Source organism: Coptis chinensis, chromosome 1, assembly GCF_015680905.1.
Source record: "Coptis chinensis isolate HL-2020 chromosome 1, ASM1568090v1, whole genome shotgun sequence".
Classification (NCBI taxonomy): domain Eukaryota; kingdom Viridiplantae; phylum Streptophyta; class Magnoliopsida; order Ranunculales; family Ranunculaceae; genus Coptis; species Coptis chinensis.
In genome coordinates, this window is record NC_141456.1 from 87,494,191 (window position 1) to 87,638,369 (window position 144,179).

The 144,179-nt window shown below is 41.5% G+C and overlaps 3 protein-coding genes, 4 long non-coding RNA genes and 1 pseudogene across 8 annotated transcripts in view; 4 read left to right on the forward strand and 4 right to left on the reverse strand.

Moving 5' to 3' along the window:
- Positions 1-8,041, forward strand: part of LOC147525656 (CASP-like protein 5B2) — an 8,192-nt gene extending 151 nt beyond the window's left edge. The window contains exons 1-3 of the mRNA XM_086557157.1: positions 1-172; positions 6,883-7,015; positions 7,558-8,041. The exon at positions 1-172 is cut by the window's left edge and continues 151 nt beyond it. Of these exons, the coding sequence (XP_086413283.1) occupies positions 42-172; positions 6,883-7,015; positions 7,558-7,755 (462 nt within the window). The 5' untranslated portion in view covers positions 1-41 and the 3' untranslated portion in view covers positions 7,756-8,041. The remainder of the gene's footprint in view (positions 173-6,882; positions 7,016-7,557) is intronic.
- On the reverse strand, positions 7,617-9,844 carry LOC147525657 (uncharacterized). Its single transcript, XR_015192910.1, has 2 exons — positions 8,531-9,844; positions 7,617-8,427 (listed from the first exon to the last, which is right to left on the reverse strand). It is a non-coding gene; the product is annotated as an uncharacterized LOC147525657 (long non-coding RNA).
- A 2,233-nt stretch (positions 9,845-12,077) lies between these two features.
- Positions 12,078-13,552, forward strand: LOC147525658 (uncharacterized). The gene is made up of 2 exons (XM_086557160.1): positions 12,078-12,311; positions 13,058-13,552. The coding sequence occupies exons 1-2, from the start codon at positions 12,157-12,159 to the stop codon at positions 13,419-13,421; spliced, it is 519 nt and encodes a 172-aa protein (XP_086413286.1). The 5' UTR covers positions 12,078-12,156; the 3' UTR covers positions 13,422-13,552.
- A 343-nt stretch (positions 13,553-13,895) lies between these two features.
- On the reverse strand, positions 13,896-15,793 carry LOC147525659 (uncharacterized). 2 transcript variants are annotated; one of them, XR_015192929.1, is made up of 3 exons: positions 15,526-15,793; positions 15,362-15,462; positions 13,896-15,226 (listed from the first exon to the last, which is right to left on the reverse strand). It is a non-coding gene; the product is annotated as an uncharacterized LOC147525659 (long non-coding RNA). The 2 variants fall into 2 exon arrangements; XR_015192927.1 differs by having other exon boundaries at positions 13,896-14,878; positions 15,526-15,766.
- Positions 15,794-36,496: 20,703 nt separating this feature from the next.
- LOC147525660 (uncharacterized) lies at positions 36,497-37,580 on the forward strand. Its single transcript, XR_015192952.1, has 2 exons — positions 36,497-36,562; positions 37,039-37,580. It is a non-coding gene; the product is annotated as an uncharacterized LOC147525660 (long non-coding RNA).
- A 313-nt stretch (positions 37,581-37,893) lies between these two features.
- LOC147525661 (CASP-like protein 5B2) lies at positions 37,894-40,734 on the forward strand. Its single transcript, XM_086557174.1, has 3 exons — positions 37,894-38,522; positions 39,698-39,830; positions 40,332-40,734. The coding sequence occupies exons 1-3, from the start codon at positions 38,392-38,394 to the stop codon at positions 40,527-40,529; spliced, it is 462 nt and encodes a 153-aa protein (XP_086413300.1). The 5' UTR covers positions 37,894-38,391; the 3' UTR covers positions 40,530-40,734.
- Positions 40,735-42,246: 1,512 nt separating this feature from the next.
- On the reverse strand, positions 42,247-43,253 carry LOC147525662 (uncharacterized). Its single transcript, XR_015192953.1, has 2 exons — positions 43,025-43,253; positions 42,247-42,988 (listed from the first exon to the last, which is right to left on the reverse strand). It is a non-coding gene; the product is annotated as an uncharacterized LOC147525662 (long non-coding RNA).
- Positions 43,254-56,826: 13,573 nt separating this feature from the next.
- LOC147525663 (mannose-1-phosphate guanylyltransferase 1-like) lies at positions 56,827-93,821 on the reverse strand (annotated as a pseudogene).
- Positions 93,822-144,179: the final 50,358 nt, after the last annotated feature.

Consider the following 144,179-nt stretch of genomic DNA (forward strand, 5'->3'; position numbering starts at 1 on the left):
GATTATCCTCATCTTGAGGTTTTGCTGAAGTGGAGAGAGAAATGAAGAGTTTGAGTGGAGGGCCAGGGACTGTGAGTGGGTTGCTTTTGAGAGTGGGCCAAATTTTATTTTCTTCTGCTTCAATTGGAGTTACACTTTCTGCTTTCAATAGTTTAGGATTCAGTTATTTCTGGTAATTCTTTCCCTTTTATTTTAATTTATCTGCATTTGGTATTTGTAGGAAAGTAACTAGCCCATATGATAGTGGTAATTGCTAGTTTTACGTAGTAACCCTAAATTAATACCATAGTAATTCCTTTATGTATGAAAATGACACATCACGATGCATTTTAATCCTAGTGACCTCTATTTAGTTATGTCAGCATAACATCAAACAAAGTTTCCAACTTGATTGGATGCAAAATTACGTTTGTTCATTCTTCCTTCAAGGAACTCCACTAAACCGTATTATAATCTCGACCAATTAAAACATGATGTAGCTAATAACTAAGCCAAACATTCAGAACCGGAGCTGGAGTAAGTGAGAAAACTTTGTGTGCTCTCCCTGTTCCTTAAATGATGGTGACTGTTAATTTCCTTAACTTTTGTGAATGAGAAAATGAATATCGCCTTGTTGTCTAAGCATGTAATCTTGGTTGTTTGATATCAATGCCGCTAGTACTTCACATAGTGACGGACCTATGATAGATTCGTTGCTTGTTTCAATTTAGTGCCAATTGCAGTACTGCACATTGAACTTTGAATCGATAGAGCTATAAGGTGTTGGGTTGGTGGAACCGTCGAGCTTTGCTCCGGTTGTCCGTATACCACACTCACCCCGGTATCGATGATGAAGAGGCGACAGCGCTTCGTCCATAAGCGGCCTTCGCTTTCGAGGCAGCAAATACCGATGCCTAAAGAAGAAGCGCTTCGCTCACCTCAAAAAGCGACTTCAAGGCTCCAAAGCTTTATTGAAGAGGGCGCTCGCGCTCACCTAAGCGCGCACTCGCGCTCCAGCTTTATTGAAGAGGGCGCTCGCGCTCACCTAAGCGCAGACTTTCGCTCGGCTTTAATGCCCACACCTATGGAAGCGCCGGCTCAAGCTCTTAAGTGCGGCCCAAGCCCATTTTACTTCCCCTTTGTCTATGTACACCTATATAAAGGAAATAGATTAGGGTTTTGAAGTACAACTTTGAGAGATTCATTTCTAGGGTATTGTGGGAGCTCTGTTGAGCTAGGGTTTGAGTGAGGCCTCTTCTTATTGATTCTTGATCTCTTGTAAACTCTCCAATCTTTGTTATAAAGGAAACTCGGCTCTTGTGTGTGGATGTAGGTAACATTTACCCAACCACCTAAATCTTTTGTCTCTTTGCATTGTTACTTCCATTATTATTGTTGCTATGAATTGTGATGATATTGTAGTGGTTTTGCTTTGTTGAGGTTGTTGTGATAACTACCAAAGTCTTGGGTGGGTGATTTCCTTGGTGTGAGCTCCAAGTTGAAATCATTTGGGAAAGAAAGTAACTAGATTGAGGTGTGACTTTCTAGTGAAATCTCCCAACAAGTGGTATCGGAGCATAGGTGACCGCGGTCGAGCTACTGTGGTGTTTGAGGAAATCCCCTCGAGAGGTTCTCCACCGTAGGTTTTGATTGATAGAGTTATGGCGACCCGAAAAGGAAAGCTACAAGATAGAAGTTTTGTGGAACAAACTTCGGCTATTGGAAGATGCAAATTGAGGATGTTCTCTATCGGAAAGGATTTGATGGAAACATTGATAAGTGAGAAGCCCGAGGAGATTCCACAAGATAAATGGGATTTGCAAGATAGAAAGGCCTTGGCCACAATCCGCTTGAGTCTTTCGGGAAGTCGGTAGCCTTCAATATTAAAACCGAGAAGACGCGGAAGTCTCTCGTGGAGGCACTTACTACGATGTATGAACAACCCTCGGCCATGAAACAAAGTCTATTTGATCACCAAGTCGTTTTAGTATGAAAATGTTGGAGGGACCTCCTTGAGGATCACCTAAATGAATTCAACCAAACTAAGGACCAATTGGAGTCGGTTGAGATTACATTTAGTGATGAGGTGCTAGCTTTGGCGATACTTGGACAATTGCCTCCAAGTTGGAAGCGACTATGGCGCTATTAGTGGCTCGCGGGGAATGACCAAGTTGAAGTTTGAGCATGTTGTTAGTATGGTACTAGCGAGGAAACCGGAGGCAAGGGATTGTCCGTCATCTTCGGGATCAACTTCGTGGTCGGCATTGAGCAATCGAAAGTAGGGAAGAAAGCCAAGCAGAGTCGTAGTAAGAAGAAGTGGAGGGGAGATCGAAATCTCAAGCCTCCCAATTGCAAAGCGTTGAACACAAACCTCGAGACATAAGTGAAGTGGTGTGCTATAATTGTGGTAGGCACGGCCACTATAGCCCCAATGCCAAGCACCAAGAAACAACAACAACATTAATAAGAACAAGAAAAAGAATCAAGAAGCTAATGTTGTTGAGATGGTAGATGACGCTTTGATATGTTCGATGGAGCACAAGAAGGAGTCTTGGGTACTTGATTCACAAGATCTTTCCATGCTACCTCACATCGAGAGTTCTTGAGAACTACACGAAGGTGACCTTGGAACGGTCTTTTCGGTGATGACCAACCTTGTGACATTGTCGGCAAGGGGTGATGTGCATATCAAGATGAATGGCTCGTCATGGTTATTGAGGACGTCGGACATGTTTCGGATTGAGGAAGAATTTGATTTACGTAGGGCAATTGGCAAGTGAAGGATTTGTTACAATCTTTATTGGTGATACTTGGAAGGTCTCGGGCGGTTCATTGATTGTTGCAAATGGTAAGAAAGATGGTACTCTCTACACGACCGCACATGGTTGTGAGTCGATTGCCGCGGGCACATGGCAAAAGGATCGAATGTTTGGCAACCGCAGACTTGGTCACATGAGTGAGAAAGGAATGAAAATCCTTCACTCTTACGGTAAACTCCCAAAGTTCTGGTCGGTGAAATTGACTTCGTGGAGAACCGTGTATTTGGAAAGCGAAGCGGGTGAGTTTTCGGAGAATGGGTCGACCAAAGCTAGAAGGCTTGAGTTGATACATCTGAGATGTCACGGGGGGCGACTAATGTCTCTTCACTTGGGCGGAAAGTCATATTTTGTGACTTTTCATTGATTTGACCATACTAGGAAGGTGTGGGTCTATTTCTTGAGACCAAGTCGGAAGTATTTGAAGTGTTCAAGACTTGGAAGGCCATGGTTGAGAATGAGACAAGCTTGAAAGTAAAAATTTGAGATCCGACAACGTGGAGAGTATGAGGATCAGGTTTTAAAATCTTGTCTTGACAATGGCATCAAGATGGAAAAGACTTTGCGGGGACACCTCGTGAGAATGGGGTTGCAGGCGGATGAATAGAACACCGACAGAGAGAGCTAGGTGTATCGTACATTACACTAGACAGGCTTTGCCCGGGCCGATTCAAGGCGAGAAAGTGTTATACGCCGACTTACGATCAATAGAGGACCATCGGTGCCTTTGGATTTTAAGATTCGGAGGAAGTGTGGAGGCGGGAAGGATGTGAACCTTTCCCCGTTTGAAGGTGTTTGGTTGTGTGTCCTATGTTCACATTAGTGACCAAGCTAGAAGCAAGCTTGATGCTAAGTCACTAAAGTGCACCTTCATCGGCTATGGCGGTGATGATTTTGGGTATCGCTTTTGGGATGATCAAAATCGGAAAATCATTCGTAGTAGAGATGTTGTGTTTAATGAAAAGGTGATGTACGAGGACGAGATGAAGCACAAACCAAGGAATCGGGTACGAGAAAGCGCACGCAGTATGTTGAGTTGGAAGACTTTGATGTAAGTCGTGGTATAGTGGAGCCCCACGGTCGAGGAGGATGCGGTAGTAGTGACTCGAGAGAATAATGAGGATACTACACCACGAGTCCATCTCCACCTCGTGCCCCAAGGGAAGACATCCGGGCCACATGTACCGAAGTTCTAGATATCCGCCCTCCACCTATGTGAATTACTTGCTACTTCATCGATGGTGGCGAGCCCAATGCTATGATGAAGCATTGAGGTGAGTGATCTGCAAGTGGGAGCTTTGCTATGCAAGATGAGATGAAGTCCCTCATCTCCCGTGGGCACGTGGGAGTTAGCCAAACTACCCATGGGCAAGAAGGCTCTACGAACAAATGGGTGTATAGAGTCAAAAAGAGGAACATGATGGTTCCGGAGATACAAGGCGCGCTAGTAGTCGAGGGTTTTCAGCAGAAAAGCGGGGCATTGACTTCATTGAGATATTCTCCCGGTGGTGGCGAATACTATTCGGTCGGTGTTGAGTATTGTTGCGGTGGAAGATTTGTATCTTGGCGGTTGGATGTTAAAACTGCGCCTTCCTCCCATGGTGACCTAGTTGAGGAAATTTATATGCAAAGAAGGAGGGTTTCATCAAGAAGCGGTAAAGAGAATATGGTATCTTGGGCTCGAAAGAGCTTGTATGGTTTGAAACAAGCCCCTAGGCGCGGGTACAGAAGTTTGATAACTTCATGCAAGGTAATGGCTACTATAAGTGCAACGACCACCATTGTTGCTACTTCAAGAGGTTCGACTCGGCCTACATCATCCCCGTTGCTATATGTTGATGATATGTTAGTAGCGAAGTTTCGATATGTCGAAATGGGAGATTGAAAGAAGTTAGCAAGTGAGTTCTCTATGAAGGATTTGGGTGCGTGAAAGCAGATTAGGGATGAGGATCGAGAAGAGATAGGCGAAAGGTATTCTCGGAGTTGTCTCAGCCGAAAGTATATTGAGAAGGTATTGAAGAGGTTCGGTATGGGTAGTGCGAAACCGGTTTGCACACCTTTGGCGATCCACTTCAAGTTGTCAAGGAACACTCTCCCAAGATCGTTGAGGAAAGAAACTTCATGGCTAAGGTACCATCGCCTCGCCATTGGAAGTCTTATGTATGCCATGGTTTGCACACGTCCGGATATAGCCAGCGAGCAAGGAGCTGTCGATGTAGATTTATGTCTAATCTCGGCAAGCAACATTGGGAAGCCGTGAAGTGGATATTGAGATATCCGAGAGGTACTACGAGAAATGCCTATGTTATGGAAGGGGTGTTGTGAACCGCAAGCGGTATGTGGATGCCGACTTTGCGGTGTGAGGTAGATCGCAAGAAGCACTCTTCTTGGTTATGTCTTTACGAGGTGCTACTGCGATGAGTTGGATTTCTCGATTCTGAAGATTGTTGCTTTGTTCACCACGTAAGCAGTATGTGTGGTTCTGAGAGGCAAGCAAAGAGATGATCCGAGTTCTGAGGGATTGATGGAAGAGCTTGGGATGAAGCAAGAGAGAAGTGTGTTACACGGTGATAGTCGAGTGCTATACATCTTGCCAAGAATTCGCTTTTCATTCTAGGACCAAGCACATTGGTCTCCCGGTATCATTTTATCCGATCTCGTTGGAGGATGAGGTTTTGGCACTCGGAAGATCGAGGGGTGAGAATCCGGCGGATATGTTGACGAAGGTCGCGGCTTCATCGAGAAGTTGAAGTTGTGTTCAACCGGTGGTCTTCTTGCTTGAAGACCATGATGAATGAATGGAAGTGTTTCTTTAGTTTTTGGATTTGGATTGAGTTGTTACAATTGAGATGTGATGTGCATGAAGAATCTCGAAGGTTCCAAGTGGGAGATTGTTGGGTTGGTGGAACCGTCGAAGCTTTGCTCGGTTGTCCGTGATACCACACTCACCCCGGTGATCGATGAAGAGAGCGACCAAGGCCGTCCAGCGCCGCCTTCGGCAAGCAACAATACCGATGCCTAAAGAAGAAGGCGGCGCACCTAAGCTGGCGCACTTCGCTGCTCCGCCTTTTTTATTGAAGAGGGCAAGCTCACCTTCGCGACTCCTGACTCGCCTTTATTGAAGAGGGGGCCACCTAAGCGCCGCGACTGAGGCTCAGGCTTTAATGAAAGGCGCCCACCACTGGCGCAAGCGCCAAGCTTAACTGCGGCCCAAGCCCATTTTACTTCCCTTTGTCTATGTACACCTATATAAAGGAAATAGATTAGGGTTTTGAAGTACAACTTTGAGAGATTCATTTCTAGGGTATTGTGGGAGCTCTGTTGAGCTAGGGTTTGAGTGAGGCCTCTTCTTATTGATTCTTGATCTCTTGTAAAACTCCAATCTTTGTTATAAAGGCTTCGGCTCTTGTGTGTGGATGTAGGTAACATTTACCGAACCACCTAAATCTTTGTGTCTCTTTGCATTGTTACTTCCATTATTATTGTTGCTATGAATTGTGATGATATTGTAGTGGTTTTGCTTTGTTGAGGTTGTTGTGATAACTACCAAAGTCTTGGGTGGGTGATTTCCTTGGTGTGAGCTCCAAGTTGAAATCATTTGGGAAAGAAAGTAACTAGATTGAGGTGTGACTTTCTAGTGAAATCTCCCAACATAAGGCTATAACAATTCATTGACTTCAGAGATGTCAATAAGCAGTATCATCAGTGGCGTCACTAGGAAATTTGAGGATAATCAATATTACCTGGGCTTCGGACCTTTTATGTCATCATGCAAGGGACCAAAGATCATTAGTTTTGTTGTCAAATTCGTGTCATTTCCTTAGAAAAGAGGATGAGGAATTTTGTGATTTCATTACTTGAGTTTTAATGACTATAAGAACCTCTTTATAATAGGCAGAGGATTCTAAGTTAGTTACAAAGCTGGAATCAGTTGTTTGACAGTTGTCTGAGACAGTTATATACTTAGTCGGTTATATACTAGCATACTGCTAATGTGTCACTTATCAGTTATCATGTAGAATATACTTGAGGTAGAACATACTTCTATAATTTTGTAATGATCATTTCATGGAATCCTTTTCTTCAGCTGGTTGCTTGCTACAATGGTGCTCCAACTACTCTGGAGCTCGGGACTTGCATGTTTTGATGTCTGTGCTTTGAGAATAAAGAGAGACATTCGGGACCCTGGGCTAGCCTCCTTTCTCGTTTTCGGCGATTGGGTAATGATTTATCCCTCTTAAAATCTTTATATATATCCTGCATAGAGACATATTATCAATTTGCAGCTACAATTCTGAGGCATGTCTGCTTGAACTAAATCTTTATTGTTTCGAGAATATTATGAGAGAAAGGAACACAAACTGACACACACACACACTCACTCTGTCTCTCCCTCTCTCTCTCTCCATTCTGAATGTATTAGTTAATTTGTGGTACATTATATAGTTTCAGGGAAGTGTGTTATGTGCTCTAACTTGTAAATCATTCACTGTGCTGTAACTCATTCCACACAACTTCCTGTATTTGTGGAGGTTCCAACGATTTGTAAAATACAAGATCGTGGCCTGAAAACTGATGGTTGTGGGCCTAAACTTACCCTCCACCTGAACTTAAAATGCTAGGCTCATACATTCAGCTGTCTAGAGCTTCTAGATACTTCCAAAAGGCTTATAGATCTCACTAAAGATATATGGTAGTCTCTGCTCTCATTTTCTTCAAATGTTTCATTGACAACTGATACTCTTTAGTTAATTGAATGCAGGTGATTGCCACTCTCTCACTTGCGTCAGCTTGCTCATCAGGTGCGGTGACAGTTTTATATGTTACAGATTGGAATGTTTGCAGTCAGGTTCCAATCTCTTGCATCAGACTCCAAGTCTGTGTAGCTATGGCTTTCATCGCTTGGTTCCTCACTGCCATATCTTTTCTTGTTACGTTTTGGATGCTGGGATCTGTTTGAATTTGAAGTTAGAAGACGGGCTCCTCCTCACTCACTCAGTCTAACACAGTCAATCAGGCACACATTATACTGCTTAAGTTTAGATGTTAATAGTTCTATACCATACGCCTTACTCTTTGGGTGTTCCTAATATGCAAAAAGAATTTATACTTGTTGTCTTTCTGTTTTACTGCATCAGTCTTAGTAGGAATATTGATTCGTGAACCTGTGGATGCAATATCTGTGTAAGCGCATATCAGCCCATCAATGTGGAGAAACAAGAAACGTGATTAATTTAAGAACAAAATTTTGAAAGCCAGGATCTTTCAGAAAACGGATTCGGATACCGCTTACATTGGAATGTATACATTGTCTGCATAGCTTCGCTAGGAGTGCTGTTCTGGTTTGTTTATTGAATCTAGTCAAGAACGTCGTTGGTTACGTTCTTGAGCATCTTTGACTCTTTTCAAACAAGAAAACGAAGTACAAAGGTTATCAAGTGCCAGCGACCAGGTTACCCTCCTCGGTTTTTACAATTTAATGGTGATGGCCCGTATCTTTCGGAAGAAGCCTCTATAAATTTCATTAGCCATATACTTCATTCGTAGATCACTGATCTTTCATATGTACCATTTGTTGCACACCAAACTGAGATGAAGTTATTCAGGCCCAGCCCCAACAGACAAAAACGCGCTAAAGAAGCACAATAAAATGCACCAATTCAAGAAACTCAAACAGAACAGAACAACCAGCAAAGTGACTTAATTCAGAGAAAAGACAAAACAAATCTTAATACCTTTAGTGAACATCTCCATCATGCTTTTTCGTTTACCTCAAAACCCCTTTGTTGAATCACTGAAACTGGTTTTGGTGAAGTGGGGAGAGGGGAAAAAAATGAAGAGTTTGATAGGAGGGCAAGGGACAGTGAGTGGATTGGTTTTGAGAGTTGGGCAGGTTTTATTTGCTTCTGCTTCAATTGAAGTTACGGATTCTGCTTTCAGACATTATATGTTAAGTACTTTATGGTAAAGTTTTCGACCTTTTTTGTTTTAGTATAAATGTGGGTATCCAAACTAGCCCCTACTATAATGGTAGTTATTAGTTTGGTGTGCAAAAAAATTCATGTTTGGGTTGCTCAACGTTTGGTCACGAATCATGAGAAATGTATGTGTATTTGCACATTAGTTGATTCAAGCAAGTCCTTTTTTCTATTTGTGATTTTTCAACGAATCTGTGTTTTTAGGTATTTCCTTTTGTGTGTAGGCGTTTAGAATTTAGGCTTGTGAACCATTTTGGTTACAAGCTATTTTTTGTTCTTCCCTTGTTTTTCTCAATATTTTTGTTTTACCTTGAGATAAAATTATTTTCCAATTTTGATCTTGTGTGCATTATCATCGCTGGTTCTTAATTGAGGCTATAAGTTCACCGTTAACAACTCTATTTAAAGGTTTCACGATATAGCCCTAAACTAGTTAATTTGTATTTTGGTTTATTTATGAAGATAACAAATCGTGATGCATTTTCAGTCTATGACTTCCATGTAACCATCAAAAAGTTGAAACAAAATTGCCGACTTGATTGGATGCGCAAAATGTGGAATGCTCAAATTATGATCGTTCATTCTTCCTTCAAAGAACTCTGCAACACCTTCTTATATAACCTTGATCAATTACAATATGATAGAGCTATAAGATACGGTTGAATGGGAATATATATGAGGTTTTTGACATGAACAACTAAGTCAAACTTTCGGTACGGGAGCTGAAGCAAGTGAGAAAACTCCTTGTGTGCTCCTACTCTTCCGCAACGGATGCTGATAGTTTAAACTTGCAGAATAGTAACAGTGATGTACTGGTGTTGCTTAGTTCTTTTGATAGGGTGTGATCTTGCTTGTTTTGAATTCAATGTCCTTTGCAGTTGTTCACATCGTATTTTCAGTTGTTGGACCTGTGGTAGACTCATTGGTTGTTTTATGTTCAATGCCGCAGTACTTCACATACTATACTTCAGAGATGTCAATTAGCAGTACATATCGTCTGTGGAATCATTGGAAGTTTGAGTGTATAGTCCATATTTCCTGGGTTGGCAACTTGGCATACCTTTATGTCACTGTGTAAGGGACCAAAGATCACTAGGTTTTTTTTTTTATCAAACTCATGTCATTTCATTACTGCAACTTGTAATGATCATTTCATACAATCCTTTTCTTCAGCTGTTTGCTTTGGCAATGGGGTCCCAACTACTCTGGAGCTTGGGACGTGCACGTCTTGATATTTATGCTTTGAGAACGAAGGGAGCCCTACAGCGCACCCTCGGCTGATCTTTGCCTTCGCTTACGGTGATTGGGTAATGATTTATCGCTATTAATCTTCATATAAATCCTGCATAGAGACGTACTACATTTTGCTGCTACAATTTTGAGACATGTGTGCTTGAACAAAACCTTTATTTTGTCGAGAATATTATGAAAAATGAACTCTCTCTCTCTCCATTCTGAATGTGTTACTTAATGGCACATTATATTAGGGAAGTGTGATATGTGTTTTAACTTGTAAATTATTCTATCTGCTGTAATTCATTCCGCACAACTTCCTGTATGTGTGGAGGTTCCTAAGAAGTGTAAGATGCAAGACTATGGCCTGAAACTGATGGTTGTGGGTCTAAACCTATCTCCCACCAAAACTTAAAATGGTAGGCTCAAACATCCAGCTATATAAAGCTTCTTAGAGCAAGTCCAATGGGGTGTTATATGGGCTGCTAAAGGTCCATATAGCACCCCAAACACCAAAATGTCATTCCAATGGAGCTGCTAGAAGGGTCCTAAATATGGCTGCTGTGATAAACCCCAGCCAAATTTGTGGCTTTGTCTAGTAGCTGCCACAATTATGTTCCGGGAGACGGACGTCGAGAGTTTTACCGTGCCGTATGTTAAATTAAATTTCGGACGGCACACGCACACTTTCCGTGCTGCTTTTAACTTTCAACTTAAGTTACGAAAATATTGGACAGACGGCAGACTTTCTGCCATCCGTATCAATTTGGCACTCCAACTTTAAAACCCCATTGGAACTGTTTTTCGGTTTTCACATGCCAAATTTGACTTGCCTAGCTAAACCTGCCAAAAAAGCTTAGGTGACACCTTTTAGCAGCTCTCCATTGGACTTGCTCTTAGATACTTCCACAAAACTTACAGGTCTCAGTGAAGATGGTCCCTCTGTTCCTCAATTTTTTTAAAAATTTCTTTGACAAGTGAGACTCTTTAGTAAATTACTGCAGGTGACTGTCGCTCTATCACTGGCGACAGCTTGCTCATCAGCGGCGGTGATAGTTTTATATGTTAAAGATTGGAACGTTTGCAGTCAGCATCCAGCACTCTATTGCATCAGATTCCAAGTCTCTGTAGCTTTGGATTTCATCACTTGGCTCCTCATTGCCATAGGTTCTCTTGTTACGTTTTGGATACTGGGATCTGTTGGAAGTTGGAAGTTGGAAGTGCGCTCCTCCTCACTCCCTCAGTCGAACACAGTTAATCAGGCACGCATTATACTGCTTAATTAGATTTAGATGTTAATAGTTCTATACCACACCCCTTACTTTTTGGGTGTTCCTAATATGTAAAAGGAATTTATAGGTAATGTATATATTGTCATTCTGTTTTACTATTTTACTGCATCAGTTTTAGTAGAAACGTTGATTCTTAAACCTGTGGATGCAATATCTGCATAAGTGCACATATCCCGCCATCAATGGAGAGAAACAAGAAAAGTGATTAATCAAGAGCAAAACTTACGATATTGCTTACATTGGAATGTAAAATTCCAAGTATACATTGGCTGTATATTTTCGCTAGGAGTGCTGTTCTGGTTCATGGCCAGTGTCTGATCTAGTTAAGAACATCGAGGGTTACGGTTCTTGAACACCTTGATCTCTTTTTAAACAAGAAAACGAACTACAGTACAAACGGTCTCATTTACTCTATTTGATGGTGATATATATTTCATTAATTAGCCATATACGTCAATCTCAGATCATTGATGTTTCTTGTGTAGACCATCTTTTGTTTTCAGACCATATGGAAGTAATTCGAAAATGCAACTAATCCATCCATTCTCAGTTTGCATGTGTCCTAGTGTGGATTTTCTTAATCTAATGCAAACGTGAAAACATGCATTGAAATACAATAATCTTTTGTGTGGGTTTGGCGCTTTAAAATACCGTGGGCGATAATGGCTCAAAGCCAGTCACAATCCAGTATTACTACACTGAGTCAGGATATCGATACGGTCAACCAACACACTGAGGTGGCTGGTGACGTGTCATGTCCACGTAAGCAAAGTCAAGAGACCATTTTTCTTTTCGTTTCTGTTTCTGCGATCAAAAACCCTTATTACCTTCTCGCGCCCGCTCTCTCTCTAACCCAAAATGGTACTTTTCCTTCCTCCTACCGCAACTTTACTGGAACTCACCCCTCCCGCACACACACCACCACCACCCCAGAGTTTTTTTATCTTTTTCAATTTCACGAACAGGGAAGAGCTTCTGGCATATGTTAATGCATTGCAAGCACAAGTTGAAAGGTTCTATATTCTGATCTCTTGTTGTCAGACAATTTGCATAAAATTTGTTATGTTTTCTGTTTTTGATGGTTTCCTAGCTATGATCAATCGCTTGCTTCCAAACCTGGTTTTGCATTACGTTTCTGATTTTCCATATTTCACCATACCATCTTTTATTAGTTCACTTATCTTATTTGTTTTATTAGTCAATATTTTGTTCAATTTGATGAATAAGTACGTTTCATTTTCAATATAATATGTCGTTGTCATGTTGGTCTATGGTTGCCTTGATTTTCAGCATTAGGCCATGTCAGAATAACTGTACCTTAAGCACGATTCTGCATTTCATAGGAAGAATGGTTTTATGAATCTCAACGTAAAAGCATGGCTGAAAGTGCAAGTTTTGTTTATAAATGATAGCTATTCTAATTCCACCCAATTTTAATTAACACATCCAAAGGCTTGACATGCTGGTTTCTGTTAGTGTCAAAGGTCACACTATGCATAATGACTTCAAATCTCTTGTCATTTTTGAAGCAGCAAGCATTTCTTGTAAAACCCCTACAAGAATCAGTAGTGTAAAGCAGCACACATTCATGTTTCCAAAATTTAATCCATATCCTTAAGAAAAAGGTAGTGTAACGTGTGCAATCAGATGAATATTTGTCAGAGTGGTTCATTGTTGTTTAAGAGTTCTTATTAAGGTTTAAGCCCATTTTCGTTTCTTCCAAATTATGAAAACTTAACAGTCGTCATCATTTTGACAGACAACAAAGTGATACAAAGCAGGTTCTTGAAGAGAGGATGGAGTCCTGTTCAGATACTATTGACTTGCTTCCATTGACAAAGCACGTGGACTTGTCAGATGAGAATGTGGATAAAGCATGTCTCAGCGATTCGAGATCAATATCAGTTTCTAGGGATGGTGTAGTTCAGTTGGATGTTGATCAGGTTCATCCCCGATCCATAGGAGATGGTGAGTGGAGTGATGTACAGGCAACAGATTCAAGGATATCTGATGTAAGGGAAATCATGCCCGAGGCAACAGGTACTAGCTTAGATATTCTTGTGATAACTCTACCAGTTGATGACCACCGTGAGCATGACAGAAACTCGTTTCATCAACCTTGATATTTGACGTCTGTAAAAGAACTTAAAAAATGTGAGAGTCCATAAGTTTTTTTGCGTGACATTATTTGTAGCAGTCAGTTCAGTTCAATCAATTTATAGATCTCTGTCTGTGCAGTGTTCAACTTTGGGTGTATGTATGTCTTTGAAATCTTTTAACTTATATATTTCCAAATTGGTGATAAGTGCTGGTGTAACACTATAACGCTGATTTTTGAAACAGTTAGAGATTATGTATTTATGTTGATGGTGATATCAAGGATATCTGTTGTAAAACTTTCAAGATATTGACAATTGTGTTTATATGACACTAATGAAAGCGAACTGCAGAGGCGTTAACATGGGAGTAATTGACATTTTGATATTTGCATTTAAAGCCTCTGGATAAACAACTTGCAATTGTATTTCATTCTGCGGCATTGATTTTGTTCAGTCAGAAATTGCAAAAAATGATTTAGTGAATTAACACTACTCAAAGAGGCAAAAGATCCAATTGATTTTTCAAGAGTGTAAACACTGAGAAAAAGCCATCCTCTTCTGAAAAATCAGGAAAGCTTAGTTACATCTTCTTTGGAAACAGTACAGTAAGGTTACAAATTCTGTAATGAACAAGATCTCAAATGATCGTCAAATCAATGTATACAGCTTCAGTTGATGATACTGAGAAAAAGGCTTTCAACAATATGCAAGTGCAACTCGGACCTTCTTAGCTGCTGATGTGGACAAGCATAATTCACTCCCTCCAAAATTTAGCTTGGCCTGAAAATTACTACCATGTGATATCTGCTTCACAAATTCAGTGAAGCAGGTCCAGTTATCACGTTCAAATAGAGTCTGCCCCATTCTCAGAAAGTTGAAGGAGAAGAACAGCTCGTCAAGACCGTCTGAATAAAACCTGGACATCTTCAGCACCTGCTACAATGACTGGTTATTGAGTCTTGCTACAGAATTTTCACCATCAAGAGGTAGATTAGATGCCCAGGCAGCCAACAGAATTTGTCTAAGCAACCCTTCTGAACTGCTGAGTGGATGCATCTGCTTCTCCTCCGAGTCTCTCATTTCAAAGCCAACACAGCATAAGATCACTCCATACCTACCAAAGAGGCGAGCTATGGGGAGGTATCCATCTCTGATAGAGGTATTGTAGTAACCAGCAGTCAACTCAGACGGATGAGATTCGGTGCCATAGTGCCAGTGCATCCCTGCCAATTTCCCAGAAATGCTTACTCCAGTCCCCCAAAATATGGTTTATGCCGTCAGACACAGCCTCTCCCCATGTAGAAGCAACATACCAGAGTGCCATTCAAGAAAAAAATCTGCCGTATTCCAAGACCCATCACTTTTAAAAATTCTGTTTCTTCAGGATTCTGCATCAAATTGCCAGCTCCAAGAGGACCACCATTTCCCCACTCTCGCATTCCAACCTCTTGTGCGCATGCATTCAGAGAAGCAAGCATATACTGTACAATTGAAGAGAAGAAAATTGAATCTAAAGCAATCCCATTGTATAACAATACACAAGGTATAGTTGTATTTGTATAGTGTATAATGTTTATACAAACAAATGTGGCAAAACTATAAATTCCATATCATAGCACCTTAAGAACAAACTGTCATAGCAGGAACTCCCTCCCTTTTACCCCACAAAATCGTTAACAAACTGTCAATTACCCTTATAATTCAGATTCACGACCAAAATAATGTCCTAAACAAAATGGAATTTAACGTCTTGCACTCCCGCTCTGAAGGTAATTTTATTCGTAACAACCAATGAGTGAAGAATCGCTGGAAACCTGTAGAGATTGGAGCTGGGAGATGGGTTGCAATGTAAATAATTTAACAACCAATGAGTGAACAAACAATTTATTTTAAGACAGAATGTAAATAAATCGAAACAAATCTCGCAACAAGGAAATGAAAAAAAAATGAAGTTGGAATCAAACCTATTCAAAAGGCATTGTTGGCAATATTTGATACAGCAAGGCTTATTATTATTTCTCTAGTTCTTGCAGTTAGCCAACAAACGGGACGTTCTTTGTCGACACTACATCAACCAATCAATCAATTAGATCAAATTAACAAACGAAACCTCAACAAATCAATTTACCTGGTCACACGTCTTTGAGAGTCCAAAGAATTGATCTTTATCACATTTGACTCGTTTTGAAGATGGGGAACAGAGAATGGGAACCTGTTTGGGTTTGATTTTGGGGACGGAAATTTTGGGAGAATGAATTTGGGTTATTCCAATTTTCGATTTCCAGTAGTAGTGGAGGAGAGAGAGAGCGCGCGGGTTTTTGATCGCAGAAACAGAAACGAAAAGAAAAATGGTCTCTTGACTTTTGCTTACGTGGATATGACACGTCACCAGCCACCTCATTGTGCTTTGGTGTGTGATTAAATTAGATATTTAGCCAAGTGTACCAATTCAAGAAACTATAAAGTCAAAAGTTACAAAAAAAAACGCGCTAAAGAGCACTATAAAATGTACCAATTCAAGAAACTGGAAAGAACAGAGCAACCAGCAACGTGACTGAATTCAGATAAAAGACAAAACAAACGTTAATACCTTTGTAAAGGTGTGATGTGATATTCCCTTACACACAGTCTCTGGGGGACTGATATGGATGGATGGGTGAGACCGAGTTCGGCTTTTGGAGCGAACTGCCTACGTATCTTACTCTGGTTCTGGGGGTCAGAGTAGAATCAGGTCTGGCGTAGTTCATAGGAGTGGTATTTATAGAGATTCGGAGTGTATCCTCACCCTCCACGTGTAGAGGATATCACCAACGTGGGGTGTGGATCATGGGAGCATGTGAGAAATATCTACATAGGTCTGCTGTGATGATGAGGAGTGACAGTCTGAGCAAGTAGCTTGCGGCCGTGATCAGTGACTGACAGTCAGGATTAGTGCAAGTACTCCGTCAGTCATGATTGCTTATGGATAGGGAGTATGTGTTTGCTTTGCTGATGTAGTTAAGCGTGATGTTGCGATCTGTCTTGTGGCTATTTGTTGGCTCGTGGATGCGACGATATCACGCAGTCGGTGCCTTAGTTCCACTATGCTAAGCGTCTTTGTATAGAGAATATCACTCCCCTACCCGGCCCCTCTTAGTAGGTTGTGAAAACGACCTGCTGAGAGAGAACGGTGGCACGCGCGTACTATGTGATAGTTGGGGATCGGCCACGATCAGTGTAGAACAACTAGTGCTAACCGCGTGAGTTGGTTAGTGCGATCGTGTGACGCGTGTCAAAGACGTGTGGGGATCCGGCGATTGCAAAGCAAAGGAGCGTGGCGCCCGTTTTTTCGGATGTGAAAAGACAAAGGCGGTTACTTGGAAGTCGTGGGGGGCTAGGCTACTCACGGTGTAATCATAATGCCTTGGAAATTGGGGCGGTTGTTCAAAAATCTTACTTGCTTGACCGAGGCTTCATTTGGCTACCGTTTGGTAGAGAACTTCATTAAGCGCATCAACCCTCGGGTTAGTTTTACGCCATTTTGAACCCGTTTCCCTTGTTTAGTGTTGCTTGTGTGCTAGAGTTGTTAGGGTGCTCTGTTAGATACCAGTAGCTAGGTTTGTTAAGTTTAGAGGAGAAGAATGTCGGATTCTGATGACACTCGTTCAGACGAGGTCGCGTGAAGTTTCCCTCGGTTGGGAAGATGAGGAGGAGCGGATGAGTCAATTGGTATCTTTGGGTGGGGGGTGATGGGGATGAATTTTGTGAGTGAGGAAGGCGATGCTCGATCTGCATACGTGGTTCGACGTTGGCACCGGACGCGATGAGAGGTCGTCTTGAGCGATGCGACCGCCGGTCGTGGATAAACACGCTTTGAGGCGTTTCCACATCCGCGGAAGAGATATGGTATAACCGTGGGCCGGTCTAGAGATCCACGAGCACAGGCGAGGTGTTTTGGTCTTTAGCGATAGGTATGTCCCACCGCACCGCGGGGTGATCGTCTGAGGGGCGGTGAGGCGATATGGCGATACCATTTCGAAGTTGGTTTGTCAATTTTGAACCATCGTGGCAAAGCGCTGTGCGATTCGTTAGTAACGCGTGGCGGTTGTTGAAGGTGTTCGACTGTTGAACGCCAGCGGTGAATACCGGATCGAAGTCGCTGATATTATTGAGCACTTCACCTTGAAGCGATCTAGGGCATATAACTTTAGCTTGCAAACCCGAGCTACTCTGTCACCCGTTCTGGATGGAGTGAGTAACGAGTCTTGGGATAAAAGACCGTTCTGTTAGTGGGTAACACTCATGCGAGTGGGTTGGTGTTGACAAGAAAACGTGTGATTTCAGCGGGTGGGTACCGCGACGTTTCCTTAGGTTTTGCGCCGATAACGACCGATCTGTATTGTCCTAACATTTGTTATGTTGTCTTCATACGGATAATCGTCACGCACGCCGAGCGAACCGAAAGCGATGTCGAGAGCCGCTAGGTTGACACGGGGCGAAAATTGCGAAAGTTGTTGAGAGGTAGTTGAATTCTTTAAGGAGGGCGTGGGGGCGGCCGTTGGAAGAAGAAGAAGAAGCTCGAAAACTAGGGCTCGTGGTAAAGGGGCGTCCAAAATGCGTGTTATGGAGAAGCGTGGAAGTGATTTGGTGACCGGGGAGGATAGAAACCGGGGCGTCTTGGGGGGCGACCCCGAAGTCTTTGGGGCCTCAGTGCAGGGTCGGGCATGGGTCGGGAAGATGCTCCTTCGGCGTTGAGGGCGTTCCTTCCGATGTTCGGAGTACCGACACCGCTAAGACTGCGAGGGTGGCCCGGTCATCGCGGGGTGGTGAGGTGCGAATGGGTGGGAGGGCGCTCGCGCAACCCGAGGTCGAGGCCGATGCGACTTCAGCGTTTTAGGCGAGGACGCCCGGAGGAGGTTGCTGAAGGTCATTCGACCCGGGTGGTTGGAGATGCCTCGGGCAAGATGAAGGAAGGTTGGCTCGAGAGGAAGGCGGTAAGGAGCCGTCCGTCCGCATCGGCAAGGGACGCAATTTGGAGGCCTTAACGATGTATGTTGATGAAATGGCGGGAAGAAGCGCCTGTGAAGAGGTCGGACTGCAGCTACAAGTCCGCACCCATAGCCGCTTGCTTGTTAGAAGGGATGACACTTGATGGTGGCGGGGAAAGACCTTGACTCCAAGGAACTAGAGTCGAATGTGAGAGCGGTGGATAAAGGCGATTTGCACGGTAAGTGGTAGTGTTATCTTGATTGTGTTATCCCTTATTGTTAATCGTTGTTTATCGTTTGTTTGCGGTAATATAATGCGGCTGCCGCATGGATGGTTGCCGGGTATCGGAAGCGAAGACAACCGCCTTGTTTCTTTGAGATGGAGAAGTCGGAGGTTGAGGCCTTGAGGCTTGAGGTCTCCGATCTCCGGCGATATCTCAATCGGAGAAGGTGGAGCTGGAAACGCCGAAGGGCTTGACTAGTTACTTGTCTCGGAAGGGCGTCGGTGTGAACGAGCGGCCGGGCCGAGGCATGAGGTCGATGATCGAAGAAGAAGAACATTGCCGCTAATTCGCCGCTGCGTTGTAAAGCTACTGCAATGGAAGGCGGCGCGCCTATCTTGCCATCCGTCTTTGAAATAGAGGCTGGAGGCGAGGTATGGCGACTGCCGAGGAGCCCATTTCAAGGACCACGCAATAGATCGACAGTCGACTTCATACGAGGTCGGTCGTCTTTGGATTCTGCGGTCGTTCTTGCTCCTGCTGGTGAGGTGGTTGCGGATCAACCTCCCGTCGTTGGCGGTCAGGGGGGGACAATGGCGGAAGCGATAGTTCGCGTCTTCGGTGATCCAGTTTTGTTCCCAAGTCTTTGGGCGTCCCGGGGTGAAGGCTTTGAAGATGTTGTTTGAAAGTTGAATGTCTGGTTTTTGCGTTTGTAAGCGGCCTCTGGCCTAAAACAATAGAGCTGTTTTCCCGGGGTTACAGGCGGTTAAATCTTTTTCTTTGTGCGTGCTTATGATAATCGATGTTTTTAGCCGGGCTGGATTTTTCGGGTAGACCAAGAGCTTCGGCTTATCTGGCGATTTGGTCTTCTTGGTTGCTAAGCATTTTATATTAATGCCATGTTGTTATCCGTTGTTTTTCTTCCTTGCGTCTTGTATATACGCTTTTGATTTGTATGCCCTCGGGTTGGTCGACTTGTATCAATCTTGAACTGTTTTTGCGTGAGGGCGGTGTTGGCGTCCCTACTTACGATCAAGATATTAACGATGGAGTGTCCGTGAGCAATGGTCACTTCCATTCTGATCGTAGCGGCTTGCGTGTCGCGGATATGAACGGTTTGCGAGATATGAAATGATGGCTGCCAGTTGGATTGGCGTTTGGCGTCTCGATGCCTTAATGAGCTGCCTCGGGAAGAGACGTTTCTTTTGCATAAATAGAACCTGTTCGGGGATAGCGATGGCATTTGGACTTCCTTTTGCTGCTGCCTTCGCTTCGCTGAACGTGCTTGCTTTTGTTGGTCATCTCCTCAGGTATGGCTGTTCTTTCGTTCTTTTGATCATGCTTGAAAAGATGCTATCTCTTCCTCATTGCCTCTGTTTTGTTCTTTTTGCTTTAGCTTTCCTCATGGCTCGTTGTTATGCTTTTGGTGTGGGTGAGGGCAGTTTGCGTGAGAGCTCTCCTCTACTGATGGAGGAGATGGAGTTCCATCGCGTGTGCCGCGGTGACCGTGGCAAGAAGGAAGGTGGTGGCATCGGGGTCCAAAAAGGCTAAACGGCCCGAGGTCGTGGGCGCACTGGAGGTGTGGTGATCCGGTCGCCCCATCGGAGGACGGCGTTCCTCGGACGCGAGCGGATGGGCGACACAGGGGCGGGGGCGGCGTCGGTGGTGGGAGTTCGCTACCTCACGTTGGGGACGTGGGGAGCGAGTTCTTCTACGTCGGGAGGTCGGGGAAGAAGCGTGCTGTGAAGCGTTCTGACTGCAGCTTCCACTCTGCGCCTATAGCGACCAGTCTTCGAGGGGTATCGTCTTTGGATGGGGACAAAGGTCGGTTGAGGGCGAAGATATGGATACGCTCACGGGGACCATGGACATGGCGGTGTTTGGTGAAGTCTGTTGTTTGTTAATTTCTCAGTCGTTCTCTCTGATTGATTTTCGTTGTGCTTTCGTACTTGCAGTTTCTTGCTGGTTATGATAAGTTGAAGAACGTTGTGCAACGATCTGCTACTGATGTTGATGCCGAGTCGGTGGGATGTCCGCGGGTCACTTTCGGGTAAGTGACAAGAAGAAGGTTAAAGCTATGTGATAAGAGCCCAAAGCGTAGTTTTAACCCCTTAATAATCATCTTTGTTAGACCAATTATGTGAATAATAAGTAAGAGTTAACACCGACACGCGTTTTTATGCATTTCGGGCTTCAAAGTCCATTATGTGCGAGAAATGTACCACTTTAGCGAGATCTGAGGAGCAAAAGTCAATGAGAACTTCGAAAGCCGTATCTTTGGACTCGGACCTCCGAATTGGGCATACCTTATGTCAAAACGACCGGCTCGGAAAGAGCTTTGCAATGGTCAAGCCTTGACCCAATCAGAGGAGCAGAAGTGGACGAAAAGTCTGTGGAAGTCAACTGCAGCTGAAGAGGCCTTTTTGAGAAAGAATTGGGTTTTGGGCACGATTCTCTGGCCCAAACCACGGCTCCAAACCCATGCACGAATTTTGGATCTGAATGTATAAGAACAAAAGCTTAAGTCTTTGTTAATGGTAGATAGTTAGGTTAGAAAATAAATTAGATTAGTTAGCCTCCATTTAAACCTTAATTCTAGATCTAGTTTTCATTAGATTAATTAAGTTTAATTTAGTTTCAAATCCCTTTATTAGATTAAACCTTTGAATCTTGTTCTTCATTTGATTAGATCAATAAAGTAGTATTCTTTATCCATTCGAGATTTTTGTCAATTCCAATTCTAGATCTAATTTCAATTCATGTCCTTAGTTGATTTAGTCATTAAATTAGATTTCATTATTGTTTAATTAAATAAATTTCAATGCTTTATATTATGTTTAGTTTTAATATAAATGGAAATGATTTGGAATGATTCAAGGCTAAACCTCCATTAGAGGGGTTGTGAAGCCTTGATGAAAGCTTGATTCGATTATCGTTAAATTAAATTCGTATTTTCTATTCCACTCTAGAAATGATTAGTTCACCATTAGAATGGGTTTAATTGTTCACATGCTAGTTATGATTGGTAGAAATGCCATGTATAATTAGAGATTAGGAATAACCAATTGTTCTCTTGAAGATTCAATTCGGATTCTGACGATTCGTCGTTAGTGGATTAAGTTGAGTTATGGTGGAATCAATCCCCTACAACTCCTTATCATAGAATCAGCGTAGCATTCCCTTAGTATTCGATAACCGACTAGTTGCATCTTGTGGGTAGTTGCATCGTAGTATAATTCCTTCAGTAAAACTCTCATAGACTTAAAAGCGACTAGTTAGATTAGAAAACATCCATGCTAGAGCACTAGGAGTGGAGCGAACTCTATCTACTCCACTATATCTCAATTGGTTGAGAGTAGAATAAAGATTTGATAAACTAAGATAGCATCAGTAAATAGTTTAGTTTACTTACGTTGTGGATTCGTAGTTCATTTCGTAGGTAGACTATACATTTTATAGTTTATCAAATGGCGCCGCTGCCATCTTAGTTGCACTTTATCATTGTTTTCATAATAGAATTAGTAATTTTTAAGTCCCATTTCACCCACCCACCCTTGTTTGATTCATAATTGTTGGTTTCAGTTTTCAGTTTTGGAAAAATTCGCGATTTTGAAAAAATTGGCTTTGGCGCAAAAAAGAAAGCGACCAGCTATCTTCTTTGGACTTCGTTTTATACAGCGAAGGCCAGAAAAAAGAGCCAGCGACCCAGCTATCTTCTTGGAGCTTCGACTTTGCCTTGGCGGCGCCAGCATAAGATAAGCGGCGCCAGCGCTTCTCTGAAATTCGGGATTTCCACGGTTTGATTTGAATTTCGAGTTGTCAAGTTTTTTCAGTGTTCTATTCTCTTATATACGAACAGCGTAAACAAGGCGCTATTCATAAAGCGAAGCAAGGGCCTTAATCAGGTATTCCTTTCTTCCACACCTCGCATCTCTGTTAGAGGTTTATACTAGTATATCAGAATTGTTTGGAGTGTTGCATGTGTAGTTAAGCTCGACTTAGTCTTGCATGAGATTAAAGATGCAGTCGTACAAAAACACGAGCGTAAATACACAACAACATCAACAATCAAGTCTATCTAGTATACCACACACTACACCTCTAGCTACTATTCCACACACACCACGATATAATGGGGAAGAAAGAGACTCCTCTCTCGGACTTCTACAAAGCCTTGGCGATAGCCCCAAATCTTGCATCGTTCTAGCAAACCCGGTGGGATTTGAGAATCCCTCCAAATATTTTTAATTTGTTACCCGTTTTTCATGGTTTAGACCATGAAAAACCTTACCGGCTACATCGTAGGATTGAACAAGTCCTAACAACATTCCACCATCCCTACGGTTGGTTTGGAACAAATTAAATTAAGGGTATTCCCTTTCACCTTAGCCCGATAAAGGCGTCTTGGTTAGCGCCCAAAGCGCTAATTGCGTGGACTCGTGGGCTAAACTTGTTAAATTTGTTTATGGAACATTTTACCCCCCTAAAACGGATGAGATGCTTTCTAAGATTCATTTCTTTTCGACAAAATCCTCATGAAACATTTTGAGGAGGCTTGGAATCGTTCACCCGATCTGCTTATAGAGTGTCCACATCATAACTTAGCGAAAAGACCGTTAGTTAGGTGCCTTTTCAAAGGACTTCAACATCACCATAAAGAAGTCCTTGACATAATGAAGCGGGGGGTAGTTTCTTAAACAAAGGAGCCTCGGAGGCTTATAAATTTTTAGAGGACCAAACTAAAGCGTAATAATAATTGGGGGTAGTGGCGATTACTCCGCTCAGCTAGTTCTTCTTCCACGATTAAGGCTACCGGTATGTTTGAGGTTAAATCAGATCGAGCTTAAAACTCTAATTGAATCCCTCACAAAAAGGTAGATGCCATTTACGTACAACAAAAGCCAATCCCGTTATGAATGTAAATTCAAATCCATGTAGTTTTACATTTGGAGTCACGAGCATCCGAATCCCGCGTCCTATAGCCTATGAGCAGGGCTTGTTCCATTAATAGTGAACCTAGCGCCCGCGGGAGACAAAATCCCAACCCGGTTGGAGAAATAACCAAAAGCGTCACACCTCGAGGGTACAATCATCAATATGTTAGGCCAGCGCGAGCTTTAACCAAGCTCCACTCACGACAAGGGCGGGTCGGGGTAATTTTAATAATTATAACAACCAAGTGCAACCCGACAAGGTCAAGCACAAGGTCAAGGTAATTATAATAATTATAATGCTAATAGAGGTATCGTTAGGTAAATAATAACTATCAAAATCCACCAATAAATAATTCACGGAAATAGTTCGGTAACACCACCCGTGAACACTACACCCACCCAACGGATCGTCTTGACACCTTTATACAAGTGAGCCAAAACTTTTCAAACCATGGCTCAATCCAACGGCGGCTTCTACAATCCGTAACTAATTTAACCCAACGGTTGGCTCAAGATAAAGCCCAAACCAAAGGTGTGTTTCAGTAGCATAATACCTAATCCTAAAACAACAAAACGACGCTTTGAGGTAGCGGATAATACTAGTAATGAATTTGAAAATGTAGGTGAGATAAATGCCACCACCACTCGGATTCGGCGAGTGGTTGATAACAAAGTAACTATGCCTATAGTTACCCCACCCGATAACCCTACACACTGCTATATTACTAGATCTTTGAAATAGAAACTGAAGAGCCTACCATTTGTAGAGGTACCGGTTACAACACAACTTAAGAAACAAAAAGCCACGGTTAAACATCCGGGTGATACCATTGCTAAATATCGCCGAAACCACCGTTTCCACAAAATTAGCCATGTTAACTAAGGATACAAATTATGAGGAGATTAGGGATGTTTTAAGAATCTAACTATAAACCTTCCCTTCCTCGAAGCTATTAAAAGCTACCACATCATGCTAAGTTTCTTAAGGAATTGTGTACTACTAGGCGTAAAGACAAATATACCAAAAAAGGCCTTTTAACGAACAATTCCCAACCTTATCTGAACATAATGGAATTGTTAAGTACAAGGACCACGGTAGATCCCTCTTTGTACAATGCACCTTAGGAGATTCCTATCTGACGACAGCGTTATTAGACACGGGGGCTAGTGTTAACTTACTCCCATTTTATTTGTATAGACAAATAGGTCTAGACAAAATGCAACCCACTAAAATGGCGTTGCAATTAGCTGATCGGTCTATTAAGTATCCTAAGGGTGTAGTCGAAAATGTGTTTGTAAAAGTGCGGGGATTTCTACTATCCGGCTGATTTTGTAGTCCTCGATCTGAAATTAAGCTACGACTCTGTCGATCATTTTAGAGGCGTCCTTTCTTGGCAAGCTGCCAATGCGCTCATTAATTGCGTGATGGTTCAATGTCCATGTCTTTTGGCCATCTTCTGTTGAAGTCAATGTTTTTAAAACAAGAACACAGTTACCCGATTCGTCTATGGATGGAGAGGTTAGCATGATCGAGAGCTTTTTGCTCGAGATTATTTCAACAAACACGTTCCATGATAGTCATATGCCCAAAATTCTTTCCTTTGGAAAGTCGGACTCAACATTTTCATTCCTACACTAGTCGATACACATGTTATTGATGAGGGCGGGATAGATGACTTTCTCAAAGATGTAGAGGACTACCATAGTAATGTGGATATGACCAATCTAGATGAGGAATTTGATGAGTTTCTTGAGGTAGGTGAAAATTCACCCTATCAAGAACTAACTTGCACAACATCCACCTCGATTCCCCTCCTTCCACCCTTTCAAAGGAACCCGAGTTTGCACTTTCGATCATTTGTTTCTTACGTGCTCTATAATTTTTTAAATCCTCTAGCAAGCGGATACTTGAGGAAGGACAAACTATTTGACACCTTCATTTTCAGAATTGAGAGGCGGTCCTACACACACAATGAATGAGTTGATGCTAAAACCACATCCTCATTGTGTACAAAGGCTGTCTTTCTAAAACTTATCCATATCTACCATATTCTCCACAACCATTCACTTTTCCACACTTATTTACTAAAACACCCCTCATTCAAAATGAAAAAGAAGGTGCATGATAGGTTACACAATAGGGTTATCCGACCGTTTGGATTCCACTAGGCTGTGTAAGTAGGAAATCTTGGTGTTTCATTGTGTTTGGATATGTTTCCTGTGATATTTATTTATGGAATGATCCACAACTATTTAGGTTGTTGATATATGATCAACTGCATGTTCATACATATGTTTTAGATAAAGTCTTGAGTATCGACTATAAGCGACTCAAATTTCTGTGTTGGTGCATTTCCTTTCATTCCAATATATTGGTGAGTGCACCATTAAGGTAACGGGCCCTCCGATGGAGTGTGTGGCTGTAAGTACGGATCCTAAGTCCACGGTTCACATAGTTCCGTTTTCCACTCTTGCATGTTTTCGGATTTTTGAGTCATGTTTCTCTATGGTGTGAATTATGTCTTTATTGCTTATTGTTTTTCCTTCTAAAACTAAAATAAAAAAAAAAATAAAATAAACATAGTAATCTATGAAGTCTCGGGAATCGACTTTAAAAGACCTTTGCTAAAAACAAATTTTCTAAAATTCTTGTAAAAATTTGTTTGGGGGTCAGAAGTGTTAAATGTTCCGTACTAAATGTTTTATGTCCCACTAGAGTTGCTTAGGCGTTTTATTGTATTACGATTCGGATTGACATGATCTATTAATTTAGAGTTCATTCGTTTAGCATAACTTCGTCATGCGCGCCGAGGCGTTTTCCACTATCTCATATGTCATCGAAGTCGGAATAGAGTGTTTTATGGATCATTGGATAGGAAATTCTCTCCTGATCATTTCCATATCTCATTCGCAAATATCGGACCCGTAGCGGCGGGAATTTTGATTTGAAATTAGCGAAAAAATCGAAAAAAATCGAAAATTTTGATTTTGGGCTTGGCCCAACTTCAGCCCACCAGCGCCCATGGAGGCTTCGCGCTCTTACCTTTTCAGCTACAGTTCATCGTTCTTCATCTTCCACCGCCATTAACAACCTCCAAACCTAGAAAAAAAAAAAAATAAAAAAAATAAAAAAACCCGCCAAAAATCAAATCCAACCCCATTTTTGTTTGCAAACACCAATCAAAACAAACTCCACCAATTTAAAACTTCGAAAAACCACCGAAAAATCAAACCAATTGGTGCTGCCGCCACCACTCCACCACCTCCACTGTTCTTCAAAGTCGGTCAAGTAAAACCACCACTACCACCCTCTACAAACCCCAAACCGTAATCAAACTCTAAATGGCTCAGCCAGTATTATATCGGAGCAGATTTTCACCGCCCGACCATTTCGGCGCCGTTTCACGGTGGTGAAATGGCTAGTAAACTGGAATAGTCTACGGTACTTTCGACCGAAGACTTCTACCATGAAGACTTGGTGGGGCGGTTCTACAACACCGGGAGTTGGAGGGAGTCGGATTTTTGTTTTGGTGAAGAAGAAGAGGAGGAGTTGACTACTGGATTTGTTGGTGAGATTCTAGGCATTCGCCTAGAATCAATCTGAATGCCGTTTTCACAGGAGCCCCGTTTTGCCGGGGTTGAGCCGTTGATGGGCGTTCTTGTCATCAATGGGAGCTACAATCAAACTCCCATTGTGTGCGCCCGGGCTTCTCGAGGACCACCCCAAATTTCTGACCCGGTGGATTGGTCGGAATGTCCTAGGCAAGGACAAGGTCGATTGACATCGGTCGACCTGCCTCCGTCCTATGGATACTCGAGGGGGCGGAAGAATCACGATTTACGTATCACGGAGTTTTCTTTGAACATGATCGGGGAGGTTGGACGATCGTTGGCACCTCTTCACGTGCTTATCACTAAGATCATGTTGAAGATGAAGGCAACTCCAGAAACTACGAGGATTTACATTACCCCGCGGGAACCAGCGTATCTATAGGGAGTGTGTCCAACAAGTCTGGAAATTGCCGAGGATAGGGAACGGAGGAGGAGGAGCGAGAGGGTAGATGAGGATGAGTCGGAGGAGGATGAGGAGGATGGCACCTGCTTTGATCGGATGCCTTCGAGAGGTGTTGGTGCGATCTTTGGCGCATGACTATGCTACATAGGGGCATCGTTCACTCAACACTCTGTGCGGACCTCGGACTCGACGGGCCACCATTCACCACAACCGAGATCCGCCCGGAGGAGGATGAGAGATGGGGAGCGGCGAGGGCTGAGATGGAAGCCAGCGCCCGGTTTAGAGTAGAGATGCTATGCGCTTCCCACCTCATCTGGACTCGCCTCTCGAGGACCACGGCTACTAGGCATGGCGTCGTCGGCCGGAGGGCGGCTCTTCTTTGGACCTTACGGAGCCGGGGAGCCACCACTTTCGAGTCTGTGCCCCCGCCACCCGGTGGCGAGGTGTTTAGAAGGATGAGGAGTGATAGTGGTAGTTATTTATGTTTTAGTAGTTGTTGTTTTATTTACTTTTGTTGTCTTTATTGTAATGTAACTTTTATTTGATAATTTGAATTTTGTAGTAATACTCGAATGAAATTTTAATATAAGGGTTTATTTTCATATTGTGTGCTTATTTCATATTGACCACACCTTCCAAACTTGTTTGGGGGTGGTTTGATTATTTCAAGCTGTATTTTTTATAAAAAACCCTAGTGTTAGAATTTACTGCGGAGTAAGGTGAAAATATGGTAGTTTAGGCATATCTGTGATTGAGAATCATTGTAGGATGAAATCTAGATTAAATAGGTACATTCGGTCATAAAATCAAATAAGAATCTTGGGTTTGAATTAGAATCCGGGAGATGAGTTGTTTCCGTTTTCGAGTTTGGAAATTTTAGGATTTCGAGCTGCCGAAATTAGTTTTGGCAACTTTCCGATCCATTCTAGCAACTTTAAGCCTATATAAACTTGATACAATCTATCCTCACAACTCACACTACACCTAAACTCCATCACTCACCCTTCAAACCCGCGATTCCCCGTTTGACTTCATTTTCGCAATTACGCAGCTTCGATGGCGCCAGCGCTAGTAGTTGGCTTCAGCGCCTAAAATTCTGTCGAGAAAAATTTTGGTCGCGCAGCGCCGACCAGCTTATTCGGCCTGACCACCAGCTAAGTTCTGGAAATCAAAAAACAAAAAAGCTGGCGCCAGCATACTAAGTTAATGGCCAGCATGCTGACTTCTCTGGACTAGAAATTTTCGGTTTTTGGCGTGTAGTATCGAATCATTCGCAGCTATTCCAAAGCGTAATTTTGAGATGACATCTCAATATTGATACGGACGATCTCTTTGAAGATTTGTTCCAAAGCACTACTTTACGGTGCTTGGTTTGTGAGGTGATCACATATGTTGGTAGGAACCTCTTATGGTAAGACCGGTGAACTTTATTCTCCGGCACTTGCATCTTATTTTTATAATAACTGCATTTTCTTTGAGAGACCCGGATGGAGAACAAGTGTTCTCCATCAACATTGACAATGAACCAATGGAGATTACGGGTTCTTGCTAGCATTTGTTCTTGGACTTGCTATGCATTTGAGATACAAGACCCATGGTGCTATTGATTCGATAATATGCATGTCTACACTTATGAGTCTTTGCCGCGAGGCTTATGGGCGAGGCATTTTCCGTATTGAGGACCAAGGGGACTATAGCGTTGCCCTTGGTAGCTGTCCATGAACATAGGGCTGTTATGTTTTGGATTATGCTAAACATTTTAGGGGAATGGCGTTTTTCTTACGTGAATGGCGCCACTTGCGGATTTTTCCTTGCTTTAGCCAATGGGCGCCCGGTTCTATGACCTTCGGGACTTTGATGTCTAGTTTAGCACGAGCCTATACCATGAGGCATAAGTACCTTCTTATGCCTGTTTTAATTTCGCGTATTATGCTATGTTTCTTTCCTTTTTTGTACCGTTTCGCGGATTGGATTAAGGTAGACACGGTGCGACCCACCAATAGTATTATTCGATCTTTCCGTGCAATGACTTGGCATGGGTGGCGGATACAACCTCACCGAGGTTGCACCACACCCCATCGGACCAAGTGGCACTTAATAGGTTAGCAACCATAGATGATAAATGGCGTGAAGCACGGCAAATTATCATAGCATGGCGGGGCGAAGGAACCTCACTTCTTTATAGAAGTAGAGGATGGCGAAGATGACGAATAACAGCGGGAGTGGAGGTAAGTTTTATTTTCTGTTAGTATGCGCTTATGTCCCAAGCAATTTAATTAAGTTAACCCCATAATGGGTGGAACTCTTATAGAGTTGCGTCGGTTTTATTTCCTATATTAGTGCGTTCTAACATTGTTTTGCGGATGTTTACGAATTTCCGCGCTTCAATGGTATTTTTCTTACCCTCTTTATTTACAATGCTTTGAGGACAAAGCATGCTTCTTGTTTGGGGGGCATAGAATCCGTGTAATTAAGACATCTGTTAGGATATAGATATATATAATATGCATTTGTTTTCTAGTTAAAATTTCAAAAATTTAAAAATATAAATAAATAAGTTTATGCTATACACTTAGGAATATTGGTATTGTTTTCTTTCTCCATGCTCTTAACAATCTAGAAGTCTCACATATTTGCATCGAGAATAATTGTTAGAAACTTAGGTTATCGTAGGTAATAATCTTTGCATCTATCTATAAATATATTACATGAGTATCTATGATTGTTAGCGATAAGTTTCTGAAATCTAGGCTAGAGTACTTAATCTACAAATCTGTGAGAATATAGCCTAAAGCCTTATATGAAGCGAAACATTTGAGAAATGACACAAAGGGAGAAGTAAAATCCGGATAGAAATCCTGCGTCCACTTGCTTGATCACTAAACCATATCCTAAGTGAGAATTTAGGCGCTCTTTGGATCGATATAGCCAGAAATTCAAACCTATGAATTATTTTCGCTAGTCACCACTCACGAGCCTTTTCTTTAGCCTTCCATACACCACAATTCCTTTACCTGTTACAAAAACAAAAACAAAACAAAAAAAAAAAAAAATAAATCAACCTAAATTTAGAATAAATTAGAATAGAATGAGTGAGAAGAAGAAAGAAAAACAAGTGTAACAAACAAAAAAAAAACGGAAAATAAAAAAAAAAAGTTTCCATCAAAGAAAGAAAAATAGAAATAAAAAAAAAGTTTCCAAAAATAGAGATAAAAAAAAAGAAAAAAAAAAAAAAAAAATATGGCTGGGATGGAAACAAAGTGTAGAAGCAAAAGAAAATAACAAGGTTTTCTCTAAGTTACATATCTGAAGACTCTATTATCTCGGACTTGTCCTTTTGAATATCCATTTCCTTCCTTCTTAAACCATCTCCTAATCCCCGTAACACCTAATAAAGACCTCTAGCTCGATTAGGAATAGGTTAGTGTGATAGTAAGTGGCGGATGTGTTTGATTGACCCGGCTTCCTTGTTGTCATTGAGATTGTAAGGTAAAGTGTGCCCATTTGTACTGCTTTGGAGTATGAAAACTTGAGTGCAAAAATCAGAGTGTTGTTTCTTGACTATTATTGTGAGAACCTATTTAGGGGCGCTATTAGAGTTTCGAGAAACAAAACTGCTAAACATTTGATAGTACTACTCATTGTATATATGTTTATTGTAGATGATTGATTATTATGCATATATTAACTTAGGGTTTTGACTGGTTATTCTTATGTAATTGCTAGAGATGTATAGATAGTTGAGCATGAATAAAGGAAACAATAGTTTTATTTTTCTTAGTCGTTGTAGTATAGATGAAGTTTGTGAGTACCTTCAACTGGAAAACTCTCACGAGGCTATAACTTCGTCCACTAGGGAATTCCTAGTGGTTTAAAGGCCTTGTTGCATATGGTCAATGCAATCGCACTTTCAGTAAAGCGAGATTAGTTAGAACTCCATTTTTGGTCACTTATTTAATTTCTCATCTTTGCTTGAGGACAAGCAAAATCTTTGTTTGGGGGTGGTTTGATAAGAGCCCAAAACTGTAGTTTTAACCCCTTAATAATCATCTTGTTAGACCAATTATGTGAATAATAAGTAAGAGTTAACGATTCTGGCGTTTTTATGCATTTCGGGCTTCAAAGTCCATTATGTGCGAAATGTACCACTTTAGCGAGATAAAGGAGCAAAAGTCGTGAGAACTTCGAGAAAGCCGTATCTTTGGACTCGGACCACGGAATTGGGCATACCTTATGTCAAAACGACCGGCTCGGAAAGAGCTTTGCAATGGTCAAGCATTGACCCAATCAGAGGAGCAGAAGTGGACGAAAAGTCTGTGGAAGTCAACTGCAGCTGAAGAGGCCTTTTGGATTTGAAAGAATTGGGTTTTGGGCACGATTCTCGGCCCAAACCACGGCTCCAAGCCCATGCACGAATTTTGGATCTGAATGTATAAGAACAAAAGCTTAAGTCTTTGTTAATGGTAGATAGTTAGGTTAGAAAATAAATTAGATTAGTTAGCCTCCATTAAACCTTAATTCTAAATCTAGTTTTCATTAGATTTAATTAAGTTTAATTTAGTTCAAAATCCTTATTAGATTAAACCTTTGAATCTTGTTCTTCATTTGATTAGATCAATAAAGTAGTATTCTTTATCCATTTCGATTTTTGTCAATTCAATTCTAGATCTAATTTCAATTCATGTCCTTAGTTCAATTTAGTCATTAAATTAGATTTCATTATTGTTTAATTAAATAAATTTCAATGCTTTATATTATGTTTAGTTTTAATATAAATGGAAATGATTTGGAATGATTCAAGGCTAAACCTCCATTAGAGGGGGTTGTGAAGCCTTGATGAAAGCTTGATTCGATTATCGTAGAAGTCGTCGTATTTTCTATTCCACTCTAGAAATGATTAGTTCACCATGAGAATGGGTTTAATTGTTCACATGCTAGTTATGATTGGTAGAAATGCCATGTATAATTAGAGATTAGGAATAACCAATTGTTAGCGAAGCGATTCAATTCGGATTCTGACGATTCGTCGTTAGTGGATTAAGTTGAGTTAAGGTGGAATCAATCCCCCTCTAACTCCTTATCATAGAATCAACGTAGCATCCCCTTAGTATTCCGATAACCGCTTAGTTGCATCTTGTGGGTAGTTGCATCGTAGTATAATTCCCTTCGTAAAACTCTCATAGACTTAAAAACGACTAGTTAGATTAGAAAACATCCATGCTAGAGCACTAGGAGTGGAACGAACTCTATCTACTCCACTATATCTCAATTGGTTGAGAGTAGAATAAAGATTTGATAAACTAAGATAGCATCAGTAAATAGTTTAGTTTACTTACGTTGTGGATTCGTAGTTCATTTCGTAGGTAGACTATACATTTTATAGTTTATCACTATGTCGGCTAAATGTCGTGCTGTTGCTGATGAAAATGAGAAACTTGCTGCGTCTGTTATTGATTTGCAAATGGAGATCACGGAGGTGACCGAGTACGCGAAGCAATGCCGGAGGGTTGCTCGTAAAAGGCTCGTAACGCAGCGTATACCAGCACTTTTGTAGGAGTACGCCAAGCGGACGAGAAATATTGTCGGTGAAGAAGCGCGGATGGTGCTCAAGAGGCGGTATGCGTGTTGTTGTTCTGAAGGCCGCCGGGCATGTTCCCTCAACCGGTATTCCCTCGAGGATAAACATGTGGTCGCCCGTGATGCCGATTTTGTTTATTATTGGTGAGGATCGTTTTTGATTTGTCCTGTTTTGATCGCGTGTGTTTTTACGGCCCCTATGAGGGTTAAACATTAGAGCTGCATTTTGGGTTTGCCGGCGGTTCGCTTTTTTGATTTTGGGAACTGGTTTCCACTAAAGTGGCGATTCGCTCCCTTTGGTATTTGCGATTGATGCTTGACACGGATTTTACGGGTAGACCCGGCCAGTCGGTGCTTCTGGATCGGATATATGTTCTTCTTTTGGTGAACACTTGATTAATCTTGTATATGTTTTGGTTTGATTTGTTCCGGCTTTGATTAGCGCGACGTATTTTGCTTCGAAATGTATTCTTGCTACATGTTGTGCTTTGCTATGATAATAATGCGGGAATACGCTATGTGAGCGTTTGATCTTTTAGGACGAAAAAAGGGGGCTTTGCCCCTGTAAGCTCGTGGGCTATGGTGCTCACTGGGAGCGTTCTTCGTTGATTAACCCTAGGAGTGCCGGTCCCCGTCTAGTAAGAATGAAAGAGGTTATGAGCCTGTAAGCTCCCTAGAACGTCCTGCTCGTATGAGCGTTTGTCTTAGTCGCTGAGGGCGTTCTGTTCCTGAGAGCGTTCTCGCTTAGTTGATTCGAAAAGTATATGCCCCCCACTTAGCGGGATTCGAGAGAGCATGTAAGCTCTGAGGCGAGACGCCCCCGCGTATGAGGCGTGTTTAGCCCCCGAGGGTTACGCTCTGAGGCGTTCTCGCTTAGTTGATTCGAAAAGTATATGCCCCCAACTTAGCGAGATTCGGAGAGGCGATGAGCCTGTAAGCTCCTCGAGAACGCCCCGCAGCGTATGGCCAGCGTGTTTAGCCCCCCCGGTTACGCTCTGAGGCGTTCACCGCTTAGTTGATCCTAGAAGTATAGGTCCTCAACTTAGCGAGACTTCGGGAAAGGCGTTGAGCACGTAAAGCTCTGAGGCGCCCTGGCGTATGGAGCGTGTTTAGCCCCGAGGCGTTACGCTCTGAGGCGTTCTTCGCTTAGTTGATTGAAAAGTATATGCCCCAACTTAGCGAGATTCGGAGAGCGATGAGCCTGTAAGCTCCTCGAGAACGCCCCCGCGGCGTATGGCGCGTGTTTAGCCGAGGGCGTTACGCTCCCGAGCGTTCGCTTAGTTGATCCTAGAAGTATAGGTCCTCAACTTAGCGAGACTCGGAGAGGCGTTGAGCCTGTAAGCTCCCGAGGCGCCCCGCGGCGTATGAGCGTGTTTAGCCCCCCGAGGCGTTCGCTCTGAGGCGTTCTCGCTTAGTTGATTCGAAAAGTATAGGTCCTCAACTTAGCGAGACTCGGAGAGGCGTTGAGCCTGTAAGCTCCTGAGAGCGTCCTGCGCGTATGAGCGCGTGTTTAGCCCCTGAGGCTTGCTCTGTGGGATGTTTGGTTTGGAGATGTGAGTAGGTCCGCCATTTATGATACCATCTTGATTTTCTTTCATTTGAACTTTGTTGTGCCTGGGAACAGGAATTACAATGCGTAATACAACTATTGGAAAATTGCTTTAACAAGTATGTGTTCCAAGGTCGTGGCAAACATCTTTCCTTCTTGGGTTTTATCCAATCTGCCGCCGTTGCCAACGACACGTTCCCGATGCGGGCCTTCCCATGTTGGTGCTAGCTTAGCATCGTCTTGAGTTTTCTTCAACACGAGATCCCGGTTGAAAAGATCGTGGATGTACTTTCGTTTGTTGTAAGATCTCTTGAGGACTGTTGGTAAAGAACCGCCACTTTCGGACGGTGCTGCTAGGTCCGCGCCGTTCCTCGAGAAGGTCGATCTCGAGCTAGAACCGAGTCATTAAGGCCTGTTTCGACAAGTTGGATCGGGTTGTCGTGATTGTCAACTTCGGTGGGTATGGCGGCCCGTGCCATAGCATAGGGAGAATGGTGACTTCGCCCGATTTGAGCGGTATTTGTAGTCGCGATGAGCCCAGTATGTTCTCGGTGATTGGGCCAGCGGCTTTTGTTCTTTTCAATTTTCTTTTCAAATTCTCGAATGGCCTTATTCGGCCTCGCTTGTCCATTGCTTTGAGCGCATCTTGTGGTGTAGAGAATGCATGAACGATCTTCCATTTGGACGAGAAACTCTTTTGTTGTTTTGCCCTTGAACTGGGAGCCATTATCCATCACCGGTGTATGTGGTAGGCCAAACCGGGGTGATGATATGAGTCCAAATGAAATTTCGACATGTGATTCTTTGGCGTGTGCTAACGGAATTGCTTCAACCCACTTAGTGAAGTAGTGCGTGGCAGCCGGGGATGAAGCGGAAGCGGTGCTCTTCGAGGGATGAATGGTCCCATAATGTCCATGCCCCACATGTGGAAGCGGCCAAGGACTCGCGATGTTAATCGATTCCAGCGAGCTGGTTGTATGATGTTATGACCAAATGTTTGGCATTTGACGATTTGAGGACGTCACGCTTTAGCATCGACCGCATCTACTGAGGCGAAGTAGCCCCAGGAGATCGCTTTGTGGGGCGAGAGTGGCGACCTCCAAAGATGGTTGCCGCATTCTCCTTCGTGAATTTCAAAGAAAAATTAGCCGCCTTGCTGCGGGTCCGATACACCTCAGATGAGGTCCCCCTGCGGATTTGCGAAATAATCTGTCATTCACCATACAATAGCTACGTGCTTGGTGTGGAACCTTCTTGGCTTTGGTGCGCTCCTCTGGGAGTGTGCCGTACTGGATGTACTGTATAATAGGCTGCATCCATGATTGGCTCGTCTGATCTTCAGAGAGTGGGAACAGGTCGCTAATTGTGCAGACGTGGTTCGCTTGGTAGGCTGGTCGATCGACCACTTCGATGAGTAGTTGTCGAGGGACACAGTTCGGTGTCTGAGTGGCTAAGTACGCCAAGCTATCTGCGTGACGGTTCTCGTCACGCAAAAAATGGTGTATCGTCGCTCTGCTAAATGACGGAAGCAAATTGTTAACAACTTGAAGGTATTTGGAGAGGTTACCTTCGCTGGTAGTGTACTATTTTGCAACCTGGCGAACGACCAGTTGCGAGTCACTAAAGATTTGGATCTCCTTTACTCCGAAATTTGGATCGCCAGCTCATTCCCATTATTAGTGCCAGTACTCTGCTTCATTGTTGGACGTTGCGAAGTCTATACGAACTGCCTTCTCTACCATAGCTCCCTCGGGGGAGACTAAAACGATTCCCATACCACTGCCTCCAGGGTTGCTGGAACCATCGACGTAGAGAGACCAGACTGTGTGCATGCTCGCTTTGAGAATGAAGAGAGAATTTCAGAACCCTTTGCTAGTCTGCTTGTTGGTTGTCGGCAATTGGGTAATGATTTATCCCTGTAAAAATCTTCATATAAATCCTGCATAGAGACCTACATCGTTTTGCAGCTACAAATCTGAGACAAATGTGCCTGAACTAAACCTTTATTTTCTCGAGAAAATTATGAAAATGAATTTTCTCTGAATGTATTACTCTATGGTACATTATATATAGTTTCCGCGAAGTATGATATGTGTTGTAACTTGTAAATCATTCTCTGTGCTAGCTGTAACTCGTCCCACACAACTTCCAGTTTATGTGGAGGTTCCTAAGAAGTGTAAGATGCAAGATCATGGCCTGAAAAGTGATATGGTTGTGGACCTCAAACTTTCCTCACCAGAACCTAAAATGTTAGGCTCAAACATTTTGCTGTCTACAGCAAAAAGTTTATACACCTCCCTAAGAGATTCATAGACCTGTTCCCCATTTTCTTCCCATGTTTCATTGAAAACTGATACACTTTATTTTAATGAATACAGGGGATTGCCATTCTATTACTTGCGACCACTTGCTCATCAGCTGCGGTGATAGTTTTTTGTACTACAGATTCTAACATTTGCAGTCATTGGCCAGTCTCTTCCAGCAGATTCCAAGTCTCTGTAGCTTTTGCTTTCATCACTTGGTTCCTTTCTGCCATATCTTCTGTTGTTACGTTTTGGATGCTGGCATCTGTTGGAAATTGAAGTTAGAAGACGGGCACCTCCTTACTCACTTAATCTAACACACTCAATCAGACACACAATATACTGCTTACGACTTTTTGGTGTGATCCAAATATGCAAAAAGAATTTACACGTAGTGTTATTTGTAGTATAAATTATAGATTCTTGAATCTGTGGATTCAATACCCGGACAACAGTGTAGAGAAACAAGAAACTGATTATTCAAGAACGAAAATACGGATACTGCTTACATTGGCTTATAAATTTCAAGTTTACATTGCCTTTATATTTTGGCTAGGAGTCCTTTTTTGGTTCATGGTCATTGGCTTCTTGAATCTAATTAAGAACATAGTTGCTTATGGTTCATCACCATCATTTAACTTTTTTTTTCAAACAAGAACAGGAACTACAAAGGTTATCAAGTGCATACGTCCAAACCCGACAATTAAACCTCAAAATGGGACGTCGTCTAAATTCAGGGTTCATCAAGTGAGCGCAGCGAACGGTTACGTGGTCCAAAACGTAGTGTAGTAGGTTTCTGTTTGTCTGTCTTCAATCTTTCACCTTTCCTCTCTCTCTCCTTCACTCTCCCCCACTTTCACTCTCTTTCCCTTTCCCTCCCCAGGCAACAACACCCCCTCTTCTTCTTCACTTGCTTAACCCTCCTTCTCAACCAAACCCAACTCTCTCTCTCCCCACCCACAAACCCATCTCTGTCTTCTCCACCCTCGGCCTTCACGCCCCCACCGTTGTGAACTTCTCATCATCAAAGTACAGTGGGCTCAAACCCAATAACAGCCCAATGAGTCTTTTCAGGCACAAGCCCAAATAGACAAAAAGGCGCTAAAGAAAAAGTAAAAGCACAAAAAAAAAAAAAAAAAAAGCGGTGAATCAAATTAATGAAAGGCAGCAGTTGAGGAAAACTTGAAAACAACTCAACAACTAAAAACAAAACAAAACAGTCTATTAATTTCTTATGTCTTAAACATCTCGATCACAAATAACCATAACACTTCAATTACAAGAAAGACTCTTAACCATAACTTTCAGTTGAAAAAAAATATAGTTTCAAGTTAATCCATGAGAGGGTTTTTGAATTCTTGGGGGGGGGGGGTGTGTGTGGTGGGTGTAAGAGAACCTTTTTGTTGATACTTTGAAAGAAAGAGAGAAATGAAGAGTTTGATAGGAAGTCCAGGGACAGTGAGTGGGTTGGTTTTGAGAGTTGGGCAATTTTTATTTGCTTCTGCTTCAATTGGAGCTATGCTTTCTGCTTTGGGTTTTTCTACTTTCACTGCTTTCAGGTATTTTTTTTTAAAACTTTCTTTTAATATTTTAGGAGCTGTATGGTTTATTATGAAAAATGGTATTTAATCTGCATTATGAGTCTATGGTGTTTGTTACATTGTGCTGTTCTGCGTGTTTGGATTGGTGTTTTATGTATTGCTCTCTAAATGGTAGTTGTTAGACTTCTAGAATGTTCAGAACCATTTTGGTTTCAAGTTAGTTTGTGTATAATTGTATCTTACCTATAATGTTTCTGCATGGTTCTGAACCTTGCCTGCAAATTCGATTAGAACAATTTTCCTGAATAAAATTAGTTACTGCTGAGCCCGTATTCATTGGAAATTGATTAGTTCTTACTTGTTTGTTTGATACGTGTAGGGTTCATTGCTTCATATCTTTATTTAGAGGTTATGAACTACACCAAATGTCTTGGATCCAAAACTGATGTACTTAGAACTTTCCTTGTGGTTAAAAGTGACAGATCCTTATGCATATTCAGTCTTATGATTGTTACTTAGTTAACGCAGCATAACCACGGCCAAAGTGAAAGAAAGAAAGAATATATGATTTGATTGGATGCGTAAAGTAGGATGCCCAAATGATAAGTATTCTTCTATGCTTTAAGGAACTCTACAACGCAGTCTTGTGATCTTGATCAAATAATATATATGCTATAGCTAAGAGATATGTTTGATTGGAAATATATATTCATAGTTGTTGACATGAATACCTAACTCAAACATTCGGAATCAGAGCTGGGGCAAGTGAGAATACTCCCTGTGCTGCCTTTATTAGTCGGTAGCCAGCTCCACTTTCTTAGTGATGGTCATTCCTAGTTTTTACTGAAAAAAGAAAAAGGAAATTCACTTCATTTTGTTCATAAAGGTTTCTGAGGGTGTAATCCTTGACTGTTTTAATTCACTGCCCTTTGCAGTAATTCATATTGTATTTTAAATTGATGGACAATTCATTGACTTCAGAGATATCAGTAAGCAGCATCTTTATTGGTATCACTTGAAAATTGAGTGTATAAACACTGTCAAAGTAAACACTGATGATTTCTATTAGGCTCAAAGACCTTTTATGTCCTCAACTCCTCATGCAAGGGACCGAAGATCACTAGTTTTTCAAACTCAATAAATATCATTCTCGCAAACATCTTAATGATCATTTCGTGCAATCCTTTTCTCAGCTATTTGATTGCTTCAATGGGGCTCCAATTAGCCTGGAGCTTGGGACTCGCATGTCTTGATGTCTATGCTTTGAGAATAAAGAGAGACCTTCAGAACCCTGTGCTAGTCTGCTTGTTCGTTGTCGGCGATTGGGTAATGATTTTTCCCTCTTAAAATCATATATAAATCCTGCGTAGAGATATAATACTGTTTTACTGCTACAGTTCTGAGGCACGCGTGCTTGAACAAACACTTTATTTTATAGACAATTGATGGAAACTGAAGTGTCTGCTCCCCCTTTTTTCTTGAATGTATCTCCTTATATAGGTTTGGGAAAGTACGATCTCTGTTGTACTGCTGTAAATCATTCCACCTAACTTCCTGTACATGTGGAGGCTCCTAACAAGTGTGACATCCTAGATCATTGCCTGGAAACTGATGCTTGTGGGTTGTGGGTCTATATGTGTACTCAACCAGAACCTAATTGCTAGGCTTAGACATCCAGCTGTTTGAAGCTTCTGTGAAACTTCTAAAAAGCTTACAGGAAACTATAGCAACAAATTTTTTTCACTAAAGCTGCTAATAGTTATCTCTTCCTTTTTCTCTTCATAGTTTTCATTGACAACTGATACTCTTTTAGTTAAACAAATGCAGGTGACTGCCACTTTATCACTTGCAGCAGCTTGCTCATCAGCAGGGGTGACGATTTTATATGTGACAGATTTTGGCCTTTGTGGTCAGCTTCCAATCTCTTGCAGCAGATTCCAAATCTCTGTAGCTTTGGCTTTCATCACCTGGTTCCTAGTTGCCACATCTTCTCTTGTTATGTTTTGGATGCTGGGATCAGTTTGAAGTTACATGTCACGTTCTCATTCACTCCCTTAATGAGACACAGTTGATCAGTCACACATTATACTGGTTCCATGTTAAGGTTAATATTTGTATACCACAGCGACACAGCCCTTGGTTTTTGGGTGACCCTAAAATGCAGACTGATCAACCCTTGGTATCTGTGTATCACAATATACATTATATATTGTCATTCTGTTTTAATGCATCATTTGTTGTACGTAGTAACATTGGATGCTGAATCTGTGGATGTGATCTCTGCTCAAGTATACAGATCAACGCATCAATGCTGAGAAACAAGATAATACATTAATTGATGAAAAATGAAAATGACTGTCCTGCTGACATCATATATTTTGGCTAGGGGTGCTGTTCAGCTTCTTGGACAAGATCTTTCTTGAATCTAATTAATTGCTCCTCTACTTAACTTTTTCTGCTGTCTTCTTCAAACAAAAACATGAACTAGATAGGTATTAAGTGCCTGGGATGAGGTTAACTCCATCAGTCTCGCTTTAGTAAATGTAATGGCCTGTTTGTAACTATAAATTAATGAAAGAAACGTTGTGTTTTTCCTTAGCCATGTACATCATCATATGCACACTATGACGAAAAAGCAAAGCTTTCAAGCTTCAGGAATACTTATCCGACTAATTGTAAATCAAGGGTGAAAACTCAATAGCATAAACATCTCCCAATCTCTACTGCAAGAATGCTCAACATCAATTATTTAGGGCCGTTTTTATGTTGGTCGAGCCGTGGAATAAAGGAAACTAGGATGGAAAGGCCAAATGCTGCTGTTTGTTTATCATGTTTGAAGTGCACGTTGTAGGGTTGCAGGATTGTGGACTGTAAGGGAGTGATATCCTCTTTCAAGAATATCAGACACGTACTCAGCATGACGGAAATACCACACCGACCTATGGATCCAGATCGCATCTACAAGCTGAGAGAACGCTCCAGAACAGTTCGCACTAGCATGCGAATCAGGCTATAATGTGACTCAGCTTACCTTCTAGAAGCAATCATGAGCAAAGATGCACATGCACAAATCACTGCCGCCAGCTACACCACTGCCACAAGCTACTTGCCCAGACTACTAATCCCCATCATCACAGCAGACCTATAAGTACATGATAGAGAATTAGTCAGTCTAAATTAATAGACTAATCTAACCCTAATTAAAAGTCCCCTATCGTTGAAAATAGTTCACGATCCCACAGGAGGGGATCGCTACTTAGAACAACCGAAAGTACTAACCGATTATTTATCCTAATGCTAACAATGGTGGTTTAGAGAAAGTTTGGAATTCACTATTATCTAAAACTATTTAATTTAACTAATTTCTATGAAAGCAATTAACTAAAGAATTTGGTTCAGATGATTGGAGAGGAACTAGGACTTCAGAATCCACTCTAGACTTTTCAATAAATATTTTAGGACTGGGGTTCAATGTTTTGAGTTATCACGAGAAACACTCGAATGAGAATTCGGTGTTTACCCGAAGATGTTATCGTGACAAAACAATTACATAAAAGCATCTTCCGAAATTCAGCACTAGAGATCGAACTTAAAAGATTAATTGTCTTTTAACGGCACAACTAATATCTAAATTTGATATTGACAATAGATATCAGGCTATGATTAATAGTTAATCAGTTCACACTACCTAGGATGCTTGACATACAAGGTGCAAGAATATAACAACTATTGATCGAGAATGTAACGAAAGAAGATTGACAGTTAATTATTATTATAACCATAAAAACCCAATCTCAAAATAATTACATCAAAGGTTAGGGCTTCATCTTAGCCCTAGCTAAATAATTTAGCAAGTCATAATAATGGAACTGAAAGTAAAGAAAAGGTTAGGAAAACTCATGTCGACAGTGAAGTCTCCTTGGCCTCCCTTCGTCTCGTTCTCGGTTTCCGTGCTTCTCCAATCCTCCTCCACTTTTCTGTCCGTTCTTAATTCTGCTGTGTTGTGGAGCGCCCTCTCTACTGTTTCTCTCCTCTATTTATAATGGATTGGTTAGGGCAGTGTTTTATTTCGACTGGAATTCGAAGTCGGTGGCGAGAGATTCGGGTTTGGATCAGTTCGCGAATTGGAGGGAGAAGGAACTAAGGGCTTGATTCGGTGGTCCAAATGTATGGTGGGTTATATTGGTGTGGGCTTTTTTTATTTGGACTTTGGTGTTGATATGCTCGATCTGTATCGCCGGGATTTGAGGAGCTTTTGGCTCCTGTTCGTCAGAATGAGAATGGAAGGAGATATAAGACTTGTTATGGTGCTTCTTGGATGGATAGGAAATGGTGTGGCTATTTGTTAGTGGGTACCGGATTTTGAGTATTAATCAGGCATACCGAAATTCAGCACTTGATGGGTGCGGTTTTTATAACCCTTTATTTTGACTCCATCCCACATGGCCGGTCTAGGAGAAAGAAATTCAAGGATAAAAATAAACCTTGTGATACGAGGTTTAAAATATAGGTAAGATTACCTTGTGATACGAGGTTTAAAATATAGGTAAGGTTTAAGAAAATGGGCACATGGGTTTCTATTTGAGTGGGTCTAAAATACTAACATTTTAGACGTTGGCCCATAGCTCACAAGTTTGTATTCTTCACGTGCATTTACCAATATTCATATTCAGTCTCTGGCCTTGTTTCTCTACTAATGATCAGGTGCTAAGATACCAAGTCCAAATCAATAACGCTTCAATTCTCATTAGCGGAACCAACTAAACGGTATATTCCCAATATCGCGAGGGCACCTCCATTGAACCGAACAACTAGCCCGGATCAATCTAACCACAAGTTCGCACAATAATATCCCGGAATCTCGATAGTTTCAAAGTAGGTTTTTAATCAATAACTCCAATTCGTAAAACCACCAAAAATACACTAACTACATCAAACTAATAAATTAAACTAACTAACTAATATAAAATTGAGCGTAAATATATAACATTTATGCGCTTATCAGTACAGCTCTCACACGCCTCCCTAATCTCCACCCCACGTTTGTGGTGCACTTTACACGTGGTGGGTGAGGATCCACTCTCAACATCTATAAATACCTCTCCTATGAACTACGCCAGACCTGATTCTTCTCTCCCCTTAGAATCGAGAGCAAGATACGTAGGCAGTTCGCTCCTAGAACGAACTCGGTCTCTTCAATAATCAATTCCAGTTCCCCTCCCACCGTGTATGTAAAGGAAAACTAAAATACGCCGTTACATTAGTGCCGTCTGTGGTCTCGATTACTTGAGAAACCACTTTCACACAACCCAAAAACTCAAAAACCAAAAATTCTCAAGCCCACGAAGCATGGCAAGCCTCAAAGCTCAAGTTCAAAGCCTCGCAAACCAGCTGGGGTTAACAAATGAGAACATTTCCTTGCTCAGGCAAGAAAATATTGCTCTGCGTGCACAAGTAGATGTTCAACAACAACAACCAGCTGGTAACGACGCTGAGACCGGCATCAATGAAGTTAATCAACAGATTAACGAGCTGTCGTAACGGATCGACCAAAGCGCAGTACGAAAAGACGCAACACAGATAGTTCAAAAAATGCTCAAAACATACAGGGCATCCCCGTTCACATCTGAGGTACTCAATAAGCCTTCTCCTCAAGATTTTGTTCAGCCACGTTTCCCGATGTACGATGGCAGCACATGCCTCGGTCAGTATGTATCCCGCTACATTCAAAGCCTTGCCCTTTACAGCTCCCCTGAGTTCGACCATCTTCACTGTCATCTATTTCTCGCCAGTCTCAAGGATGGCGCACTTGATTGGTTCTTTTCACTTGAGTCAGACTCGACCAAGACCTTCGAAAGCGATTTCAATCGATCCGCCCGGTCCAAGACATTACCAATAGGCGTAAAAAGCAGATCTGAATTCACTCTTCCAGCTATCATTTGGAAAAGATGAGACCATTCGCCAGTTCTTACGTCGGTTCAAAGCCGAACTATTATGCATGGAGAGTGGCCTCAAAGAGTCTTTTGCTACACTAGCATTCTCCAACGCCTGTCGAGTGCGTAGTATAGACCTCTCCAAATCACTGATGAGATCACGCCCTGAAACTCTGTCTGCGCTATACGCACGGGTCGACAAATATATTAAGCTGCAGGAAGGGTTATGACACCACGGTCTACCAGAAGACCAAGAGGTCGCTGCAATCTCTGATGACACCCCACCTGCCAAGAAGCGATCCCGGTCGCAAGCGCCAAAATCAGGTAACATAATGGACAACAATAGAGAGCTGATGTGCCAGGTAACTTTTTATCCATGAATAAAGATGTTTTCGCTTGGTCGTACATTGATGTGCCAGGTATAGATCCTAGTGTCGCATGCCATAGGTTAAATGCCAACCCTAACGCTCGACCAGTTCGACAGTGACCTAGGAGACTATCATTACGATTTCAAAAAGCAATCAACGATGAGGTCGACAAACTCAAGCAAGTTGGTTTCATCCGCAAGGTCGACTACCTAGATTGGATCGCTAACATAGTAGTAGTTCCGAAGAAGAATGGCACGATTCGCCTTTGTGTTAGCTTCACCAATGTCAACCAAGAAACACCCAAAGATAGTTTTCCATTACCTAGAATCGACCGACTTGTGGACCAGACTTGTGGCCACTAGCTCCTCTCCTTTATGGATGCATATAGTGGGTACAACCAAATACCACTTTCGAAGAAGACCAAGAGAAGACTTCCTTCATTACAGAGCAAGGAATTTATTGCTATAACGTCCTCCCGTTTGGCCTCAAGAACGCTGGAGCGACGTATCAACGTCTAGTAACTGACATGTTCCAGGACATGTTAGGAGATACCATGGAGGTCTACATCGATGACATGGTTGTCAAGAGCAAGAAAGCAGACGACCACCTAACCCACCTTAAGCAAGCGTTCTCCAGGTTATGCTGAACTCGAATGAAGCTGAATCCAGAGAAATGCCTTTTCGGAGCATCCTCCGAAAAGTTTCTGGGCTATCAGGTATCACAGCGCGGGATCGAAGCAAATCTGGGTGTTCTTGGACATGCCCGACCCACAGACAAAGAAACAGATATAGAAGCTATCAGGCATGGTCGTTGTACTCAACCGATTCATATCCAGGGCATCAGAAAAATGCCGACCGTTCCTACAACTCCTCAAAAACGGCGAACAGTTCTCATGGAACGATCAATGTCACCAAGCCTTCTCTACTCTCAAAGAGTATCTCACAACACCTCCCGTCCTAGCCAAACCAGCAGACGGAGAAACGCTGGGGCTTTATCTAGCAATATCAAACTTTGCTATTAGTTTGGTTCTCTTCAAGGAGGACAACAACTCAGAGAAACCAATCTACTTTACAAGTAAGACACTAACTCCAGCCGAAAAGAACTACTCTTACATCGAAAGAGCAGTATTAGCACTATTATATTCTGCAAGGAAGTTCAGGCCATATTTTCAAGCGCACCAAATCAAAGTACTCACCGACCTCCCGTTGAAGAAAATACTTCATAAGGAAAACAAGACAACTCACATGGCGGTTTGGGCCGAAGAGCTCGGGGAACACCACATCGAGTTCGTCCCACGCACCTCGCAGAAAGGACAAGTCGTGGCTGATTTCCTCGCCGACTTCCCTGTAGACGATCTACATTGGGAACCAGAGACAGACGTCCTACCCCCCAAGCACAACGACAAGACTGTTTGGTATCTCTTTGTAGATGGCTCCAGCAACCCCGGCGGAAGTGGAGTTGGCGTTGTGTTAGTGTCGCCCGCTGGAGCAATGATGGAGAAATCAGTTCGCATCAACTTTGCGACCTCCAACAACAAAGCGGAGTACGAGGCAATAATTATGGGGCTCAGAATGGCGCTACAGCTCGGGGTACAAGAGCTTCATGACTCGCAACTGGTCGTTCGCCAGATTGCTAAAGAGTACACTACCCACGAAGGTAACCTTTTTAAATGCCTTAAAGTTGTTAATCAGTTACTTCTGTCTTTCAAGAAAGCCATCATACACCACTTTTTGCGTGACGAGAACCGTCACGCAGACAGTTTAGCTTACTTGGCTACTTAAACACCGAGCTGCGCCTCTAGACAACTACTCATTGAAGTAGTTGACCGACTTGCCTATCAAGTAGAGCACGTCTTAGAAGTCAGCGACCTATGCCCACTCTCTGAGGATCAGATGAGCCAGACATGGATGCAGCCCATCATAGAGTACATCCAGAATGGCACACTCCCAGAATATGTACCAAAGCCAGATAGATTCCATATCAAGCACGTCATTATTGTAAGTCCTTGGCCATTCCACATGTGGGGAATGGACATCATGGGACCATTCATCCTACAGAAAAGCACCGGGTTTCGCTTCGTCTTAGCTACAACCGATTACTTCACTAAGTGGATCGAAGCAGTTCCTTTGGCATGTGTCAAGGAGTCACATGTCAGAAACTTCATTTGGACTCACATTATCACCAGATTTGGTTTGCCACACACCCTGGTGATGGACAATGGTTCCCAGTTCAAAGGCAAAATGGTCAAAGATTTTCTGGCCAAGTGGAAGATTGTTCACGCATTCTCCACTCCCCAGTATGCTCAAAGCAATGGCCAAGCAGAGGCCAGCAACAAAGCCATTTTAGAAAATTTGAAGAAAAAAATTGAAAAGAACAAGAGCCAATGGCCAAACTAGCTAGAGAACATTCTGTGGGCTCATCGCACCACAGCTCGCTCCAACACAGGCGAATCACCATTCTCCTTATGTTATGGCATGGAAGCTGTTATTCCCACCGAGCTGACAATCATGACAACTCGATCCGAGCTTATCGAGTCAGGACACAATGACTCAATCCTAGCTAGAGAGGTCGATTTGCTAGAGGAATGTCGCGACCTAGCAGCCATCAGAGTGACATCTTACCAACAAATTCTAAAGAGGTCCTACAACAAACGAGTACACCCTCGCTCTTTTCAACCTGGTGATCTAGTCCTGAAAAAGACTCAAGATGACTCCAAGCTAGCACCAACATGGGAGGGACCATACATAGTAGACCGAGTCGTTGGCAACGGGGAGTATTGGATCAAGACCCGAGAAGGGAAACCATTACCACGCCCCTAGAATACTTATCTGTTAAAAAGGTTTTATCAATAAAAAAACATTATTCTACAATTCATGTTGTATTTTATGTAAAGTTCAATAGCTTAATTATGTTTCTCTTATCAACCACTCCGTCCAAACGACATCATCGACAAAACCAAGTTCGCACCAGCTGCACCACCAGTACAGACACATTTTCAACACTCTCATGGCTCAGAATTCTCTTCGTGAGCAATACGCTTTCACAAGCTAAAAACGCTCTCCGTGAGCAGTACGCTTTCACAAGCTAACCTCGCTCTCAACAAGCAACACGCTTTCCGTGAGCAGTATGCTTTCACAAGCTAACCTCGCTCTCAACGAGCAACACGCTCTCCGGAGCTAACAGGCTCCTTAGCCTCTCCGAGTCTCGCTAGTTGAGGACCTATACTTCTAGGATCGACTCAGCGAGAACGCTCTCCCTGAGCAATACGCTTTCACAAGCTAAAAATGCTCTCCGTGAGCAATACGCTTCCACAAGCTAACCTCGCTCTCAACGAGCAACACGCTCTCCGGAGCTAACAGGCTCCTTAGCCTCTCCGAGTCTCGCTAGTCGAGGACCTATACTTCTAGGTTCGACTCAGCGAGAACACTCTTCGTGAGTAACACGCTTTCTCAAGCTAACAGGCTCTTTAGCCTCTCCGAGTCTCGCTAGTCGAGGACCTATACTTCTAGGTTCGACTCAGCGAGAATGCTCTCTGTGAGCAACACGCTTTCTCAAGCTAACAGGCTCCTTAGCCTCTCCGAGTCTCGCTAGTCGAGGACCTATACTTCTAGGTTCGACTCAGAGAGAACGCTCTCCGTGAGCAACACGCTTTCTCAAGCTAACAAGATCCTTAGCCTCTCCGAGTCTCGCTAGTCGAGGACCTGTACTCCTACGATCGACCCAGCGAGAACGCGTCTAGTGAGCAATATGCTATCCTAAGCTAACACGTCCACCACACAGAACGACACTTACGAGCAAAAGGCCTACTTAAGCTAAGTCTTAGACTCCTTAGCCACTCCACATCATAAGCATAATAAACAAGAATAATAATTACAAGCAGTCAAGCACAAGCAGGCATTCCATATACATCCACCAATCAAACTGCCCGGTCAATGCCAGGAAACCAGTTCACGAATCCACCGATCTGCTGGGTCTACCTTGAAAATCCAGATCGGTTCTTTGAACAATTGTAACAAATTAACGAACTACCACTTTCGTGGAAACCCGGTTCAGACGTATCGGCTAAAGGCCGAACTACTTTCGGGCAAGCCTGAAAACACAGCTCTATTGTTTAACTCTCATAGAGAGGAGAACAGACAAAGCAGTCATCAAACTTCAAAACTTTTCAAAAACAAGAAGAGAAATCACCATCAAGGAGCAGCCACAACATGTTTATCCTTTGGGGTAGCACTGGTCGAGGGAGTGTGCCTTGGAGACGGAAGACAACGCCAAGATACCTATACCCTGGTCCCCATGTGCCTTCTTCAACTGGAAGTATTTCTCATCCAGTTCGGCATATTGGATACAGGCCGTGGTATACACATCTTGCGCTTTGCGTGCGACACCCTAACATTTCTTGGCATACTCGGTGACTTCCACTAACTTCCCTTGCAGATCAGTCATCGCTGCAACAAGCTTAGCATTCTCATCAGCAGCAGCACGGTACTTATTTGTCATCGCGTCCAGCTTATTCTTGTCAACTCCCCATGCAGCTCACATACATCCTAGCTCGACTCGGGAGTTTACATCAGTATCAGCATGCTGCACAGCGTTCTTCAGTTTGTCATACCCCACCAAAAACTAAAAGTACAAAGCCAAGGTCAAGATCACTCACGAAACAGAACGAAAAATCTAACAAATAAACGCTCACCAAACAAGTAGCCATGTCTATGGTTCCCAACAGCGTCTCCATATCTTCATCCTTCACCTCAGCTTTGTCGCCGTCCAACACGAACCCCTTCAGAAGACTGGTCGCTATGGGTGCCGAGTGGAAGCCGCGGTCGAGGCGTTTCCACGTGGCGCTTCTTCCTCGTCCTCCCCAGATAGTAGAATTCACTCCCCACATCCCCGGTATGTGGGGGCGAACTCTCACCAGCGACATGGTGACCTTGGCCCAGATCGCTAGCTCCCTCAGCAGCCCGATCGGTGTCATCCACCTGCTGAGGCGACCTGAAGACAATGCCACCCGTCGAGCGACCCGAACTCCTGGGTCGCTTGTTACTCTTGGCCCCTGAAGCAACAACCTTTCTTTTTCCACAATCTCCATGCACATGCGAATGGAACTCCATTTCCTCTATTATCAGAGGGGAGGTCTCTCTCAAACTCCCCTCTCCCCTAACATATTTGCGGCACCTGGCCATAATGAAACCTACGAGCAAAAACGACACTACGCGAGTTAACAAACAAGCCACAAGTTTCTTTTCACAAAAAATAGCCAAACAGCGAAGCCAAACGTACCTGAGTAAAGAGGCAAAGCAAACGAAGCACCACAGTTGGGAGAAGAGAAGCTGCAGCAACAGGAAAAACATTTTGCTCTTCCAAGAACACTCCTATTTATGATGAAGTAACGTATCTTCCCAAGACAGGTCATGATGGCATCGAGACGCCAAACGGCAGGCCACCTGGCAGCCATCATTTCATATCTCCGACTGCCTTTATTCCTACCGCGTGCCCGACGACGCGCTGTAGCTCAAAGCGGCTCGGGGTAGAGAACGCCCTTGCGTCCTCAAGATATAATGCGCCCTACAACGCGTTTAAATCAAATAACAAGTCACGACCGGATCAACAAAGTCACAGGTCATCGAGACTATACCCTCCGTACAACAAGTCACAACATCATACACACGCTTACAGAATGCAATCACATATATCATACACAATCTTACTTGAACAAAGCAAGGCAACTTATTTTCCATTCACGAAAATGAGTGAACTGACGACCTCAGTGAAGCCTCAGTTCGCATACTAACCGAGCTGCTGAGGATACTCAGGGAATCCAACTCAGTTAGCCACTAGTCATCATAATCATAAGCAAAGAAGAAAAACGAACTGCCCAGGTCACCCTAGGAGACCAGCTCTATTCTTTCAAGCCAAAGGTCGAGTACAAACACAAACACAAACACAAACAATACTTCTCAAACAACATCATCAAAATTTTCGGAAAGAAGGACATTCAGCACTTGGGAAGAGCCCGGATCACCAGAAAACGCCACAACTGCCTCGGTTACGGTCACATCTAGCTCGCCAGAACCCTGAAGCTGATCAATCACCACACCAGTAATAGGAGGAAGCACGACTGCAGGAACATGACTAGAATCTTTGAGTGGCCCGCCCCCGCGTTCCCTCGAAGCTCTACGTTCTCGTTCCTCCTGCAGATCATCACATTGCTTCTCCATCTCCTCTACCTCAGCACGGATGGCAAGATAGACATCCTTCGCTGCTGGTGTGGTTACATCTTTACATCGTTCAAAGATAGCGCTCGATTGCGACCAGCTTGCCCTTCAACACCTCCACCTCATGCTTTAGTTCGATCGACTCGTTCACCGCAGTCGACTTCTCCAACGTCAAGGAAGTGAGCTGTGGCTTCAAAGCGTCCAGTTCTTTCTTCTCAGACTGCTGCACAACTCGAAGAGTCAAGAGCTCGTCCCTCAGCGACTCGACCTCCATCTTCTCTAGCTCAGCGAACTGAGCGGCCGTCTTCAACTTTTGGTACCCAACAATAAGCTAAGACAGTTCGCACAATGATCCACATTAACATCGAGCAATAACAGGATGCACAATACAGCAAAAGAGCCTAATACAGAAGGAAATTACCATGCACAGCGCCTTATCCATGCCTCTGAGGTTCGATTTCAGCTCCTTGGAGTCCAAGTCTTTTCTATCTCCATCCAGCGTCATCCCCTCGAGCAAACAAGCAGCTATCGGTGCGGATTTGTAGCTACAATCCGACCTCCTCACATAGCGTTTTTTACCATTCACTTCGTCTACATACATCAGGCTACGCTCCAGCTCATCTTTCCCACCGCTGGAGTGACCTTTGCCAGTCTCTTTCATCACAGTCTTCCCATTCATCTTCCCGGGAGTATCTCCAGCGACCTAGGTCGGAGCGACCTCCGGGCTCTCCTCACCCAACACGCTGAAGTCAGGCATCGACCTCGCCTCGAGCTGCAAGCTGCCCTCCCCCCAGTTCGTCCTTCACCACTAGTTCCAGAACCACTCCCAAACACGGCCTCCACTACCCGTGCGACCTTAGCAGCTCGGGTCTCAGCATCGTTACCCTTCCTTTTAGGCAAGCGAGTTTGCTCAGGAATCTCAAAGAGGCTGTCATCCAGGTAGTAAGGAGCGTCTTCCTCACCCTTCCCCGACCCAGCCACAGACGAACCGGCAAACCTCTTCCAATTAGTCCCGCCTTCGGCCTAGCATGGCCTCGGTTCTTATCTTCCCTCGTCACTAGGTTACTCTTGCGCTTTTCCATCACAGGCTTCCTTGATACGCCCCTGTCACCTTACCTCGTGCCCTTGTCTTCTGCGCTACCTTTTTCTCCCTAATTGCAGGCCCTCCCCGTTCCTTAAAGAAATGCGAGACCTCTTGCAATTTTGCCCGTTTCTCAGCTAGAGTAACCCACGCGAACCTCTCAATCTCCTGCCGATCAGTTTCCTTCTCTAGAGAGAGATCTGCAAAGATAACAAAATAAAGATGTTAATGCAAAGCTCATCCAATGCAAGATCAGAATACCCAGATACAGAACGGATACCTACTAGTAAAGTCACATATCCTATTCTCCACACTGAACCCCCTAGCACAGAAGTTCCCAACCAACAACAATGGTCTTTTATCCCAAGACTCGTTGCTCACACCATCCATAACACTCGATAGCGTAGCTCGCGTTTGCAAGCTAAAGTTAAACGACCGAGATCACTTTAACAAGAAGTGCTCAATAACATCAGTGACCTCTATCCGGTATTCACCACTCGCGTTCAATAGGTCGAACACCTTAAACAAACGCCAGGTGTTACCCACAAACTGGACAGGCGCTTTGCCACAATGGTTCAAAAACTAGCAAACCAATTTAGAAAACGGGATCATCAGATGTGCCCTCAGCTGCCCCTCACAGATTTTAACCCCACAGTTCGGAGGGTTATACAGATCGCTAAAGACCCGTGCATACTGATCGGGCTCGTGGATCTCCAGACCGCCTACGGTTATACCATACGTCTCTCTCAAGTGGGGGAACGCCACCAACGCATGTCTGTCTATAGCCCTAGGGGGCAACCCACTAGACGACGACCTCTCACCGCGACCTGACGTGCTAGTGGCAACAACCGCAGACGCAGATCGGGCATTATCTTCCCCACTTTTTGCCCCATCAACATCATCATCACCATCATCACCCTCGCTCACCCCACAAACCGACTTGTCTTTCTCTTCCTCCTCACCATCTCAACCAAGAGAAACTTCGCGAACCTCATTAGACCGCGTATCATCTGAGTCAGACATCTCTCCTTTATATCTCACAGTTCTAGCCGCTAGTAACTAACCGAACGTCCTAACAACTCTAGACCAAAGACTAAGAACGAAGTAAGAAGCAGGAGTTCAATAATGGCAGAAAACTAACTTGAAAGCTCTTGGTGTAGTGAAGTGTTTTCTACAAGGCGAAGCAGCAAAATAACGTTTCAAAGAGCCAGTGTAATTTTTGAACAACCGCCCCTCCAGTTTCCAAGGCATCATGATTACACCCTAGCCCTAGCCGCACACGACTTCCAACAAACTGTCCTGTCTTTTCAAATCCCAAAGAAATGGGGTGGCACGTTTTCTCTGCAACTGCTCAGATCCTCTCACGTCCCAAACACGTGTCAAACATCTACGCCCACCAGCTCACAGGACAACACAGATCGTTCTCCCCAACTCGTTGGATATTTCCACATCCGACATGCTCCACACGCGCTACTGGTTTCTCTCAACAGGTCGCTTCCACAACCTGCCGCCCCCTCGAGGAGGGGTGTAAAGGGAGTGATATCCTCCTTCAAGAATATCAGGCACGTACTCAACATGGCAGAAATACCACACTGACCAGATCACATCTACAAGCTGAGAGAACGCTCCAAAACAGTTCGCACTAGCACGCGAATCAGGCTATAACGTGACTCAGCTTACCTTCTAGAAGCAATCATGAGCAAAGATGCACATGCACAAATCAATCGCCGCAGAAGCTACTTGCCTAGATTACTAATCCCCATTATCACAGCAGTTCTCACACGCCTCCCTAATCTCCACCCCACGTTTGTGCATGGTGCACTTTACACGTGGTGGGTGAGGATCCACTCTCAACATCTATAAATACCTCTCCTATGAACTACGTCAGACCTGATTCTTCTCTCCCATTAGAATCGAGAGCAAAATACGTAGGCAGTTCGCTCCTAGAACGAACTCGGTCTCTTCAATAATCAATTCCAGTTCCCCTCCCACCGTGTATGTAAAGGAAAACTAAAACACGCTTTTACATAGAACCTTCAAGATAAGGAATTTGAACGTCACTGATTTGTGGTATTTAGGCCTCTTTTGTTCGTAGATAGTAGCATTTTGAAAATACAACAATATTGAATATCCAGCCCTTCTCACCGCTTGATTTGTGCAATACAAGTGATACATGCCATCTAACCGGTGTTTCACTTTGCAATATGATAAGCACATTTGCCTATGAATGTGACATTGCTAATTCTCTCGCGATGGTGGTGAGGTAGTCTCCCTTTGCAAATCTAATAAACGACCTCTGGGTTGCAAGGTAAAGGCGTACATCCGACCCCGGACCCAAAATGGCGGGAGCCTCATGCCTAGGCTAGCCCTTTAAACAAGTAAAACAACCCCGATAGTGATGGCTCAAAATTGGATCATTTACGGCCCGACACGTTAGACTTGTGCATTTATTTTGTGAAATTCCAGTCAATAGCAAGTATAAGCTGAAGAGCTGTGATTTGATTTCTTTGTCAATGGATTACGTTCTAGTATTGTGCGTGCATGTGTTCCCCCATAGCCCGCCAAGCCCCAATTGCAAAACCATTATTGTGCGGAAAGCAAATTCAGGTGGCAAAGTATAATATTATTGGCGGAAAGTATATATGCATTATACTTCAACTCATGGAGCAGGACGGATGATGCAACAAAAGGAAAGCTGTATTTGCTTTCGTAATTGCTTTTTGTATTCCATAACTTCGCATAATATTACACTCGCATAACTTCATCTTTTTGGGTATGCTAGTGAAGTGTATGTTAGCGGTTAACCTTAATGACATGTTCATACAAAGGTGGGTATGCGAAGATGAATTAATAATTGTTGACATGACAAGTCATCTTTCTTGTATTACGCTTTAACATCCGTCGTATATGATGGACAGGAGTTCATTTTATAAGATGGGACAATGACTATTGAAGCCACGAGATTGTAAACTTGTTTACATCAGCAACCACGCACGCCACATTACAAGTTCGATTTTGTCATATACGAGAATTCAGCTTTCTTAAACTATCTTCTTGAAAAAGTCGATTCTGATTAAATAAAATGTAAACTGGATAGTCATAATCTTTAGGGTTAATTTGTCTAAACCCCCATATTTATCACCAATTTATAATAAACTCTCCACATTTATAAACATTACAATTTAAGCCCTGCTTTTTTTTCGACTTCCATCTTAGTTTCGTTAGTATTCTAAAATTACTCCTAAAAAAGAAAGAGTCATTATTACATTTTATTTTTTTCCTATTTACACTTGAAAAAGAGCTATTGTTAAATACCCGTTATACTCTTAGTTCAGAGATAATTTTGGTATTAGGTGAAATACCAACAGAACTGGAATAGAAATCAGACGGTGCGAGAAAAATCGTGATGTTTACAAATGTGGAGGATTTATTATAAAATGGTGAGAAATGTGAGGGGTTTAGAGAAATTAGCCCTAATCTATATGACTAGTTTTTCTCAATTTGTTAGTAAGAAACATTGTTTCTACTTTCTCCCACCTGTCCACATGTAAAAGGACTATTTTCGCATTGAGCAATAGTCATTAGTTATTGCAATCCCCCACTCCCGGAACAAGCAAACAAACAAAACAACTTGTACAGATTCTTGGGACATACAAATTATTCATTCACATATTTTTTTTTTTCTAATATACTTTATGATATTTGGTGACTAAACAAGAAACAGAAAATAGATGAATTTGCTTTTGAGTGCTCTCTAGTGGGAAGTTAATTAACACTCTGAGAATAAATCCAGCCTTCACTAAGGTCTACAACGAACCAACAAGACAACGGAAGTCTCTGTCAAGCCCTACCACCCAATTTGCAGAGAACTAAATTTATTTCATTGCTCAACAAATTTGATTCAATGAACATGGTTTTCTTTGTTGTCATTGTATGCGGTAGCGTCACATTCTCTTCCCTCAATGATTTAATCACGCAGAACTTCGGTTGGAGGTAACACAGGGGAAGAGAAGATAGGAGGGTGCAGGATTCTAGGAGGAGTATGCAAGGAACTATACTATAATGCAACAAGCACCCATACTTGAAATTTAAAAATGTGTAATCAAAGTGAAATACAAGACAACAAGCCCATACAAATGACTCAACAAACACCAATACAAATAAATTTCAACAAACACCTATTGGGATATAGACATATAGTGGTGGAAACTTTACGTGGTACATTTTAGATACTAAACAGATTATAATCAAAATGAAAGTCCTCCATATTCTCAATCCCCTCACTCGATAGGATTGGTACAAGCCCATTGCATCCGGACAAGAAAATTTCATCGGACCCATATTTCTTACTGCATATAATGGAACAAGTGAATCTGATACCTGCATATTGAAGGAATGCACGGACACCAAATCTGCAACACTATAGACAACACTACATGATGTAATTCACTACATGATGTAATTTTTTATCCATAAAGTGAAAGTGGATCTGAGGATGTCGCCAAAGGCAATACAATTTCATGTAAACTACGAAAACCGGACCACCATGGATAATTTACAACTATACATTTAATACTACATCTCACTTCATCTCGACTCAAATCTTTTTATTGAAACTGAAATTTATTTTACAATTGCGGACTGAAAAAAAAAAAAAGAACCAATCAACGAAAGATGACAATTTCCACAGATTTGCAAATCTAGACATTTCAACAAACTCGGTGACATAAATAGGTTTTGGTCCACTCTCACATGACAATTTCCGGCTTCAAGATGCTAGACTTGATCTCCTTGTGAGGAAGAACAACACCTCCATTCTGTAGATTTCATCACAAACATGTACATCTTCTCCTAGGATGGTCATATTTTCAACACGAGCCTTTGCCCAAACGGTGGAGTGCCACCCAATGATCTTGCTTGAGATGCAAGCATGATTTTTATCGAGCACCACGCATTATAGTACACCGTGATAGTCTTACTCCTGATTCCACTACACATCCCGGTCCAATGGCTACATCCGGACCAATTAAACAACCTTCTCCAATCACGCAGCCTCATCAACCAAAACATTTCCAGCGATGTGAGGCCCCCGCCAATTTGGATGAGTTTTTTCTTAACGAGTCCGGATCTGATCTTAGGCCTATGATGTAATCTCTTGGCTGTCCAATATCCATCCAAAAACCTGGTAGCACCATAGCAAAGAGCTTCTATTCTGCTGCAATCACGGGGAAACACCTCTTTCTCAATAGAGGTGGGCCTCGGTGGATTTTATCAAGTCTGAGAGGGTTCAAAAGATAAATCCCAGCATTAATCTTGTTACCTACAAAGATCTTAGGCTTTTCAACAAATTTCTCAACCTTCCCTGTATCGTAGGTAAAAGTGTAAAAGTCCAGTTTTAGTTTACTTACGTTGTGAATTCATCGTTCATTTCGTAGGTAAACTATACATTTGACAGTTATCAAATGGCGCCGCTGCCATCTTAGTTACACTTTAGCATTGTTTTCCTTGTAGAAGTAGTCATTTTTAAGTCCCATTAAACCCACCCACCCTTGTTTGTTTCATACTGTGGTTGCCCATTTCAGCGTGACAAATTCGAGAAAAATACGGGCCGCGCTTCAAGGAGAGCGACCAGCCAAGAGAGAGCGCGACCAGCTAAGTTCTTGGAATTTCGTCTACTACCAGCGGTGGCGCCAGCGCTTCATACCAAGCGCGACCAGCTCAAACACTGGAACTTCGACTTCACATCGAAGCGACCCGCCCCATTTGGGAGCGACCGCCCTAAAAAACACTGTAATCTGAAAATTACCGAGCACGAAGGCTTCTATGCCATGGTATGCCCGCCAGCTTTTAAAATTTCGGATTTCCACGGTTTTGATTCAAACTTTGATCTTTCATATTTTTCGGTGTTCTAACCTGCTTTCTATACAATCGAACAAAGCGTAAACAAGGCGCTATTCATAAGCGAAGCAAGGACGCTATTAGGTATTCCTTTCTTCCATACCTCAGATCTCTGTTAGAGGTTTATACTAGTATATCGAATTGTTTGGAGTGTTGCATGTTTAGTTAAGTTCGACTTAGTCTTGCATGAGATTAAGGTCCGGCGAACAAAAACACCGAGCGTAAATACACAACAACATCAACAATCAAATCTATCTAGTATACCACCCACTACACCTCTAACTACTATTTCACACACACCACCGATATAATGGGGAAGAAAGAGAGACTCCTCTCTCGGACTTCTACAAAGCCTTGGCGATAGCCCCAAATCTTGCATCGTTCTAGCAGACCGGTGGGGATTTGAGAATCCCTCCAAATATTTTTAATTTGTTACCGTTTTCCATGGTTTAGACCATGAAAAACCTTATCAATTACGCGTAGGATTGAACAAGTCCTAACAACATTCCACCATCCTACGGTTGGTGCGGAACAAATTAAATTAAGGGTATTCCCTTTCACCTTAGCCCGATAAAGGCGGCGTCTTGGTTAACGCTTGGCGCCCTAATTACGTGGACTCGTGGGCTAAACTTGTTCAAATTTGTTTATGGAACATTTTACCCACCCCTAAAAGACGGATGAGATGCTTTCCAAGATTCATTTCTTTCGACAAAATCCTCATGAATCATTTTGGAGGCTTGGAATCGTTTCACCGATCTGCTTATAGAGTGTCCACACCATAACTTAGCGAAAAGACCGTTAGTTAAATTGCCTTTTTCAAAGGACTTCTACACCACCATAAAGAAGTCCTTGACATAATGAATGGGGTAGTTTCTTAAGCAAAGGAGCCTCGAGGAGGCTTATAAATTTTTAAAGGACCAAACTAAGCGAAATAATAATTGGGGGTAGTGGCGATTACTCCGCTCCGCTAGTTCTTCTTCAATGATTAAGGCGCCCGGTATGTTTGAAATTAAAACACGATTCGAGCTTAAAACTCTAATCGAATCACTCACTAAAAGGTAGAGGCCATTTCGTACAACAAAAGCCTATCCCCGTCATGAATGTAAATTCAAACCCATGTAGTTTTCTGTTGGAGTCCCGAGCATCCCGACTCCCAATCGTCCTATAGCCTATGAGCAGGCTTGTTCCATTAATAGTGAACCTAGCGCCCTTGGAGACAAAATCCCAACTCGGTTGGAGAAATAACCAACAAGTCACACCTCGAGGGTACAATAATCAATATGTTAGGCCAACGAACGGCTTTAACCAAGCTCCACTACGACAAGGGCGGTCGGGGTAATTTTAATAATTATAACAACCAAGTGCAACCTCGACAAGGTCAAGCACAAGGTCAAGGTAATTATAATAATTATAATGCTAATAGAGGTATCGTTCGATCAATAATAATTATCAAAATCCACCCATAAATAATTCCGTGAAATAGTTCATCCACACCACCCGTGACTACTACACCCACACAACCGGATCGCCTTGACACCTTCATACAAGTGAGCCAAAACTTTTTCAAACCATGGCTCAATCTAACGGCGGCTTCTACAATCCGTTAATAATTTAACCCAACGGTTGGCTCAAGATAAAGCCCAAACCAAAGGTGTGTTGCCAGTCACGCAATACCTAATCCTAAAACAACAAAAACGACTTTTTGAGGTAACCGATAATACTAGTAATGAATATGAAAATGTAGGTGAGATAAATGCCATCACCACTCTCTTCGGGCAGAGTGGTTGATAAAAAGGTAACTATGCCTATAGATACCCCCGAGTAGCCCTACACCTACTATTTTACTAGATGCGAAATAGAAACTGAAGAGCCTACCTTTGTAGAGGTACCGGTTACAACACAACCTAAGAAACAGAAAGCCACGGTTAAACATCGGTGATACCATTGCTAAATATAGGCGAAACCACCGTTTCCACAAAAATTAGCCATGTTAACTAGGGATACAAATTACGAGGAGATTAGGGGCGTTTTCAAGAATCTAACTATAAACCTTCCCTTCCTCGAAGCTATTAAAAGCTACCACATCATGCTAAGTTTCTTAAGGAATTGTGTACTACTACTAGGCGTAAGACAAATATACCAAAAGGCGCCTTTTTAACAGAACAATTCCCAACCTTATCGAAAATAATGGAATTGTTAAGTACAAGGACCCCGGTCGATCCCTCTTGTACAATGCACCTTAGGAGATTCCTATCTGACGACAAGCGTTATTAGACACGGGGGCTAGTGTTAACTTACTCCCATTTTATTTGTATAGACAAATAGGTCTCGACAAGATGCAACCCACTAAAATGGCGTTGCAATTAGCTGATCGTTCTATTAAGTATCCTAAGGGTGTAGTCGAAAATGTCTTTGGTAAAAGTTCGAGGATTTCTACTATCCGGCTGATTTTGTAGTCCTCGATCGAATTAAGCTAACGACTCTGTCTCGATCATTTTAGGGATGTCCTTTCCGGCAACTGCCAATGCGCTCATTAATTGCCATGATGGTTCAATGTCCATGTCTTTTGGCCATCTTGTCTGTTGAAGTCAATGTTTTTAAAACAAGGACACAGTTACCCGATTAGATCTATGGATGGAGAGGTTAGCATGATCGAAAGCGTTGTTCGAGATTATTTCAACAACACGTTCCACGATAGTCATATGCCCAAAATTCTTTCCTTTGGAAAGTCGGACTCAACATTTTCATTCCTACACTAGTCGATACACATATTATTGATGAGGAAGGGATAGATGATTTTCTCAAAGATGTAGAGGACTACCATAGTAATGTGGATATGACCAATCTAGATGAGGAATTGATGAGTTTCTTCAGTAGGTGACGATTCACCCTATCAAGATCTACCTTGCACAACATCCACCTCGATTCCCCTCCTTCCACCCTTTCAAAGGAATCTCGAGTTTGCACTTTCGATCCTTTTGTTTCTCCTGTGCTTCATAATTTTTAAATCCTCCTAGCAAAACGGAGACTTGAAGGACAAACTATTTGACACCTTCATTTTCAGAATTGAGACAATCCCTACACACACAATGAATGATTTGATTGCTAAAACCACATCCTCATTATTATGCGGGCTAAATCTTTCTACAACTTATCCATATCCACCATATTCTCCACAACCATTCACTTTTCCACACTTATTTACTAAAACACCCACTCATTCAAAATGAAAAAGAAGGTGCATGATAGGTTACATAATAGGGTTATCCGACTTGGCTTTCATTTCACTAGGCTGCGTCGTAGGAAATCTTGGTGTTTCATTGTGTTTGGATATGTTTTTCTGTGATATTTATTTATGGAATGATCCACAACTATTTAGGTTGTTGATATATGATCAACTGCATGTTCATACATATATTTTAGATAAAGTCTCGAAAGTATCGACTATAAAGCGACTCAATTTCTGTGTTTGGTGCACTTCCTTTCACTTTAATATATTGGTGAGTGCACCATTAAGGTAACAGGGCCCTCCCTATGGAGTGTGTGGTGTAAGTACCGGATCCTAAGTCCACGGTTCACATAGTTCACGTTTTCCACTCTTGCATGTTTTTTCGGATTTTTGAGTCATGTTTCTCTATGGTGTGAATTATGTCTTTATTGCTTATTATTTTTCCTTCTAAAAATAAAATAATAAAATAAAAAATAAAAATAATAAAAAAAAAAAAAATACACATAGTAATCTAGGAAGTCTCGGGAATCTGACTTTAAAAGACCCATTGCTAAAAACAAATTTTCTAAGCTTCGTGGTAAAAATTTGTTTGGGGGTGGGGTGTTCGTGTTTCCGTACTAAAATGTTTTATGTCCCATTAGAGTTGCTTAGGCCGTTTAATTGTATTACGATTCGGATTGACATAATCTATTAATTTAGAGTTCATTCGTTCGCATAACTTACGTCATGCACGCACGACGAGGCGTTTTCCACTATCTCGTATGTCACCTGAAGTCGGAATAGAGTGTTTTATGGATCATTGGATAGGAAATTCTCTCTGATCATTTCCATATCTCATTCTTAAAAATCGGACCCGATAACGGCGGGAATTTTGAATTGAAGTTAGCGAAAAATCGAAAAAAATCAAAAATTTCGATTTTGGGCTTGGGCCCAACCAGCATACTCCGACGGTAGGCTCGGCCTTACTTTCTCACCGAGCAGTTCATCGTTTTCATCTTCCATTCCGCCATTAACAAAGCTCCAAACCTAAACAAAATAAAAATTAAAAAGAAAATACAATAAACCCCGCCCAAAATCAAATCCTAACCCCAAATCTTCTACAAAACTAAAACCACACCACCTCCACCAATTTAACCCAACAAAACCACCGAAATTTACAAATTTTGGTGCTGCCGCGCCACCACTCCACCACCACCACTGTTCTTTCAGTCGATCAAGTTAAACCACCACCACCACATCATATTTAAAACCCTCACTCCATTCCAAACACTAGATGGCTCAACAACGCGAATTATCCGAGCAAGTTTTTCCTTTGCCGACCACGGCGCCATTTTACGGTGACGAAATGGCTAGTAGATCTTGGGGTAGTTTGTGGTACTTTCGACCGAAGCCTTCTACCATGAAGACTTGGTCCGGCGGTTCTACAACACCGGGGAGTTGGAGGGGAGTAGGATTTTTGTGATGGTAAGGAAGAAGAGGAGGAGTTGACTCTTTGATTGTTGGTGAGATTCTAGGCATTCCGCCTAGAATCCATCACGATGCCACTCTACAGAGCCCCGGTTTGACGGGGTAGAGCCTCGATGGGCGGATTTGTCATCAATGGGAGCTACAATACAAACTCCCATTGTATGCGCCGAGCATCCTCGGGACCAACCCGGTGGCTCTGGCTATTTCGGTGGATTGGTCGGAATGTCTAGGGAAGGACAAGGTCGGCGACATCGGTCCGACCTGCCTCCCGTCTTATGGGTACTCGGGAGCAGAAGTCACGATTTACGTATCTTGGACTTTTTGTTGAGCATGATTAGGGGGTCGGAAAGTCTTTGGCACCTCTTCTGTGTTAATCACCAAGATCATCTTTGAAGATGAAAGCGACTCCGCGTCGATGGGATTTACATTACCCGCACCGTAACCGCAGCGTATCTATAGGGAGTGTGTCCAACAAGTTTGGAGGAGGGCTGAGGATAGAGAAGAAGAAGAAGAGGATGGTGGAGCTGAGAATGAAGAGGAGGTGGGGACATCGGGATGCCTCAGGATGAGGAAGACTTGACTGCTTTGATCACGGATGCCTTCGAGAGGTGTTGGTCGATCGCGAGCGCGCATGGCTGTGCTTCATAGGGGCATCGCGTTCACTAAACACTATCTGTCAGACCTCCGGACTCGACGGTGACTATTCATCACAACCGAGATCCGCACCCGAGAGAGGATGAGAGATGGGAAGCGAGAGGGCTGAGATGGAGGCCAGCGCCCGGTTTAGAGTGGACATGCTTGCGCGCATCCCACCTCATCTGGACTACGCCGAGGACACAGCTACGAGGCATGGCGTCGTCGACGAAGGACGGCTGCGGACCTTTGGACCCGGGGAGCCAGGGAGCCACCACTAGAGAGTGTGCCCTCCGCCACCGATGGCGAGGTGTTTAGAAGTCGAGGATTGATAGTGGTTGTTGTTTTATTTATTTTTGTTGTTTTATTGTAATGTAACTTTTTTATTTTCAGTATTTTGAATTTTGTAGGAAAGGTACTCTGAATGAAAATTTTAATATAAGGGGTTATTTTCAGTATGTGTGGTTGTTTCATATTGATCCCACCTTCCCAACTTGTTTGGGGGTGGTTTTATCAATTCAAGCTTTATTTTTATATATAACCCTAGTGTTAGAATTTATTGCGGAGTAAGGTGAAAATATAGCCGTTTAGGCATATCTAGGATTGAGAATCATTGTAGGATGAAATCTAGATTAAATAGGTACATTCAATCATAAATCAACCTAAAAGATACTGGGTTTGAATTAGAATCAAGAAAATGAGTTGTTTCCGTTTTCGGGTTTGGAAATTTTAGGATTTCCGGAAACTGCCGTAATTAGTTTTGGCAACTTTCCGACCCATTTTAGCAACTTAAAACCTATATAAACTTGATACAATCTATCCTCACAACTCACACTACACCTAAACTCCATCACGCACCTTTCACACCCCGCGATTCCCGTTTTCGTCTCCATTTTTGCAAATCTGCTTTCGAGCATGGAGGCGCCTTCGCTACACTACCGACGAGAAAATTTTGTTGAGAGCGCGCCAGCGCCAAGTCAAAAGCGACTTCGGCTAAAACACTGGAATTCAAAATACAAAAGCGCGACTTCGCGCCTAGTTAATCTTTTCGCGCCCGACTTCCGTGGACCAGAAATTTTCGTTTTTTGGCGTAGTACCGGTTGTTTTGCATTTGTTCAGGCGTAGTTTTGAGATGACATCTCCTATAATAATACCGGAACAGTCTTTGAAGATTTGTTCCAAAGCACTACTTACGGTGCTTGGTTTTGTGAGGTGATCACATCGTTGGTAGGAACCTCTTATGGTAAGACCGGCTGAACTTTATTCTCCAAAGACTTGCATCTTATTTTTATAATAACTGCATTTTCTTTGAGACCGGATGGAGAACAAGTGTTCTCCATCAACATTAACGATGAACCAATGGAAATTACGGGTTCTTGCTAGCATTTGTTCTTGGACTTGCTATGCCGGTGAGATACAAGACCCATGGTGCTATTGGATTCGATAATATGCATGTCTACACTTATGAGTCTTTACCACGAGGCTTATGGGGCAGGCATTTTCCGTATTGAGGACCAAGGGGACTATAGCGTTGCCTTGGTAGCTTTGTCCATGAACATAGGAACTGTTATGTTTTGGATTATGCTAAACATTTTAGGGAATGGCGTTTTTCTTACGTGAATGGCGCCACTTGCGGCGTTTTCCTTGCTTTAGCCCGCGGGACGCCCGGTTCTATGACCTTCGAACTTTGATGTCTAGTTTAGCACGAGCCATATACCATGAGGCATAAGTACCTTCTTATGCATTTCTAATTTCACGTATTATGCTATGTTTCTTTCTTTTTTGTACCGTTTCACGGATTGGATTAGGGTAGACGGTCGCGACCCACCAATAGTATTATTCGATCTTTCCGTGCAATGACTTGGCAAGGGTGGCGGATACAACCTCACCGAGGTTGCACCCTACACCCCATCGGACCAAGTGGCACTTAATAGGTTAGCAACCATAGATGATAAATGGCGTGAAGCACGGCAAATTATCATAGCATGGAAGGGCGTGAAGGAGCCTCACTTCTTTATAGAAGTAGAGGATGGCGAATATGACGAATAACAAGTGGAGTGGTGGAGGTAAGTTTTAGTTTACGGTTAGTGTGCGCTTATGTCCCAAGCAATTTCATTCTTTTAACCCCATAATGGGTAGAACTCTTATAGAGTTTGCGTCGGTTTTATTTCCTATATTAGTATGCGTTCTAACCTTGTTTTGCGGATGTTTCTGAATTTCCGCAGCGCTTCAATGGTATTTTTCCTACCCTCTTTATTTAAATGCTTTGAGGACAAAGCATGCTTCTTGTTTGGGGGCATAGAAACCGTGTAATTAAGACATCTGCTAGGATATAAATATATATAATATGCATTTGTTTTCTAGTTAAAATTTCAAAAATTTAAAAATATAAATAAAGAAGTTATGCTATACACTTAGGAATATTGGTATTGTTTTCTTTCTCCATGCTCTTAACAATCTAGAAGTCTCCGCGTAGGAAATTTGCGTCGAGAATAATTGTTAGAAACTTAGGTTAATATATAGGTAATAATCTTTACATCTATCTATAAATATATTACATGAGTATCTATGATTGTTAGCGATAAGTTTACGAAATCTAGGCTAGAGTACTTATTCTACAAATCCTGAGAATATAGCCTAAAGCCTTATATGAAGCGAAACATTTGAGAAATGACACAAGGGAGAAGTAAAATCCGGATAGAGAAATCACACCGTCCACTTGCTTGATCACTAAACCATATCCTAAGCGAGAATTTAGGCCCTCTTTGGATCGATATAGCCAGAAATTCAAACCTATGAATTATTTTCCGCTAAGTAAGCCTAATGAGCCTTTCATTAGCCCTTCCATAAACCACAATTCCTTTACCACAAACAAAAAAAAAAAAAAAAAAAAAAAAAAAACCAACCTACCCAATTTAGAATAAGTTGAGAATAGAATGATGAAGAAAGAAGAAGAGAAAAACATGTGTAAACAAAAATTAGTTAGTGCTTCAGAAAATAAAGAAAATAAGTTTCCATCCAAAGAAAAGGAAAATAAAAATAGAAATAAAATAAAAACTCCAAAAATAGAATAAAAGGGAGTCAAAAGCCAAAGAAAAGGAAAAAAAATATGGCTAAGGATGGAAACAAAGTGTAGAAGCAAAAGTAAATAACAAGGTTTTCTCTAGTTACACAATATGAAGACTATATTATCTCAGACTTGTCCTTTTGAATATCCATTTCCTTCCTTCTTAAACCATCTCCTAATCCCCGCAACACCTAATAAAGACCTCTAGCTCAATTAGGAATAGGTTAGTGTGATAGTAAGTGGCAGATGTCTTTGATCGACTCCAGCTTCCTGTGTGTCATTGAGATTGTAAGGTAAAGTGTGCCCCTTTGTACCTTTGGAGTAGCAAAACTTGAGTGGAAAATCAGAGTGTTGTTCTTGACTATTATTGTGAGAACCTACTTAAGGGGCTATTAGGAGTTCTCGAAACGAACACGCTAAACATTTTATAGTACTACTCATTCATGTATATGTTTATTGTAGATGATGGATTATTATGCATATATTAGCTTAGGTTTCTGACTTGGTTATTCTTATTCAATTGCTAGAGATGTATAGATAGTTGAGCATGAATAAAGGGAACAATAGTTTTATTTTCTTAGTCGTTGTAGTATAAATGAAGTTTGTGAGTACCTTCATTTGGAAAACTCTCACGAGGCTATAACTTCGTCCACTAGGGAATTCCTAGTGGTTTAAGGCCTTGTTGCATATGGTCAATGCAATCGCACTCAGTAAACGAGTAGTTAGAACTCCATTTTTGGTCACTTATTCTAATTTCTCATCTTTACTTGAGGACAAGCAAAATCTTTGTTTTGGGGGTGGTTTGATAAGAGCCCAAAACTGTAGTTTTAACCCTTAATAATCATCTTTGTTAGACCAATTATGTGAATAATAAGTAAGAGTTAATCTGATTACGTGTTTTTATGCATTTCGGGGCTTCAAAGTCCATTATGTGCGTAAATGTGCCACTTTTAGCGAGATAAAGGAGCAAAAGTCGTGAGAACTTCGAATGCTATATCTTTGGACTCAGACCTCGGATTGAGGCCTACCTTATGTCAAAACGACCGGCTCGGAAAGAGCTTTGCAATGGTCCAAGCCTTGACCCAATCAGAGGAGCAGAAGTGGATGAAAAGTCTGTTGAAGCCAACTGCAGCTGAAGAGGCCTTTTTGGAATGAAAGAATTGGGTTTTGGGCCTGATTCTCTGGCCCAAAACATGGCTCCAAGCCCATGCACGATTTTTGGATCTGGATGTATAAAAACAAAAGCTTGCCTAATTGTTAATGGCAGTTAGGTTAGGTAGATAGTTAGACCTAGATTAGTTAGCCTCCATTAATTAGTTTTAGAACTTAGTTTAATTAGTTTCAATTCATTGTAGTAGATTAAACCTTTGAATCTTGTTCTTCAATTTGATTAGATAAATAAAGTAGTATTCTTTATCAATTTCGATTTTGTCATTTCCAATTCTAGATCTAATTTCAATTCCTGTCTTTATTTCATTTTAGTCATTAAATTAGATTCATTATTGTTTAAATTAAGTAAATTTCAATGCTTTATATTATGTGTAGATTTAATTTAAATGGAAATGATTCGGAATGATTCAAGGCTAAACCTCCATTAGAGGGGTTGAGAAGCCTTGATGAAAGCTTGATTCAATTATCGGAGATTGTCGTAATTTCCTTTCCACTCTAGAAGCGTTTAGTTCACCATGAGAATGGGTTTAATCATTCACATGCTAATTATTAATTGGTAGAAATGCCATGTGTAATTAGGGATTAGGAAGAACCGATTGTTATAGCGTAGCGATTCAATTCGGATTACTGACGACTTCGTCGCTAGTGGATTAAGTTGAGTTAAGGTGGAATCAACCCCCTCTAACTCCTTAACATCGAATCAACGTAGCATTCCCTTGGTTGTCGATAGTCGACTAGTTGCATTTAGGTGGGTAGTTGCATCGTAGTCTAATTCCCCTTTCGTAAAGCTCTCATTGACTTAAGACTGATTTCTTAGACTTAGAAAACAATCCATGCTAGGGAACTAGGAGTGGAGCGAACTTCCTACTCCACTTAGTGCAATTCGCATCGAGAGTAGAAGCTTTGATAATAGACTCGTAAAAGTCCAGTTTTAGTTTACTTACGGATTGAATTCGTTCATTTCGTAGGTAGACTATACATTGGACAGTTATCACTCATCCAAAACCACCACTCCATACTTTGAGGGCTCATCCACCTGTAAGATAACAAAAGTTCAGAAATTAGCCTCATCTTGAAGACTAGAACCGGGATTTCCCTTGATGGTACGACTTCAGAAAAAAGATTAAGACTTACCTTGGTTACCATGATGGAGGCTTCTCCTCCATGAGATTTATGGAATTCAATCATTCCTTTTAGTGGATACTCACTAATAACATCACTGTTAAGGACAAAAATGGTTCACGGAGCCATCGATTAGCTTGTCCCTGGCAAGAGCCAAGGGACGGCAGGTTCGATGGTTGATCTATTGCGAGAGCAAGTGATGGTGATTTCAACCTTTGCCTCAAACTCCTTTAAAAGTTCAGCATGACCTGCAAAACAAGGTCTTTGCTAAGAGAATGGCACATACCAAACCTAAGATTTTCAGTTATGAGAGGATTTAGTGGTGTATAAGTGGGATTACGTTTTTTACCTCAGGTTGGTAATTAATGGCCAATACAACTTGATCCTCCGATAGCTTTGAGAGCCTCAATCTACACAAATTCAAAGACAAACTATTAGCCTATGGTTCAACCCAAGCAATCCATGAAATACTAAGATGTGAGCCACACATCTGAATTTAGAATTGCCCAGCGAGGGAACAAGGATAGAATTTAGATTCAAAAACAGAAAGATTAGTTTACAATACAAACCTGATGAGAATCATTGGTTTGTTGGCAAATTCAACGAGAGGCTTTGGTACTTTGAGTGTCAAAGGCCTCAGCCGTTCAAATCCTCCAACAAGAATAAGTGCCTTCATTGTGTAAATCCTTGTTTACCTATAGAAAACAATCAGTTTATCAAAACAAACGGACATCCAGTCTAAAAGGGATGTGGATAAGCAAAGCGATCCACGGGGCCCAAAATATCGCCCGAGATATCCGATATCTCGCCGATATATCTCGGTAAATTGGTACACCGATATCGATATTTCCGATATATATCCACCGAATATTGAACCCCTTTTTTCCGAGATATATCGGAATTTCCGATATGAAAGTTTATATCGCCGATATAATCGATATTTCCGAGATAATCGATATATATCGGTTGATTTTTTGACCAATTGTTAATATTGAAATTTCCGAAATATCCGATATATCCAAGATACATCGGCAAGATATCCGAGATATATCGGTGAGATATCCTATATTTTAGAAACTTTGGACTTTTTTAGGGTTTAGGGTTTAGGGCTAATTTAATTGAGTTGAGTAATCAAATCAAACTGTATCAATAGTTTCATACATCGTTCTACAAAGCTAAAAAAAAATATCTCCATCATTCAATGAGTGCATTTTCAAAAATAAAGTAGATGGATAAGAATTATTATGATTCATCATTTTTATGACAACCTACACACGCGCGTTCCGGGGGGGTTCCAAGCCGAGCGCCTCGCGGAGATCTTGGAAGAGCGGCATGGACCCCTTAAGATGGGTGACATCCTTCATAGTCTCCAAACGGAAGGCTCGCATAGTCCGTACTTTCGGGAAACTCAAACCGATTTTAAAATCCTCCGGGATACGGGAGGTACGGAGAAGCAACTCCGTAATGAGTGGCAAGGCCGAGATTAAGAATGTGCGTTGGTTCTACTATCATTTTTAGACTGTATAAAAGAAGGTGTACCTATCCCGATTGATAGAAAGACGGTCGGGAGCTGGGAGGGCCTGCCGTGAGGAGACTTTCTTTCACGGTAGGCGAAGGTAAGGTGGGACGCGGGCTTACCTTCTCTTTTTCCTCTACTATGTCATAGCGTTACCCGGAGCTGCGGATCTCCTCATCAGGTTTCTCGGAGGCTTCTACCCAAAAGCAAGGTTTTGCGGATGTCACGAGGGAGACTTTTCGGATCAAAGCTTTCCTGTGGTTCAAATAGCAGTTTTCTTTGCGTTATTGAGAGGTTCTCCGCCCGGGCTTTCTTCCTAAATAGAGGACTGGGTTATGAGCTTTACTCGAGCTAAAAGAAGTGGGTTCTTCCCTCCGGCCGGCCTAAGCTCGAGTCATTCCTCTTCTATTAGCTCGTAGCTAGTAGAGGAATCATAGGCTTATTCGAAGATTCTTTTGTGAATTCCACGTGCAAGAAGTTCTACAGCCTATAATATAATGGGCTTTAGCTTGGCTTTCCTTTTGCTTTGTCCCACGAGTCCTCCCTTGGATCCGTTTTTTGGGTGTCACTATAAGCAATGGGATGTGCTCCTAGCTGTAATAAAAGCTTTGCTCGATTCCTAAAGAATGGGATAATAAGGCCCTATTTGATTAAGCCTAGGCGATCCTATAACTATAAGTAAAAAGTGGATTCTCTAGCCCTGGACTTCATCCCTTGCGTAAGCCCGAGACTAAGTAGTCCATTCCGATGTTACGCTTCATGCCCACTGCAACTACTCGTAGCAAGTCCTACATCCTCGATGCTTTCCGCCCTATCACGTAAAGGGAAGCCATTTTGATCGACTACCGCTAACCGGGTTTGCTCTTAATAAAGAAAAAGGCTTGTTCGTGTTGTTTAGTATAGACTAGACCTAGCTTCCGCTCTTTCCTTTCTTTTATCTTTTACTTCAAGGTGAGAAAAGGTGCCTACAATCGCAGGTTGATCTATTTAGTCACGGTTCTCGTGACGGACCTCAACGGAAGAAGAGACTTACATCCCTAGGAAAAACACATTTTTAGATCTCTCGCTGGTGCCTACTATATCAATCAATGGCTGCGGGATCTCTTGAAAAAAGGCTTCTTTTCTCGGTTTTCCCCGGGGAGGCGCTTTAGGGCAGGGAAAAAACCAGGGTGCTACTAAAGTAAATTTCTTTTGTGGTTTCCATTTTTATTGTATGTCCCATCTCCTTGCATGCCTTACTCTGAATAAGGTCCGACCCCTCCTTCTATCTAATCTAGGTAGAAGGCTATCCCGCTATCATGGCTCGAAGTCAGCTCTCCTAGTCCCGGCTGCAATAATATAGAAGTTAGTTTGGGCACATAACATAATAAATAGGCTTTGCGCCAATCCGATCCCAGAAAAAAAAAACCTTGCTAAGGGCAGGCCTGTTCTCAGTTTCGTAGGCCTTTTCTTATAGTAGCCACCTCTTTAGTGCACGAAATCAATGTGACTTTTGCACCGAATATGCCGTCTTTGTCTATGCCTAATAAGAGCTCTATCTCCGAGTGAAATGGTAATAGAAAGAGTAGCAAGCTATCTGGGTACATAAATGCTTTTGTAAGAGAATCGGTCCATAGCATCGGGCTTTCCTGGATAACTATTCAAAGATTAACTCTTTCGGTTTCTTCGAAGTCAAAGTCTCCGCTTATACGGATCGGTTTCAGTCTCAAGTGTCCCATTTCGAAGTTCATTAGCAAAGAGCACGCATACGACCAGCGACCTATATAATAAAGAGTTGTGTCATTTGAATATGCCCCTTCCCCTTTCACTATAGGGCTAAAAGAATGAATGAGGATTTGCCCGCTTAAATCTTATAAAATGTTGTCGATGTCACCAAAACGGCTATTGTATATATTTATATAACAAGAGCACTCGAATGAACCGAAAAAGCATCGCTATTGCCCCAATCTAGTAGCCCGAGTTCTTTTCGTTTTCCCTCAGATCGGCTGGAAATAGATGCTTGTCGTCATCTTAATTCATGCTCGATGGGGTCGGTGTTGGTGTAGAGAGGATCGCCCTATTTATTACCATTCTGACCTGAACTCTCTCTAGTGCTCATGAAGTAGCTCGCTTGTTACTAGTCTCTATCTCAAAGGTTTCTACCGAGACGGGGGGGTGAAGGCAAGGTGCTACTGGATTGTTCATGAAGAGCGGGTGAAGGAACCGACGGTCGGACCGGCCCCATCTGTAAAAGGCGCTCGATTGGGTGAGAGAAGCAAACTAGATGAATGCAAGTTCAGTCAATAGTCCCCGGTATTAGGCTCGGCCCAGGTTCTTTATTCTATATATGAGACGGGTAGGATTCCGTTCCGTGAGTCGAACTTCGAGGTGAGACCGATCTCGTAGTCGACTAGCGCTTTATCAAAGTCAATCTGTCGTGCTTGAGGTTCGTGCACGCCAATGGATTCTCGAGGGGAGGAATATTGGATTTGTTCAACGGATTTCCCTTCATAAAACCGACTTGATTGATGCAACTTGGATATGAGACCACAAAATGTTTTTTTTTGTAGGCGAAGTTCGTAAAGGGAAGAGCTAAGCGAGGCTTGAAGGTGTGAGTCGGGGAGGTGGTTGTGCGAGCCCCTAAAAAGGAGGGAATTGTGGTCAGTTCGAGGAGAAGCTAGCTTCGACCAGGCGGGAGAGGAGTCAAAAACATCTATTTTTGCTACTTGAGCCGGATTTGGCTGCGGAGGGGAATGGAGAATTTCCATTAAAAGGAGCGGACCGATGGGGTCGTTTTCAAAACGAATACCTATTTGGCAATCGATAACTGTACTAATATGTGTAAGGTAGAGACAACGAGCTCAAGAGAAGAAACCTATCGCCACGCCGATCCCTATTCCTTCTCCGACGCGCTTATCCCTTTAGATTTGGTTGGACCGGTTTTGGCTTTCGAGATTGCTTGCTTTGCGAGATCGAGACCCGAGATGGATGATCATTAATGGGATAAAGCGACTCTTCTTGGAACCACTCCAGTTCATTCGGCTCGCACAACGATTGAACGTGTAAATTGGATTTGGTAGTTCATTGTCCGGGAAAGCACAATGTCCAAGTACTTTTGATGAGTCAAGAATGCTAGACAAGTCCAAGAAAGGTAGTCCTTTCATTGGCTAAGCGCTCATCAGTCCCTGAATCTGATGTTTAAGGTCATGGTATAGCTCCCCAAAATGATTTACAACCTTGGATCCCGACGTACCGGTAGATACCGAGGAGATCGCTATGATCGTTACGCGATCCCGACTAAGGTCTTAGTTGAGTTCCGTAGTATGTGTGTCGAGGGCTTCGGGTTTGCTTGACTATTTTAAGACGATATCCCTATATCTCTGTCTTTCCGCCATGGGTCACATCTTCGAGCGAGATATATCTACGCCATTTGTGAAGTCCTGGAGACCAACCTTGCCTACTTTTCTATCGGGTTCCTCAATTCACCATTTCGAACTTTATACATTTCAGTCTCTTTTAGCTAAAGGAGGTACGGACCCTCCCATAAATGCACGGATGCGATGCGGTTGAAATGTTGCCATTGTGACTTGGTCGGAAGTGTTCCCTTTGTTATATCTATAAAGTTTTCGGTATCACAGTGAGTAAAACGCGTTGACCTAGAGCTATAGATTTAGAGGAGTTGACGGGTCTTGTGCGGTCTTGCGTTGCGTGCACGAACAATCCAAGTAGTTTCACGGTCATAGTTCCCCTGCTGTTGCGGCCGGTGCTTTCGTCGGCGCGTGAAGGAGAATTTCTTTGTCTTTCTGGTCGCACTATTTTCGGTTCACCGTTGAACTCGATCAACAGGGCCAAATGTTCAAGCACGCCTCATCAGCCCTTAGCGCGGTGTTCGCTTCTTGTTCTGGATGCTCCTAAAGCGGAGTCGCGCCCGAGGGACCGGGAAGAAAAAGTCCGGGTATAACCTTAAGGAGCGAAAAGCTTGCAAAGCATGGCAATCGGAGACAGTCCTAGTTGATCTCGTTTTCATCAGCTTATGTTGATTCTTTTGCCTTACGTTGGTGGCCAAGATGTGTGCGGAGAGGTGGATAGATAGGACTACTAGTTGCTCTTCTAGTTTATCGTCCACAGCCCATTGAATGGCGGGCGTCTCCCTCAAGTTTCGACTTTTGACAAAAGTGGCGGGGATAGGGGGAGGACTCGTAGGTTTTGGTGGGCCTTACCCTTTTGCTTGCTTAGCTCCCGATCCATAATCCAGCCATTCAATACCGGATGGAATTCACTTCAAGGGCAGCCCACTCTACTCGAAGCCGCTACCCCACCACCGATTAAGGAATTGGATAAGTGCAGCCTACTCTATTGTCTATTGCCGGCTTCTATCCTAAAAGTAAGTCTGTTATCCCTATCTCTCAACGGAATTCGGATATCTATCAAGCGGAAGGCCATTTAGCGGCAAAGTTGACTAATCCGAAATGCGTTGAAAGGGTGCCCTAATGTGATAGAGGTGATGCAGGGCTAAGGAAAAAAGAGGACAGAATTTACCTTCCATTTGTTTATCGAGATCTGGAAAGCAGAAGCCCTTCTTCTCCTTAGGATCCTTTTGGTCGAAAGTGACCCGGCTAAAGTAACAGTGGAAAGGACCTAGTGTGTCTGCTTTCCGGATCTGATCTAGCCTTGGAGCTCTCCCCGCCTCGCCGCCCGAAGGTAACTATTTACTATCCGCTGCTACAAACGGAAGATGCTTACGGAAGGAAGAGAGGAAAGTGACCACTGATTTATGCTTTAGCGGTCATGTTGTCTTAATCATTACACACACGCAAGTCGTAGTGAAAGCTGAACGGAATCTAGCAAAAGAGGGGGCCGCACGACGGGAAGGGAGGAAGAAGGTTCTTCAAGAATGTAAGCTAGGCTTAATGAGAAATAAGGAATGACGTAAAAGAGTAGCTTAGGAAGCGTACTTTCACGGCTGCACGCATGGACCATAACCAGGGGAGGGTAAGAGAGAAAGCCCGGTATGGATATTCATTCCGCCTAGAGCAAAGGTAATGCGTTTAAGCGGACGGAGAAGGAGTGGTTTCCCTCTCTTGGGGAAGTGATACATACTACTATTTTTATAGATAGATAGAGAGAGGGCTTATGACTAAACATCATCGGTGAGAAGTCACGCCTTGCTTGCATACACTATATCTTAATAGTAAATGGTCACATCCATTCGCCTTGACCGGATCATAGCGTTAGCGGAGTGGGGAACTCCCCCACCCGTAAGAACCGATCGGCATCTTGACCTCCTCGAGCTTTTATGCTTAACACATGTAATGCGCGTGTAATGTAATCGGTTGAAGTGATTGAATTCGAGTCCTAGAGTACAGAGCGGCGTGCCATCAAGTAAAGATAGGTTTGAGAAAAACGATTCTAAAAAGAAAATAGAGTAGTTCCGCCATACAATACATGGTCCCCTTTCACCCGCTTTCTTCATTTATTTAGAAGTACAATCGTGAGGCCTCTTATATAAGCTCTCCTCCCCGGCTTCAAAAAGAGAAGGAGAGCTAAGGCCATGACATCTTTTCTACACTTCAAAAAAAAGGTTCTTCGCGATAGAGCCGTCTTTTTGCTAGCTATTTACTCCTTCCTTCCCCGTCCCCTTGGCTAAATTCTTATATTCCTTCACTCAACCTTGGCTTGATAGGCTCAAAGACGATACTACGGTTCTTCAGGCCCAACTTCGGCATGGTTCACCACGTTCCTCTGCTCTTTTGGCTTGTTATAGTTCAACCCGGCTCCTATGGTCTATGATTGCTCTCCTTAAGACCCGACCGGTAGGTTAGTTCGAGAGGCCCGCACGGTTCCGCTTTGGGGCGCTTCGCAATAAATAGCATATATAATATAAAAAGTGATAGTTACGGGCATCTTGGTATTGGATCCGTTGATTCTAAAAGTGACCCCTATGTACGTAAGTGATCAGATTATCCATGTGTTTTGCAGCTTCATCAATCGAAGGGGATTTCGTGGCGCCCGCCGTTTGTTATAGTTCGAATGAAGTTAATCCGAGGAAGGCTTTGTGGGCAGATTTGAAGAGAATGAGCAGTGTAGTGATTGACCAAGCCTGGATTGTTATGGGAGATTGAAATTTTTCTAGATACCATGAGGAAAAGATGGGTGGGAGTGGGAGAAGCCATAATCTTGACCCCACCAATGCTTGTTAGATATAGATCTGTTTGACCTCCTTTTAAGGGCCCGCTCTATACTTGGTCCAACCCTTGAGAGATAGTGAGCAGATTATTGCCGGGAAGCTTGACAGAGTGTTGGTTAATGACAGGTTGGCTTGCTACCTCCCGAACTCGAAGCAGACTTTCACAGGCCAGGGCTCCAATAAAGGGCTTACACCTCGGCCTATTCATGCCCGCCCGCCCTAATGTTAGCATTCAGTCGATTCTCATCCCCGCCCGGCAAGGTGGACACCGCCCTTTGCCCGGCTTTGGAAACCCCGTCGGTCGAATTCCCATTCCAGCCCGTCCGTTTCGCTATCCGAGTGAGTCCCGTCTGGGAGAAGGGGGGGCCCATCTGTTTCGAAGGTCGAAGATTCATTTCAAAAACAGAATGTCGAGCGGTTAGTCCGCATGTCCCTAACTACCTTGTTCCTGATTGGATTGCTTTCTTAGTGTGGCATCTTATCTTTTTGTTCGCTGTCCATTGGTGATATTCTCATATATAAATATAGATAGAGAAAGAGGCTAAGCTAAGCCACGTAACACTATGGGAACAACTTTTTGTCCGGCTTTCAGCTATGCTATATAGATGCGCTACCTTGTGAAAGAAAACATCGTAAGTAAGTAGCATCTAGAATAGGCAGCTACTAAGAAAAGAAAATTGAGTAGCTTGCGGGCCGGTCGTCATTGCACACTAGCTGGTCGATTGGGGGTAAGAGAGTGTTCCGTTGGTGTTCTCGGGCCTCGGTCGACCTTGCTTGGTCAACAAGGGGATCCAAATGTCCCCATCAATAAAGTGAGGGGCTTTCGGACCTTCTCCACCTCCCTTTTTTCTTTTTTCCATGCTTTCCGTTGGTCAACAACCAACCACTTTTGAAGCTTTGGTGCGCAAGGGTTCTTCCCTAGAGCTTTCCCTCATTCGGGACTTTTAGCACCATATCTTAAGCCATCGGGATGTCTAGCATCCACAGGCCCTCCCTCGCTCCCCAAAGAACTTCAAAGGCAACCAAAGGGGACGTAGGGGAGATGGAACAACGCCCAAGCTGTGACAACCCAAAGAAACAACAACCCGCTTCAAAGAAAGACAGTTCCACTCCCAAACCTACCAAAGAATCTCAAGTTCGTGAGTCAACCACCTCAACAACAATACTCCCGTGCTCCACTCCAATTAGGGCAACAAAATGAATCTCCTTCATCCCAACAACATCCAGCCTCAGCCCGGTCTTAGGTAGTGAGTAGTCATTGCTATATGGAAAAGTTTTTAGTACATTCTATCCTTTCAACCCATCCAATTTGTCCTCCTAACCCACCCCGCGATCACATTATTCAGAAGTTACCCGCTATATTCTATCGTAATTCCAAGAACTTAAGTAGTGCGATTGTATTAAGTAAAAGAAAGATTTATAACCCAACCTCAACATGGACAAAATAAAGAGACCGCTATAGCAATAAAGAAATGGATGAGTGTCAATAAAACGAAGGGCGGAAAGGAAACACCACATTCGCCACACACCACCGCCGCTATATATAGACCAAGGAGGGATGAATCACTAGCCGGGGAAAGGGAAGAACCCATCCACCATACTATGAGTTGCACTACTCATGAGCTCTAGTTGAAAAGCCTATGAAGAAGATCGGTCAATCGGAAGTTTCATGATAAAAGTAAAGAAGTGGTCCAGTTTTTAGAAGTGCCTAAAGATTGGTGCCGCCCATGTTATTCCATGATGTTGATACTAAACCTATGAATTAGGCCTATCTGCCCCGGGAAGAATTCAAACCATTGGTTGACCTCTACTATATACATGCAGGTGAGCCAACATCTTTGGAATGCATGCAGTTGATCCCACCAAAAGAATTTTAGGATTTCCGCCTTTCATAATAATTGAAGTATGGAAGCATGGGACGGCAGGCTGAGAATGCATTCGATCGGACAAAGATGCGAAGGAGGTGGGAACTGAAGGCAGTCTCTTTAATGTGGTTTACCGACCTTCCTTCCTACCCAAAGCTTTGGTGAATACGCCATACTATAGATCTCCCACCGCTGATGGTTCAATTAAATATAACATGAAATCCGTGTTCCAAGGCTAGGGAGAGATGGAGCCACTGGACCTCGCCGGGACCATCGATGCATTTCTCAAGAGAGAGGGAGGATGCACTTGCAGGAGCCTTGATTGAAATGACTTTAGTCCCGAAGTCGAAGGAGAGAGGACCGGACTTTGACCGAACTATGAGCTAAATAACGGACTCTCTTTTCCTGCCTAGGATGGGATGGAAGTTCACTCACAGACTTAGACTGAATGCCTCCCCACGAAGGATAGATGCATAGGAATAATCAGAACGATGGAGAGACAGAGAAGAAAGAGGAGCTTCGGATAGGAATGCCAACCTTGACCTTTTGCTTGTAAGGGAGTCTCTGGTCTTTGGATCTTGGTCATCGTTGGTTCGAAGGAACTGCATCTTTCCTAATAGCCCCGAATTAGCAAGCAGACATTTTGATATGGAACCGCGAAGGCCCCTATCAATGTAAACATTGAGAAATCCATGGTTTGGAAAGATTTGAAACCATTGGGCTTGGGATATTTTATATGTATTTTAGCCAGCATTAAGAAGATACATCGATCGACCTCGAGGAGAACTGACCATTGCCCGGAGAGGAACAAGCAAGCTTCGCCAAGGCAAACAAGAGAAGAGCTCTGTAAGTAAATGGCTCCCATCCGGTCCCTTACCCCATCTGCTCCTAAACATTCAGTCGAATCTTAGGCAAAGACTACTGTTTAATATTTGTCTGAGTCTTCCCCATCAATTGAAGATGTTGGACTTTAGACCAAGGTACCGGCACCAGGAAGAAAAATGAGGGATCTCCTCTTGTTACGTAGAGTCTTTCTCTCCTCATTCTGCCCTTAGTTGATTAGGGCGACTCTCCTGATTCTCACTCTTGCATTTAAAAAAACCCCCCTTGATCTAGAGGAAGATCTGTTCCCCACAACTTCAGAAACATCTCGAACTTCGCTTCGTCAAAGGGATGGGCAGACCGGAGTAGGAGAACTTCTTTAGTCAAACACTATTCATCAATACTGCTCACCCTTGATTTCACCAGTTTGCGTTCGGACCCCCCATTCATGACCAAAGGGAAAGGAAGTAACTTTTAAGGGTAGGAGAGCTTTTCACGAAGACTCATAATGTACCCGTGGTTGGACTGAAATCCAAATCCGCTTTTTGACTCCATGGTTGCAAAATTTTCCCATTGACTCGCAAATCATGTACAGGGTCAGGCCCAAATGCATGTTCATCATTTGGATAACAAGAATCGGGCTTAGGCGGCAAGCGAAACTCTTAATGAGCTCTCTATGTCTTTGGGGCAAGGTCACCACATAGTCGAATGGGGAGGAGTCCCGCAGGTCCCTCCGGACTTCATTTCGAGAACAGCTTTTGGAAGACCCGAAAGAACATCTTCCGACGGTGAAGGCATTTGAGACCGCTTTGCTTGGAAGGTACGCAAGGATGTCACTCAAACCCGGTCCCAAGTCTCATCGCTCATTAGTGACCAATTACAAAGACAAACTAAAGGTTAAAAGCCTTGATCATTAGATTCATTAGAGCTAACACGTGTCCACTTCTATAGATAATAGACCTCCATCCCCATCGCCGTTATAAAATGAAAACTTTTGAGCAAGGTCTCTCGAGCCTCTCCTTCTTGATGCTTTGAATAGCGTCATTTTAGTTATTCGATTTGGAATAGTAGTCCCGAAGGTATGTAAATCTGGATACTTTTTGTTCCTTGGCAAAGGAAGGCGGAAAGCCCCGGCCGTTCCTCGAGAGCCCCAAGCAACAAGTGAGTGACTCGTGCCTTCACCTGTTATGTGAGGAGAAAAGAATTCAAATCTAGCCGCCTCCCCTTCCAAAGCCACGACTAACTTAGGAACGATTCAGAGAAGAAGGGCTTCCATGAAAAGAGTAAAGCTCTTTAGGAGAGCCTTCGGGCTCGAACAAAAAAGTTGGTAGGAATAAAGACAACTTGCCGGAACCAATGGGAATTGTCTTTGCTCGAAAACTCTTTTCTCCTAAATGATCATCACTTCGGTCCTCCGCATCACTTGATCCAGAGAAAGGAAAGACTTTGCCTAATGTAAGCTCCCCATCTTCCGTCGGCCTCGTCACTGCTTCGCCCGCCACTCGTTGGCCTTTCTCCAGCCTATCTCACTTTCGCTCTGCGTTAACGGGCTAGCTGCTATTGGTTTTCGTTTTGAGATTCTCGAGCCTAACCGCAACTTTTAACGTTTGTTGAAGCTAACTTCGGGGGGTCACCCCGCCGCTTTGACTACACTAAGGGAGAAGGGTTGATTAGGGGCTCAACTTCAACATTCCCTTCCCTCGTAATCTTACTGCGGTTCAAGGAGCTAACCAATTGCCCAAGAATCTAAAAAGACAGACCAACAGCTCCACCGTAGAAGCGGATGTGGAAGGAAGTCGGGCGTGGCTCTCACGTAAAGAAACAAATAATTCACTTATTCTATCTAATATATCGTGGAAGAACATTTCGAGACTCGAATAGTTTCTCTCTCCATCATTCAAGACCAATGATCCACCGTCTCCCATCCCAAGCGGAAAGAAAACCTAATTAGAAAAAGCCAAAGCTTTTTGACAGAATAGCTACCGCCATTCTAGGGCAGCCAAAAAGCATACCGAGCCCGACCCATCTACCGAGGTTTGCAGTGTTTATTTAGTCCAATTTTAGCCACTTCGTGTTATGCCCAAATGACTAGGCGGAGAAGGCAGATGTATAGCTAACGCAAATCGCGAGAAGGTGGTAGATCAAGTGAAGTTCAAACTTCCGAGGTCAACGGTGGGTAAGCGTCGAACCTAAAGCTCGAAATCTTTCGAAGTTCAAATTTTGAGCATGTATTCTTTGAGGCAAAATACTTTTTCAACTTATCAACTCGAACCGCTTTTGGCGGTTTCATGTTCATGTGTAGTGATCTCTCATTTGCGTCTTTGTTTTCACTCGGATTCTATGGGGCGGATCGGTGCGGTAATCACCCTCCGTTTCAAAGCGTCTCCCTTCTTGTAGCATGCATTGCGCCAAGCTTCTCATCTCAATAAGAAGAAAAAGGATTGCTCGTTAGCACTTGAGAAGAGTGTGGCAGGGAATGGCAAATATGAGTTCCCATGGGACTAGTTCCACCCCTAATTAAGCGATGCAGCAGCCCTAATCCATTTCATAAATATGAATAAATAGGGGTGCCTCGCCTTTGCAGCTGAGCTACTTCTAATCAAAAGCGTGACTTTCAAGGGGTCCCTTTGTAACGATAAGTCCCCTCAAATGCAATAATTGTCTTTTTGAAACCCGAGTGGCTTCGCTCTCTTCAATTTTTCATAAAGAATTGAGTGAGTCTTCCGCACAAGCAATAATTGAGTGACTTCGCTCCTCGCCTTCGAAAGTCTAAGCTGCTGCCCGCGGTGAATCGCCACTTGCCTTAACGAAGTCGCTCTCTCTTTTCTTTTCTTTCATTCCCCCTTGCCTTCTTCTTAGGACTGCTTTCCTTCTCTGGGCATAGCAGCAACCAAGCTTGTAATCCCTTGAATGGGGGCTAAGTCAGGTAAGCAAGTAAGTAAGGTGTAGTTGCAACAACGGCTTTCGCGTTAGCCGTTGCTTGGTTGAGGTCAAAGAAGTACAGCCTTTTTTAGGTAAAGGGCAAATGCAAACTAGCGAGGTAAGCGCATTCACGGCTCTCTTCAGCCAATTGGAAGAGGCATCCCCAGAATGGCCAAAAGAAATTCCTTTCCAAAATCACGCGAGTTGAAGAGCATCGATAACAAGATTTTCGGTTTGTCATTTTCTTTCATTCCCCTATTGTGGCAAAAGAGGTAAAGAGATTTTCCGGGATTGACCGATCTTGAATTCCCGCCTACTTGCCGGACCGGGGAGATTTCATTCCGTTGCTTGTTGCCTTCGGCAGCCCTCTCGCCGAGCAAAGCGTGGCTTCCCTTTCTTTCGGTTGGTTGGAGAATATCTTTACGGCTAAGGCAAGTCTTCGGAAATCTATACATCTTGAATGTCCTAGGTTTGGTTTTCAGGAATGAGTATCACCGAGTAAAATTCCTTAACCCGGCGACTACTCCATCTATTGGTTCCATATTTATAGAAGACTTTGACCGCTTGTCGGCTTCAAAAGCTTAGTTCCGCTTATCGCTTCTAACGTAAATGGTTTCTCCTATAGAAATGTTTTCCTACTAATTGATTGGAGCACCCTCCCTATTCTAAAGGCATTCTAGTTGATTTTTTTTTCAGTCATGTTTTCTTTCGAACCGACGAAAAGAAAAGAAGACTTTTCCGGTCTTCACAGAGGCATATATCAAAGTCGGGATGGAAGGCATGCACGTGAGGGGAAGGATTAAGCCGTCAAGTTTGCGGGCGTGCAAAGAAGGATGGCTTTTTGGGGATACCGGACCAAAGCAACGATCCGGGGTTCGTGGGAATAGGAAGAGAGATAAAACAGCGAGAAGAAAGGTTAGGATAGATTGAAGCACCGATTGGATAAGAGTGATTCGACCTCGCGAGCAGCGGCCCTTTTTTGTAAGTTGCGAGCCACGGGAGCCTTTTCATGGGAAAGAAAGGAGACATAGGTTTGGGCAATAGCAGCTGTAGTAAGCAGCTCCACTCGCCACCGGTACATAAGGAAAGAACCGGACCAAGGAAGCAACCAGCTGAACGAAGGAGCGAGCCACTTGAATCGATTGCCCTCTCCTACTCAATCCCGACGCGTGCGTTCCTTCGACTTACGTCCTACTCGAAGCTTCTCGAATCGGCATCGCAAGCAGCGAGCGCCAAAAGAAACCTGCAAGGGAGTTTACGGAACGGGTCCGAAGCGAGCCACGGTTCGAACGCTTATCGGAATAATAGAAAGAAAAGGTAAATAGTTAATGCAGAGTTTGCCCGGATAGCAAGATCGGTAGAACCGGGCACCGCCCTCACTTGAGCAAGGAATGATCGACTTAGAGCTCACCTTCATACCCGGCTTGATCAGGAGAGGAGGGGCTTTTATGCGAGAGGCGCCTTGTGTCGGAGAATGAACCGCTACCCGTAGTAGATTATTTACCGGAGATAGACCCATTCATTATAGGCCTAAGACAAATTAAGGCATATTCGGTGCCCCCAACTATATAGTTATTCTAGACCCGCTTGCTAGGAGAGGAATGACTTGACTAGATTTATGCCTTTAGGTTTAGACAGGGAAAGTTCAACTACTTTATTTTATATAATACATATCGGCGCTGCGCAGAAGAGATGCTTGCGTCGCTTTCGACCGATTAGTCGGAAATATTTGCAATCCTCAAAGAACAACCTATTCTTCTACAAAAGCTGTTATCTACAAAGATAGGTTATAGGTTGCTACTATCTATAGAACTAGTTAACCGGAGAGAGTCGGATCGGATAAACCAATAGAGGAAAGACAAGCGGGCCTTAGCTATCCTACTATCCTCGCCTATTCGCCTAGCAAGGAAAGCAAGAAGAAGCGATCGAGATAATCTATTCAAATCTATCCTATTTTGCTCTAAACCGAAAAGTCAAGGAGCTACACATCTAGCTATCAAAGGAAAGAAGAAAGCTCCCGCCTAATACATTACGTTACGGCCTTAGCTCTTCGCCTAGCAGCAAGAAAGAAAGGCAAGGAGATAAAACAAATACCATTATTATCTAGCCTGCTCTTCTCTTATAGAACATATTCACCCTTCTTTTAAACACTAGCAACTCGAAGAACTACCACTCATAAGTAAGTCGGATCGAGAAAGCCAAGATTGAGATAGCTCGGTAGAAGGGATTCTAGATGCCTTATAATCCCATTATTTTATCGATAGAAAAAGTTTGAACCTAGAATTCATGTTCAAATAAGTTAGCTTGAACAAAGAACACAACCCTTCTCTAATAACACGCCTCATTCATGTGAAAGACTGTCTTCATGCTCAATCAGTAGCAAGTTGACTTAATCCCGGGGACCGTCCAAGAGAGGACCCTTTGGGTAGGAAACTCTCTGTTATCTTGCATTCCTCATTCGCATTAGAGACAGACAAGCTTTCTTATTCGAAAAAGAGCTCTAGAAGTTAAGTCGGTGTTCTCTCATCTCTTAATTAAGAGATTTCGAAATAATTGATTTAAGGGGGTTGGGTTCTTTTGCCTCGAAATCCGAAAAAGCTTTTCTTGAAGTGGCTCGATGAGGGATTCATCGAAAGGATGAAGTTGCTTCGAATGAAGAAATAATAAAACAATATATTGTTTCCAGATCGATCCAAGGACTAACCAATTAATGAAAAAGGGAGGGAGTAGATCTATAGATTCAATACCTTGTTATAGAACTCGTGTTTCATGGAAATATCAGATTGGATAGAGTCGAGGAATGAGGTGGTTTCATTAGCAATTCACAGATTCAAAATGCCAAAAAGAAAGCTTGCACCCCCTTCTATATCTTGCATCTATAGTATTTTTGCCTGGTGGATTTCTCTCTCATTTAATAAAAGTATGGAATCTTTGGTGACTAATTGGTGGAATGCGGCAATCGAAGTTTTTAAATGATATTCAAGAAAAGGGCGTTCTAGAAAAATTGATAGAATTAGAAGAACTATTCCTTTTGGACTAAATGGTAAAGGAATACCGGATACACATATACAAACACTTCCTATAGGAATACACAAAGAAACGATACAATTGGTCAAGATGCACAATGAGGGTTATATCCATACCATTTTACATTTTTAGACAAAATATAATAAGTTTTCGCTATTCTAAGTGGTTATTCTATTCTCGGGTAATAAAGAACTTGTTATTATTAATTCTTGGGTTCGGGGATTTTTCTATAACTTAAGCGACACAATAAAAGCTTTTTTATTCTTTTATTAACTGATTTATGTATTGGATTCCACTCACCTCACGGCTGGGAATTAATGATTGGTTTTGTCTACAAGGATTTTGGATTTTCTCATAACAATCAAATTATATCTGGTCTTGTTTCCACCTTTCAGGTCATTCTAGATACAATTTTAAAATATTGGATCTTCCGTTATTTAAATCGTGTATCTCCGTCACTTGTAGTGATTTATCATTCAATGAATGACTAAAGAATGATCCGCTGATCTGAATCTACTCATAATGTTTTTTTGGACATAAACAAACCATTAAAAGTATTACTTATTCTTTATGTTTCTACCCATCCAGAAATTCCTCCCGGATTCCATAAAATAGCGAATCGTGGATAAGGAACTCTACTAGCAACCTACCAAATTTCTTGTAGAAATTTTTGGGATCAATGATTGGACCATGCAAAATAGAAATCTTTTTTTCTTGGATAAATGAACAGATGAATCGATTCATTTCGTGATCGATCATTATATTTATATATGTAATAACTTCGGACATCTATTTCACATGCATATCCCATTTTTGCACAACAACAGAGTTATGAAAATCCACGAGAAGAAAAGTGGGTATTTGTCGCCAATTGTCATTTAGCTAATAAGCCCGTGGATATTGAGGTTCCCAAGAAGTACTTCCGATCATGTATTTGAAGCGGTTGTTAGAATTCCTTATGATATCCAACTGAAGCAAGTTCTTTCTAATGGTAAAGGGTTCTTTGAATGTAGGTGTTGTTCTTATTTTACCCGAGGGGTTGAATTAGCCCCCCGATCGTGATTTCTCGAAATGAAACAAAAGATGGGCAACTGTCTTTTTTGAGTTATCGCCCTACTAAAAAAGATTCTTGTGATAGGTCCTGTTCACGGTCAGAAATATAGTGAAATCACCTTTCCTATTTTGTCTCCGGACCCCGTTACTAAGAAAGACGCTTTACTTCTTAAAATATCCTATATCGTGGGTGGTAATAGGGGAAGGGGTCAGATTTATCCCGATAGAAGTAAGAGTAACAATACAGTCTATAATGCTACAAAGATCAGGTATAGTAAGCAAAATAGTGCGTAAAAAAAAAAGGGGTATGAAATAACCATAGCGGATGCATCCGACGGACACCCGGTCGTTGATATTATACCCAGGGACCAGAACTTCTTGTTTCGGAGGGTGAATCCATCAAGCTTGATCAACCATTAACGAGCAATCCCAATGTGGGTGGATTTGGTCGGGGAGATGCGAAATAGTACTTCAAGACCCATCACGTGTCCAAGGTCTTTTTTATTCTTGGCATCTGTTATTCAGGCACAAATCTTTTTGGTTCTTAAAAAGAAACAGTTCGAGAAAATCAAAGGCACCGTGGGGGACCGACCGAGCTATAGACAAAGAAAGACTTTGATAGATAGAATAAAATAACGATTCGGACATAAAATAAAAAAGAGGGCTACTTCACTATGAATGGTAACATATGAATTGAAACTAATGCGACGGGTGTCAATTAATTACCAAAACGACTTCGACCACTAACTCACTCCCGCTTACTTTAAAGCTCGCCGTGCTTACGACGACCTGAACTTCGCTAGGGATGGGATTCATTCACTTGCATTCCTGCTAGCACTACAAAAGCTCCGGTCTTAACGCCCCTACTATCTGCTGTGCAGCCTTTCCTCGAGTTCGTAGAGTCGGGTTTCCGTTTACCCATTAACGGAGGAGCCGCCCACCGTGCAGGCGGCCACCGGGTCATAACGACTCTTCGCACAACAGATCCACTTTGAAGTTGACTTATTCGCCGGCCAATCGTCGGAATGTGTATGAGATACCAAAAGGGCCCAATATCTCAATAGCACCTTTGTCTAAAGCTTTGAATGAAACTTCATATCCAAACGCAGAACGATCCGACTAGAAAGTCATTCAAAACTTGATCGAAGAACCCGCGTTTATTGAAGAAGCAATAGAGTCGATTACAAAAAGTACTAGTTTGAAAGGCTCGTTGGAATTGATCCGCTACGTGATTTACATTATCGCTTCTGAAGCACACTCAAGTACTAAACGGAATAGGTATTAGTTTGGTAATGGTTGGAGCAACAAACTCGGATTCGCAAGAATCTCATTTTTGGTAGTACGGCGGGGAATTGGCCCAAAATGGGATAGGGGTCAAGAGGAAGGCCGGCGGCTGACTCAAGTGCCCCCGAACCGCTTGAAATGGTCGCCTATATTACACGCTCACTAACTCGCCTGGGGTGGGGGTACCTATTATTGGCGGTGCGGGAATGAAAGTTAGTTCTCACCATCATTCCGCCTATACTCTTGAATGATAGCTCTAATTTCACCGGATGGCCACCCCGGTCTCATCCTCTGCATTATGGCAAGCTCGTGTCAACCACGCTTTCAGATTTTTTCTTAATTCAGGTGAAGTGTGGTCGTTTGCTATTCGACTTTCATTTTCTTCCGCGCCTTTTGGCTACCAATGCGATTGATCGCCAGATCTACAATTTTGATTGGGGAAGGGAGGACCTCTATGTTGAGACCGGGATATTTGAGTCTTTCATTCTGAATGATTGGCTCTAGGAGTTCGGCTAATGCCTGTTTTGTTTTTGATCTCACGAGAACTTTCTCATTCACCCGATTCACGGCTTGTTTGGCGGAGACACGTTGAGATCGAATGAAGGTTGCTTCAAGAACTACCAACACGCCGATCGTTTCCCTACGATAGCCTAAGGTTTTCCTCTATGAAAGAGAAAAGCCATTTCCCACATTGAGCCAACATCATAAAGGAAATAGGTCCCTTCAATCCCCAACGAAAGCCGACCATGACCAAATGGAGGCCCCTACGGAAAAGGGCGAAAGCACAATATCAAAATGGGCGTCGAAAAGCGGAAAAAGCCAAAACAACAGAGCTTAAAAATAACAAGACTCTTAAACTAAATGCGAAAAGACATAGTTTCGTTTCCATTTAGATGAACTAGAGTGAGGTTGCACTTTCGGGCCCTCCATTTGGAAGCTAGTTCTCTACAAGACTTATATAAATAGAAAAGTTTCATGGCAAAGTGATTCATCTATTTAGGTACAAGAAAGACAGAAAATCAAATAAAATAAGGCCTCACCTTTTTCCGTGAGAGATCCGATCGGTCGTTTTCAACTTTATCTCCTTCTCAATCGGTAGGCCTTTGCCGGGAAATAGTAGTGAGAAGAACTGGCCTTTAAAGCAACGTTATCGACCAACACTTGCATGTGACACATCCGATACAAGTTTGTTTTAAGAGAGAGTTACGACTTTGCTTCCTTCTTCTTGCATACCAAGATAGGAATAGATTCTTAGTGGAGATGAAGGGATTCGGAAGGGGATAACCACCGACTTCTCTTATGAAATATTGAATCGACTTCTACCGGCTGAGGAGGGCTAAAGCGGCGACTACCTTTGATGGGATATGCCATACGATCTATGAATGGAGAGCATTACTAGACCACGAAAGGAATCGAAAAAGCGAACCCAACAACTTTTCAAACAATCATGGAAATCGCTTTAAGTCGCCCCGCCCGGATGTGAATGGAATATCGATCCACTTTAACTAAGATATAAGGATCGAGCCAACCTCCCTTTCTTCTTCCACGATGCAACACCCATCTTCATATTTGCGTCTAGTCTTGACGGCTGCCTTCCTCCCTTGGCCAAAGGGAGGGGGTGTACTTACTCTCGAGAAAGAGGAGCCGGAGCTTAGAGCCTAACAAAAAAAAGACAACATTGTGGAGGTTTCTCCAAAGGATCCTTCCTATCCTTATTTTTTCTTTCACCTATTGAGAGCGTTCGGTTCCTGTAGAAGCTACCGTTCCCCACGCCTATTCGTTTTGGGCATGTGCTTCGATTATAAGGGGGTTTACATGATCTGCTCAAAACTCAAGATGTATTATTTTTTTTCTTATAGGAAACTGCCCATTTAATCGATCTTGAGAGGCTTAGCCGAGATGAACCTCTTTGAAGATCGGCCTCGCATGGATTGTTAAAAACCGATTCTAATCCTTGAGCTGATGGAATCCTTGAATTCGACCAGGGAAGAGGTCTCATATACAATTCGACAATCTTGAAGACGATCGACGAGATATGAGATGATAACTAAGAGGGGTTTAGATCAACGGCAATTTCTCGGCTGCAACCTATCTTATCTGGCGATCTATCCGCGGCTTCAATTTCCAAAATTTAAAAGCGCTTTCTTAGCAGCTACTTGGCTAAATAGGACAGCTAGAAGGGATCTCTAAATCGAAGAAGGTCAGCTAGATCATAAAAGAAAAGAAAAGACGATGAATTCCAATGATAAACCCGAACAGGCTCCCCTAAAACAACGTTCGACTTGCATGTGTTAAGCATAAAATCTTGTGGACTTCAAGGTGGATACTCCCCTATTGGAGCATTTTTATATTCGGCGAAGCCCAAGTTGCCCCTCAACTCAAAATCGAAGTGAGTTTTCCAGCTATGCTCGAAAAAAGAGTGTCTATTTTCTCTGAACATGGGTTCGGGGAGATCTCTCTAAAGCAAAGCGTATTCAATCGAAAGCCAAAGGATGACTAAGATGACCGGACCTTATTTGTATATTTACTTTCGATTTCAGCAAAAGCTGGTTTATAAAAATAGACTTCTTTCTTAGCCTGTAAAATTTACAACTTATCCATGGAATTGCCGATAAGCCCCGAGGGAAAAGGGCCTTGTTAATGAAAAAGAAATATAGGGTTTTACGAGATGGGTTGGCTAGCTACAATCAAACTCAAGTTTTATCGATCGAATAGACGGAACGGACATCTATTGAAGACTGCCTTGTGATCTATTCAAGTCCACTTCTCTTAATGAGATTTCCCTTTGCAAGGTTGGAGTTGGGTAACAGAAGAGTTAGTGGGTGGCGCGCCAGGTCGCCGTTTGTCGAATCCTAAGTCCACCGACCTCTCTCGTCTTTGGGGGGCAAGGCTCGTCACCCTCAGCAGCAAGAAGGGCTTCACTATTCTTTGTTTCGCGCTTACGATCGGAGTAATCCGGTGTTACCGGACCGCATACCGCCATTTCCGCTTTCCTCGCCCTTTGCCCCTTTTCTTGTTTATGTTCCCATCCCAATAGGCTATAGTTTTCCAAACTTTGAAACATTATCGAGAGGATAAGAAATCCACGGTTGAGCATCTTTATCGGTTAAGGAATGTCAAAAACATGAAAACCACCATTTTCTAATCGAATAGGGTAGCTTCTACGTCTTCCACCTGCCTTAATAGAACGACGCTTTCCAGTGAAGGAATCGAAAGGAGGGCGTTACAATCTATATACTATAGAAAGAGGAATAGCTGTCACCATACGCTTCGTGTATCCCCGAGTACTAATAGGAGGGATACCCGTTATTGAATTTAGCCCAATATATCCATTTGAAGCACCCGGATACCTACATTCAAATTCATCCATAGAAAGAGAATTGAGAAAAGGGAATACGCCTATCAAGATAGTGAAGACTCTGCTGGTCACAAAGAATTATTCGAGATTGACTGACCAAATTGGGTTGGTTAAACAACTAAGAGTGGCGTAGGATATTTGACTATAAGCCCTCATTGCTCAAATTCGCCGGCTTTCTTTGGAGATGCACCTATACACGGATTCCATCTTCTTACGGGCGTAGCAAGCCATGGCTATAAAGAAAGAGCGAAAAGCACCGAAGCGGTGAAGAACAAAAAGGGAAAGATCCTCCGAGGAAGTAGCTAACTGAATATGGATGCTAGGGAAGGCGGGGATAAGAGATAGATCTTAGTGTTAGTATGTGGCTTAACTTCCTTACCTCACTGTGAGTGTAATAAGGACTCATGGCTTCTAGTTTGTGATAGCTAGTATCGCGAATGTCTCTATCCTTCCTTGATAGTGGTTAGCCTAGCCTAGCCTTTTGCTGTTAGATCTATCCTTTCCGATTGCCTTTCTTTTTGCATATTCTCTTTAGCTTTCTCAATCGGTCTAATCCTAAACCATCTTCCCTTCCTTCTTTCTTCTATCTTCCCTGGATTGACTAGTTTGATCTCTCCTAGCAGACGGAAGACGTAACAACAACAATTAGCAATCGCGTCTTCCCTATATGGTATGGATAGAGCCACTCTGTTCCTCTGTAATGATTGATTCCTTCTAGCCCTTTCTTTCACTTGTCTTCTTTGGCCCCTTGATCGATAGGTGTTAGCCAGCCCTTTTCCTGTCCCATGGATTTCGTGATCATATAGCTTGGGAGACCATGGCAATATGATCGCAAGACGATCCACAAGGGGAAAGGATAATAGGTCTTTTCTTCCGATCGCCCACATTTGGGCTTTCCATCCGGATCTCTATCTCTTGATCCCGTTTGTATTCCACCATGAAAAGCGGAAAACACCAACTCAAACATAAGTAGAAAGATAGGATTTAAGGCTCTACTTCCGGTTCTTCCTTAGGAATGACAAATTCATGCTTCCGTTCTCAATCTGTTAGTGGGGCGGATCCGGCCCCCTCTTTCACATCAATCAACCCTATCGCCAACTTGATAAAGCTTACTAGCATGGTAATCCCGGTCGATTATCTGGTTTATGATGATCCGTAGTTCACACCTTTCGCCCGGGTCATTCTAGTCCCTCTACTACAAAAGAACGATTGTCTCTTACTCAGCGTGCATTTCAGATTGGACTTTCACTATTTGATTCAACGAAACTAGAAAGATTTTTCGATACCGTGCATACCCCATCCATAGCTAGCAACTTTCGGTCCATCTCAAGCCACGACCATCCCTCACACGTCCGGCTTCGGTGCTCGGGCACCATGCCATATCATGTCATGCCGGTCCAGAGCCGGCAGATCCACTTTGTCTCGTCGCCTCTCAGGTCTAGGTCCTCGTCGTCATCGCCAAGTCCGTAATTCCGGGCCTCATGAGCGGACATACGATTGGTTGAAGCCGAAGCCGCACATGATGATAGGTAGAGTTCCATATATCGATCCGGATATCCAACCAACAGTCCTAACAATCAGTCCAAGTGAACAAAGGCCGGGGCATGCATCCGAAAGTCCCCCGGTTTTCTTTCTTTAGGCTCCAAAGATCAACATAGACTTTGGCATCGGGCACCAGAATTTGTTTCTAAAGTGCTTTTGGCCCCCTTTTTAAGCATTTTTCGCGCGATAAACACCGTCAAATTGGATGCAAGTCCATTTTAGTAGGGAAGGCACAAAAAGACAAACAAGTTCCATAAACCACGTGTTTTTTATTGAAAAGCGCATAAACCTCGTCTTTTCCATTGAATTGGATTGAAAAGTGCAAAACACCGTCGTTGATCCTCCTTCCTTCCTTCTGCGGCGGAGTCGGTTAGCTATTTTTTCTTCACTCGTGTGCCGTTGCTTGCAGATACTAGGTCCGGAGGTTGGAAGAAGAGAGAATCAATCTTTCTTGAGTGAGACGAAAAGCCGGTAGCTTTTAAAGGCTCGGGGTTTACGACTTCTTAGCTATAGGCATGGTTTTACCCGAGCCTCTCGAATGAGCCCCTAGTCAAAAATGAACTGTTTAAGCTGCGGCGATTGCTCTACCCTCGAGGATCTCCACTAAAAAAAGCGGTTTTAGGTCACGAAGTAACCCGGCTTAGGGATTTTGCCTATTGGACCGTAAGAAACCCATGTTTGGTTGCCCTAAAAAGATAGAAGCGATACTCCTTTTTACTAGGAAAAGGCAGCCTTAAGCCCCAGGAGGTATCTAAATCTCCCATTCGCGCTAACAGGGACTACTCCTTTTTCTCAATCGAAACCTTAACCTTTCTCAATCGCGAAAAGAGTTGCAAGTCCCATATGTTCACTTCTCTCGAAAAGGGCAAGCTCTAAAACCCCACTTTAAAACTATGGCCCTAGCCAACAATCCCCAATAAACATATGATTTTAAGTAACTCGTAGTAGCCCAAGCTCGGGTAGGAGTAAATACTCTCTTTAAAAATTCCAGGGAGATACGGAACTTGCATTAGCTGAGCCCGTCTAGGTTATGAAATTTTCCATACCATTTACAAAGCTAAAGCTCCCCTCTAGTTTGGTCAGCCAATCCTTTATTATTTTATATTATATTCAAAGCAAGAAAAAAAAGAACCCGCTCTCTCTATATATTGGCTAAGATTAATGTGTTAGTTTGAGTTGAGAACTATTAGCTCTACTCGGGCCATACCTTTTCTCTCTCTTACTTTTGGATAGCGCCTGTGTTGCATGGGTACGCCTCTCCTTCCGCCCGTGTCCGGTCGTCGTGGTCGACACCCGACACCAACACCGACACACCGACACACCGACCGAATAATGCATCGTGGTCGGAGTGGTCGGAGGGATTTGAAAAAAAAAACAGCTTTTTTTCATAGTCAAATTAGGAGGAAAGTTAGAAATTGTTTACATACCTTTATTTTAATAATCTGTTCTTTCTCTTTAGGTTTCCATTAATGACTTCAAGGTTCAAGCACTGGTTTTGAGGTGAACCTGGTTTTGAGATCTATCGGATGAAGAAGAAGGGTTTTGACTTTAAACAAAAACTTTCTGTTGTGCCAAAGCACATCAATTTTGTTGTCTTCAATTATCTAATTTAAATTTTGGCGGCCGGGGGGACTTCTGATGTAGGTTAACTATGGGTTTTGTTATTGCCAATACCCACATTTTTGTGGATGCAAACCAATCCACTTTTTTTTTTGGACGCAAATCAGCCACGTTTTAAGCTAACATTTTGATATATTTTGCTCTTTTTTTTTTAAGAAACTATTTTGACTTGACCAAAGATTTAAGCATTTAAGGGGTATACTTATTGACTTGAATATATTTAGCTGCTTGTAAGTATCAAAAATTGATGTAAGGTTTATGACAATATTTTCATTAAAGAAATTTGATGTAATTATAAAAAAAAAAATTATAGATATTGTATGGAAATATATAATGTATATATTCTTTATGGAAATTTGACATAACTATTAAAAATTTAGCGAAAGTTGATATCATTCAAATCCACTGAGATATTTAGTAAAATTCAAGTGAAGGTCAGTATAGTTTCGAATTTCTATTTTACCATTTGTCTCGTTTCTCTGAACCATTAATCTTATTTTTTTTTGTTAGAGTTCTTGTAAGCAATTACAAAAGGGGTATGGAACCCCTCCTCACCTATATAAGAAAAGTGTGAGGAAGGGCTGAAACCTAACTAATAAGTCGTCCTATTTTCTCCCTCAATTTTCTTCTTGATTAACTATAATAATATTTCACTTTTTTCATTAGGGAATTGTTATAAGAACTGCACAAAAACGAACTCCAAAAAAACTAAAAATGATTAGTTAGAAGTTTTGGTGTAGATGTTCTCCACATCATAGAGATCAACCTCACAAGAATTCAATTCATTTGAAGATGTTTAATATTGTTAAAAAATATTTAGTAAACTATGGAATTATCCACACTCTGAGATTCTTAAAATTTGAAATAGGTGTTGGCAAAGTTAGACATACTCAATTATGGAATGACTAGCTCCGCCCAAATCAACCCTCAATTAATTTCGTAAGTAACCTTTGATAGCGGAGTTCAATTAAAGACATAATCAAGTTAAATTATAGTATGTTCAAGCTTGACTCAAATATAAGTTGTAGCACAACCAAGAACGATCGATATTATATTTTTGCTATCAATTTAGATCCGTGTTAGAGTTATATTGTAAGCCGTTAGATATTGTAAACAGACTATTTTCCTATATAATCTATGGTCCATGATCCATAATCACGAATACTACGTGTTAGAGTTGCTATAAGTTGTTCCTATATAATCTATGGTCCATGATCCATGATCACGAATACTATATGTCAGAATTCTTGTAAGTTTTTGGACAGTTGGGACTAAGGGTGGAATTTGAGCCGAGCGGCTCGGGCTCAGTTCGTTTGTTTAACTATATGAGCTGATAACTGTCCAATGTATAGTCTACCTACGAAATGAACGATGAATTCACAATGTAAGTAAACTAAAACTGGACTTTTACAAGTCTATTATCAAAGCTTCTACTCTCGATGCGAATTGCACTAAGTGGAGTAGGAAGTTCGTTCCACTCCTAGTTCCCTAGCATGGATTGTTTTCTAAGTCTAAGAAATCGTTCTTAAGTCAATGAGAGCTTCACGAAGGGAATTAGACTACGATGCAACTACCCACGAAATGCAACTAGTCGACTATCAGACAACTAAGGGAATGCTACGTTGATTCGATGTTAAGGAGTTAGAGGGGGATTGATTCCACCTTAACTCAACTTAATCCACTAGCGACGAGTCGTCGTAATCCGAATTGAACTGCTACGCAGAACAATCGGTTCTTCCTAATCCCTAATTACACATGGCATTCCTACCAATTAATAATTAGCATGTGAACGATTAAACCCATTCTCATGGTGAACTAAACGTTTCTAGAGTGGAAAGGAAATTACGACAATCTCCGATAATTGGAATCAAGCTTTCATCAAGGTTTCTCACCCCCTCTAATGGAGTTTTAGCCTTGAATCATTCCAATCATTTCCATTTAAATTAAATCTAAACATAATATAAAGCATTGAAATTTACTAATTTAAACAATAATGAAATCTAAATTAATGACTAAAATGAAATAAGAACAAGAATTGAAATTAGATCTAGAAATGGAAATGACAAAATTGAAATTGATAAAAAATACTACTTTATTGATCCAATCAAATGAAGAACAAGATTCAAAGGTTTAATCTAATACAATGAATTGAAACTAATTAAACTAAGTTCTAAAACTAATTAATGGAGGCTAACTAATCTAGGTCTAACTATCTACCTAACCTAACTGCCATTAACATTGAGGCAAGCTTTTGTTTTTATACATCCAGATCCAAAAATCGTGCATGGGCTTGGAGCCATGTTTTGGGCCAGAGAATCAGGCCCAAAACCCAATTCTTTCAGTCCAAAAAGGCCTCTTCAGCTGCAGTTGGCTTCAACAGACTTTTCGTCCACTTCTGCTCCTCCGATTGGGTCAAGGCTTGGACCATTGCAAATTTCTTTCCGAGCCGGTCGTTTTGACATAAGGTAGGCCTCAATCCAAGGTCTGAGTCCAAAGATATGGCATTCGGAAGTTCTGCTGACTTTTGCTCCTTTATCTCGCTAAAGTGGCACATTTCTGCACATAATGGACTTTGAAGCCTGAAATTCATAAAAACACGTAATCAGTATTAACTCTTACTTATTATTCACATAATTGGTCTAACAGTATGATTATTAAGGGGTTAAAACTACAGTTTTGGGCTCTTATCAAACCACCCCCAAACAACATTTTGCTTGTCCTCAAGCAAGGATGAAAATTAGAATAAGTGACCAAAATGGAGTTCTAACTACTCGTTTATTTGAGTGCGATTGCATTGACCATATGCAACAAGGCCTTAAACCACTAGGAATTCCCTAGTGGACGAGTTATAGCCTCTTGAGAGTTTTCCAGTGAAGGTACTCACAAACTTCATCTATACTACAACGACTAAGAAAATAAAACTATTGTTCCCTTATTCATGCTCAACTATCTATACATCTCTCTAGCAATTGAATAAGAATAACCAAGTCAGAAACCTAAGTTAATATATGCATAATAATCCATCTTCTACAATAAACATATACACAATGAGTAGTACTATAAAATGTTTAGCAGGTTCGTTTCTGAGAACTCGGAATAGCGTCCTTAAGTAGGTTCTCACAATAATAGTCAAGAACAACACTCTGATTTTTCCACTCAAGTTTCGCTACTCCAGTGTACAATGGGCACACTTTACCTTACAATCTCAATGACACACAGGAAGCCGGAGTCGATCAAACACATCTGCCACTTACTATCACACTAACCTATTCCTAATTGAGCTAGAGGTCTTTATTAGGTGTTACGGGGATTAGGAGATGGTTTAAGAAGGAAGGAAATGGATATTCAAAAGGACAAGTCTGAGATAATAGAGTCTTCCTATTATGTAACTAGAGAAAACCTTGTTATTTACTTTTGCTTCTACACTTTGTTTCCATCCTTAGCCATATTTTTTTTTCCTTTTCTTTGGCTTTTGACTCCTTTTTATTCTATTTTTGGAGTTTTTATTTTATTTCTATTTTTATTTTCCTTTTCTTTGGATGGAAACTTATTTTCTTTATTTTCTGAAGCACTAACTAATTTTTGTTTTACAATGGGTTTTCTCTTCTTCTTTCTTCATCATTATATTCTCGGACTTATTCTAAATGGGTAGGTTGGTTTTTTTTTTTTTTTTTTTTTTTTTTTTTTTTTTTTTTTTTTTATTTTTTTTTTTTTTTTTTTTAAGCGGGGGTAAAGGAATTGTAGTTTATGGAAGGGCTAATGAAAGGCTCAGGCAATGACTAGCGGAAAATAATTCATAGGTTTGAATTTCGGCTATATCGATCCAAAGAGGGCCTAAATTCTCGCTTAGGATATGGGTTTAGTGATCAAGCAAGTGGGACGTGTGATTTCTTTATCCGATTTTACTTCTCCCTTGTGTCATTTCTCAAATGTTTCGCTCATATAAGGCTTTAGGCTATATTCTCAGGATTTTGTAGAATAAGTACTCTAGCCTAGATTTGAAACTTCATCGCTAACAATCATAGATACTCATGTAATATATTTATAGATAGATGTAAAGATTATTACCTATATATTAACCTAAGTTTCTAACAATTATTACGACGCTAAAACTTCACATTGAGACTTCTAGATTGTTAAGAGCATGGAGAAAGAAACAATACCAATATTCCTAAGTGTATAGCATAACTTCTTTATTTATATTTTTAAATTTTTGAAATTTTAAGTAGAAAACAAATGCATATTATATATATTTATATCCTAGTAGATGTCTTAATTACACGTGTTTCTATGCTCCCCCCCAAACAATAAGCATGCTTTGTCCTCAAAGCATTTAAATAAAGAGGGTAGGAAAATACCATTCAAGCGCCGTGGAAATTCGTAAAACATCCGCAAAACAAGGTTAGAACGTCTAATATAGGAAATAAAACCGACCGAATTCTATAAGAGTTCCACCCATTATGGGGTAAATGTAATTAAATTGCTTGGGACATAAGCGGACACTAACAGAAACTAAAACTTACCTCCACTCCATTTGTTTTCGTCATCCTCCTCTTCTATCAAGAGGTGAGGCTCCTTCGCATCCTGCCATGCTATGATAATTTGCCAGGCTTCACGCCATTTATCATCTATGGTTGCTAACCTATTAAGTGCCACTTGGTCTGATGGGGTGTAGGGTGCAACCTGGGTGAGGTTGTATCCGCCACCCCTTGCCAAGTCATTACGCGGAAAGATCGAATAATACTATTGGTGGGTCGCGACCGCGTCTACCCTAATCCAATCCGTGAAACGTGTACAAAAACAGGAAAGAAACATAGCATAATACGTGAAATTAGAACAGGCATAAGAAGGTACTTATGCCTCATGGTATAGGCTCGTGCTAAACTAGACATCAAAGTTCTGGGAAGGTCATAGAACCGGCGCCCCGTGGCTAAAGCAAGGAAAACGCTGCAAGTGGCGTCATTCACAGAAGAAAAACGCCATTCCCCTAAAATGTTTAGCATAATCCAAAACATAACAGTTCCTATGTTCATGGACAGGCTACCAAGGGTGGCAGCGTTATAGTCCCCTTGGTCCTCAATCTGGAAAATGCCCGCCCCATAAGCCTCGTGCAAAGACTCATAAGTGTAGACATGCATATTATCGACCTAATAGCACCATGGGTCTTGTATCTGGTGGGCATAGCAAGTCCAAGAACAAATGCTAGCAAGAACCTGGTAATTTCCATTGGTTCATCGTCAATGTTGATGGAGAACACTTGTTCTCCATCCGGTCTCTCAAAGAAAATGCAGTTATTATAAAAATAAGATGCAAGTGCTGGAGAATAAAGTTCAGCCGGTCTTACCATAAGAGGTTCCCAGCCAACGTATGTGATCACCTCGCAAAACCAAGCACCGTAAGTAGTGCTTTGGAACAAATCTTGAAAGACTGTTCGGTATTATTATAGGAGATGTCATCTCAAAACTACGCCTGGAACGGTACTGCAAAACAACCGGGTACTACGCGAAAACCTGGAAAATTTCTGGTCCACGGAAGTCGGCTGAAAGGCCAACTAGGTGCGAAGTCGCTCTTTGTATTTTGGAATTCCAGGTTTTTTAGCGAAGTCGCTTTTGACTTGAAGCAAAGGTAGCTCGACGAGCAAAATTTTCTCGAAGTGTGTAGAGCGGCCTCCTCAAAGTCTTGGCCCGCTCGAGTTGAGATTTGCAAAATGGAGATCTAAACGTGGGAATGCGGGTGTGAAAGGTGCGTGATGGAGTTTAGGTGTAGTGTGAGTTGTGAGGATAGATTGTATCAAGTTTATATAGGTTTTAAGTTGCTAAAATGGGTGGGAAAGTTGCCAAAACTAATTGCAGTTTTCAGGAGATCCTAAAATTTCCAAACCAAAGCGGAAACAACTCATTTTCTTGATTCTAATTCAAACCCAGTATCTTTTAGGTTGATTATATGATTGAATGTACCTATTTAATCTAGATTTCATCCTACAATGATACTTAATCATATTTCTACCTAAACAACCATATTTTCACCTTGACTCCGCAATAAATTCTAACAGTAGGGTTATATAAAAATAAAGCTTGAATTGATAAAACCACCCCCAAACAAGTTGGGAAGGTGGGATCAATATGAAACAACCACACCTACTGAAAATAACCCCTTATATTAAAATTTTCATTCAGAGTACCTTTCACTACAAAATTCAAATTACGAAAATAAAAGTTACATTACAATAAAAACAACAAAAATAAATAAAAGAACAACCACTATCAAACCTCAGACTCTCTAAACACCTCGCCACTGGTGGCGGAGGGCACACTCTCTAGTGGTGGCTCTCGGCTCCCCGGAAGGTCCAGCAGCAGATAGGTCGTCGCCGTCGCCGACGTTCATGCCCTCGTGAAGGTGTGTCCTCGAGGCGAAGTCGTATGAGGTGGGAAGCGTGCAAGCATATCCACTCTAAACCGGTATTTGGGCTTCCATCTCCGCCCCCGCTGTTCCCATCTCTCATCCTCTCTCGGGTGCGGATCTCGAAGTTATGATGAATAGTCGCCTGTCGAGTCCGGAGATGTACAGATAGTGTTTAGTGAACGATGCCCCTATGAAGCATAGCCATGCGTCGCTGCATCGAACCAACACCTCACGGAAGGCATCGTCATCAAAGCGGGTCAAGTCTTCCTCATCCCCGGAGGCATCCCGATGTCCCCGACCTCCTCTTCATTCTCAGCTCCACCATCCTCTTCTTCTTCTTCTCTATCCTCAGCCCTCCTCCAAACTTGTTGGACACACTCCCTATAGATACGCGTGTTACGGTCTGGGGTAATGTAAATCCCTATCGACGGAGTCGCTTTCATCTTCAAAGCATGATCTTGGTGATTAACACGGGGAAGAGGTGCCAAAGACTTTCCGACCCCTAATCATACTCGGCAAAAACTCCAAGATACGAAATCGTACTTACGCTCTGGAGTACCCATAAGGCGATGGAGGCGAGGTCGGACCGATGTCGTGACCTTGTCCTTCCCTAGGACATTCGACCAATCCAATCGGTCAGTAGCTAATTTGGTTGGTCCCGGAGGGATGCTGGCGAACACAATGGGAGTTTGTATTGTATCTCCCATTGATGGCGATCGCGCCATCGAGGCTCTACCCGTCAAACTGGGGCTCTGTAGAGTGGCATCAGATGGATTCTAGGCGGAATGCCTAGAATCTCGACCAACAGATCGATGAGTCAACTCCCTCCTCTTTCTTCCTTACCATCACAAAATCCTACTCCCATCCAACTCCCTGGTGTTGTAGAACCGTCGGACCAAGTCTTCATGGTAGAAGGCTTCGGTCGAGTACCACAAACTACCCCAGTCTCTACTAGCCATTTCGTCACCGTAAAACGCCGCGAAGTGGTCGGCAGTGAAAACTTGCTCCGGTATAATTCGGCGTTGTTGAGCCATCTAGTGTTTGGAATGGAGTGAGGGTTTTAAATATGATGTGGTGGTGGTGGTTTAACTTGACCGAATGAAAGAACAGTGGTGGTGGTGGAGTGGTGGCGCGGCAGCACCAAAATTTGTAAATTTCGGTGGTTTTTGTTGGTTTAAATCGGTGGGGGTTGTGGTGGTTTGGTTTTAGAGGAGATTTGAATTGGATCTTTGATGGTTGGCGTGAGTTATTGTGGTTTTCTTTTTAATTTTTATTTTTGTTAGGGTTTTGAAGCTTTTTTAATGGCGGTGGAAGATGAAAACGATAACTGATGGTGAGAATGTAAAGAGCTGCCAGCTGTCGGGTCGCGGGTTGGGCTGGCTTCCAAGCCCAAAATCGAAATTTTTGATTTTTTTCGATTTTTTGCGAACTTCAATTCAAAATTCGCAGCCGTTACGGTCCGATTTTTTGCGAATGAGATATGGAAATGATCAGGAGAGAATTTCCTATCCAATGATCCATAAAACACTCTATTCCGACTTCAGGTGACATACGAGATAGTGGAAAACGCCTCGTAGTGCGTGCATGACGTAAGTTATGCGAACGAATGAACTCTAAATTAATAGATTATGTCAATCCGAATCGTAATACAATTAAACGGCCTAAGCAACTCTAATGGGACATAAAACATTTTAGTACGGAAACACGAACACCCCACCCCCAAACAAATTTTTACCACGAAGCTTAGAAAATTTGTTTTTAGCAGTGTGTCTTTTAAAGTCAGATTCCCGAGACTTCCTAGATTACTATGTGTATTTTTTTTTTTATTTTTTTTTTTTTATTTATTTATTTTTATTTATTTATTTTTTATTTTATTTTTAGAAGGAAAAACAATAAGCAATAAAGAAATAATTCACACCATAGAGAAACATGACTCAAAAATCCGAGAAAAACATGCAAGAGTGGAAAACGTGAACTATGTGAACCGTGGACTTAGGATCCGGTACTTACAGCCACACACTCCATAGGGAGGGCCCGGTTACCTTAATGGTGCACTCACCAATATATTAAAGTGAAAGGAAGTGCACCAAACACAGAAATTGAGTCGTTTATAGTCAGATACTCGAGACTTTATCTAAAATATATGTATGAACATGCAGTTGATCATATATCAACAACCGAAATAGTTGTGGATCATTCCATAAATAAATATCACAGAAAACATATCCAAACACAATGAAACACCAAGATTTCCTACGACGCAGCCTAGTGAAATGAAAGCGAAGTCGGATAACCCTATTATGTAACCTATCAAGCACCTTCTTTTTCATTTTTGAATGAGTGGGTGTTTTAGTAAATAAGTGTGGAAAAGTGAATGGTTGTGGAGAATATGGTGGATATGGATAAGTTGTAGAAAGACAGCGCATAACAATGAGGATGTGGTTTTAGCACCGAACTCATTCATTGTATTATGTGTAGGGACTGTCTCAATTCTGAAAATGAAGGTGTCAAATAGTTTGTCCTTCAAGTATCACGTTTGCTAGGAGGATTTAAAAATTATGAAGCACGAGGAGAAACAAAAGGATCGAAAGTGCAAACTCGAGATTCCTTTGAAAGGGTGGAAGGAGGGGAATCGAGGTGGATGTTGTGCAAGGTAGATCTTGATAGGGTGAATCGTCACCTATTCAAGAAACTCATCGAATTCCTCATCTAGATTGGTCATATCCACATTACTATGGTAGTCCTCTACATCTTTGAGAAAATCATCTATCCCTTCCTCATCAATAATATGTGTATCGACTAGTGTAGGAATGAAAATGTTGAGTCCGACTTTCCAAAGGAAAGAATTTTGGGCATATGACTATCGGGGAGCGTGTTGTTGAAATAATCTCGAACAACGCTTTTCGATCATGCTAACCTCTCCATCCATAGGCTAATCGGGTATGCTTGTGTCCTTGTTTTAAAACATTGACTTCAACAAAGAAGATGACCAAAAGACATGGACATTGAACCATCACGGCATAATTAATGAGCGCATTGGCGGTTGCGGGGAAAGGACGCCCTAAAATGATCGGGACGAGTCGTTAGCGACTTCAGTATCGAGGACTACAAAATCAGCCGGATAGTAGAAATCCTGAACTTTTACCAAAGACATTTTCGACTACACCCTTAGGATACTTAATAGACCGATCAGCTAATTGCAACGCGTCATTTTAGTGGGTTGCATCTTGTCGAGACCTATTTGTCTATACAAATAAAATGGGAGTAAGTTAACACTAGCCCCCGTGTCTAATAACGCCGTCGTCGTGATAAGAATCTCCTAAGGTGCATTGTATAGATGGGACGACCGGGGTCCTTGTACTTAACAATTCCATTATTTTCGGATAAGGTTGGGAATTGTTACGTTAAAAGGCGTCTTTTGGTATATTTGTCTTACGCCTAGTAGTATACAATTCCTTAAGAAACTTAGCATGATGTGGTAGCTTTTTAATAGCTTCGAGGAAGGAAGGTTTATAGTTAGATTCTTGAAAACGTCCCCTAATCTCCTCGTAATTTGTATCCCTAGTTAACATGGCTAATTTTTTGGAAACGGTGGTTTGTGTCTATATTTAGCAATGGTATCACCTGGATGTTTAACCGCGTGGCTTTCTACGTTTCTTAGGTTGTGTTGTGGCGGGTACCTCTACGGTGGTAGGCTCTTCAGGTTTCTATTTGCGGTATCTAGTAAAATAGTAGGTGTAGGGACTCTTGGTGGGGTAACTATAGGCATAGTTACCTTGTTATCAACCACTCTGCCCGAGCGGAGAGTGGTGATGGCATTTATCTCACCTACATTTTCATATTCATTACTAGTATTATCGGTTACCTCAAAGGCTGTGTTTGTTGTTTTAGGATTAGGTATTGCGTGACTGGCAACACACCTTTGGTTTGGGCTTTATCTTGAGCCAACCGTTAGGTTAAATTATTAACCGATTGTAGAAGTCGTTGGTTAGATTGAGCCATGGTTTGGAAAAGTTTTTGGCTCACTTGTATGAAGGTGTCAAAGGCGATCGGTTGTGTGGGTGTAGTAGTCACGGGTGGTGGATCGAACTATTTCACGTGAATTATTTATGGGTGGATTTTGATAATTATTATTAACCGAACGATACCTCTATTAGCATTATAATTATTATAATTACCTTGACCTTGTGCTTGACCTTGTCGAGGTTGCACTTGGTTGTTATAATTATTAAAATTACCCTGACCCTGTCCTTGTCGTAGTGGAGCTTGGTTAAAGCTGTTCGTTGGCCTAACATATTGATTATTGTACCCTTGAGGTGTGACTTGTTGGTTATTTCTCCAACCGGAGTTGGGATTTTGTCTCCAAGGGGCCTTAGGTTCACTATTAATGGAACAAGCCTGTTCATAGGCTATAGGACAGTGGGAGTCGGGATGCTCAGGACTCCAACAGAAACTACATGGGTTTGAATTTACATTCATGACGGGGATAGGCTTTTGTTGTACAGAAATGGCCTCGACCTTTTTAGTGAGTGATTCGATTAGAGTTTTAAGCTCGGAATCGTGTTTAATTTCAAACATACCGGCGGCCTTAACTGTTGAAGAAGAACTAGCGGAGCGGGAGTAATCGTCACTACCCCCAATTATTATTTTCGCTTTAGTTTGGTCCTCTAAAATTTATAAGCCTCGGGGCTCCTTTGCTTAAGAAACTACCCCATTCATTATGTCAAGGACTTCTTTATGGTGATGTAGAAGTCCTTTGAAAAACGAACTAACGTGTCTTTCGCTAAGTTATGGTGTGGACACTCTATAAGCAGATCGATTGAAACGATTCCAAGCCTCGAAAATGATTCATGAGGATTTTGTCGAAAAGAAATGAATCTTGGAAAGCATCTCATCCGTCTTTAAGGGTGGGTAAAAATGTTCCATAAACAATTTGAACAAGTTTAGCCCACGAAGTCCACGTAATTAGGCTTTTGGGCAGTTAACCAAGACGCCGCCTTTATCGCTAAGGTGAAAGGGAATACCCTTAATTTAATTTGTTCCGCACCAACCGTAGGATGGTGGAATGTTGTTAGGACTTGTTCAATCCTACGCGTAATGTCGATAAGGTTTTTCATGGTCTAAACCATGGAAAACGGGTAACAAATTAAAATATTTGGAGGATTCTGAAATCCCCTCACCGGTCCGCTAGAACGATGCAAGATTTGGGGCTATCATTTCAAGGCTTTGTAGAAGTCCGAGAGAGGAGTCTCTCTTTCTTCCCCATTATATCGGTGGTGTGTGTGAAATAGTAGTTAGAGGTGTAGTGGGTGGTATACTAGATAGATTTGATTGTTGATGTTGCCATTGTATTTACGTTCGGTGTTTTTGTTCGGCGGACCTTAATCTCATGCAAGACTAAGTCGAACTTAACTAAACATGCAACACTCCAAACAATTCGATATACTAGTATAAACCTCTAACAGAGATGCGAGGTGTGGAAGAAAGGAATACCGACAAGGCCCTTGCTTCGCTTATGAATAGCGTCTTGTTTACGCTTTGTTCAGTGTATAGAGCAGGTTAGAACACTGAAAAATATGAAAGATCAAAGTTTGAATCCAAACCGTGGAAATCCGGAAATTTTAACTGACTGGGGCCAAGGCTGGCATAGAGGCCTTCGCCTCGAGTAATTTTCAGATTACGGTGTTTTAGAGTGGGTCGCTCCAAATGGGGCTGGTCGTCAATGTGAAGTCGAAGTTCAGTGTTTGGAGCTGGTCGAATTTTTGGTATGAAGGTATGCTGGCGCTTCGGTGTGGTAGACGAAATTCCGGTAACTTAGCTGGTCGCTCTCCTGGCGCTGGCCTTCCGGTATTTTCTCGTGGAATTTGTCACGCTGAAATGGGCAACCACAGTATGAAACAAACAAGGGTGGGTGGGTTTAATGGGACTTAAAAATGACTACTTCTACAAGGAAAACAATGCTAAAGTGTAACTAAGAAGATGGGCGTTTATTTGATAATCGTCAATGTATAGTTTACCTACGAAATGAACGATGAATTCACAACGTAAGTAAACTAAAACTGGACTTTTACACTATATTATCAAATCTTCTACTCTCAATGCGAATTGCACTAAGTGGAGTAGGAAGTTCGTTCCACTCCTAGTTCCCTAGCATGGATTGTTTTCTAAGTCTAAGAAATCAGTCTTAAGTCAATGAGAGCTTTTTACGGGGGAATTAGACTACGATGCAACTACCCACCTAAATGCAACTAGTCGACTATCGACAACTAAAGGGAATGCTACGTTGATTCGATGTTAAGGAGTTAGAGGGGATTGATTCCACCTTAACTCAACTTAATCCACTAGCGGCAATTAAATTAAGTAATCGAATTCCGAATTGAATCGCTACGCGAGAACAATCGGTTCTTCCTAATCCCTAATTACACATGGCATTCCTACCAATTAATAATTAGCATGTGAACGATTAAACCCATTCTCATGGTGAACTAAACGTTTCTAGAGTGGAAAGGAAATTACGACAATCTCCGATAATTGGAATCAAGCTTTCATCAAGGTTTCTCAACCCCCTCTAATGGAGTTTTAGCCTTGAATCATTCCGCAATCATTTCCATTTAAATTAAATCTAAACATAATATAAAGCATTGAAATTTACTAATTTAAACAATAATGAAATCTAAATTAATGACTAAAATGAAATAAGAACAAGAATTGAAATTAGATCTAGAAATAGAAATGACAAAATCGAAATTGATAAAAAAAATACTACTTTATTGATCTAATCAAATGAAGAACAAGATTCAAAGGTTTAATCTAATACAATGAATTGAAACTAATTAAACTAAGTTCTAAAACTAATTAATGGAGGCTAACTAATCTAGGTCTAACTATCTACCTAACCTAACTGCCATTAACAATGAGGCAAGCTTTTGTTTTTATACATCCAGATCCAAAAATCATGCATGGGCTTGGAGCCATGTTTTGGGCCAGAGAATCAGGCCCAAAACCCAATTCTTTCAATCCAAAAAGGCCTCTTCAGCTGCAGTTGGCTTCAACAGACTTTTCGTCCACTTCTGCTCATCCGATTGGGTCAAGGCTTGGACCATTGCAAACCTCTTTCCGAGCCGGTCGTTTTGACATAAGGTAGGCCTCAATCCGAGGTCTGAGTCCAAAGATATGGCATTCGGAAGTTCTGCTGACTTTTGCTCCTTTATCTCGCTAAAGTGGCACATTTCTGCACATAATGGACTTTGAAGCCTGAAATGCATAAAAACACGTAATCAGTATTAACTCTTACTTATTATTCACATAATTGGTCTAACAGTATGATTATTAAGGGGTTAAAACTACAGTTTTGGGCTCTTATCATGAGCCGAGCTCGAGCTCAAATTAAAGCTCGTGTAACAAATGAACTTGATGAAGCTCGACTTGTTTAACTCAAATAGCATATTTGTAGAGTAAAATGACCAAGCCACTCAGGCTTGGCTAGGGCTCAGCTCGTTTAAGCTCGGCTCGAGCTTGCTCATTTAACTATATGAGCCGAATTAGAGCTAAATTGAAAGTTCGTGTAATTAACGAGCCGAGCTTGAGCATGGTAAAACTCGGCTCGTTTAGCTCGAATTCCACTCTTAGTTGGGACACTTCTAATTAAGCTATAAACATATTATTTTCCTATATAAGAAAAACCAATATAAAAAATCAATGACTTAGAAAAACCAAACACAATCATTTGTTATTGGGTGTACACAAAGATGAAATTAGTACTAGAAGGTGGGAGCATAGGATATCTCCACTTGTAAGTAAGTAAACAACTAATTTTTAGCCTTAGATGAATTATGATCCAATGGCTGCCCAAAGTCCATATTGTTTTGCCCTAAATCTTATCTTGTTTTGCCCTAAATCCGGCCTCTTTTGTTTTGCCCCATAAAAGCCGTAAAAGCCAAAGTAAGAAACAACAAATAGTATTTGATCTTTCTATTTGAAGCCGCCAAAAATGGAGACTAAAAACAACAACCAAAGTTAAAGTTAATGCCCTCTTCAATTTTCAATTGCAAACCGACCCTACCACTAACAAAGCTTGAGTAGTTCTTAAGGTATTTAATAACTAAACTCAAATAAATGTCTAGCTCAAGAGCACAAAGAATGGTGAAGGAGGGAGCAGGAGATGATAAGCTTATACTTTCTCCTCTTGGAATCACGTTGAGAAGATAAGCAAGGCTCGGTGGAGGAGGAAATTACAAGGTTAGATGCAAGTTCGTTCGAAAATATGGAGTGGTTCATATTCAAGAGTGAAAAAACATTTTCTTGGAGAAGGAGGTTTTGGGGTTAAAGAATGCAACTGCGATCCACAAACACTCAAGAAGATCTTCAAAAGCGAGCATGAAAATGCTCTTAAACACAAGGCTATGTCGAATGCAGCTAAATCAGCTTCAGTTCCATTACCGCAAGTTCACGATGGAACGGGTATGAAAAAACAAGAATGTGCGACACTTCAATAGGGAAGTCATTCAATCTCACTGAAAGGGACGTTTTGGACTGTATGATTGCTAGAATGTTCTATGCTTCAGGTCTACCATTCAATCTCGCCCGTTCTCCATATTTTAGAGATGTGATAATGTATGCATGCTCACACAACCTGAAAGGTTACACTCCCCCTTCATATGATAGTCTTCGAACAACACATCTTACTAGAGAGAAAGAAAATATTGAAAGGATGATGAGCAGCATCAAAACTTTATGGAGTAAGACTGGGGTTAGTCTTGTTTTCGATGGGTGGGTGATGTGCAAAGAAGGCCACTTATAAATTTTGTGGCAGTTTCTCCAAGTGGTCCTATGTTTTTAAAAGCTGAAGATGCAAGTGGGGAGTATAAAGATACAACATATATGGGTGCTTTGTTTATGAAAGAAATTACTGAAATTGGGGGGAGAGAAGGTGGTTCAAATCATTCCGATAATGCACTGTTTGTAGATTTGCTTTGGATTAGTTGTTGAAGCACAACATCCAAGTATATTTTGGGACGCCATGTGTGGTTCACACTTTGAACTTGGCACTCAAGAATATATGTGCGCCAGCTAGCTAACCGCAAAAATCACCGTGTGTTTGAATTATGTAAGTGGATTCTAGAGATTGATGAACAGTGAGGACGATTCAACACTTCATCAATAACCATACACTAGCTCTCTCCATTTACAAAAAAATTGCAAAGCTAAAGTTGTTGGCGTGGCTGAAAAGGCGATTTGCATCGACAATCCGGATGTTAGCAAGATTCGGAAGGTCAAAGATGGGTTAGAGCAACTAGTTATGTCGAGTTTTGGAAAGGATACTGGGGGTGGTCCAAATGCCGAGAAGTCAAGCAAGATAAAGGAAAATATATTGAGTGATCAAGTGGTGGGATAAAATTGATTACATTCTCGAAGTTCACTAATCCCATAGTTTCAATGTTAAGAGAATGTGACATAGACCGCCCTACTTTGCATCTAGGTAATGCGAGATGTGGGATTCGATGATTGAGAAGGTGAAAAAAGCAATTTTCCGACATGAACAAAAAGATGTGATAAGAGATAAAAGTAAATTTTATAATGTCGTGGAGGAGGTGTTGATTAGCAGGTGGACAAAAAGTAACACCCCATTGCATTGTATGGCTCATAGCCTCAATCCAAAGTATTACAAATTGATGAATGGTGATGCGGTGGTGTTGGTAGAGAACCTCCTCATGTGGATAGAGAGGTTTCGATTAATCGTGAAGAATACTTCCGAAGACTTTTTCCAAATGACGCCCAAAGAATTGTTGCTCGTAGCGAGTTTGGAAAGTTTTCTGCCGGGCTAGGAGACTATGGAAAGTGGGAGGTTATGACCCAAAGAAGTTCAGAGAATCCTTTAGTGTGGTGGTCAACAAATGGGTCGAGCACTCCTTTGCGCCGCAAGCTTTGGCAACCGGCTTCTTTCCCAGCCATCTTCATCTTCGTGTTCGAGCGTAATTGGAGTACCTTTTCTCACATTCATACATTGAAACGCATAGCGGGATGGATTCGGAAAGAGTGGATAGCTTAGTTTTTGTGCATTCCAATTTGCGACTATTATCAAGAAGTGGTGATGAGTACAAAGACAGGACCATCCAAGTAAATTGGGATTCATTGGGTCAGAACTTGATGCTTGATGGACCTATTTTACAAGATGCAGAGTTGTACTTAGATGATGAAGACTTGGACCCCTCATCCTTTGAAGAAGGAGAGGCAGAACAACACATTTGAAGGTTTAAACCATGAACTTATCAAGTAAGTTACTTAATGTTTTATGATTTTATCATATAATGGCAGTCTTTTATGGATTCTTTTGGTGATAATTTTGCTAATGTTTATTTTGTTTTTGATGATGCAGAGCTGTCCGTATCTTACATGTTGGCGTTGAAGGCTTGATAAGTTGATATGTATCTTTTTGAAGAAGGCGGTTTTATCCTTTTTTGGTTTTCTTCTTTGAAGCACCATATTGCAAACACTTGGTCAAGTGGTTAGTCATTCTAGAATCTGGATAGTTTTAATTTATTGTTTTTTGAAAGGAGAAGAGTGGGAGACAATTATGAATTATGTTAGTCTTCTGCTCCCTTTACTTTTGAGCTGTGTTGCATACTTGCATGTAACAACTAACAATGTTAGTCACTTAGTTGTTACATGCAAGTCTAACAACTACAAGTATGTAACATTGTAAATTTGTAAGTATTTAGTATTGTAACCCTGTTCTTCGTTCTTCTGATGTTGCAATGTCATGAATGTATCATTTTGTTATATAAAATCACTTGGTTTATTTTCTTATGACGAGGTGAACAACTGTCGAGAAGTCGAGAACTTTATGTATGAGAATGTTAAACAACCAAATGCAATACTGCGTCCATGTTTAAGCCTTTCAGGTATGTGTTTTAACTCTTAACACTATGCTTTTTAAATTTCATTGTTTTTGAGGATTGAAATAAAATAATAAATATATTTAATAAAAAATTCAAAATAAAATATTAGCCGTGTCCCCGTGTCTGATATTTTAGAGCTTGCCGTGTCCGTACTGTCGTACCCGTGTCCAAATCGGACACTCGTACCCGTACCCATGCAACACAGCATGTTGGTGCCGTACCGTATCACATGAAAGGATTGGGAGGCATGCTTATGATTCATGACATAAAGGATTGGGCCGGTAAGGCATGATTCATTTATTGATTGGGAGGATTTCTTCTAGGATTGCTCGGGCTCTGCTAGGGATTGTTCATCCCCACCTACCTATGCCTATGGTGAACTTACTACCAACCCTCGAAATTTTAACCTTTTTTTAACGGGATGTGGAAGCATATCCAATCTATTACAGATGTAGATGTGAGTAGCTTTCGAAGCTTGATTCAAGGTGGCCAAGTGGGCACTAGAAGCTAAGGAAGCTCCGGAATAAGTTCATCGACAACACCAAAGAAAACGGATACCAAATCAGAAGTCAAGGCACAGAAGAAATTGTTTCAATGGAAGTAGTTTATAGCTTACGCTACCCCCATTGGAGTAGTTCGCCTGTACCGTCTGGAGAAGAGGTAGTTAAGCTCACTAAGCCCAATCGATCCAATCTTGCCTAAAAGGCCATGTTCCAAGCTAATGCTACTCTAGAATCAATCAAATCTAAAGGAGAATGCCCCTATCGGGCTTTCACGCAGAGTTAGGAAGATCGGGCTTGAAAAGCCATACGATGGCTTTGACTCGCCTTTGGAAAGATGACTTCAAAGCTCAAGCTTTCCGTTCCCTATGATGGTGATGGCACTCCAAAATAGGGTTCTTTTTGAATACGATAAAGTCTTAGTCAGCCGTAGTGTGAGAAGTGGAATGATTGGAGAGTGTGATAAGTTGGCAATTTTGAGTCTCTTTCTTAGATGTGTATATCGCGGTGGGGTGCCACCAAAGGAAGATAACTCCCTGTCTCTAAAGTCTTTTCCTCCTTCCGGCCCTGAAAAATCCTCCCTTTCAATATGCTTGGATCGCTCGATGAATCGAGGGAAGGGCGACCAAGACGAAACAAAGGATGTGTTACTAAACCATCTCTTTTTGGCTCAACTAGAGATTTTTGGAAGGGAGAGCTGCAGATCGAAATACGATACAGATCCCCTAGCGTTCTTCTTTCTACTTTTGATAGCGATGCGGATGAACAACGAAATTGAGGATCCACTAGAGCATCGATTTGGCCATAAGTAGGGAGTCCCAATCGATGTCGATGATTGAAAAAGACGGGAGGATGCCCCAACCAAGCCATTTGATAAAGATTTCTGGATAAACCAACACGGGGAGTTTATTATTATTTCATATTTGAAATAATAATAAACTCTCCTCCTTCGATCTCTCCCGACCGACCTTAAAGCGGGATTCGTATAGAAACCCATCGTTGAACAATACCTCTCCTTAAACCAAAGCTGAAACGGACCGCCAAGAAACAAACTGTGTATGTGTAGCCCAAACTTGGTCGAGAGGTGATTGAGCAGAGCGGAGGAAAGTGCATCTAGAAGGAAGAAGCTTAAGATCGCCACCCTCCCTCTCCCCGAGCTCATGAAGTTGTTCAAGATCGGTAAGAACCCGGCTGTAAACAAAGACTTTGGGACCGCCTCTACTATTTGATTTGATCTTCGGAGCTAAGGGATCACTGGAAGTTGACCAGCCCATGAGAGCTTGACAAGTAATGAATCTGTAGATCCATAAGCACACCAAACCCATCTCGATAAAAAAAGAGAAAATGACAACTACATGAAACACTTGCTTCTACGAATCGATTCCTGAGGTTTTGGATCAAATGACAAAACGAATGGATTTGACAGTTCTACTTTTAGAAGCCATTCTTAACGACGCTCGGGCTCCCCTCATACGGTTTTGAAGCCGAGCCTTTCCAGCAATGGGGCTTAGGGACCGATATGATGATTGGTTTAGGTAGGGCGGCCGGCCTACTACGGGCACCTGTAGGGATTAGTTGGAACAGCTGCCACGGCTTGAATTTGAGTGGATGCCCAAATTGAGGAGTCATTCCCACTGCTAGGAGATGCCAAATGCGCCTGCCCAGTCTCATCTCGAAGACAGAGACCTATTTTGGAAAGGAAGCCCTACCCGCTCCAGTTCCTCATCCCATCTCCGAAGAAAGGGCCAATACCAGCAAGAACTGGACTGCCTAGCTGATAGGTTAGCTCGCTCCATCGGTATCGGATATCTGTCTCGGCTAGCTATAGGAAATAGCATCGGTGAGGGGGAAGATACTGCAAGGATTCTGAAGGCGAAGAAGCTTGCATGTCTATCGGAGAGATTAGTTTGACCTACTATTGGAGGCCGGTCATAAAAGCGGTTCGCCCGGCAACGGCTCGTAGAGGTCGTGTTAAACGATGGAGGCCCGTGTAAACTTAGGTCTAACGATCTTCCTGGTCCTTCGGGTTGAGGAAGCTATCCTAGTTTCGCCCGGTTGAAACCCCAGGCCTTGCCCTCTCGAGGGACTTCGACTTATCGATCTTGGGTCTAACCAAGTCGCGCTTCAAGCGAACAACTTAAAATTCGGTGGACCACGGGCCTTAATCTTGAATCTAAATGTAGTAGAAGGTTTCAAAATAGGGTTTGCTATTGGATGAACATTGTTATTATTATTTAATGCGAGGGAACGATTTTCGACCCGATCGCCTTTTTTCATTTCTGGAAGGATCATTTCAAAAATCATGGTCAACCAAATCCAATGAGGCCAATCCCGCAGAGACGGGCTCGCTTTTAAGAAGGAATACAAATCCCTTTAGTTATACCTTTGCTTACGGAGAGAATAGACCGGTTGAGTTTGTTATTAGGTGCCTACTCCCCCGTCAATAGTGTAAGCACTCTGGACTGACCTCGTTGATAGAAAAGAAAGGGATATAAAATCGACTAGAAGGACATGCTTTTGGAAAAACTGGAATTTCTTCCCTAGTGTCGCCCAAGCTCACTATCCCTTAAGTTGCTTTGGGTAAGTGTATCTTTGTTGAATCCTTCCGAGCTAAGCAAAATACCTCCTAACACTCTTGTAAATGGGAATGGGTTAGGATGATTATATTAACACATCCAAGTTGATACGGACTAGTTCGACTTAAGACATTCCGTATCGGGGCTTAATCTACAAAGGTCGAAAGAGAAGAGAAAGGACGACTCTATCTCTTAGTTAGCCAGATTTAAACCTCTCTCCGAAAGCAAGCAAGCTGAGCAGTTCTCACTCGTCCGGTGAAAAAGAAAGCTTATAGAATGCCGTAAAAGTGATCACGAAACTTCATACATCTTGATTCGCCACGTGAAAGCTACTAGTCTAAGCGTTAGCCTTATTACGGTTCGACCCCTAGCGGGACACTTACTCTATCTATTGAGTTGAGTTGTCTCCCCTCGGGGTCAAGGTAGAGTGATTCTAGCTTACTTCTTATTAATTAAAGGGATCCATGTCATTTCATCAAGACCAAAGACCGCTTATTCTTCTTTTCCTCTTCCCATTTTTTTGCCTTTGAAACCATTCGATTGTGACTTTAGTGACCGGCAAAGGGAAGAGAGTTCTTCTATAGAGAGATATGAGCTGCTATTAGTTCACTTCACCCAGTCTAAAGTCTAGCGCCTAGTCTTGCAAGCAAGAGTCCGAAGGAGGAATCACCGGAATGAAGGTGATGAAGAGGCTATTTTAGGACTTGTTATCAAAGATAGGGTCATAACCCGAAGAAAGGGATTTTGGTTAAAGAAAGGGCCTTTTGTCGTATCTTTCGCGACTTACCTACCATGTTTTGGGAAGAATCGAGATGAGTAAAAGAATAACCACGAGCTTTATAAGACCGGGTGTCTTCCATAGCTTGGGCCTTAGGTCGGGTTAGCGAGAATAAAGCGGCGAAGAGACTAAGGTAAGGTATGGGCATTGAGAAAGATTCCTAGCTTAAGACTTAACAAGAACCTCGGTTCAAGCTAGTGGCCCTACAAAAGGAAACGAAGCTAGCTGACTTGTCGTCTAAGTTCATATCCACGTCAAGCTCCCTTCCTCCAAGATGGAATCAAAATCGGACTAGTCTTTCCCAACAGTAAGTAAATCGATTTCATAAGTATCAAGCTATTTGAATATGAAAAATAGCAATACTTATTCCTTTAATCATTCTATTCCCAGAACCCATGCCCCTTCGTCCGCGGAAGCGCCTGATCCTCAAGCTCATCACCCCCGTACCGCATTTGCTCGGAAGCATCCGCCGCTCATCATCGATATTTCCGAAATAGGAGTTTAGAAGCCTCCTTATGTAACCGGGTAAGAGCTCTCGAAGAAAAGGATTCCGTCTTCGTTCGGTGGGCCAATAAGGGGATTATTGGAACTTAGCAGAAAGTAACTTACAATCACAATCAACAAAATGGAGTCACGATGTGCAACTTGACTTTGAATCGCGGGAGCTTCACTCAGAACTTCGGGATCAAAGGCGGATCTTGTCAAAAATCATTGAATGGGAACCCGGAAATTTTGAATGGAAGCTGTGAAACCAATCCCGATGAAGCTCTTTTGGAATTTTTAGTGAAAACACGGAAAAGATTGCGGCGTCCTATGGGAACCGCCGGGATTCCCCGCGATGAGAGAGAATGGAAATGGAACAGTTGAACACCATGATCCAAGATCTGAAACGAAAGGATCGCGGCCCCTCGACCTTCCATTCCATTGTCCGGGCTTGTTTCCCCATCTATTTAGAATAGAACTACGGCTACTTGATCCCCTTAACAAAAAGTGCGTGAGGGCAGCCGAGGATTGATTCTTAGTGCATACAGTCCGGTTATTTAGTTCGGGTTTGATTTCTTCCCCTCGGTCTTCCTTGACCTTGGTTTAGTCGATTCCACTTTGTATTGGGTGTATAACTTTGGGAGCTGCACTGGACCTAACCCCGATTATCAATAACCCTAATTTAATCAACTTAGAGCCGGGAAGCTTAATTGGGCAAAGGAGGTTATCGGGGAAGCGGCGGCGGCATCAAAGCGAAGTTATGCCGCGGAAATTCAGGAAATTGTAGAAGCCACAGCAGAGAGGGGCTTTGACCCCTAAAGCAATTACACAACAAAGACGAGGGGGCAAAGCAAACAAAGCCGCCATTCTAGTAGGAGCTGCGTTGGTAGGGATTTTTTTTTTACAAGTGCAGCCGTGAAAGGCTTTGGTTAGCGTCTATGTTCGGTGTAAAAAGGCTATCCCCGAAAATGCCTTAAGGTGGGGAGTAATGTTTTACCTGAACTAGGAATGAGGATAAGCGACTCCTTAACTAATAATAAAAGGTAGGCTAGCCTTTCAATCTAACAAAAGAAGAATAGACTTCACCCACACGTACTATAATTTAGCTAGTGCCCTTGGTTGTTCTTTGTTACTTGAACCTTTAGCCTAGTTAGATGTCCTACCCTTTTATCCTATTGAATTAAGTGGGAGAAAGCTCAATCGATGGAAGGGAAGAGAACAGCTACTACAGCTGGGAAAGTTTCTTTGGATAGAAGGAGGGGTAAGAGAAGAGATTGTGATGCAAGAATCCGCCATCATGCCCACGCATCGAGAGAGGATTGAGTCCCCACCATGTCCTTTGTCATTTCCGTACATAGACCGTCCAGGAGTCTAAGGCAATCCTCAAATACGTACTTTGACCTGATGGCTTACCGTTCTTAGCTTCTGATGGGAATTCCAAGTCGTATTGTCCATCGGAACCATCTAAACTTGAAAATTGAAAATTTGAATCAAACCTGCGGAAATCCGGCAAAATCAGCTGAGGGCGCAGGTGTGCTTCACTTGGGCGTAGGTGCGCTCAGTGCAAATTCGAGTTCCAGTGTTTTGAGCGCGGGTCGCACTCGGTATGGGCGCAGGTCGCGCTCAACTTCCAGTGTTTTGAGCGCAGGTGCGCTTGCTTAGGGCGCAGGTGCGCCTCAGGGTTTTCGAGTTTTAGGCCTTTTATCTTACTCCAAAAAATTTGAAATTTTTACAGTAATTTGCTAAAACGTCTATCAAGTAGCCTGTAAAATTTCAGATGAATCGCAGCTATGAAAGTCCCTCTACTACCCTACAAAGTTTGCGAAACAGTTTTCGGATACAATACAAACAACCGAATGGTTAACCCATCAAAACAAAGCCAAAAATTTCCAAATTTTTACTGGAGACTCCTGACAGATCCTACTTGTTCCTGTAAAAACTTTAGAGCAATTGGAGTTCTACAACCTCTCCTTATCAGCTGGTGTTCCAGATATTAAGTGTTTGCAACACTGCAGAAACACACTGGAAACACCCTACTATTTAGGAGGTCAAAACAAATCAAAAACTCGTCAAATATTTACTAATAACTCCTGACTTAGGATAGATACTCCTGTAAAAATTATAAAATTTTAAGAACTGCCTAAGTAACCTTACTCGTCTGTTTTTCAAGAACATACGGTGTGAAAACTGAAATGCAGCACTGTAAAGATCGTATTTTTTTCACAAGGTAAAACAACTTTGAAAAATCTGAAAATATTCCATTAAATCAACAACACATTAGATATTATGTCTGAAAATTTTCAGAATTTTCGAAAATTTAGAAATACCTTCACCGCAGTGTTTTTCTCTGTGAATCCGCAGCCCCTATGCCTAAAACATTGAACAGTTCCGAAAATTCAAGAAATAAGAATGAAAAATTAAAAGGGTGGGTGGGTAGAGAATGGGGGATTGCCCCTTGGATTCAAGAAATTGAATTCTTGTCTTGAACGAGATTAAGATGGCAGCGGCGCCATTTGATAACCGTAAAAATAGTAGAATCCTAAATATTAATGTTAACAACACTAATACGTAATCCTACCGTTCTTACGTTTAAATCAATTTTTCTTACTCTCAAAACATAATCATGCAATATAATGAGTAAGGATTCGTTCCACTCTTAACTGTCTAGACTTAAATTGAATTCAACTAATCAAACCCAAAAGGAACAATGGTGAGAGTAATGATTTGATGTGAAATTTCCATACTACCATTCCCAACACAAGAACAATAATAAGAACATGTCATTATGGAATAAGTAATTAACTTTATAAATCTAATAGAATAGCAATAACAATAATTTAATACTGAATTTAAGGCAAGAATAAAAACTAATTAATTAATCTAAAACTAGATCTAGAACTAAGGTTTAATGGCTACTTTTCTTATCCTAACCTAATTTATTTTCCAACCTAACTATCTACCCTTAACAAAGAGTCAAGCTCTTGTTTTTATACTTTCATATCCAAAAATCGTGCATGGGTTTGGAGCCATGTTTTGGGCCGGAAAATCGGGCCCAAAACCCATTTCTTTAATCCAAAATGGGCTTTTTAGCTGCAGTTGGCTTCGACAGATATTTCATCCGCTTTTGCTCCTCTGATTGGGTCAAGGCTTAAACCATTGGAAAGCTCTTTCCAAGCCGGTCGTTTTGACATAAGATACTCCCAATTCTGAGGTCTGAGTCCAAAGATACGGCCTTCGGAAATTCTGCTGACTTGTGCACTATTTCTGCGCGTGTTGACTTTTCACTTTTGACGGGCTTTACAAAGGCTTTGTCTCCTTGAATCTTGGCCTTTATTCACAGAACTCCTTAGCAACCAACCTTTGCTCCTTTATCTCGCTAAAGTGGCACATTTTGCACATAATGGACTTTGAAGCCTGAAATGCATAAAAACACGTAATCAGTATTAACTCTTAATTATTACTCACATAATTGGTCTAAAAGTATGATGGTTAAGGGGTTAAAACTACAGTTTTGGGCTCTTATCAAAACACTAAAGTTTTATGTTTCGTTGTGTTGGCTTACAACTTCAATTGTTGAAAAGGTCCTAAATGCAACTATACTAGAAAGCAAGAAAACTAAACTATGATGCAACTATACTAAGAATGAAATAAAAAGAATGAAGATTCGACTAACCTGGATGGTAGATCTTGTCTTCGAGATGTCCTTCAAGCTTCTCTCTTTCTCAAAAGGATGGATGATGCAGCTAAAATTACTTCAAGATCCAAACTTCTAATCTTGAAAGAAAATGTTAAACATAAACAACATAAACCGGCAGCGGCGCCATTTGACCTTGCCTCTTTTTGTGTGAGATGGTATATGGATGATGTTTATGGTCGTTGAACAAAATAGAAGCATATCAAAACCTAATTATCCCTCAATAAGTAAAGGGTGAGTAGGTTATCGTTCCACTTTTAAGTGTATGTTTATATAAAGGATAGGACTGGAAGGGGTTTGAGGGATTAAAAACTATGATTATAGATATTGTAGATTCTAATGCTAAACTAAACTAAACTATTGAGAATTTATAAGAGAGGGAATTCAAGATATTAGAATCCACTAATACTTTTGATCTATAACCTTCTACTTCATGGTTGTTCTTACAAATAGACTACAATTAGGCAATCGAGCGAGTGTCGATGCCCTCTTGGACCAAACATCGTTAACAAATAACTCTACTTAAGATTGTTCCTATGTTCATGTTACTAGTATCTTCTTTCCTTTTATGTGAGTTTGGGCAGCTATTCAATGAATCACCATCTAAGGCAAACACAAGGAATACTTCCTTTACTCTAAAATACTACACAACTAGAAGAAAAGTAGAGAATAATAGTATAATATTCAATTACAATAAATAAAACTCTATTCTAGCATGATATTCAATTGCCATAAATAAAAGCATGTCACTAGCAAATATTCAATTGCAATAAATAAAATCCTAAACTAGCATGATATTCGATTGAAATAAATAAAAACCTTAATCTATACTTCCATCCCCTGGTCTGGACAATGGAACTAATAACTAAAAATATAAAGAACTAACCTGATTGAAGAACACCATGAACCAGAAGAATCATTAAACCTTAAGCACCGGCTTCATCTTCTCCCTTGAAGGAGAAGATTAGCCTTCCATAAAGAAGGAAGAACACGAAGAATGAGGAGAAGAAGAGTCGAAGAACATAAGACTAAAAAGACTAATTTATTAAGACTCGGCTAGTTAAAACCGATCTTTTATTATTAATCTCTCTCTGCCTCAAGTTCTGGAGACAAGAATATAAGTGAATTGGCAAATTACATGAGGCACTTAGGTCTTCTATTTATAGAGGTTACAATGATCTCTAGAAGCATTCTAATCCATCATTTGTTTCCTAATACAAATTGACTTCTTTCAGAGTCCAACTTCGTCTCCAAAACTGAGAAGAAATTGGCTCTGAGATCGATCCATGCGCCCCGGATGCACTATTCATCGCCTTAGACGCGATCAATCTTTGTCTGGATGCTTTCGATCCATCGCCCCGGGACGCGTAAGCCTATTTTGTCTCTTCTGCTCTATCCTTCTATCCTCTTTTGCGGGCTTTGGTCCAAGCAACGAATTCTTTGGCCTTGGGCCTCCAAATAGGCTTTAAAATAGGTCCAAGTTGCATCTTTAGTAGCTCCAATTCCTTGGCCTTCTCCATGATTGTCCACAGGCTTCCCATGCGATCCTTAATGCTCCGAATTGCTCCCTTTTACCCCTTTTTCTCTAATATTCTACAAAACTCTCTTTTTCACCTGCAGAATCTTAAAACATAACTTACAAACACTATTAGTCCACTAAGATGGCTAAACAAGAGGCATAATCGAGGGTTAAATAGCACTTCTTGAGCACTTATCACGTCTCCATCCTTCAAACCAACAGTTCGCGTTTTCCATTCCCACCGCCATTAACAAGCATCAAACCTAGCAAACAAAATTATAAAAAAAAAAAACATAATTACACCCACGCCCACAATACAAGCCCACCCCAAATCTTCTCCAAACCATTCCCACCACCTTCTCCACCAATTTTCACCACCGAAAATTAGAAAAATTCAAAAATAAATTGAACTATTGTGCCACCACCATCGTTTTCTAAGTAAGGTTGTTTCACCTTGTTTCCTACACCTTGTACAAACCCTTAAATCAGTTCAAACTTCCAATGGCTCAAAGACGAAGAATTTTTCCGGAACAATCGTTTACGGTCGACCGTTTCGCGTGGTTTTATGGTGACGAGATGATTAGGAGGGATTGGAGTAGATTGTGGTACTCGACAGATGATTTCTATCACTCTAATTTGGTGGAACAATTCTATAAAAAGAGAGAGTTGAATGGGAATCGAGTTTTTGTTAAGGTGGCCGGGACGCGGAGAGAAGTATCTACAGTGTTGTTGGCTGAGATTTTAAGCATTCCTCCTAGACGCCATCTCGATGCCACATTACAGGAATCCCAATTTATTGGGATCGAGCCCTTGATGAATGCGACGGTTTTGGAAGGAAACTACAATGCGAGCTTGCATTGTGTTCGCCAGTCATCACTACGAACCAACCAATTGATTGTAGCTCAGTGGATTGGTAGGAATGTCACGGGATAAGAGAAGGTAAGTGACATCAGTTTAAACTGTCTTCACATGTTATGGATACTCCAGGAGCAGAAATATGAATTCTGTATTATGGAGTTTTTGATTAGTATGACTAGGGGAGTTGGGAAGAGTATTGCACCTCTCCCCGTTTTGATAACAAAGATCATGATGGGTTTTAGAGCAACTCCAAAAACTGAGCGGACTATGATTAAGATGCATACGAATGTCGTAGCATATACAGACTGTGTTTAGAAGGTTTGGAGGTTGCCTGAAGATAGGGTAGTTGAAGAGGATAAGTCGGAGACTGACTAGGAGGATGAGGAGGACACGACACATTTTGATGCTGATGCCTTAGAGAGGTGTAGGTCTGATGCAGAACGCATGTCACTGCCTCATCGTGGCATGCGTTCTCTAAACACTATTTGTGAAGATCTTCAGACTCGCCAGACTGTCATACATCGTAACTATGAGACTCGTGCCCAGCGCGAGGATGAGCGTTGGGAACAGATGAAGACAGAGATGGATGCACAGCGCAAGTTCCGAGAAGATATGCTTGCACGCTTCCTACCCCACAGGGGTTCTTCTTCTAAGGAGGCGTCTGTGAGGCACGAGCGTCGTCACCGAAGGACGGATGGCTTTGGCCCATCGGGAGCTCAAGAGTCATCTCCGTCCCATGTGCCATCCATTACCAGCAGCGCGTTCTTTAGGGATATTATGCGTTGATGTTGTTTTTGTATTTGTTTTATTTAGTTCGGATGTTGATTTTTGAATTTCGTAGTTAAATTTGAATTTGGTTGTTAAATGTTGTTTGAATTTCAATTTTAATATAATATGGTTCGTGCATGGGCTGAGGAGCCTTGTTTTAGGCCGGAAAATCGAGCCCAAAACCTAATTTCTTCAGTCCACAGAGGCTTTTTCAGCTGGATTTTGCTTCAATAGACTTTTTGTCCACTTCTGCTCCTCTGATTGGGATAAGGTTTGGACCATTAAAAAACTATTTCTGAACTGATCATTTTGACATAAGGTTGGCCCAATTCCAAGGTTTGAGTCAAAAGATACGGTCTTTGGAGGTTCTGCTGACTTTTGTACGCTGTTTCTGCCCGCGTTGGCTTTGACCAGGCTTTAAAAAAAACTTTTTCTCCATGAATCTTGGCCTTTAATCACAGAACTTCTTAGCAACCAACCCTTGCTCCTTTATCTCGCAAAAGTGATACATTTCTGCACATAATCGACTCCAATGCCTGAAATACATAAAAGCACGTAATCAACATTAACTCTTATTTATTACTCGCATAATTGGTCTAAAAATATTATTGTTAGGGGGTTAAAACTACAGTTTTGGGCTCTTATCAAACCACCCTCAAAGAGCATTTTGCTTGTCCTCAAGCAAGGGGGATGAGAAATTAGAATAAGTGACCAAAAATGGAGTTCTAACTACTCTCGTTTCGCCGAGTGTGATTGCATTGACCATATGCAACAAGGCCTTAAACCACTAGGAATTCCCTAGTGGATAAGTTATAGCCGCGTGAGAGTTTTCTAGTGAACGTACTCACAAACTTCATCTATACTACAACGACTAAGAAATAAAACTATTGTTTTCTTTTTTATGCTTCCAATTATCTATTATCTCACTAGCAATGAATACAGAATAATCAAGTCGAAACCTAAGCTAATATATGCATAATAATCAATCATCTACGAATACACATATATAATGAGTACTACTATGAAATGCACTAGCAGGTCTGTTTCTGAAAACTCGGAGTAGCATCCTTAAGTAGGTCCTCACATAAATGTCAAGACAAAAATACCCTGATTTTTCCGTTCAATTTTCACTACTCCAGTGTGCAGTAGGCACACTTTACCTTACAATCTCAACGACACACAAGGAAGCTGGAGTCGATCAAACACATCTGCCACTTACTATCACACTAACCTATTCCTAATTGAGCTAGAGGTCTTTATTAGGTGTTGCGAGGATTAGGAGATGGTTTAAGAAGGAAGGAAATAGATATTCAAAAAGGACAAGTCTGAGATAATAAGGTCTTCATATTACATAACTAGAGAAACCCTTGTTCTTTTGCTTCTACACTATGTTTCCATCCTTAGCCTTTTTATTTTGGCTTTTTGACTCCTTTATTCTATTTTTGAAGTTTTTATTTTGTTTCTATTTTTTTTTGTTTTCTTTTCTTTGGATGGAAACTTCTTTTCTTTTTCTTTTCTGAAGCAACTGACTAATTTTTGTTTACACAGGTTTTTCTCTTCTCTTTTCTTCACTCATCCTATTCTCAGACTCATTCTATAATAGGTAAGTTGATTTCTTTATTTTTATTTTGTTTTGTAAAAGGTTAAGGATTTGCAGTTTATGAAAGTCTAAAGAAAGGCTCAGAGGGGGGACTAGCGGAAAATAATTTCATAAGGTTTGAATTTCTGACTATATCGATCCAAAGAGGGCCTAAATTCTCGCTTAGGATATGGTATGATGATGAAGCAAGTGGACGTGTGATTTCTCTATCCGGATTTTACTTCTCCCTTGTGTCATTTCTCAAATGTTTCACTCATATAAAGCTTTAGACTATATTCTCACAGGATTTGTAGAATAAGTACTCTAGCCTAGATTTCAGAAACTTACTGTCAAACAATCATAGATACTCATGCAATATATTTATAGATAGATGCAAAGATTATTACCTACATATTAACCTAAGTTTCTAAAAACTATTCTAATGCAAAAATTACATGAGACTTCTAGATTATTAAGAGCATAGAGAAAGAAAACAATACCAATATTCCTAACTGTATAGCATAAACTTTTTATTTATATTTTTGAAATTTTTGAATTTTTACTAGAAAATAAGTGCATATTATACATATCTATATCCTAATAGATGCCTTAATTACACGTGTTTCTATGCCACCCCCAAACAAGAAGCATGCTTTGTCCTCAAAGTATTTAAATAAAAAGGGTAGAAAAACTACCATGAAAACGCGTGAAATTCTGGAGCATCTGCAAAACAAGGTTAAAACATACTAATATAGAAAAAGAAAAACAAACGCAACTCTATAGGAGTTCCACCCATTATGGGGTTAACAAGAATCAAATTGCTTAGGACATAAGCAGACACTAACTGAAACTAAAAACTTACCTTATCTCCCGTTTAATCGCCATCCTCCTCATCTTCCTTTTGCAAAGAGATGAGGTTCCTTTGCGTCCTGCCATGCCATGATAACTTGCCAAGCCCGCCATCGTGTGTCATCAACTCGTGCTAACCTGTCGAGTGTTGCTAGGTTTGATGGGGTGTAAGGAGGAACCAAATGAGGTTGCACCTGCCATCCCGGCCAAGTCATAACTTGAAATGAACGAACCACCCAATTGGTGGGTCTCATGACTTCAACCCTTTTCCAATCCGTGAACTGGGTATAGAATTCAGGTAAACAACTGCGCATGATGCAGCCAACCAAAATAGGCATAAGAAGATACTTATGCCTCATGCTTTGGGCTCTCTTAAGATTAGCCACTAATACTCGCGAAATGTCATATCGGTGACGTCCCTCAGCTAAAGCAAGGAAAACGTCACTAGCGGTACTATTTGCATAATTAAACTGCCACTCCCCTAAAATATTCATCAAGATGAATAACATGGTAGTGCATACATTGAGGGACAGGCTACCAAGGGCTATATTATAATGCCCTTGGTCCATTATACGAAACACCCCTCCCCCATAATACTCATGGAAATATGTATAGTCATAGAGGTATGCATTATCGGTCATATATCTCCACGTGTGCATAGGATCAGGCAAGGGCAATTCCGAAACTAACGCTACCAAAGACTTACTAAATTACATTGTCATGTCATTAATTGCAAGGGAAAATTTTTGTTCTCCGTCTTGGTTACAATAGAAAGTAATATTATTATAGAAAAATGCAGTAACCTAAGGTGAATACAAGTCGTCATCACTTACCAGTAGATGCCTCCATCCTAACTGCAAGATCCTGTCGCAGAACCAACCTCCATAAGTCTCGCTTCCTAACAAGTCTTTGAAAGACTGCTCCTGTATGACTGTAGGAGATGTCATCACAAAATTACTCTCTAGAACAGCTGCAAACGATCCTGGAACAACCCACCAAAAATTGGAATTTTTCATGCCTACGGATGTCAGAGCGCGGGGGGGGGGCTCAAACTATACCTTGTATGGGTGCAGGTTGTGCTCTGGCTATGATTGAGTTCTAGGCACTTAGGCATGGGGCACGCTCACTTTTTGCCTGGGAAGGGCGTAGGGTGCGCTCTGGACTGAATGGAGTTCTGATGTTTTGGATGCGTCTTGGCCTTTCAGATTTGGTCTAGGTAGGGTGGGTCGCTTTCAGGTGAATTTCGAAGTTCTTGTGTGGTTGGTTCAAAGCTTGGCGCCGTGCGGCTTTAAATGTTGAAGTGAAGAAGAAAAGAGGAAAAATTGGGAGTGAAAGGTGAGAGATGAAAGTGAGATATGTGGGTTTGTGTGGAGAATGAAGGAAGTTTATATAAGGTTTGAGTTTCCAACACGAATCGGCAAGTTGCCAAAAAGCTTTAAGGCAATTGCCGGAAACAAAATATTTTCAAAACCGAAAATAGAAACAACCCATATTCTTTATTCCAAAACAAACCTAATATCTTTTAGATTAAATTTAGGATAGTAACTGCCTAACTCATTAAGATTTCATCCTACCACAATATCTACTCATAGCCATACCAATATAGGCAACATTCCCAACAATCATCGCAAAATTACATAATAAATTTTGGATCATATAAAAAACCATGCTAAAAGAAATAATACCACCCCCAAACAACTCGGGAAGGTGGGATTAACACTAAAATCAACGCATAATTTGAAAAGAACCAAATTATATTAAAATTCAAATTCAAATACAATTAACTACCGAATTCAAATTTAACTACTGAATTCAAAATTAACATCCGAACTAATAAAAACAATAAAACACATCAATCAATAAACTCCCTAAACCACTCGCTACTGGTTGAAGATGGAGCATGAGATGAAGATGGGCCCGAGCCATCCGTTCTTCGGTGACGACGCTCGTTCCTCACAGATGCCTCATCAGAAGAAGAACCCCCGTGGGGTAGGAAGCGTTCAAGCATATCTTCTTGGAACTTGCATTGTGCATCCATCTCTGTCTTCATCTGTTCCCAATGCTCATCCTCACGCTGGGCACGAGTCTCATAGCTACGATGTATGACAGTCTGGCGAGTCTGAAGGTCTTCACAAATTGTATTAAGAGAACACATGCCACGATGAAGCACTAACATCGTTCTGCATCAGAAGTACACCTCTCCAAGGCATCGGCATCAAAACATGCCGTATCCTTATCATCATCATCCGAATCAGTCTTTTCCACTACCCTCTCTCTAGGCAACCTCCAAACCTTTTGAACACAATCCGTATACGCTATGACATTCGTATGCAACTTAATCATAGTACGCTCAGTTTTTGGAGTTGCTCTCAAACTCATCATGATCTTTGTTATCAAAACAAGGAGAGGTGCATTACTCTTCCCAACTACCCTAATCATATTAATCAAAAACTCGAGAATACATAATTCATACTTCCGCTCCTGGAGTATCCAGAGAATGTGAAGACAGTTCAGACTAATGTCACTGACCTTCTCTTTTCCAGTGACATTCCTACCAATCCACTGAGCTACAGCCAGCTAGTTGGTTCGCTGAGACGACTGGCAAACACAATGTGAGCTCGCATTGTAGTTTCCCTCCAAAACCTTCTCGTTCATCAAAGGCTCGATCCCACCAAATTGGGATTCCTGCAATGTGGCGTCGAGATAGTGTCTAGGCGGAATGCTTAAAATCTCAGCCAGCAACCTCCTAGATACTTCTCTTCTTGTCCAAGCCACCTTAACAAAAATTCTATTCACATCCAACTCCCTCTTCTTATAGAATGGTTCCACCAAATCAGAGTGGTAGAAATCATCTATCGAATACCACAACCTATTCCAATCCCTCCTAATCATCTCGTCACTGTAAAACGGTGCGAAGCGGTCGGCCGAAAAAGCTTGTTCTGGCAAAATTCTCCGTCTTTGCGCCATTGAAGTTTTGAGACGATTTGAGGGTTTAAATGTAATGTGGGGATGGAGTTTGAATCAAACTCACTTAAAGTTTGGGTCTATTAAAGCGGTGGTGGGGCGGTGGTTCGAATTTTGTATTGTTTTGGTGGTTGAAATTGATGGAAATGGTGGTGGGGATGTTGTGGGGAAGGTTTGGACTGGGTGTAAACTTTTGGCGTGGTTGTATTTAGTTTTTCTTTTTTTTTTAAATATTTTCTAGGGTTTGAAAGTCGTTAATGGCGGAAGTGAAAACAAACTCACAACTGTTTGTTTTGAGGAAGGGGACGCACGTGCGTGCAAGAATTGGGCCCAAGCCCAATTCAATTTTCAAAAAAATTTGATTTTTCGCACAACTTCAAACTAAAATTGCCGATTCGTTACCAGTCCGATTTTTGCGAATGATATATGGAAACGACCAGTAGAGAATTTTCAATCCAATGATCTATAAAACACTCTATTCCAACTGTGGGTGACATATAAGAAGACAGAAAATGCCTCGAGGTGCGTGCGTGACATAAGTTATGCAAACGGAGGAAATCTAAATTCATACATAATGTCAACCCGAATCAAAATATGATTAACCGACATAAGCAATAAAAAGGGAATGTTTAGCAATCACGGATGGAAAAACCAAGACCCTACCCCCAAACAAATTTTTGGCAACGAAGATTAGGAAATTTGTTTTAAACATGGGTCTTTTAAAGTCAGATTCCCAAGACTTCCTAGATCACTATTTATGGTTTTTTTTTAAAAAAAAATTACTTTTTATGAATAAGATTTAATATAAGAACAACGAAAAACAATAAAGACATAATTCACACCATAGAGGAACATGACTCAAAAACCGAGAAAACAGGCAAGAGTGGAAAACGTGAATTATGTTAAACGTGGACTTAGGATCCGGTACTTACAGCTACACACTCCATAGGGAGGGCCCAGTTACATGAATGGTGCACTAACCAATATATGGAATTGTAAGAAAGTACACTAATAACAAAATGAGTCGTTTATAGTCAGATTATCAAGACTTTAACAAATAACTGGATATATATATATACCCTGTAGTTTTCCATATATCAACAACCTAAAGAGTTGTGGGTCTTTCCATAAATAAATAACATGGAATGCACCCTCAAACAGAATCAAGCACCAAGATTTTCTACGACGCAACTTAGTGAAATGAAAGCGAGGTCTGATAGATCTAGAATGTAACCGAGCATGCACCTTCTTCTTCATCTTTAAACGAAAGGATGTCCAAGTGAATGATCGTGAGAAAATGGATGTTTGTGGAAGATATGGTGTATATGGATAAATTTTAGACGTAAGGAATGGAAGAAATGAGAATATGGGTTTAGCACAAAACTCATTCATGATGTAGGTGGGAATTGTCTCAATTTTGAAAATGAAGGTGTCAAATGCCTTTCCCTTGGAAATTATTTCCGTATTAGGAGGATTTAGAAAATCATTAAGCACAGAAGAAGCAAGAGGGTCAAGCGCAAACTCAAGGTTCCATTGAAAAGGTGGAGGGCGAGGAACGTTGATGGAAGGTGAATGAGTAACAGGATGATATGAGGTAGGTAAATGGCGCTCACCTAATGCTCTCAGGTCTAGATCATCAGAATCATTTAAATATGCAAGACATTCCTCAATTGGTTGGTTAGAAGAATCACTGGGATAGAGGGTGAAAAATTCTTCTTCTGTCATGGCGTCGAGGGATGAATGGATGTTGATAAGTGGGGACTTGCGAGGTGGTCAAAGAAGAGTTACAAAAGAGTTGGAGGAAATCTTCCTCAATTTCATCTACGCCTAGGCGTTCTTGTCCAAATTAGAACTTCCGAAGGAAATGAATTGGTACATATGATTTTCAGGAAACGTGTTGTTAAAATACTCTTGAGCTAAGCTTTCTATCATACTTACCTCTCCATCGATAGTCGTATCAGGTAACTGTTTCATCATTTTAAAAGCATTGACCTCAATAGAAAGATGGCCAAAGGACAAGGATATTGAACCATCATGGCAGTTTATAAACGCGTTGGCAGTTGCCAAGAAAGGGCGCCCTAAAATAATCGGAACAGAATCATTAGCGACTTCTGTATCGAGGATAACAAAATCCACAGGATAGTAGAAATCCTAAACCTTAACCAGCACATTTTCCACTACACCCTAGTAGTGCACAACTTTTGAGAAACTTAGCATGGTGAGGTAACTTTTTAATTGCTTCAAGAAAATGTAAGTTTATCGTTAGATTTTTAAAAACTTCCCTAATCTCGTCAAAATTTGTATCCTTGTTTAACATAGCTAATCTCTGAGGAAACGGTGGTTTCTCTCTATATTTAGCATATGGATCAACAAGATGTTTAACCTTGGCTTTATGTTTCTTAGGTTGTAGTTTAACTGGTACCTCTACAGGGATAGGATCTTCAGTTTCTATTTCGGTATCTAGTTCAATATTCGGTGTAGGGACTACTGGTGGGGTAAATAAAGGCATAGTTACGGCGTTATCAACCACTCTGCCAGAACGGAGAGTGGTGCTGGCATTTAGCTCACCTACGTTTGTATTTTCAGTACTAGTATTAATGTTTACCTCAAAGACTGTGTTTGTTATTTTCAGATTAGATATCGCTTGACCTGGAAACGCACCTTTGGGTTGTACTTTCTCTTGTGCTAACTACTATAACGAAAGTTGGATAGCTTGTAAAATTTGTTGTTGGGTTTGCATAAAGGCATCAAAACAATCCGGTTATGGAGGAGTGTTTGTTAGAGGTTGTGTGACAGGAACTATGTCACGTTGATTATTAATGGGTGGATTTTGATAGTTATTATTTACCGGAGCAATACCTCTATTAGCATTATAATTATTATTGTTATAATTATTATAATTACCCTGACCTTGTCCTTGTCGTGGTGGAGCTTGATTGTAGTTGTTTGCTTGCCTAACATTTTGCTTATTAAACCTCGGAGGTGTAACTTGTTGATTATTTCGTCAACCGTAGTTGGTGTTTTGTTGCCAAGGTGCATTAGGTCCACTATTAATGGAACAAACATTGTCTTGTTGTGATGTTTGTTGTTCGTAAGAGAGAGGACAATAGGAGTCGAGATACTCAGGACTCAAACAGAAATTACATGGATTGGAGTTGACATTCATGACAGGGATAGGCTTTTGTTGAACAGAAATAGCCTCTACCTTTTTAGTGAGAGATTCGATTAAAGTTTTTACTTCAGGATCGGGTTTCATCTCAAACATACCGGTGGCCTTAACTGTTGTAGAAGAACTAGCGGAATGGGAGATATCGTCACTACCCCCCCCCCCCCCCAGTTATTATTACGCTTTGTTTGATCTTCTAAAAATTTATAAGCCTCTGAGGCTCCTTTACTGAGGAAACTACCCCCATTCATTATGTCAAGCACCTCTTTGTGGTGGTGTAACAGTCCTTTGAAAAAGGCACGAACTAACGTGTCTTTCGCAAGCTTATGGTGTGGACACTCTATAAGAAGATCGGTGAAACGATTCCAAGCCTCTGAAAATGATTCATGAGGATTATGTCGAAAGAAATGAATCTTGGAAAGCATTTCATCTGTCTTCAGTGGTGGGTAAAAATGTTCCATAAATAGTTGAACAAGTTTGGCCCATGAGTCCACAGAATTAGGCACTTGGGCAGTTAACCAAGACGTCGCCTTATCGGCTAAGGTGAAAGGAAACACCCTTAGTTTAATTTGTTCAGCACCAACCGTAGGATGGTGGAATGTAGTAAGGACTTGTTTAATCCTACGCATGTGCTAATAAGGTTTTTCATGGTCTAACCCATGAAAAACGGGTAACAAATTAAATATATTTGGGGGGATTCGGAAATCCCCCACTGGGTCTGTAAGAACGATGCAAGATTTTGGGCTATCGTTCAAGGCTTTGTAAAAGTCAAAGAGAGGAGACTCTTTTTCTTCAGCCATTATTTCAAGTGTGGTGTCTGGTATACTAGATAGGTGTGTGTGTTGATGTTCACAATAGATTACGTTAGTCATTTTTTCTCTACCTGACCTTAATCTCATGCAAGGCTAAGTCCAATATTTAAGAAACATGACAACAATCAAAACAACCCTGATATGCTAGTATAAGAATTCCTCTGACAGAAGATTCGAGGAGTGGAAGAAAGAAGTACCTGAATGCCTCCTTGCTTCGCTTATGAATAGTGTCTTGTATACGCGAGCTCAGTGTGTGTAACAAGTTTGAAACACTAAATAACTTGAAGTAATAGAAGTTTGAACTAACCTGTGGAAATCGGGCGGTTCAGAGTAGGGCGCAGGGTGCGCTCTGGTTAAGCCTTGGAAGGGCGCGGGTCGCGCTCAGGTGAAACTCAAGTTCCAGGCACTTCAGCACGGGGGCCACTCGAACTTTGCCTTGGTAGGGCGCGGGTTGCGCTCAAGCCCAAGTCGAGTTCCAGGCGCTTCAACACTAGGGGGGCTCAAAGTTAGCCTTGTAAGGGGGCCGGGCGCGCTCAGGCTTGTTCTTTGAAAAAATTTTAGTTTCTGATCCAAACAATCACTGTTAGAAACAAATAAGGGTGGGTGGGTTTAATGGGACTTTGGGAAGACTAATGATACTAACGAAAACAATACTAAAGGGAACTAAGATAGCAGCGGTGCCATTTGATATACGTAAAAATATAGTTTTACCTACGAATAAGTAACAAGAGTCAAACGCAAATAAAACTAAAACTAATTCTGATTGTGTTATCAAAGTTTTCTACTCTTGATGTTATCGCAATAGAGTTAGAGTAAAAAATTCGTTCCACTCCTAGTTCTTTAGTATTCAATGTTTTCTAAGATTATCAGTTTACCAAAGTCAATGAGAGTAATATGGAAATTATACTACGATGTGGATTATACTAACAAGATATGATAATTCAAATACAGAATTTCTAATTTGACTATATGATAAGGAATTAGGGGGGATTGATTCCACCTTAACTCGACTTAATCAACTAACAAAGAATTGTCGTAATCCACCTTAACTCGACTTAATCAACTAACAAAGAATTGTCGTAATCCAATTTTCAATGCTTTCGCATAACAAACTAGTAATTCTAATCCCTAATTATTCATAGCAATCTCTACCAAATAATAACTAGCATGTGAAGCAATCAAACTCATTCTCATGGTGAACTAATTACTTTCTAGAATTGAATAGATTATTACGACAATTTCTAAGCTAACAAATCAAGTTTTCATCAAGGCTTCCTCAACCCTCTCTAATGGAGGTTTAGCCTTGAGTCATCAAACTATCATTTCCATACGAATTTAAGCAAGACATGATATAAAGATTGTAAATTTACTAATTTGAACTATCAAGAATTTAAAACTAAATTAACAACTAAGAAATGATTTATAACTAAATGATCGAAACTAGATCTAAGTAATTTAATAACTAAAACTAGATTATACTTAACTAATTATCAAATGAAGACAACCTAATTTATGAATTTAAAACAACTAAAACTAAATAAGAATTTAATCACTAAACTTAAATTGGAATAAAAAATTAATAATTTATTGTAAAACTAAAATTGATTCTTAAATAATAATCTACTTTTGTTATAACTCTAATTAATTGAAAACTAAAAACTAGATCTAAAACAAGCTATTGAAACTAATTTATGGAATGTAAAAACTAGATCTAGAATTATTGGCTAATGGCTACCTAAAAAACTAGATGCTTAAGAGTTAAGTCTTTTGTCTTCAATGGAGGAGACAAGATCAAATTTTTCATGCATGGGCTGAGGAGCCATATTTTGGGCCGGAAAATTGAGTCCAAAATCTAACTTCTTCAGTTCACAGAGGCCTTTTCAGCTGGTCCACAGATGCCTTTTCTCCTGGATTTTGCTTTAACAGACTTTTCGTCCACTTTTGCTCTTCCGATTGGGTCAATATTTGAACCATTGGAAAACTCTTTCCAAGCCGGTCGTTTTGACATAAGGTAGGCCCAATTTCGAGGTCTGAGTCAAAAGATACGGTCTTCAGAAGTTCTGCGTTGACTTTTGTGCGTTGTTTCTGCCCGCGTTGACTTTGACTTTTCAGCTTTGACCGGGCTTTAAAATAAACTTTTTCTCCTTGAATCTTGGCCTTTAATCATAGAACTTCTTAGCAACCAACCCTTGCTCCTTTATCTCGCAAAAGTGACACATTTCTACACATAATTGACTCCAATGCCTGAAATACATAAAAGCACGTAATCAGCATTAACTCTTATTTATTGCTCGTATAATTGGTCTAAAAGTATTATTGTTAGGGGGTTAAAACTACAGTTTTGGGCTCTTATCAGCAAGCCGGCGACTATTTGCCCTACTGTGGCTACTAGAAACCTCAGTCGCGGTGGGACTAGGTGAGGAAAATGGGTGACACAGGCACCCATTTTCCTCACCTAGTCCCACCGCGACCGAGGTTTCTAGTAGCCACAGTAGGGCAAATAGTCACATGTTCTAAGATCACATCCCCAGGAATACCATATGCAGCTTAGACCGCAACTAAGTTAGGTTTATGATAATAAGACGGTGGAGATGGAAGCGCAGGTGGTCTCCCGGAGGTGGATGAATTGGTTTAGGAGTAGGGGACTCTGATCGGTCAGCGGTTGGGCCGGAAGATCCCAATTTGGCGGAGGAGCCGGCAGATCTGGGGGTTGAGGACGCAGATCTAGCCAATCTGGTAGCGGATGAGCTACCCGAATCAGAAATAGACATTAAAAGAATGAGAATTTGGAGGAAAAGTGGGACAAGATTGGTGGAGGGTACCTAACGGAGAAGGAGATGAATGAACAATGAAAAAATAAGCGTGATCGACAAAAATGCACCGTAAATGAAAGGAAAGGGAAAGTTGCAAACCTGATCAATAGAGAGCAAATGCCAAGTGAAGTTCTACTGTTGAATGGGAGCAAGACGCGGGAAGAGCTTCTGGAGAAGAAGGTATGGTTGCAAAAGATGAGAAGGAGAGAAGGAAATGAGTGAGTATGAAGGGGCAGAGCTTCGGAGTGTGGAAGATGAAGGAGTGCTTGAGAAGTCTTTTGGGCGGGATTCGATGAGACAAGGGTAAAAATGGCAAAGGAGAACATGTTGATGGAGAAAAGGACCACCCAAACGAAGACATGTGTTTTTGCGAAAATCGAAGAGACAAGGACAGTTAGGCACGCGTCATGGGGCACATGCCCAAGGACACGTGTTGAGGATTCATAGGTCAAGGCATGAGATGGAAAGTGGATGTCATAAGAGATAATGCCTCGGAGTTGAACGAAGGACCCCAAATGAGACAATTCTTCGAATAACCAGCTGGGGAATCTCGGCCTACGAACCAAGAGGGGGCATCTGTATCGACCTAATTCAAGACCATCAAGATGACATGTCTGCTGGCCCGAGGTAGAATAAGATAGGAGGGAGAGGGGGCACTGGATCCGTTCTGTGAAACCCTAAGGGGGCGTGGACTCCATATGGATATGGGGGCCATGAGGGTTTCGGTGACCCAAAAGGACGCAGAATAGCAAAACGGGAGCATGCTGCAAGGTAGCCGGGCAGCGGAACCCTAAAGGGATAGGTGGGAAGGTGGAGATCGTTAGATGAGAAGGAGGATCGCGAATGAGAGAGGAGGTGAGGAAGATATAAAAAGGAACATTGAAGAAAGAGAGAAAGGGAGAAAGAAAAAAAAGAAAAAAAGAAAAAAGTAAAAGAGAAGTGAGTGGAAGAGAGACTAGTGGGATTATTAGGTAAATTTGTGGTTCACACACACTCACACCTAGAAACTCGGGTGGAATAATCTCAACACTCTCCCTTTTTTTTTAAGCACGAATTGAACCCAATACTTCTTAAAAATCTTAGCTATGATACCATGTCTAGTTAACAATTTCTCCATAAGCTCAAATTTAATTTGAATGCCCATTTTCTAAAAAAAAACAGTGCACAATATTATTTCTGTTTGTGGTTTGGACAAATGGCTTTGGTCAAATTGCGTTGACATGTTTGTCTTTTCCACATATTCAAAACATCAAACTTTTAGTAGGTTATTGGGAGCTAAAAGGCAATGAAATGATGATACCAAAAGTCTGAACTCAAACCCAAGCATCAAAGAATTATTGATCTCTAAAAACAGAATAATAATAATAATAATAGGCTCATCATTTCCACATTAATTTTTCTATATTTTCCAACTTGGATTAAGGATAAAAGTCACCCTGTACTTGTCCCCGATTGTCACTTACACCCCCAAACTATTTTCTAAGTGAAAAACACCCTAAATTTACAGGTACCAAATGTAGCAATTAGTTTTATAGATGGTGTTAGATATATATGATGTCATTTTGTCTTTTACATACATGACATCATCGATCATGTTATTTACCTTGTAATTTATTTTCCAATGTGGCAAAAAATAAATGGATGATGTGGAAGTCAATTAGTGAGTCAACTCCAACGGTCATAGCCAACTCCAATTTAGGTATGTAATAGGTATTGTTATTAATTTTTCCTTCATTGTTTGCAAATTCTAATCAATTTCTTTTTAGGTGGAAATGTCACTTAGCTAGTAAATTACAAGGTAAATAAAATGATCGATGAAGTCATGTAAAAAAGAAAATGACATCATATATATCTAACGCCATCTTTGGAACTAATTGTTGCGTTTGGTACTTGCAACTTCATGATTTTTTTCGCTTGGAAAAAAGTTTAGGGGGTGTAAGTAGCAATCGAGGTCAAGTTAGCTCTGAAGGACAAATTGAACAAAAAAATCACTCTCAACACCACCTTTTTTTTTAATCACTCACAAGGGACCGAGTAGATAAAAGGTCAAGTATACCCTTAACTCGAAATAAAAAATGGCTCGGTAGATGAAAGGTCAAGTATACTCCCTGACGCGAAATAATACACAACCCGGCCCAACCAAAACGACCTGGTGTATATAGTATAAACAATCAGTGTTCATACATATTTCAATCATTGTTCACACATCAATATAGTGTACTAGAATTGCACCTGCCTTCCAACACAGATGAAGTCGGCGCTACTTTTAAGCACCGAAGAAGAAAACCATTATTTGTTTTTCTAATGTATCGGATCCTGTCATAAGGCCCCCAACTCGTACAGAATTAGGCTCATAAGCCCACATAGAACTAGACCCAGACCTAGGCAACACTTGTTGACTCTACGACCCATATAAAAACATGCCCATAAACTCGTAGAGAACCATGCCCATAAGACAAATACCCAACAACTAACAACTAATGTTGACTTTGGTTGGGGGGGGAATTATATACTATATATCTATAATAACATGGAAGGGTAAAACTGACATTTAAAAAAATAAAAAGGCCGAGCCAACTTATTTTGTCCTTGAGGGTTACTAAAATTGAAATCACGGGTTACTTAATGCTGGAATTTGTCCTCTAGAGTTGTTTTTGGCTTGAAATTGGTCCTCTAGACTCTTGTTGTCCATGATCCTTTCCCAAATGGTAGGTGATAAGAGCCCAAAACTGTAGTTTTAACCCTGTAACAATCATACTTTTAGACCAATTATGTGAGTAATAATTAAGAGTTAATACTGATTACGTGTTTTTATGCATTTCAGGCTTCAAAGTCCATTATGTGCAGAAATGTGCCACTTTAGCGAGATAAAGGAGCAAAGGTCGGTTGCTAAGGAGTTCCATGATTAAAGGCCTAGATTCAAAAAGACAAAGCCTTTGTAAAGCCCGGTCAAAAGCTGAAAAGTCGACGCGGGCAGAAACAGCACACAAAGTCAGTAGAACTTCCGAAGGCCGTATCTTTGGACTCAGACCTCGGAATTGGGCCTACCTTATGTCAAAACGACCGGCTCAGAAAGAGCTTTCCAATGGACTAAGTCTTGACCCAATCAGAGGAGAAAAAGTGGAAGAAAAGTCTTTTGAGCTAACTGCAGCTGAAGGGCCTTTTTGGACTGAAAGAATTGGGTTTTGGGCCTGATTCTCTAGCCCAAAACATGGCTCCAAGCCCATGCACGATTTTTGGATCTGAAAGTATAAAAACAAAAGCTTGACTCTTTGTTAATGGTAGATAGTTATACCTAGATTAGTTAGCCTCCATTAATTAGTTTTAGAACTTAGTTTTAGAATTTCAATTAGTCAATTAATTAGTTTTTCATATTATGTTTTAGATCTAGTTTCATGTTTAATTAATTACTTTAGAACAAAGTAGATTATTAATTTAGTATTTGAATCATTGTTTTATTATTCATTAGATTAATAAAATAGTGTTCTTGGTAATCTAGTTTCATTTTCCATTTACTTATTTAGTTAAATTCTTAGATTCAATTATTTGTCTTTATTAAATTGAATAGATTTTTGCATGAGTAGTTTCCATTTGAGTTTAAATAAGCAAAGTTTCACTCTTTATATCATGTCTTGTTCAAATTTGATTGGGAATGATAACGTGATGATTCCCGGCTAAACCTCCATTAGAAAGGGTTGAGAAGCCTTGATGAAAGCTTGATTCGTGTTAATGTTGAATAGTCGTAATTTCCTTTCCACTCTAGAAATGATTAGTTCACCATGAGAATGGGTGTAATCGTTCACATGCTAGTTATGAATTGGTAGAAATGCCATGTGTAATTAGGGATTAGGAATAACCAGATTATTTCTCACAAGGCGATTCAATACGGATTACGATGATTCGTCGTTAGTGGATTAAGTTGAGCTAAGGTGGAATCAATCCCCCTCTAACTCCTTATCATAGAATCGACGTAGTATTTCCATAGTTGTTTAAATAGTCAACTAGTTGCATCTTGTGGGTAGTTGCATCGTAGTCTAGTTATCATTTCGTAAATCTCTCATTAGACTTTAGTTAAGATTATTTATACGTAGATAACATTACCATGCGGAAGAACTAGGAGTGGAACGAATCATCTACTCCGCTATATTTCCATAGAATTGAGAGTAGAAATCGTTGATAATTTAGGCACGTAATAAAGTTTTAGTTTACTTATGTTTTGAGTTTTATCGTTCATTTCGTGGGTAAAATTCATCTTTTTATGTTTATCAAATGGCGCCGCTGCCATCTTAGTTTCACTTTCGCATTGTTTTCGTAGTATAAATACTCTTCTTAAAGTCCCATTTCACCCACCCACCCTTGTTCGATTCTAACCGTGGTTGTCTTTTTTAGCATTAAACTTCCTCGAAAAAAAAAAAAAAAAAAAATTGCACGGAGCGCACCTGCACTAAAGTTATTGGGAAGTTCGACAACCGCCAAACACCGTAACTTCGAAGTTTACATCGGCGCATTCGCCCAAAGTGAGCACTCCACGAAATTTGAATTTTGCCGGATTTCCACAAGTTTGATTCGAACTTCGATTTTTTAAGTTTTTCAGTGTTCTAACTTGTTATATACACTGAACACGCTTAAACAAGACGATATTCATAAGTGAAGCAAGGACGCAATCAGGTATTCCTTTCTTCCATACTTCGCATTTCTCGTTAGAGGTTTATACTAGTATATTAGAATTGTTTGGAGTGTTGACGTGTTTAGCTAAGTTTGGTCTTAGCCTTGTATGAGATTAAGGTCTGGTTGAACAAAAACACCGAACGTAATTACACAACAACGTCAATGATAAGAGCCCAAAACTGTAGTTTTAACCCTTTAACAGTCATACTTTTAGACCAATTATGTGAGTAATAATTAAGAGTTAACACTGATTACGTGTTTTTATGCATTTCAGGCTTCAAAGTCCATTATGTGCAGAAATGTGCCACTTTAGCGAGATAAAGGAGCAAAGGTTGGTTACTAAGGAGTTCCGTGATTAAAGGCCAAGATTCAAGAAGACAAAGCCTTTCTAAAGCCCGGTCAAAAGCTGAAAAGTCGACGCGGGCAGAAACAGCACACAAAGTCAGCAGAACTTCCGAAGGCCATATCTTTGGACTCAGACCTCAGAATGGGGCCTACCTTATGTCAAAACGACCGGCTCGGAAAGTGCTTTCCAATGGTCTAAGCCGTGATCCAATCAGAGGAGCAGAAGTGGACGAAAAGTCTATTGAAGCCAACTGCAGCTGAAGAGGCCTTTTTGGACTGAAAGAATTGGGTTTTGGGCCTGATTCTCTGGCCCAAAACATGGCTCCAAGCCCATGCACGATTTTTGGATCTGAAAGTATAAAAACAAAAGCTTAACTCTTTGTCAAGGGGAGATTTTTTGGTAGATAGTTAGACCTAGAAATAGATTAGATTAGTAGCCTCCATTAATGAATTCTAGATCTAGTTTTTCATGTAGATTACTTAAGTTTAGTTCCATTTCAATTATCGTATTAGATTAAACCTTTGAATCTTGTTCTTCATTTTGATTAGATCAATAAAGTAGTATTCTTATCAATTTCGATTTTTGTCATTTCCATTTCTAGATCTAATTTCAATTCCTGTTCTTATTTCATTTGAGTCATTAAATTAGATTTCATTATTGTTTAATTAAGTAAATTTCAATTCTTTATATCATGTTTAGTTTAAATGTAATCGGAAATGATTGCGTAATGATTCTCGGCTAAACCTCCATTAGAGGGGGTTGAGAAGCCTTGATTCCGATTAACGTAGATTCGTCGTAATTTCCTTTCCACTCTAGAAACGTTTAGTTCACCATGAGAATGGGTTTAATCGTTCACATGCTAGTTATTAATTGGTAGAAATGCCATGTGTAATTAGGGATTAGGAAGAACCAATTGTTCGGCGAAGCAGTTCAATTTGGATTACGACGATTTGTAGTTAATAGGTTTAAGTCGAGTTAAGGTGGAATCAATTCCCCTCTAACTCCTTATCATCGAATCAACGTAGTATTCCCTTAGTTATTCCCATCGTCGACTAGTTGCATTTCGTGGGTAGTTGCATCGTAGTCTAGTTGCCTTTTTCGTAAATCTCTCATTAGACTTTAAGTTTAGATTACGTACACGTGAGAACACAGCATGCGGAAGGACTAGGAGTGGAACGAATCACTCTACTCCACTATATCTCATAGGATTGATAGTAGAATCTTTGATAAACATAGACCCATAAGAAATAGTTTAGTTTACTTACGTTTTGATTTCATCGTTCATTTCGTAGGTAAGCTATTCATTTTATCATTTATCAAATGGCGCCGCTGCGATCTTAGTTTCACTTTCGTATTGTTTTCATAGTGTTAGTACTGTTCTTAAAGTCCCATTTCACCCACCCACCCTTGTTTGATTCATACTGTGGTTGTCCATTTCAGAGTTGAAAAATTCGGTCGAAATTATTTGGCATTTCTTCCTTTGACCAGCCCCATGTGGGTAGCGACCCGCCCTTAAACTCTGGAATTCTAAGATACACTGAGCGTGACCGCGCCCTATGCAAGCGTGATAACTATAAAATGAATAGTCTACCTACGAAATAAACGATGAATTCAATCCGTAAGTAAACTAAAACAATATTTTATTGTCTATTATCAAAGCTTATACTCTCAATGCGAATTGCACTAAGTGGAGTAGGAAGTTCGTTCCACTCCTAGTTCCCTAGCATGGATTGTTTTCTAAGTCTAAGAAATCGTTCTTAAGTCAATGAGAGATTTACGAATAACAAACTAGACTACGATGCAACTACCCACGAAATGCAACTAGTCGATTATCAGACAACTAAGGGAATGCTACGTTGATTCGATGATAAGGAGTTAGAGGGGGATTGATTCCACCTTAACTCAACTTAATCCACTAGCGACGAGTCGTCGTAATCCGAATTGAACTGCTACACAGAACAATCGGTTCTTCCTAATCCCTAATTACACATGGCATTTCTACCAATTTATAACTAGCATGTTAACAATTAAACCCATTCTCATGGTGAACTAATTATTTCTGGCGTGGAATAGAAATTACGACGACTCTACGATAAACGGAATCAAGCTTTCATCAAGGCCTCTCAACCCCCTCTAATGGAGTTTAGCCTTGAATCATTCTGCAATCATTTCCATTTAGATTAAAACTAAACATAATATAAAGCATTGAAATTTACTTAATTAAACAATAATGAAATCTAAATTAATGACTAAAATGAAATAAGAACAAGAATTGAAATTAGATCTAGAAATGGAAATGACAAAATCGAAATTGATAAAAAATACTACTTTATTGATCTAATCAAATGAAGAACAAGATTCAAAGGTTTAATCTAATAAAGGATTTGAAACTAATTAAATAAAACAATTAAATCTAGATCTAGAAGCTATTTTCATGGCTACTTTCTATTCTAACTTATCTACCTAACCTAACTCCATTAACAATGAGTTAAGCTTTTGTTCTTATACATTCAGATCCAAAAATCGTGCATGGGCTTGGAGCCATGTTTTGGGCCAGAGAATCAGGCCCAAAACCCAATTCTTTCAATCCAAAAAAGCCTCTTCAGCTGCAGTTGGCTTCCACAGACTTTTCGTCCACTTTTGCTCCTCTGATTGGTGCAAGGCTTGGACCATTGCAAAGCTCTTTCCGAGCCGGTCATTTTGACATAAGGTAGGCCTCAGTCCGAGGTCTGAGTCCAAAGATATGGCATTCGGAAGTTACACTTTAGCATTGTTTTCATAGTAGAAGTAGTCATTTTTAAGTCCCATTAAACCCACCCACCCTTGTTTGTTTCATACTGTGGTTGCCCATTTCAGCGTGACAAATTCCGCGAGAAAAATTAATGGCGCCGGCACGCTTCAAGGAGACGACCGCGTTAAGTTCTTGGAATTTCGTCTACCACCGAAGCCCTCACGCGCCCATACCAAAAGCGCTGCAACCGCTCAAACACCGGAAATCGACTTCCACCGCCCCATTTGGAGCCTGACCGCCTAAAAACACTGTAATCTGAAAATCTGAAAATTGTGGAGCGACCCGCCCCATGTGGGCTAGCGACCGCCCTAAAAACACTGTAATTTGAAAATTACTCGGAGCGACAGGCTTCTATGCTGCGTGGCCACTGTGTTAAATTTTTCGATTTCGGCGGTTTGATTCGAACTTTGCTCTTTCATATTTTTCAGTGTTCTAACCTGCTATATACACCGAACAAGCGTAAACAAGACGCTATTCATAAGCGAAGCAAGGGCCGCAATCAGGTATTCCTTTCTTCCAAACCTCGTGATCTCCGTTAGAGGTTTATACTAGTATATCGAATTGTTTGGAGTGTTGCATGTTTAGTTAAGCTCGACTTAGTCTTGCATGAGATTAAGGTGCGGTCGAACAAAACACCTAACGTAAATACACAACAACAAAGAACAAACAAGTCTATCTAGTATACCACACACTACACCTCTAGCTACTACTACACACACACCACCGATATAATGGGGAAGAAAGAGAGACTCCTCTCGGACTTCTACAAAGCCTTGGCGATAGCCCCAAATCTTGCATCGTTCTAGCGGACCCAAATGGGATTTCAGAATCGTCCCTCCAAATATTTTTAATTTGTTACCCGCTTTTCATGGTTTAGACCATGAAAAACCTTATCAAATTATCGTAGGATTGAACAAGTCCTAACAACATTCCACCATCCTACGGTTGTATGCGGAACAAATTAAATTAAGGGTATTCCCTTTCACCTTAGCCGATAAAGGCGTCTTGGTTAGCCTGCCTAATTTCAATGGACTCGTGGGCTAAACTTGTTCAAATTATTTATGGAACATTTTACCCACCCCCTAAAGACGGATGAGATGCTTTCCAAGATTCATTTCTTTCGACAAAATCCTCATGAATCATTTTGAGGCTTGGAATCGTTTCACCGACCGCTTATAGAGTGTCCACACCATAACCTAGCAAAAGACACGTTAGTTCGTGCCTTTTTCAAAGGACTTCAACATCACCATAAAGAAGTCCTTGACATAATGAATGGGGGTAGTTTTTTAAGCAAAGGAGCCTCGGAGGCTTATAAATTTTTAGAGGACCAAACTAAAGTTTAAATAATAATTGGGGGTAGTGATGATATCCCCCTCGCTCTAGTTCTACTAATACAGTTAAGGCTGCCGGTATGTTTGAAATTAAACACGATTCCGAGCTTAAAACTCTAATCGAATCACTCACTAAAAAGGTCGAAGCCATTTCTGTACAACAAAAGCCTATCCCCGTCATGAATGTAAATTCAAACCCATGTAGTTTCATGTTGAGTCCCCGAGCATCCCGACTCCCACTGTCCTATAGCCTATGAACAGACTTGTTCCATTAATAGTGAACCTAACGCCCCTTGGAGACAAAATCACAACTCCTTTTGGAGAAATAACCAACAAGTCACACCTCAAGGGTACAATAATCAATATGTTAGGCTAACGGCCTTGCGGCTTTAACCAAGCTCCACTACGACAAGGGCGATGTGGTCGAGGGGTAATTTTAATAATTATAACAACCAAGTGCAACCTCGACAAGGTCAAGCACAAGGTCAAGGTAATTATAATAATTATAATGCTAATAGAGGTATC

Excerpts from the sequence above, each read along its gene's own strand:
- LOC147525658 (XM_086557160.1), top strand. The coding sequence starts at position 12,157 with ATGGTACTTTTCCTTCCTCCTACCGCAACTTTACTGGAACTCACCCCT. Across the intron at positions 12,312-13,057 it reads TTGCAAGCACAAGTTGAAAG|ACAACAAAGTGATACAAAGC; the intron begins GTTCTATATTCT and ends TCATTTTGACAG.
- LOC147525661 (XM_086557174.1), top strand. The coding sequence starts at position 38,392 with ATGAAGAGTTTGATAGGAAGTCCAGGGACAGTGAGTGGGTTGGTTTTG. Across the intron at positions 38,523-39,697 it reads TCTACTTTCACTGCTTTCAG|CTATTTGATTGCTTCAATGG; the intron begins GTATTTTTTTTT and ends TCCTTTTCTCAG. Across the intron at positions 39,831-40,331 it reads TGTTCGTTGTCGGCGATTGG|GTGACTGCCACTTTATCACT; the intron begins GTAATGATTTTT and ends AAACAAATGCAG.